Source organism: Microcaecilia unicolor, chromosome 1, assembly GCF_901765095.1.
Source record: "Microcaecilia unicolor chromosome 1, aMicUni1.1, whole genome shotgun sequence".
NCBI classification, from domain to species: Eukaryota; Metazoa; Chordata; class Amphibia; order Gymnophiona; family Siphonopidae; genus Microcaecilia; species Microcaecilia unicolor.
Window position 1 is genome coordinate 101,165,587 of NC_044031.1, and position 144,179 is coordinate 101,309,765.

The following is a 144,179-nucleotide window of genomic DNA, read 5'->3' on the forward strand; positions in this document are numbered from 1 at the left end:
ATATGTCTGAACAATTTCTGGGTTCTAATTTTCGTATATTTTCCGGATTTTTCTTTGGTGACCCCAAGGTACTGTAAGGACTTTTGGGGGGATTTTGACCAAGCATCTTGGTGATGGGGGCAACATACTTGCTAAGGCCATTTTTACTGCTGGGGTAGAATGGCCAATTTTTGCATTTTCCCTATTAATGGCCACACGCTAATTTTCCCATTAGCATGTGGCCATTAACACATTAGCCCCTACCATCCCCCTTTATGTGGGCAATAAGGGCTCATGCGCTAAGCACATGCTAATTGGTTAGCGCATGACAATGTAGCTGTGCTAACCGATTAGTGCAGAACATGCCCATTTTCCACCACCAGAACCGCCCCAGCGCCAAAAACTAAAGACTTTTTAGCACATGGTTAGCGCACTCACATGCAAAAATTACTGCGGGATGCCTGAGCATGCCCTGCAGTAAGGCATTTTTTGCTGTGGTAGGCACATATTAATTAAAGGACCCTTTAATGAATGCTAATTCCATTAGCATGCACTAAGCTCTAGTAAAGGGCCCCTTACACACTAACACAGTAAATGATGGCAGATATAGACCCACAAAGCCCATCCAATCTGCCCAATAATGTGGCCCAAACTGCACCCGATACTCTGTGCAGGCCCCAGTCACCCATGCTCAAATGCTAGAACATAAGAGTAAGCATACTGAGTCAGACCAATGGTCCATCTAGCCCAGTATCCTGTTTTCCAAGCAGTGGCCAAGCCAGGTCATTTTTTAACACCCCCCCCCCCCCCCCCCAAATCCAGTACTAGGCATACCGAGAATGCAAAACACTCAGGACCTATATATAGAGCAATTATACCATACCATAAGCAGTAATTTGTACGAGTCACACAAGGAAAAAGAAAGCATTTTAAACACTACAGTGAACACTAGAACATCAATTCACCTATTGTAAAACGAAAACAGATTAGAACAGATCGTCGATCCTGCACAGTCAATCCCAACCGAAAGCCATGTCTTTTTCACAAACACAGATACACCCTAATCCACTATAGACCCTTTTTTTTCACGAACAGGTCCCAAAAAAGTGCCCCAACTGACCAGATGACCACTGGAGGGAATCGGGGATGACCCCCCCCCCCCCCGACTCCCCCAGTGGTCACTAACCCCCTCCCACCAAAAAAAAACCACTTTACAAACTTTTTTTCCAGCCTCTATGCCAGCCTCAAATGCCGTACCTACCTCTATGACAGCAGAATGTGTTCTATCCTGTGACAGCCTTTCCTGGTTCTGATGTGGCTCTCGGGTGAGTGTGACACCTTTTCTGTTATGCACACTGCAGAGTCACATCAGCAATGCATTGTGGTGGGTGTAGGGTATTGGGCTCCGTGATTCCACTAGCTTGTGGCAAATGCTCACGATGTTGGTAGTTGGTAGGCTCTACGCCCATGGTGCTTTTTCCCCTGCTTATTGGGTCAGAGTGTGCTCTGTTTTGTTTCCGGTAGTCCATGAGGTAGTGGCCATTTTGTAAGCCAGTTTTAGATCCCTTTCACGTGTTAGCCACGTTACAGAACTTAGTTCTTCCCTTGAATGTGGCTGAAAGAGGGCATTGTACAGCATTCTGCCAGCTCTGACCTACTGCTAATCTCAGTACCAGGAAGACTCGTTGCCAGTGGGGCACAACCTCTGATCTGCAGTTAACTGTGAGTAAGCGTGCTTATTCCAATAAAGGACGTTTTCGGAGAGATTAGTCTTCAGGTGTCAACTGGTGTGCCAATGTTCTATAGCAGCAACAAGTCCTAGAGGCCTGCGTGTATGCAGGTCCCTGGAGCACTTTTAGTGGGTACCGCAGTGCACTTTAGCCAGGCGGACCCAGGCCCATCCCCCCCTACCTGTAACACTTGTACTGGTAAATGGGAGGCCTCCAAAACCCACTGTACCCACATGTAGGTGCCCCCTTCACCCCTAAGAGCTATGGTAGTGTTGTACATTTGTGGGTAGTGGGTTTTGGGGGAGGGGGGTTGGGTGGTAAGGGAGCTATGCATGTGGGAGCGTTGTCTGAAGTCCACCGCACTGACCTCTAGGGTGCCCAGTTGGTGTCCTGGCATGTCAGGGGGGCGAGTGTACTATGAATCGTGGCCCCTCCCACGACCAAATGGCTCGGATTAGGACGTTTTTGAGCTGGGTGTTTTTAGTTTCCATTATCGCTAAAAAAAACAAATGCACAGCTGAAAAACGTCCATTTTTTCAAAAATACGGTCTGTCCCGCCTCTTCACCTACCCGTTTTCGGACATAGACGCCCATGGAGATAGGCGTTTGTGTTCGATTATGCCCCTCCACGTCTCACACTCTATCACATTCACTCTCTGTGTCACACACTCACTCTCACACACTCTCGGTCTCACACACACTCTTGGTCTCACACACTCGGTCTCATACACTCTCGGTCTCACAGAGAGTCTGTGTATCGCACACATACTCTCTCACACTCGCTCTGCCTCACACACACTCTCATTCTAACACACACACTCTCTCACAGACACACTCGCACCCAGTCTCACACTCTCTCTGTCACACACACACTCGCACATTCACTCTCTCTCTCTCACGCAGTCACTCTCACACACACTCTCTCAAACATACACACTCCAAGGAAAACCTTGCTAGCGCCCGTTTCATTTGTGTCAGAAACGGGCCTTTTTTCCTAGTTATTTTATAATTGTCACAATATAGAATTTTCATGAATGCAGATGAGTGAATCTTAACTAGCAGTGGATGGCATAGAAATGACTTGGTCTGAGAGAAATTTGTCCTGGAATTTAGTTGTTTTGGTGACAGGGAAATTGTTTAAATGGGGTATTGTTTTTTTTTTAGAGGGGGGAAGAGGAAGTTATTCAAATTTTGTCTCCCTTTTTACTCTTTATAAGGAACTTCTCTTGAGAATGTAGAAAATAGGGACTGTAGCCACAATGCAATTCAGATTAAATGTGGCTTCATGCTCCTTCCTCAAGAGTTTATTCAATCACTTAACAAATGTCAAAACAAAGGCAAGAGCTGTACAATAAATCCTTCTGTTCTGCTTTATATATCAGAGAGTAAAAAAAGATATGAATTAAACTATGCCAAATAAGGCCATTTGATTACAGATTAAATGCACAAACCAAACCAATGCGAATTCCAGACTACTAGAACGTACAGTGAAGTGAATCACTATTTGCCTTCTATACTGCTGAACAAAAAGAAGAACAGCATCAAAATGAAATCCCAAATGGTCATAAGTCAAAAAACTTTATTCTGTGATTAAAGTTTCTGGACATATGAACATTTGGAATTTCAGCTTGGCGATGTTCTGCTTTTTGGTTTGTGATTTCTACGGAGCCAGCCTCTCCACTGTGTTTGTTTTCCATACTGATGAGAAATGTGGGAAAGAAGAACCCAAACTATAGCTACTTGATGATGCAAGGTTCCATATTAGGAGTCACTGCCCAGGAAAAGGATCTAGGTGTTATCGTTGATGATATGTGAAGCCCTCTGCTCAGTGTACAGCGGCATCTAAGAAAGCAAATAGAATGTTAGGAATTATTAGGAAAGGAATGGAAAACAAAAATGAGAATGTTATAATGCCTTTGTATCACTCCATGATGTGACTGCATATTGTGTGCAATTCTGGTCACAGTATCTCAAAAAAGATATAGCAGGATTAGAAAAGGTACAGAAAAGGGTGGCAAAATTGATAAAGGGGGTGGGACGACTTCCCTATGAGAAAAGGCTAAAGCAGGTAGGGCTCTTCAGCTTGGAAAAGAGACAACTAAGGGGAGATACGATAGAGGGCTATAAAATACTGAATGGAGAAGAACGGGTAGATGTAAATCGCTAGTTTACTTTTTCCAAAAATACAAGGAATAGGGGTCACATAATGAAACTACTAAGTAATAAATTTAAAACAAATCATAGAAAATATTTCTTCAGTCAATGTGTAATTAAAACTCTAGAATTCGTTGCCAGAGAATGTGGTAAACGCAGTTAGCTTAGCAGGGTTTAAAAAAGGTTTGACTACTTTCCTAAAAGAAAAGTCCATAAGCCAATATTAGGATGGACTTGGGAAAATCTACTGCTTATTTCTAGTAAAAACAGCATAGCATCTGTTTTACTGTCTTGGGATCTTACCAGGTACTTGTGACTTGGATTGGTCACTGTTAGAAACAGGATACTGGGCTTGATGGACCATGGTTGGACTTTGGAAGTTGAGGATGCTCCATCTGGAGATGAAATAATACACCGGGAGGGAAGTTCAGCTGAATCTCAACTTTTTTTTTTAGTTACATTTATACCCCGCGCTTTCCCACTTATGGCAGGCTCAATGGGGCTTACATATTATATACAGGTACTTATTTGTACCTGGGGCAATGGAGGGTTAAGTGACTTGCCCAGAGTCACAAGGAGCTGCCTGTGCCTGAAGTGGGAATCAAACTCAGTTCCCCAGGACCAGAGTCCACCACCCTAACCACTAGGCCACTCCTCTCAATTCTCCTGATGACGCCAGTAAAGGCGAAACACGATGGGTGTTGAGAATTGAAATGAGAATAGAAGATCGATCAACTATAGATGAAAAATTGTATTGAGTTGATGGCTTGATCATCGAGTTTTTAATATCACGTTTCTACACGCACTAAAGCTTCTGGCTATCGACTGGGTAACAGAGCAGCTGTAAAGAGTACCAGCCCGCAGCTAAGTACTCATTGACAAACCAATGGTTATTTTAACATCATGTTCAATATAGGAGGCAGGGAGGGCTGAAGTGCAGTGATGCCTGTGAAACATATTACCATTCCAGTCGACTAGCCAGAGTAATATGTTATTGACTGAGCACTTCCAACACTATTAAGCATAGGGTGTTTGCACTGTTGTTCACAGCATTGAAAAAAAATACAAAAAAAAGGGACGGGAATTGAAAGTTTAGAACGGTTTCTATGTAACATATATTAAATTTTAACTGCCAGACCCTCAACCATTCTTCTAAAGTTCGGAGATCCCTTCTCATCGTTCCTACTCCCTCAGGGTATCCAATCTATTGGCGATTTTCATGTCATCCGCAAAAAGGCACCAAACCAAATAAACCAACCAGGTCACTGAAATGCTTTTTATATGATAGAATTCCACTCTACTATATCATTAAGTCCCCATTCACTGGTGGCTTTAAGATGAAAAATCCAAAGCTGTTCACATTCTGCGAGTCTCTTCTCTCTGTTACACCCCAACGGATGATCCACAACTTGTTCAATGATACACCGCTGAATTTGATCAAAACTATGTTGATATTTCATAAAGTGCTGTACCATAGGGGCCGTTATGGTGCCAGTAGATAGTCGACTATGATGTTTTGATGGTTTTAGGGACTCATATGATTTATTTTAAGTTATTGTTACTACAACTTTCTGTCTTTTGCTTTTAATTCTTATTACAGTTTTTATAGTTTTTTATGTTTTGTTTTACAACACGTGTTCCCCAATGAGTAATTCAATAACTGACCGCTAGCCCTGGTAGCAGTTTAATTTAATATATGGAGGTGTGTATGTGGATGAATTTCCCACTGGGAATAGCCAAGGGATGATGTCATCTTAAGACGGGTAGTAAGCTCAACGAACCCTGGGCTCCAAGCACTGAAGAATTGATCCCTGGATTCTAAATCATTTGGAATCGAGAAAAGGAGAGGAACATTCCTTAATCTGATGCAGGGAGTCCCAGAAGGAAGGTCTCCTGGAGACTAGAAGAGACTTCTATTTCTGAATGTCTGCCTGTATAGGGTCAGCACTTAGGGTCAGAATGTCTAACTACTAGGCCAGAGTCTGGTAGTCAAGTGTCTTTCAGTACTGAAGATGAGAGATAAATGAGTCCCAGTTCGGATAGTAGTCTGTTTTGACCTGGAAGCTCGGGATATCAAAAGATATGGCTGGAAGAAGTAAGGAAGAGTGCCTATTCATAGGTTCCCCATGGGTTCAAGAAATCCTGAAAATAAGGTTTGAGATTAAAGAAGTCTGGAATGAGGAAATGCTGTCAGATGTCTTACAAGCTAAAGGAGATCATTTTTGGATGTGAGATGTGGGAAAAGAAGATTCTGGAGCGTCTCACAGGTCAAAGGAGCAAGTTCCTGATTGTGAGCCCTAGAATAAAGAAAATAAGCTCTGGCAGCTGAAAGAGGGAAGATTCTGGAGCAGTGGCTTAAAAGGAAGAGTTTCCAGACAAGGGAGATCGAAAGAGCATTTCTAAATTTCTAGCTAATAGTTAGAGTTACTAACGTGTCCTACCACTTTAGCATATGAGGTAATTCTATAACAGTGTGCCTATATTTAGGTACCTGTTCTATAAAGAAACATGGAGGAATATTTTTGATAAAACGTCAAAGTCTGATTTTGAATGTTTTGCTAGAAATATCTAAAATTGAGTGGTAAACATAGCCTTTGGAAACTGAAAAAATCTATCTTTTTGGTTCAAAAATCACCTTTTCCTAGACGTGTTGTGCTCAGTGTGTTTTTCTTTTGGGACCATTTTGCAAACTAAAACAGCCAAGAGAAAAACACCCCAAAACCAGTCACTAGGATGTCTGGGGGCCATCATTCTTAGTAGGCCGGCCACACAGACATCCAGCACAGCAGTGGGGCAGCTTAGAGGCATCGCAGTGGACTTCACATAAAAGGTCCCAGGTACACATTTCACCATAACCCCCTTATATTGTATCAGTACCTTAATGTTAATAGGACAATGCAGTCATTTATAGGGGACATTGTTTTGTGGCACCCTGACATATTTAAAGCCCACCTGTGGCTACGCCACTGTTTTTAAAATGTCCCTCCATGTCCATGGTAGGTGTCACTGATGGCAAATTATATTTTTACATGCCAGTGGTGGCTTGCACTAGAATTCTGTAACAGAATCTTGGCACCAATGTCTCATTATAGAATTGGCACTTAGCGTGTGCCACTGGGGAGCCAAAATTGGTATGCAACTTTATAGAATTACCCCCAAATATATATATATATATATATATATATATATATATATATTATTATTCTAATCATTTACATGCACAATCAGCATGTTACTGTAAGCACCTACTTCACAGAATTACCCAATTAGTAGTAATTAGGTTCCATTGCATAAAATGGGACCTGCAATAAATGACACACACACACATTAATGCAGTAGCGCACAATAGCAAGTAGCTGTAATTTTGACTGTTCACTCTTACTCTGAAGATAATAGATGATCTGATTTTTAAGTCCCCATTGAGGACTTTACATATTATATAAAGCCAAAATCTAGCCTGCCTCTGGCTCCTTTGGGTGAGCAAGGAGTAGCTGATGAAAGAGCGAGCTTCCATGCAAAAAGTCCATTGAATATAGGGTCTTGAAGCTGAGTGATTCCTTCCCCCCCCCCCCCACTCCACATGGGTGGAAGGTAAGGAAAATGTTTTCCCCGTCACCCCTTCTAAAGAAGGTACCAAAGAATCTCCATAACATCAATGGATGCAATAGAAAAACAACTGAATATTGCAAAAAGAATATTTATTACTTATTGCTTTGAAGAACATCTGTTCTGCTGAAATTACTTTAATTGATTTAAATAAATGTCCTTCTCTGCTTTAAATATGTCAGGGTGCCACAAAACAATGTCCCCTATAAATGACTGCATTGTCCTATTAACATTAAGGTACTGATGCATTACATTGCACTATGCTTTAGTGCAACAATGTACTCAAGATTTTTGTGTATTAATGTTACTTCCAATTCAGTTAAAAATTCAGCAGTGTGCTAAAGGGTAACATAGTGGATGTGCAAATTGCTAAATAGCAGATTGCTTCCAATGGAAAAAAACAAACAAGCTATAATTTAGCTCCTTTTTGTTACTCTTCACCTAGCTCTGAGGGAGCAGTTGTATAACTGGATGCCTCGAGATCAATGCACCAAAGTCAAATGCTGAGCACCAGTTCTACAACAGCATCTGTCTACCAAATCTGTTCTATTTATTACAATAGCTTGTAGTGCACATACTGTATGTGCATAAGGGTCAATTATCTCTACGCTTACGGGCATAGGGCACCCAGCAAAGGGAGACCGTTGATCAGACTGCATCAACTGGTGGTGGAGCACACATCCCAGAACAACTGTACTTACCTGATCCGAGGAGGCATCTATCACTGATCCTCACTTTATGACATAATCTTGGAAAATAGCAGTGCCTGACCACTAGTGGTACATCAGGATGATCCACTAGGGGTCAATCTGCCAAATTAGGAGTGGTGAAAATTGCTGGGGAATCTGGTCTTTCCTTTTTTTGGTCTTTCCTTTTTTTTATCTCTCCTTTCCAGTTAGTGTGGCCACTTTAGGAAGATTCCTTTTTTTTTTTTTTCATCTTTGCCTAATTTTAATTATGGTCACTGAAGCAGGGGCATAGCCAGACCTCAAGGTGGGAGGGGGCCAGATCCCAAGCTAGAGGGGCACATTTTGGTCACTGCCCTGCAGCCACCCCCTCCACTGCCTCACTGCTGCCCCTCCACCACCTACTGCTGCCGCTGTACATCTTGGCTGGTGGGAATCCCCAATCCCCGTCAGCTGAAGCACCACCGCTGCAAATACCTTGGCTGGCGGGGGTCCCAGCAGTGGTCTTTAGCACCGCCACATTGCCGGCCCTGCTCTCTCTTTCCCTCACGTCTGGCATGCTCCTTTTAGTGACGCTTTCAATTTCACTAAAAGGAGCATGCCCGACGTGAGGGGGAAGAGAGAGCAGGGCAGGCAGTGTGGTGGGGCCGCCGCAGACCAGCGCTAGATGAAGTCTTCAGTTGGTGGGGGTTGGGGACCCCCACCAGCCAACCAGGGGCCCAGAGCAAATTTGGGGGCCCAGTCCCCCATGACCCCACCTAACTACGCCACTGCATTGAAGTATTATAAATTCTGGATATTTTAATATGAGAAATATGAGATTGCCTTAATATTGATGTTTCTGATGTAAATTGATAAATGTTCTGATCTGCTTGAATGAAATAACTCATAACTGTGTTTTGATTTGAACTGTTTGATACCGACGCCTTGCAATTTGTATTTACACCTCATCTTGGAGTTCTAGGATGATAAGAAAAATAAGCACGTGTAATTGAAATAAATAAATAAATAGTCTTACTGAGTTCTGTTATAGATTTCAAGGTATTAACATGTCACGAGTGATTCAGCTATAGAATATACATTTTAAAATGGAGGTGGGTCAGAACTGGACTCAAAACACACCATTCATTTAAAGTGACAACAGTCTAAGTCAAAACTAGATTGGCATATCTGGTAAGCCAAACCCTAAACCTCAGACTGCTTGATTTTCAGATTTGGATTTAGATATCCAAATATCCAGAAGATGAGAAGAATGGGAAGCATTGTGTGGGATTTCATTAGAGAGTCACAGAACTTCTTGTTTGTGTAACTTCTACTGCACAAGAAAAGAATGGATAGAGACCTCAAATGCTTCAAATTTTGCCAGCCTGCAAAACAGTTTAAGTGTGTGGGTGGGACCAGTGTTTGTTCATCCACCATCTGCTGAAAATGTAGACTTGAGTTTCCAGAGATAGACTAGAAGCAGGAAAGGCCAGAAAGGTAGCCAAAACAGCTAAAGGCAGTAGGAAAGCAATCACAGAGATGACATGGATAAAAGGACGGATGTGTAGAAGAAAAAAAACAAAAGAGGTACAGAGTTGCCTGTCCTATTTAGATTGTGAGCTCTTTGAGCAGGGACTGTATTTTCATGTATGGTGTACAGCGCTGCGTATGCCTTGTAGCGCTATAGAAGTGTTAAGTAGTAGTAGTAGAGTGTAAAAATAAACATACATAGAGTTAGGTAAAGTGGGGGAAAGGAACACGAGGGAGACAGAAAGACAACTGAGGTAAAATATGAAGGAAGAAAAATAAAAGCCTGGGGAAAATGAAACTTCATCCAAGCAGTGCCATGAGGGAGGAAGGATAATAATGGAGATTTTCCCCTAGGCAGTTGCAAAGAAGGCATTGGGCAGTATAATTCTCTCACCCAATAAAGCTAGAAACCTAAAGGAACAAGAGGAACTTTTAAGCTCAAAAAGGACTAAGAAGACAGAGAAAATAGCAAGGCGAAGGGTTCGTTCTGAGCAAGTCTAAGATTAAGGTGGTAGCAGAATGTATACTAGGAAATTTTCAATATGGCTTAGAAATATAGAACCCTAAGTAGCTTTCTAGGTTTGTTTGTTTGATAGATGGTAAGATACATATGAATTAGATGTACAAAAGGAGTTTTCTCATTCTCTGTCTATGGGGAAAGTATTTAGTGTACAGTGTACACTGCTTCTATTATATTACTTTCTATTCAGCTCAGATGTATTTTGTCGTTAGTGCTTTGAAGAGCATATGAAAGGCAGGAAAGGCAAATAGCTTTCTATACAACATGAAATTAGAATAATATGTCTACGCAAGGCAGCCCAAGAAACGAATTGCATCACAGTTTATAATGATTATAAACTAACATCATGGCTTGTATTTCCAAAATAATTTCTACAGACTAAAGCTAAGAGACCAAAGTGACTATTTTATAGCAATACACACACTTATATAAACAACTAAAAATCTCTATCAATGCATTCTATTAACTCTTCTCATCTATAATGGAGTTACCTCCCTGTCACTTCCAGCTATAAATGTAAACCTTCCACATGGAAAGACAGTGAGAAGAAAACCTGGTATTAGTTTATGAAAAAAACTTTTTAAAAACATGTAGATATAAATGTTTCCATGTGTTAATGTGTATTTTCTAGTACTTAACTACGCTCTTTTGCTTACATCTGGGGCTAAATGGACTATAAACCTCAGACTGTATAGGGGTCTGACATAATAACATGCATTAACCAAACATTACCATTGGCTTTTAACGTAATATCACCTTTGTGCAGCATTTGACATTTTGAGTGGGGGGAGTGGGGGGAGTGGAGTGAGCTTCAGACCTGCAAGCAGAACTGGAGGGGTCACCAGTGGAAGCTATTGCCAAAGCAATAAGCTCCAGCAGCCACGAGAAAAAAAACTTTGTATTGCTACTCAGTGTTCAGCAGAGTCTTTTGTAAAATGCAGCCAAAATTGAGCACATCCTGACTTGGAAATTTAAAATTCCAATCTCAACATTGTACATAAAGAGGGGCATTTTTGAAAGGTCATCCAAGTCAGAATTTGGACGTCCTCGCAAAGTCGTCCAAAATCAGGTAGGTTTAATCGAAAAAAAGTATGGACGTCCTTAGACATTCCAAAATTGCAGTGCGAAACGACCAAATCAAGGATGTCCAAAGTGTGGTAAAAAAGGACGTATTTCTCGCAGTTCTCCAAGAAACACGTCCTTTTTTACTGTACTTTGCACTGTGAATGTAAATTTATATTTCCCATACCTGGATGTTCCACAACTACATTCACTGTACTTGCGGAACATCGAGAAATAAAAGGAGTATTCATATTTTTTTATTGTATATATGAAGAGGTTTGCACACTTGATAATGGTCCATATAAGGAAGGCTCCGCACGTATGAACACGTACTTATCCATATAAGGCCCCACACACGTGATGACGGTCCATGCACATCATGGATGTCCATGCGTGATGGTCATCCACGTGCGGACCCGTCCATATATGGGACAGTCGTCCAAATAAGGAACTCTGCATGTAAGGATGTCCATCACGCATGGGCATCCATATAAGGTGATACACGTTTTCCAACAGTTATTCACTGAGAAACATGTCTCTCAGATGCGAGCCAAACTTCAGCATCGCTGAGAGTCTGCTTGTGGTGCAGCTGTGCCTGAGGCACCGTCGCAGGCTATTTATGTACCACCACCATCTGTCCCCCAAGACTGTGTCTATTCGAGCATGGACACATATAAGAGAGAGGTTGGAAAGGTATCTGGTTTTTTTCACCCTCCCCCCCCCCCCCCCCCCACCGGTCCTGGGCTATCAGGTCCCCCTCTTGTTGCACCACATTTAAGAGCTCCCTCAGCAATGTAAGCACTAGCTGTAGTCTGCATTCAAGGGTAATCAGTGATTTGTGCACATGCACATTCATTAATAGAATCTATGTACTAGAAAGGAAAACTATTCCCACATCTTTACAATACTGCACACAAATGGTACTCTCTGTCTTCATGTCCACCTCAATGACATCACCTGTAACAATGTAATGTCCCCCCCCCCCAATCATCTACTTGACATCCCTCCCATGGGCTCACCTACATTCCTAGCATTCTCCCCTCCTTATCCCTCACCCCACCCTTATAAGCCTTCCACCCCCTCACATCTCTTATTCCCTATGTTCTACCCCATCTGACATCTCCCTCTCTCCCCCTTCTGCCCCAAGTCCTTATCCCCTCTGCCTTCCCCATCCATCTCCCCAGAGTCCATCTCCCCCACTCCCCCTCCAATCTTTCTCAAGTCCATCTCTCACATCCACCCTCTCCCAAGTCTGTTTCCCCTTCTCCCCATTTCCCCCACCACTCTCCCCCAAGTCCATCTTCACCCTCCCCATCTCCCCTTCTCCCCATTTGCCCTGTCTACCCTTTACCGAGTCCATTTCTCTCTATCCCCCTTCAGCCCCCTTTGCCCTTTCCCGAGTCTATTTCTTTCTCTCTCTCCTCCTCCCTATCGCTGCTCCATCCTCCCTTTCCATCTTCCACCCCATCTGCCCTCCCCCAAGTCCATCTCTCCCTCTCCCTCTTCTACCCCATCCTCCCTATCCATCTCTCCCTTTCTCACCCCCTCCCATGAATCTGACATCTCTCCCTCCCTCTCAAACATTACCCCATCCTCAAGTCTTTCATCTTCTCGCCCCTTCCCCATTCCCTCCCCATCTATCATTTCTCCCTCTCTCCCTTCTACCTGTCCCCCCAAGTCTGACATTTCTCCCTCCCTCCCTCCCTTCTTTCTAATTACCTAAGCCCAACATCTCTCACACTCTCTCCCCCTATTCTACTCCCCTCCAGCAGGCCAGCATCTCCCCTCTTTCTCCTTCAGTCCTCTTCCCTCGAATTTAGCTTTAATTTGTTTCAAAACGTATTCACAGGCACTGCCACCAACCTGACATCTTCTCTCTCTACTGCGCAGTTCACCCTGGCAGAAACAGGAAGTTAAGTCAGAGAGGTCGGGCCACCACAGTAGAGAAAGAATGTCAGGCCAGTGGCAGGGCAGTGCCTATGAATCGCTGCCGCTGCCCAGTGAGTTTTAAAAAAAGTTAAAGGTAGATTTGGTGGAAGAGGTTGAAGGTTGAGGGAAGGAGGAAGGAAAAGGGAAGATGCCAGCCCAGGGGAGGGCTGTGAATAGAAGGGAAGGGAAGGGAAAGTAGTAGTAGTAGTAGTAGTAGTAGTTGTACTAAGGGAAGGGAAGGAAAGATGCCTGAGAGGAGTGTGGCAGAGTACTTACTGGCTGGTGGCAAGATGCCTCTCCCTTGTAGTGCCGCTTGAGGCTGCCGCCCCAGTTGGCCTCATTATAGAGCCGCCCTTACGGATGGGCTTCGTCGCATATGCCATGCAGGAATTGTTAGCACAGTCTAGTAAAAGAGGCCCTCAGCCAAATATTGTGAAGCACCCTTAAACAAATCCTTGTAAATCAAACAAAGCACTATGAACTTCTACTAAGCCTTAACTGGGAGCCAGTCCAGCTCATTTTCGAAAAAGAAGGGCGCCCATCTTTCGTTAATCGAAAGCCGATTTTTTTACACCCTCGATGGCTTTCTATCACGGGGACGACCAAAGTTCACGGGGGCGTGTCGGCAGGGTATCGAAGGTGGGACTGGGGTGTAATTAGGAGATGGGCGTCCTCGGCCAATAATGGAAAAAAGAAGTGTGGCCCTGATGAGCACTTGGCCAACTCTACTTGATCCATTTTTTTTCATGACCAAGCCATGAAAAGATGCCCAAACTGAGCAGATGGCCACCGGAGGGAATCGGGGATGAACTCCCCTTACTCCCCCAGTGGTCACTAACCCCCTCCCACCATAAAAAACAGATTAAAAATACTTTTTTGCCAGCCTCTATGCCAGCCTCAAATGCCATACTCAGGTTCATCGCAGCAGTATACAGGTCCCTGGAGCAGTTGTAGTGGGTGCAGTGTACTTCAGGCAGGCGGACCTGGGGGGGGGGTTGGGGGGCTCAACACCCAAGGTAAGGGGGCTATGCACCTGGGAGCAATTTCTGAAGTCCACTGCAGTGCCCCCTAGGGTGCCCGGTTGGTGTCCTGGCATGTGAGAGGGACCAGTGCACTACAAATGCTGGCTCCTCCTATGACGAAATGGCTTGGATTTGGCCATTTTTGAGATGGCCGTCCTTAGTTTCCATTATCGGCGAAAACCAAGGTCGGCCATCTCTAAGGGCGGCCATCTCTAAGGTCGACCCAAATGTTGAGATTTGACCGTCCCCAACTGTATTATCGAAACAAAAGATGGACGCCCATCTTGTTTCGATAATACGGTCGTGGACACCCCTTTACGGGGCCATCCTTAGAGATGGGTGCCCTTAGAAATGGGCGCCCCCATTTGATTATGCCCCTCCACTTTACTTATGTAAAATGGACAACTTAGCACCTGTAACCAGTCTAACTAAAGTATTTTGAACCAGCACCAGCTGCTTAAGACTAGATTTGGGCACTCATGAATTTTAGGTAGGGTATATAAAATCAGAACCCTAGGGTGCTTTGCATTTAAAAAAAGATATAATTGTTGAGTCAAAACAATGTTTTAATGCTTCCTTACTAAGTTTCTCAATCTTTTAGTGCAAAGTACTCATGAGATTAGATAATGATTTTTTTTGCAACTATTAGTATTAGTCAACTGGCATTCTGTGCAAGATAATCATGTTGATCTTGAATCAGCACTGCACCGCCCCTCCCCATCTGTTTTTTTAATCATATTCTTCTTATCCTGTATCCATGACACTTAGGAGGGAAGTTATCAAGCTGTGTTAGGGCTTTAAGTTGCGTTATTTGCCCCTTAATGTGACTTAAAAGGCTCTAATGCAGCTTGACATATTTACAGCAGTGATATTTAAGTTGCCACAGGTTAAATAGTAATGAAATGCAAAACATGCAAATGCAAACCCACCAAACTTGGGGTTATTTTACAATGCCAGGAGCAGCAGGACTCAAAGCTGTGGCTTGTTACTCCAGATGAAGCTGAAAGGGGCCACAGTGTAGATTCCTCCCCTCCTGTGATCCAAGCCCCCAACACCCTGAGCACATTTGCCCATCGCCCAATCAAAGCTCCCACCCCACAATCTAGACATCCCCAGCACATCCCTCCACTCCCCAATCAAAGCCCCACCCATGAAGGATCCCCCTCTCCTTCATTTAGCAGGAGAGGGGGCCTGACTCCAGTAGAAGGGAGGGAGTGTGTAGAGAAAGGGAAGGGAGGGAGAAGATAAGAATTAGGGGTTCATAGAAGAACACAAACCTTTCATACTGCAGGATGGGAGGTGATTAAAAAAAAGGAGGATTATGAAAGGGGACACAGGGGATTGGAAAGGGAGAGAAAAATTAAAATAAAAAACTTTGGTTTGATAATCTTGATAACACAGACATTGTGAATAGATAAGATACTGTTACAGTTGGAACTTTTGTATGGGCATTCTGGGTGTTGTGTAATGTTTTACCAATAAAAATATAATGTGGAGGGACATTTTTGAAAGTCAGAATAGGGACATCCACATCAGAATGTCCCAAACAGACATCCATCTCACATGTATTTTTAAGCAGGAAATACGTTGACATTTCCTGTTTGAAAATAGGTGAAATGGACATAACTGTGAGCCCTCCAGGAACAGAAAATTACCTACTATACCTGAATGTATACCAATAGCCTTCAGGCTTGCAGGTGGCTTATACATTAAGATACAGTATTTTTCTGTTCCTTGAGGGCTCACAAAAACCTGGGTCCCTTGGTTTACAGTCCACTACATTAACCACTAGGCTGCCCCTCAGACTTGCTTCCTTCTTTATTAAGAATCCCCATAATACCTGAAGCTGTCATGGAACTTGGTGTCCCCTTTCAGTTTCACTTTCAGAGGAGAGGGAGGGGGACAGTAACCACTGGAGGATTAAGGAGGTGTCATGCCTTAATTCCTCCTGTGGACAGCTGCTTGATCAGAGCAACTTTGTGTGGAGTTTGTGGACATTCCTGAAACAGGTTTAAATAAGGACGGCCTTCTCTTTAGACGTCCTGTTTTAGGGCCCTCCCTAGTCCCACCCAAAATACGTCCACAACACATATAGCAATGTCAGACATCCAAATCCTGCCTTTGCAAAATTGGGATTTGCACATCTCAATCACATGGACGTCCATTTCAGCATCTTAAGATGGTCATCTGCTTTGAAAATAAGCACCGTGGAGGGGCATAATCGAACGGCGCTGGCCATCTAGATGGCCGGCCCCATAAAGCAGCGTCCCGACCGTATTATCAAAACAAGATAGCCAGCTATCTCTCGTTTCAATAATACAGACGGAGCCAGCCAAATCACAGTATTTGGGCCGGTGTCACAATTGTGACTATTTTCCATGTCTGTGCTCACTTTGCCCCCTGGTGGCCGGACCCGGTGGTTGCTATGGACTGTCTTGTTCCTGTTTCTCAAGCATGTTCCAGAAGTCATTCCAGTCTGGTCCGGATCTTCCAGCCTTCCAGACTTGCTTGGGATTTTTGGTACTATGCCTCACCCTTACTGGTGATCTCAGCTGTGAGATTGCCTTTATTAACCAGCTGGGAACTTTCTAGTTTACCTTTGCAACGCCAAAGGTCTCGAGGTTAGTTGGTGTGCTGTGTAGCCCGTCTGCCTTGCTTTGTTTCTTGCCTGTATGCCTTGCCTTGTTCTTGTTTAGTATGTATACAGTTAAGCTCTTAAGCACTACTGCTTTTATCCTTCTTTGTGGCTGCTTGTCAGCCTTCAGTCATTGCTCTTTGCTTGTCTGTGTATCCTTCTTTGTGGCTGCTTGTCAGCCTTCAGCCAGTGCTTTATTGTTTGTCTGTGTGGCCTAGCTTTGTATTTTACCTAGCCTGCCTTGTTTGTTCTTTTCCCCTCTGACCTTCAATCCCTGTTCAGTTAAGCTTGTTTCAGTATCCTATACCCTGTGTGAGAATCCTGAGTCCTGAATCCTGCTTTAGTCAAGCTTGTTTAGTACCCATTGTCCGATGTGAGAATCCTGTTGTTCCAGTCAGTCTGGTCCAGCATTTCTTGTCTACCAGCTCCGTCCTGTAAGTCTTGCAGGCCGCCCGCACCTAGAGGCTCAATCTCTGGGGAACGGTGGTCCTTGCAGGTGAAGTCCAGTTGCTCCAGTCCTGTTATTCAAGCCAAGTCTATTCCAGCATTTGGTTCCAGTCCAGTCCAGCCAAGTCAAGTCCGTTCCAGATTTCAGCTCCATCCTTGCTCGTTTGTCCAGTCCTGGTTGGGGGATTTTGTCTGCTGCTGCTGCTACTCGACAGTAGCCCAAGGGCTCACGTTGTTCCAGAGTCCAAGAGCCTGAGACTGTGACAGCCGGCGTTAGAGATGGCCGGCATTGGTTTCCGGCGATAATGGAAACTAATGCCGGTGATCTCAAACCCGGCCAAATACAAGGTATTTGGTTGTGGGAGGAGCCAGCATTTGTAGTGCACTGGTCCCCCTCACATGCCAGGACACCAACCAGGCACCCTAGGGGGTTTGGAGAGCTCCCATTTACCACCACAAGTGTCACAGGTAGGGGGGGATGGGACTGGGTCCACCTGCTTGAAGTGCACTGCACCCACAAAAAACTGCTCCAGGGAAATGCAGACTGCTGTCAGGGAGCTGGGTATGACATTTGAGGCTGGCATAGAGGCTAGCAAAAAAATGTTTTATATTTTTATTTTTTTTGGATGGAAGGGGGTTGGTGACCACTGGGGGAGTAAGGGGAGGTCATCTCCGATTCCCTCCGGTGGTCATCTGGTCAATTGGGGCACTTTTTTGAGGCTTGGTCCTAAAACTAAATGGACCAAGTGAAGCCGGCCAAATGCTCATCCGAGCCAGCCTTCTTTTTTCCATTATTGGCTGAAGCCGGCCATGTCTTAACCACGCCCTGTCCCACCTTCGCTACCCTGCCGACACGCCCCCTTGAACTTTGGCTGGCTCTGCGACAGAAAGCAGTTGGAGCCGGCCAAAATCGGCTTTCTATTATACCGATTTGGCCGGGTTTAGGAGATGGCCGGCCATCTCCCGATTTGTGTCAGAAGATGGTCGGCGATCTCCTTCGAAAATAAGCAGGATAGTCTTTTAAAACCTGAGTAGCATTTCCTGATCTTTTTCTCACCTAAAACTCTTGCAAATCTGGCATGCAACAATGTATGAAAAGGCAAGTAACGCCAGGTGTGTTTTTGAAAGCTGACTGAATTAAGAGTATGCTTTATTTCTTCTGGTCCAACGTATCCATTCCTGGTTTTTAACCATATTATATACATGGGCTTTTAGTTTTGATTTCTCTGGTTATACATCCATACATGCAATCAATAAAAGTTGTTATGGATCAGCCCTGTTTGCAAAACTGGAGTCAGCTACCAACTAGAGACATGCCTTTGAAAGAATACAGGATATGTCAACATCATATCCTATGGTAACAAAAGAGAGGGTCTGACAATGCTGATAGGAACTCTTGATGACATACACAAATATTTAAAAAGCGAATGCCTATGCAGTCCAAGTATGTAAAGCCACCTTACCGCATTGGTGGTTTGTCAGCCAACCACAGTGAAATCAGAAGTGGACACACACCATACCTTTGCAGCTTTTTATTGCTGATACAGACATGCCAAAACATAGCTTATGTCAGGTCTATTGAATAAATAACTCTTGTTTGTTTTGTCTTGCTTTGTGCTTTTCTTTTACTGTTGTAATAACATATCCTATGCCAGTTGCTATTGTTTTTAAAACGAAACAACAGGAAAATACCCCAGATTTAGGGTTTCTCGTCATTAATAGTATGCACTATCCTTTAATAGCACATTATTCTTCATTAGTGTGTGCTATTAAGAAATAGTGTTCATCATTGAAGAACAGTGCAGGGGTCCTGAAATCCAATCCTTGAGGCTCAAAACTCAGCCTGGTTTTCAGGATTTCCACAATGAATATGTATGAGCTCTATTGCAGGACCTACAGGATAAGGAACAGGTACTATGGGTCAACCTGGAAGGAGAAAATAGAAAATGTGTGGTGTGATATACTCACCAAAGATGTCAGCCTAACTGGTCTGTAGCTCCCAACGTCCTTCCTATTTCCACTTTTGTGGAAAGGGACAACAGCTGCCCTCCAGTTTTCCTGGACCACACCTGACACTAGAAAAGCATTGAAAAGGTCATTCAGTGGAACCACCATACTTCCCTAGGTTCCTTCAGTAACCTCAGATATATTCCATCTGGCCCCATTGCTTTGTCCACCTTTAGCTAGCTTTTCATGAACACAGTCCTCTGAAAATTGTTTAGGGTCTACTACACCTCCAGTGCTATTTGTGTTTGTCTTCTGTGGTCCTGCTTCTGGCCCTTCATCTGTGAACACTGAACAGAAATATTTTTAAGCAATTCTACCTAATCCTTATCAGGTTCTACATATTCCTCACATTACCACTTTTACACTTCTTCCTGTCACTAACATATCTAAACCATATCTTTCTCCCCACCCCCTTTTACTCTATTGGCTATTTTTATTTCCATTTGCATCTTTGCTTTCCTGATTACTTTATTAGCTTCTCTTAGCTTTTCCAGATATTTTGCCTGTCTTCCTCTTTCTGCGATCTCTTGTAGTTTATAAAGAATAACCTCTTTTTCCATACCTTTTCAGCTGCTACTTTTGAGAACAAAAAGAGCCGTCTTTTCCCCCTACTTTTATTTGATTTTCTAAAAAAAATTTAAAAAGTTTGTCACCTCTAAAATATCTCCTTTCAGTTTTGCCCACTTTTTCTCCCCAGATGTTCCCATCCAGGTATCAACTCCTTGAGGTATTCCCCCGTCTTGACAAATTAGGTTTTTTTGAAGCCTAGAAGCTTCATTTTTGAATGAACCCTCTCTACATGTCTTAATATTCAACCACACTATCAAATGATCAGAGGATGTCAGATGATCACCCACCATAACATCAGAAACATTCTCCCCATTCATAAGCACTAGGTCCAGTACGGCCACATCACACATGGGTTCCATTACCAACTGCTGGAACAGTTCTCCTTGCAAAGAATCCAAGATCTTCCTACTTCTAGTTGACTTCACAATAGGGATACCCCAATCAACATCTGACATATTAAAATCGCCTATTAGTAGTACTTCCTCTTTCATAGCTATATTTGGAATGTCTTCAATTAAATCTTTGTCTACTATTTCTGCCTGTGAAAGAGGCCTGTATACCACACCAGTGTAAATAGATGTTCCATTGCCTCTTTCTAGATTAACCCACAGTGCCTCTTCCTTATCCCAGAAATCCTCATTTCTGTCACCTTAATATGATTTTAACATACAGAACTACTCCTCCTCCCTTTCTTTCTACTCTGTCCTTCTTGAATAGGTTATAGCCTGGTATAACTATGTCCTAGTCATGGATCTCCTTCAATCACATCTCTGTGGTCATCACTAAATCCAAGTCAGGCTCTTCCATGACAGCCTCAAGATCCAAAACCTTATTTCCCATACTACTGGCATTAGCACACATGGCTTTCCAGATGTTGCATTTTTTTCCCATTTCTATACAGATATTCAATGTTTTACTTACCTAGGGATTGTTTTTCACCCATTCCCAATGATTCTAGTTTACCGCACCTTAACTGCAAAACCTAAGGTGCAGTAAAAGCAAAACCTGTGCAGTAAATGCAGGGAGTGTCCCCAGCATCTGTCCTGCATTTTTCACACAGGGTAGACCACACAGAGGCCTACATCAATGCTTCAATAGCACAGATGCCCCTACGTTGCCCCTGAAGTGTATGATGCAGGCCTCCATGCTAACCATAAACCATAACCATAGCCAACTCAAGCCCCCCCCCCACCACCACCCCATATGCACACACAATCCAAGTCCCCCATCCAATCCTGCCCTTAGTCAAGTCCCTCCTCCAGATCCCTCTGAGTCAAGGCCCCTTCCAAATCCCTTCCAGATTGAAGTATTCCCACTCCAAGACCCTCCCCAATGAGAACAACTCAACCCTCCCTCCAACCCCCCCATTCCCCTGGGACTTACCTAGGATACCACTGGTGCATCTGTGGACAATTATATCACCTGGTTGAATGGAAGACTTATGGGCTGAAGGAGCACAACTAGGAGCTTTCATGCCATCAAGGTACTAGCGTATTTTCACAGAGAGCATCCAGAAAAAAGCAGGCCCTAATGTCCCCCAAATAAAAACATTTATTTATAAAAAGATAAAGAAACATTCTCTTCCCCTAACCTTCTCTAGGTGCCTTAGAATTGTATTGCCACTCTAGCTGCTCCCACTGCTCTGCCACTCGTTTGCTACAGTGGACTGCAGTCATTGCCTTTGCCACTTTTGCTGCTGTCCTGCTGATACTGTTCAGCCACACTCTTGGTTGCACCTGAGTGTTTTCACCCCAGTGTTGGGCAAAGTATGTGACACCATAGACACTTGGTGGACATCAAATTTATTTATATAGATTACCTCATACTTTTTTCAGTAGTAGCTCAAGGTGAATTACATTCAGTTACACTAGGTATTTCCCTGTCCCTGGAGGGCTTTCAATTTAATTTTGTACCTGAAACAATGGAGGGTTAAGTGACTTACCCTAGATCACGAGGAGAAGCATTGGGATTTGAACTGGGCTTCTCTGATTGTCAGGCTAATGCTCTAATCACTAGGCTACTCCTCCACTCCACTCCAAACTTGATAGGCCATAGCTTAGAAAGTCAACTTTGTTGAAGAAGCCAAACCAATAATGGTACTCAGCAAAAACAAGACTGCAATTTCCTTATATATAAACCCAAGATGACTTTCTGTAAGCAGACAGGCTTCTGTGAACATGCCAACCACTACTTATTCTACTTAAGGACTGACCCCTTTACGTCGCGTTCACAACTCATGTTTTCATTCACACACAACATTGCACAAAACATATCATACAGGAAGTAACAACATGCCTAGATAAGATATGCACAAAGTACACACATTTTATTTATAGTATGCAATCAAGTCAATTGGGGAGGGGGGAACTAAGCTCAATTCTGTTGAACTTAACCTTGCTGTCACCACGCCACCAGCCTGGCAGCCATTTCTTTCCCATCTTTCAGTTACGAAGGATTTCTGCTTTAATAAGAATTTGTTTCAGGGGAGGGGATTATAAACCAATTTAGTTGTAAAATCATTTAAATGCAGAACTCTCCCATGTTTAATTAACTGTCATTCTACTTTAGCAATAAAAGAAATGGAGACATTCTCTGATAAGCTTGGATATTTTAGAAATATTTCCATGTTTAACCATGCCAGCACTAATGATCTGCGGCTAACAAAAACCTCCTGTCATAGAATGCTGCAAGGAGCCACCTGACCCCACAAATGATGATAACAGAAGAGCTACAGTAAACAGGCTTAGTGTTCGGTGGATGCAATTTGCAAAAGATACAATGTCTGGCAGTAAACAGTTCCACATTTCCCAGGGAAGTTTGCCTTGCAGATGATCGTAAACTCTTATCAAACTGCGCCCAGAACATTTTAAGAGCAGTTTATTTTGGCAGCCTACACAGTTCCTTGCGTACAATTAAATGATGGAGACCACTTGTGGCTTACATAGGCTTTGAGAAACACCATCTATGGAAGTTCCCTTTCATTTACTTTGCTTCTGGTGTATTGGACTTTTCTGTACATTTTTAATTCATCAGAATAGGATCGACAGTGATTACATACCTGATAAGTAGATATTTGGTCTACAGTTCTGTTGACATTTAAAGAATGATAATGGTGAATAATTTTTTTTAGATATAGCAGGCAATTCAATAGAGGGCATTAAAAGTTGGGTGCCCAAAATCTAGGCGCTAAGTATTCTATAACAGCAAATTTGTGCACCTACCCTCAGATTCTATATATGACAACTGAAGTTACGCATATAATTTGGCCATGCAACCAAATTGCGCGCACAACTTAATTGTTTAAAAAGCCAATCATCACTGATAATTGTCCACTAACATGAAATTAGTGGCACTAACTGGCACTAATTAGAATTAACACACGCAACTTTATAAGCATATTTTGTAAAGTAGTGCACGTAAATTCTAATGTGCAGATCTCAAAAGGGGGCATGGCCATGGGAGGGACATGGGCGGGTCATGGACATTCCTAAAACTTATGTGCACTGTTATAGAATATGCCCAATTTGCACCTAAGTTAGGCATGGGCATTTACACCAGGTTTTAGCTGGCATAAATGATCGTGCCAAAATTTGAGTCATGGGAAAAGATGCTACGCATATTCTATAAATCAGTGGTTCCCAAACCTGGTCCTGGAGGTACCCCAACCAATCAGGTTTTCAGGATATCCACAATGAATATTCATGAGAGAGATTTGCATGCACTGCCCCCATTGCAGGCAAATCTATCTCATGAATATTTATTGTGGATATTCTGAAAACCTGACTGGATGGGAGGCCTCCAGGATCAGGTTTGGGAACCACTGCTATAAACCATGCCTAACTTTAGGTAAGATTTATAGATAGCGCTAAACATTTTTTTTCCAGCGCTGACTTTTTTGGCACCATGTATAGAATCTGGTCCCTAATGCGTTATAGAATACTAATGTAAGTCAGCAATAAGGTGCCAAAATTTAGGGGCCACCACTTACATCAGCTCTCTGGCAGGTGCAATTGTGAGCACTTAAGCAGCATTTAAGCGCCTAAATTGTTGGATTATTTGTAGTAAATAATTAGCAGATTTTAGTACACACAGCTTCAGCTTTAGAAATGTTAATTTCTTTCTTCATCTCTCTCTCATTCACCCCTGAATAATTCACTGCTGAGTCACTTTAAAGTTGAAGTAACAAAACATCTGTTTACTCACAGTTTGTAGTTTGATTATAATCAGACAGGCTTATATTTACATATTACTATACATTTGTCTTATCAGCTCCTTCCATGTGCTTAGATGGTAATGGATGCTCACACCACCATAGATCCTCTCAGGTTAGGAGAGATCATGAGCTCCATGTGCTCCATGTGCTGCATCTGCTGCATCTAACCCCCACAGGAAGTTACATAGCTGTGTGACCTCTCTAAGTAATTCACATCAGAGGTCACAGAGTAATCACAGAGAAATAATAGGTGACAGGCAATGCATGTAAAATACAATTACATTCCAACAAACCCCTTCTCATGCATAACTGTCATGCAATTATTTATTCATACAAAGTCCAAGCTTTATACGCAGATTCACAAAATGTTCTCTGGGTAACGGTTTGGTCATGATCTCAGCTGTCATCTCACTGGTGTGACAATAGTGTAGACTGATGACCCCTTCTTTCGCCAACTCTCGCACGTTGTGGTATTTCGTTGCGATGTGCTTGGTGCGTGACTGAACCTTGTCATTCTGTGACAGTCGGATGCAGCTCTGATTATCTTCCATTATCTGGATTGGTCTCTTTTCAGCTATTCCGAAATCCAGCAAAAGTTTTTCAATCCACATCAGTTCTCTGCACGCTTCCGATACGGCCACATATTCAGCTTCTGTAGAAGACAAACTCACAATACTTTGTTTATGACTGGCCCATGAAATTTGTACATTTCCATACATAAACACATATCCACTTGTGGATTTATAATCAGAATGATCCCCTGCCCAATCTGAATCACAGTAACATATTAGTTTTGGATTACTATTGGCTGAAATCTTTAATTTACAATCAATGGTACCCTTTAAATACCTTACCATCCTTTTAACTGCAGTCCAATCTGATTTGGTAGGTGAGCTGACCCTTCTGCTCAAAATTCCTACTGCATTTGCTATATCAGCCCTGTATGTGGTAGCTAGATATAAAAGCTTACCTATGGCTGATCTATATTGGATGTTATCTGGTAAAGGTTCTCTTACTGTTTCATCCTTCAGAAAATCAGTGATCATGGGAGTGCTTACAACTTGGGCATCTTGCATACCTAAACTTTCAATAAGCTCATTTATTTTCTGCTTCTGGCTTAGAAGATAAGAACCATCATTTTGTTTCTCAATTTTTATACCAAGATAGTATGACACATTTCCAAGTTCTTTTATCTCAACATTGAGGTTTAAATATTTTACAATGTCCTTGTACTCTTGCTCACTTTTGCTTGCAATGAGCAGATCATCAACAAAAGCTAAAATGTATGCATATTGTCCATTTCTGCACCTAGTGTACAAGCATGTATCTGCTTCACCTTGCTTAAATCCTAAACTTGTCAATATTTCATGCAATTTGTCATTCCAACATTTTGCACTTTGCTTTAATCCATAAAGACCTTTGTTTAATTTACACACTAGCTGTCTTTGTTTTGTATTTATGAAACCTGTTGGCTGTTCCATGTACAAGTCTTCAGTTATATCTCCGTGAAGAAATGCTGTTTTCACATCAATGTGGTTGACTTGCATGCCTTTTGAGACTGCAATGCTCAGAAGTGTTCTGATTGTCGTGTGTTTCACTACAGGTGCAAACACTTCATCAAAATCTTCTCCATATTTTTGAAGATATCCCTTTGCGACTAATCTGGCTTTATACCTTTCCACTTTTCCTTGTGCATTCCTTTTTAACTTGAATACCCATTTGCATCCTATAGCTTTCTTGCCAGGAGGTAATTTTGTAAGAATCCAAGTATTATTTTTATCCAATGCATCAATTTCTTCTTGTGCAGCTTTACGCCATTCAGCAGCTTCTTCTGCTGACATTTTCTCAATCTCATCCCATGTTAAGGGCTCTTGAGCTTCTGCTGACTTTGTTAGGTAAGACAGTCTTGGGGGTGGAACACCTTTGTTTTCCCTGGATGAGCGTCTGACAACAGGTTGGTCTGACCTTTCCGCATCCTCTAAATCTGAGAGTCCTTCTCCAATTGATTCCCCTTCTCCAACTGTACTGTCTTCTTCAATGATCCTTTCTGTGTCTGCTTCCTCTGCCTGTTCCTCGTTAGATACAGGTGAGTTGCTTTCAGACATCTGCCTTGGTATGGCATTTATATACACTGGCATGTCTATTATGGTTCTAGTTTCATATTCTGGATGATAAGGCTCATCTGGGATAATCCAGCCTTTATCAACCCTTTTGTTTTCATCAAAATATGTAACATGTCTTATGCCAACAATGCCAGTTTTCAGATTCAAAATTCTATATCCTTTGTGTCCTGGAGCATAGCCAACTAAAATGCCCCTTTCTGTTGTGGAATCCAGCTTATGCCTTCTTTGCTTTGGTATATGAGCATATGCTGTACTTCCAAATGTTCTTATGTGTGACAGGTTTGGCTTCCTACCATGCCATGTCTCATGTGGTGTGCGCTCAGCGCCTTTAGTTGGCATTCTGTTTTGTAGGTACACTGCTGTGAGAATGGCTTCCCCCCATAGTCTTTTAGGGAGATTGCTATCTGACAGCATACATCTGGTCATTTCCACAAGTGACCTAAATTTTCTCTCTGCAACAGAATTTTGCTCTGGTGTATAAGCTACTGTTGTGATATGCTGAATGCCTTCTTGTTCTAGAAATGTGCGCATGCTTTGTGAAGTGAACTCACCACCATTGTCGGTCTGAAGAACCTTTGGTTTTCTTTCAAATTTATTGCTCACCATGGCTACGTATTTCTTCAGCATGTCTGTGACTTGACTTTTTTCTTTCAGCAAATAGGCCACACAATATCTAGAGAAATCATCCAAGAATATTAGCACAAATCTGTTATTTCCCAATGATGGGATATTAAACGGTCCACATAAGTCACTGTGTATTAAGTCCAGCACTTTATTACTCCTATTTCCTGTGTATGCAGGAAATGAGGGTCTCACACCTTTTTGAGTAACACAGTCTATGCATTTCTCCATTTTACCAGCATCTGCACTTATCTGAATGCCGGTGGCCAGTTGCTTACTGTAAAGATCCTGGATCACCTTAGAATCACGATGTCCCAGGCGGCGGTGCCAGATTTCCAGACTACATTTACCATCATTCTTCCTTACTTGCGCCATATGTGAGGCTTCACCTGAAATGCTCAGTTTATAAACATCATTATGCATAAAAGCTTCAGCATACACTTCATCATTTTTAGAGATTGTGCACTTACTGTTTTCAAAATGAATCGCAAATCCCTTCTTATCTAATGTAGATACACTAAGCATATTGCAAACTGCTTGGGGAATATACAAGACATCACTTACAGGAATTTCTTTAACTTCATTAGACACTTTGCATTTTAAGAATCCAATACCTTTTGCTTGGATCTTAGCAGTCCCTGCGTTTGCAGTTTTAAGAATACCTTCCTCTGGACACATTTCCTGAAAGAAATCCTTACAATTGGTTAAATGGCATGTGCTCCCTGAATCCAAAATCCAAGTACTTTCATTTGAATTATTATTTACCATAGTCAAAGATTTTTCTGCCATTAGAAAGCCCTTGTGTTTATCTTTGTCCTTCATACATTTCCTGGTTTGAAAATTCTTTAGTTCCATTGGCTTAGGTGAGCTAGAGGGAGTGTTTTGTGTTTCCTTACACCATTTAGATACATGTCCCTCCTTTCCACATGAGTAGCAAATCAGCTTGCCCTTGGGTGGAGTTTTCCCATAGCTCCGCCTTCCTCTGTTCTTTGCCAAGAAATTTGTTTCATTTCTCTCTGACTGACTTTGAGAACACATCTCCTCAGAATCATTTATTATGCATTCCTGCCTTAGTTTTGATGTTGCCTGTTCAAAAGATTGCCCTTCAATGGCCTCATTTACAGACCTAAAAACATCAAACTTCTTTGATAGTGAGGTAAAAAGAAATGCTCTTTTCAATGCATCACACATGGGAATTCCAGAAAGTTCTAGCTTTTGAAATGAAGACATAAGATACATAATGTGATCATTACATTTACTTTTATCCCTTAATTTGGTTTCATTCAACTCTGCCAACCAAATTGGTTGCTGCTTTGCATATGTAGTTGCATACATAGTTCTCAGTTTATATAAAATGTCCTTTGGTGTATCTTTTCCCTCCACTAATATGGCTTGTTTCTCTGAGAGAGCTTCCAAAAGCATGCACTTCACATAATAGTTTGCATTGTCCCATTCAGCCATATTTTCAGCTGTTCTGTCTTGGTCTAAGCATATATCTAATCTTTTTGCTCGAAGGAGACATATGAATCTTAGTTCCCACTGCTGATAATTAAACTCATTTAATTTAGGCACCTTGAGAGAATAGAAAAATGGTGAATTTCTTCCCTCAGCCATTTTCTTAGCCTTCTGTCTGCTGTGTGGGGGGAGAGAGAGACAGACTGAATCTTTCCTTTAAAACTTAAGAGAAAAATGTGGCCTTTTTTTTTTTTTTGCCTGGTAATATTTCTCTTCTTTTTCAATTCCTGGCCCTGGGCCCATAACCCTTTTGTTGGATTATTTGTAGTAAATAATTAGCAGATTTTAGTACACACAGCTTCAGCTTTAGAAATGTTAATTTCTTTCTTCATCTCTCTCTCATTCACCCCTGAATAATTCACTGCTGAGTCACTTTAAAGTTGAAGTAACAAAACATCTGTTTACTCACAGTTTGTAGTTTGATTATAATCAGACAGGCTTATATTTACATATTACTATACATTTGTCTTATCAGCTCCTTCCATGTGCTTAGATGGTAATGGATGCTCACACCACCATAGATCCTCTCAGGTTAGGAGAGATCATGAGCTCCATGTGCTCCATGTGCTGCATCTGCTGCATCTAACCCCCACAGGAAGTTACATAGCTGTGTGACCTCTCTAAGTAATTCACATCAGAGGTCACAGAGTAATCACAGAGAAATAATAGGTGACAGGCAATGCATGTAAAATACAATTACATTCCAACATAAATGACAGTATTCAATAAAGCGTGCGCTGAAATAAAATGCCAATGACCTGCCCATGCTCCTTCTATGTGAATGCCCCTTTTGCAGTTATGCACTAGAACATTTAGATGCCCAGTTATAGAATAATGCTAAGTGCATTTAGGTGCCTAACTGCCATTCCGCCCCCCCCCCCCCCCCATTTTGGCACTTAATTACTGTTAGCATCCATTTGAGCGCCAAAAAGTATGGAGAACACAGTATTGTCAAATACCTCTTTATGTCCCTTATTAGCACAATTGTATGCACTTTACTGAAGTCATTTCCCCCAAGATGGATGATTACTATACCTGGCTGTGTCTGCCTCTCAATCAACACTACAAATGTAGGGAATAACTGATGCCAGCACGTGCAAGTCCTTCCATGCCAATCTACTCTTACTCCTCTTGATGCCAAACCAAGGCGTGGTCCCTAAACTCTGCTACATGCTTAAGGATGGGCTGTTGTTTGCAATGACATGGAAAATGTCAACAACATAGCCTCCTCGTTAACAAATGAAAAGGAGCAGAAAAGGCATAACATTTGAGGGGAAGGCAGTTTGCCAGTAATAGTGCACACTCTACAAATAGTGCACACTATAAGGGGAAAGCAACATCAAACAAAACAAACATTCCCAGAAATGACACGAAATGAACATTCTCTGCCTACCCATCCCTAATATGTGCTATCCGTCCAGCTCACAGAAAGCACAAATGGCCTATGATCTATATACCCTTCACTTGTACTGCATCTGCCTATCTTATGAATAGTAGTCCATGAAAACCACCCATGGCCACCTTTGATGCTGCATCTATGCCAAAGGAATGCGTACTAAGATCCATCCCAGTAGCCCCAATGACCTTCCTTAAAACTGATGTAAGCTGAAACTTAGTCAAAAGGAACACATCCTGGTACATTAACACCATGTATATAAGCACATTGCTCACTGGGCATTTGACCAAAGGGGCTGCCTTCAGAATATGCATCATCGTTTTGCCCTCCTGGTTTGTATTAGATCTGTACATCCTCACCCAGAACTTATCATCTCTAATTTCCATGTTACCAGATAACAACCCCATGGATCTTAATACCCTCCCAGAGGCTGCTACCGACTCACTCACCCACAACATGCCAAAAAATGCCACTGAAAAGGCCAGTCAGAAAAGAGTAGTCTCATACTTTGTGCGACAAATCCCGCCAACCACATGTCACAACTGATCCAGTATATTGTGAGTAATTGAGCATCTACTGTTGCATCTAGGTCCCTCCCTTCACACCTACTTCTTAAATAATTACTTAGGCCCCGAGGGATACACAAAGGGGATCTGATGCCAATGAGCTACACAGATCCCCATTTGTGCATCACTCGCTGTTTGCAAATTCGAGCTGTCAAATGCATTTGACAGTTCTGATGAACCAGATCCCGAAATCCCGTGCCTCCCAACAGCTTCCTTGCCAGAACCACCACCCCCCCCCCCCAACTTGCCTCCTGGCCCTCACTAAATCATTCAAAAAATTTTCCCTGGTGGTCCAGTGAACCAGACCCCTTCCCTGCACTCCCAGCCAGGGGCGTAGCCACGGGTGGGCCTGGGCGATCTTGGGCCCACCCAATTTGGGCTCAGGCCCACCCAGCAACGGAGCACCCAATGGGCCTTCTTTCCCCTCCCTCCATCGGGCAGCGTGCACCAGCCTAACTGTACAACAAAGCTGCACGGCACTGGGTCCGTCAGCATGCTGCCGCTAGCTCCTACCTTGTCATCTTTCGGCAGAGGTGTTAGTTCTGCTGCTAAATCTGCAGCGGATCCACGCGGTGCCAGGGCTGTCTCTCTGTACGCTGCTGCGACTGCTTCCTCTACGCTAGCCCCGCCTATTCAGAAAGAGTATCAGAGGTGAGGCGGGGCTAGCGCAGAGGAAGCAGTCGCAGCAGCAGCAGTAGCATGCTGATGGACCCAGTGCCGTGCAGCTTTGTTGTACAGTTAGGCTGGGGCTGCCCGACGGAGGGAGGGGAAAGAAGGCCCATTGGGTGCCGGAAGGTGGTGCCGGAGAAACCTGCAGTGGTGGCTTGGGGGGGGGGTTCGGGGCAGTGGGTAGCCAGATAGCCAATTTTGGGGAGAGGGGGGGAGAGAGAAAATTTTGTGCCCACCCACTTTGTGCTCAGGCCCACCCAAAATTGGCTGTCTGGCTACGCCACTACTCACAGCTTTCCAAATCCTCCCGCACCCCTTGTATCTTAGGTGGCAGTAAGGAGGGGCATAATCGAACGGGGACGACCATCTCTAAGGGCATCCATCTCTAAGGACGTTCTGGCGAAGGGGTGGGAAAACCCGTATTATCGAAACAAGATGGACGTCCATCTTTCATTTTGATAATATGGTCGGGGACGCCCAAATCTCAACATTTAGGTCAACCTTAGAGATGGTCGACCTAAATGTTGAGATGGTCGACCTTAGAGATGGTCATCCCTGGTTTTCAGCCATAATGGAAACCGAGGACGCCCATCTCAAAAATGACCAAATCCAAGCCATTTGGTCGTAGGAGGAGCCAGCATTCGTAGTGCACTGGTCCTCCTCACATGCCAGGACACCAACCGGGCACCCTAGGGGGCATTGCAGTGAACTTCACAAATTGTTCCCAGGTGCATAGCTCCATTACCTTCGGTGCTGAGCCCCCAAGCCCCCCCTAAAACCCACTCCCCACAACTGTACACCACTACCATAGCCCTTAGGAATGTGGGTATAGTGGGTTTCGGGTGGATTTTGTAGGGCTCACATTTACCAGCACAAGTGTAACATGTGGGGGGGGATGGGCCTGGGTCCGCCTGCCTGAAGTGCACTACACCCACTAAAAACTGCTCCAAGGACTTGCATACTGCTGTCATGGAGCTGGGTATGACATTTGAGGCTGGCATAGAGGCTGGAAAAAAATGTTTTAACATTTTTTTTATTAGGGTGGGGGGGGGGGTGGTGACCACTGGGGGAGTAAGGGGAGGTCACCCCGATTCCCTCCGGTGGTCATCTGGTCAGTTCGGGCACCTTTTCGAGGCTTGGTCGTGAAAAAAAAGGGACCGAGTAAAGTCGATAAATGCTCGTGAGGGACGCCCTTCTTTTTTCCATCAGCCAAGGACGCCCATCTCTTAACCACGTCCCGTCCCGCCTTCGGTACACTGCCAATACACCCCCATGAACTTTGGTCGTACCCGTGACGGAAAGCAGTTGAGGATGCAAAAAATTGGCTTTCGATTATGCCGATTTGGGCGACCTCGGCAGAAGGATGCCCATCTCCCGATTTGTGTCGGAAGATGGGCATCCTTCTCTTTCGAAAATAAGCTAGAAGGGCTCCTCTGGGAAATGGCTGTGTGGCAAGTGTTTTACTTACTGTATGGCCATTTTCTTTCCCCACCCGGAATTTTTCTGGGCGGCAGTAAACGGGGGCCTCAGCAAGTAGCAAACCCACACGCAGACACCACTGCAGGGCCCCTTTTACTGCCACTTGGTAAAAGGGGCCCAATATTCTAAATAGCACAGAAAGCAATTTGGATGCCCCTTAAGATGTTCAACACCAAATTACTAGATACCAACATATATAGTGGTGCTGTAAACCACAGACTGGAACATTGTATCTATTCATTTATTTTAAAAACGTATAATCCACTTCAAACCTAAGCGACTTCCATAAAAACATATGAATATACATACTTATTCTTGATTTCTCCTTTCCATTTTCAGGGCACATACTGTAGAAGTCTGCCAAGCACTCGCCTTGTTCTCCAACTACTGAAGCTGTCTTCGAAGCCCCAATCCAGTCCATCCAAACCGATCCAGTCATGATCAGGGCACAGATCGTAGAAGTCTGTCCAGCACTAGCTTTGCTTCCCAATTACTGGAGTTGCCAGCTAATCACTGCTAAATTTGTTTGCTTTCATTCTTTCCATGCAGGATTCCTTTGTGTTTATCCCACACATTTTTGAAAACCACCATACTAGATGGAAGTCGGGAGTGGGGGGGGGGGGGGGAGGGAATACAGGTAGACTAGGAGGACATGTTTTGGATGCAAGTGGTTGGGAGGGATCCACTAGACAACCAGGGATTTATTTTGGGGGGTTAGAGACATGAAGGGCTTTTGAGTGTGAGTGTGTGTGTGTGTGTGTGTGTGTGTGTGTGTGTGTGTGTGTGTGTGTGTATGTGTGTCTCCCTTTTGGTGTGTGAGTCAATTCAAAAAGGTTTGCCTTTTTGCTGATGATACCAAGATCTGTAACAGAGTGGACACCGCGGAGGGAGTGGGAAACATGAAAATGGATCTGCAAAAGTTAGACTAATGGTCTAACATTTGACAAAATTTAATGCAAAAAAGTGCAAAGTGATGCATTTGGAGAGTAGAAACCCAAAGGGAGCTGTATGTCCTAAGAGGTGAGAAGCTGATATGCACAGACAGGGGGAGACAGACCTTGGGGTGATGGTGTCCGAGGATCTTAAAGTGAAAAAAACAGTGTGACAAAGTGGTGGCTGTAGCCAGAAGGATGCTAGGTTGCATCGAGAGAGGAGTAACCTGCAGAAGAAACGAGGTATTGATGCCCCTGTACAAGTCATTGGTGAGGCCCCACCTGGAGTACTGTGTTCAGTTTTGGAGGCTATATCTTGCTAAGGATATGAAAAGACTAGAAGTGGTCCAGAGGAAAGCAACAAAAATGATATGGGGTCTGCACCATAAGACATATGAGAAGAGATTGGAAGACCTGAATATGTATAGCCTAGAGGAAAGAAGGAACAAGGGAGATATGAAACAGAAGTTTAAATACTTCAAAGGTATTACTATAGAAACAAATCTCTTCCAGAGAAGGGGAAATGGTAAAACTGGAGGACATGAGCTGAGGTTTTGGGGTGGTAGACTTAGAAGTAATGTCAAGAAATTCTTTTTCATGGAGAGGGTGGTCAATGGAATGCCCTCCCAAGGGAGGTGGTAGTGACAAAAACAATGACAAAATTCAAAAACATGTGGAATGAACACAGAGGAACCCTATTTAGAAAATAGATGGTAGAAAACAAAAATAAATTAAAAAAAAAAAACCCTTAAATGGCTGCAGGGATGGATGTGTGTGTGTGAGTGACACTTGGACGACTACTCCGGCTGTGACGAACTAATGCCGGTGCCAAGCAGACTTTGTAGATCTGTGTCTGTATATGGCAATCCAGTTTAGGATAGGTGGAAAGAGCTTCAATGGTAACTTCAGTAGCTGGAACCGAGGACAGTGCTGGATAGACTTTTACGGTCTAGGTCCCGCAAATGACAAGATGGATTTGGATAGGGTAGAGTGAGCTTTTTTTTTTTTTTTTTAATAACCATTTAAATTTTTACAAGCGATAAAACAACTTGCTGGAAATACAGAGAAAATAATATGTAGGAATTATTTTAGTCAGGTAATTCTATTCTCTTCCTTAGACCACTAAATAGGGAGAGTGAAACATGATAAGGAGATCAATTAAACAGTAAAAAAAAACGTGGTATTAACCTGATTATCCCCAGATATTACTCGTCTAATTCATTATTCCACATTGATCATCTGGTTGGCTTCTTCAAGACCAATACGGTGTATAGTCAAATCATTTCATTGAAAAACATACTTATTGTCCAATATTAGTTAGAAATAATACATCTGATTACATTCTTTCTCTTTTAAAAACCAGAAGTTATTTAACAATACATATACTTAAGTCTCTGATTCAAATCCCACTGATTAAAGTAATCCCAGTTTTCACAGGCTTCACTCCTTTTAAAGTAATAATTTGAGGAAATATTTCTGAGGAAAACTTTAGGAGTCATACCCGGAACTCTGGGAAAAACAATAATCTCAATATTAATCATCTATAATAATATTCATTTTATTATTCAGAATTTCTGGTCTATTATCATAACCACTTCTTGCTGATGTAGAATCATTTGTTATATCAATTTTTTACTCTCAAAGGGTTCAGTTGAATTGACCATGTAACTCTCTAATAACATTATATCTGAAACAAAATTATTTACTGCCACCATTAGGTCCCGAAGCGCCTTCCAGATGGTATTCAATGTAACCTCCACGGGAGCCAAAAACTCCAAGTTGATTTCTCATAGGTGTTTAGCAGTGGTTCCGCAGATTCGGGTTCTGCTGTAAACGTCCTCCGTTTCAGCATATACCTCTAACTCACTCCTCCACTCCTTTGGACATGGTGGTTGAATAATTCGGGAGCGATGGAGTTGTTTTTTCCAGGTCCAAGAACGTCGATGCTCCTTCGCTGGCGCTAATCAAAGGACTCGCCAACCCTTTCATCTGTGGGCAGTTCGTCGTGCAGCGGTCCCGCACTTTGCTGCTCAGGGTACAAAATGCTGGCAGGAAGGGAAATGTTTGGAACAGAGACAGCTTCATATCACTGTGGTGGTGAGTGCTGTCCGCCTCCCCCCCCCCCCCCCCCCCCCCCGACAGCACACACTCAGTGCGGTAGTAATCTGCATGCTGTTTGCTTATTGCGTTGGGAAGCAAAAATTTTGTGTTAGGAAGCTATGGGCTACATGTCGGCACACTGCTCTAATGCAAGCTTACTGCATTGGACTCCAGGATTACAGTTATATGTAGCTGCCCTAGAGTTGGAGTTGTGTCTACTGGAATCTTGCAGTGCTGGCTCCTGACTGTGAGGTCTGTCATGCTTAATATTTGGGTTAATCTCTTTTGAATTTGTTTGCTGTTCCACCAAATATGCAATTACTGTTGGTAAAAATCTTCAGTTTTATTTTCAATGATTTGTTTGTGTAGAACAGATTCTTGCAGTGCTATTGTAACAGCTGTTTAAAGTGTGTCTTATTTCAGTGGTACAAGATGTCTACTGAATTTTAAAAATTTTCTTTTTCAAACAAATAGGTGTGTTTAATGAGAGGCATTTACAGAAAAATGTTCCCAAAACTCAAAGTAGAAAGAAATGGACTATTGACACATTTATTGCAGGGTTATGTTACATATTTTCTAGACTGTACTCAAGGACGAGAAAGGAGTAGAGGGTGAACAAAATGATGATCAGTTGTGGGGATGAGGTCTTCAAAACTTTATTAAAAGCACCACGGCTTATCGTCATTTTGTTCATCTTCTACTCCTTTCTCGTCTGTGGTCACATACGTAGAGGCTTTGCTCCTGCTGCTGTTTTTGCCCTTGCTAGAATGTACTTGACCATATCTTGTGTCTCTTGACTTCTTTTCACTGTCCCAGCAAGTAGAACTGCCCTGTTGTCTAGAAAGGTTTCCAACTGATTTGAGTAATAGAAGAAATATTTACTGGCTTTATTTAACCAGGGCTGGCCAATAGATGGACTCAGCATTTGCCTAGGCAGCAGAGTGTTTTCTTTTTTTTTTTTGGGGGGGGGGGGGGTTCTGGTGGTATTTCTCAGCCATACAGTACATGACCTTTCTCTTGCCTCTCCCTACTTCCTCCCATTCCCTACCTCCCACATTGGTTCTCCAGCTCAGAGAAGAGTGAGCACTGTCTGCATGGACCTATAGGCACAGGCGTGTGTGCTTAAATGCAGACTTTCTGTTGGAGGGAGGCATGACACAGCAGTACTGTGCTTGCAGGGCCTATGTAGTGCTCACTCCTTTTTAAGTTTGGGGCCTGTACTTACCACATCCTCCAGCAACAAGTTCCAGAGCTTAACTATGTATTGAGTGAAAAACTAACTTCCCGGAGTGGGGTGGAGAGAGACTGGAATGCCCTTGTTGCGTCACAATGTGGCTACACTACACATAAAATATCAAGCAAACACAATACAGTTTAAACAAATGTGCTACTGCAATCCTACACTATTGACACACAAGTGTCACCATTAAGTGGTCAAAAATGCCTGAATAAAAAGCTGAGTCGTAAGCAATTTCCTAAGCTACAAAGCATTAGAACAAAGCTGCAAATAACCACTTGTATTTTTACTGTCCTAACAGTAAAAACATTTTTGGTATCTTTAATATCACAAAACCTTTTATACAATAATATATTCAATATTGTTTAGCAGTCACATTCCCCAAACGAACAATGTAAGACATTGGAAAGATAGCAAAAATTCAGATTCCACTATTAATGTACAAGAAATATAAAGCAATCAGTGCAGACAAGAGTGTGAAAGTAGATCATTTTGTTAAAATATGGAGTTTATTGCATAGTTATATTATCAATTAAATTGAATGATGTAGCAGTCCTGTCTCTTATTTCTTTTTCTCTTCCTTATTCTTTCTCTTTTATCTCTCTCTGAACCATGTAACTATCATTTCTTATCAATGTAATATTGTTTATATTAATAATATTATGCAAAAGAAATATATATGTTTATCTAAAGTTAAAGTTAGTAAAAATTATTGAACTCAGGCGAGAATTGTTTATTTTTCAGTGCAGGAGCTGTGCCCATAGGCGGAGGGTAGGCATGCCTATGCTAATCAGGTAGCGCGGGCACATTACCACTCACTACCCGATTAGCATGGGAGAAGCATGGGAGCCCTTAATGCCTCCTAAATAGGTGGCGGTGAGGGCTCTCATGGTAATGGCCGCACGCTAATGGGGAAATTAGCACTTGGCTATTACAAAAAATATGGCAAGGCGGCCATTTTACCACCACGCTAAAAGTGGCCGTGGCGTGAAGAAAACCCATGCACTGACACCAGTTCTGGCTGCTTTTTAGCGTGTAGTGTGGCTTGATAAAAGGACCCCTTAGTGCCTTCTATTCAGGAGGTGTTATGTGCCTCCTCGATAGTCAGCACACAATAGATGCTAGCTGCTCTCCATGCTCATTTTCTGCCTATGCTCCGTCCAGTAATGTTGCTTAACTTGATCAACATGGTGCAAAAATGAATTAAAATTATTATCAGCATTTAAAAAGAATGTGCTGATAAAACTGAGTCTATTTCCTGCTGAACACAACTCCCCTGATGCAGCCTCAGCGAAGGGAGTTGCTCACTCACCAGACTCTTCCAGCTGCTGTAATTGCTAAAGACTCCTCCAGCACTTTACTGTCTGCATTATTAAGCTAAGTACTTTATTCTGTTTATAATTTTTTGATCTATGAGATACTCTGCATAATTCAGTGAGTCTATACTGAGTTTATATATAAGTGCTGTGTATTTTTCAAAGACCTTGCATTACTTATTATCTTTTTGGAGAGTTTTGATTAGAAATGGAATTTTTCTGACAGATGATGGTGATTTTTGCTATAGAGGCTGAGTACTTCTTTTTTGTATAGGTCACTGAGATCTTTTTTCCATTTTTTTTTTGTTACATTTGTACCCCGCGCTTTCCCACTCATGGCAGGCTCAATGCGGCTTACATGGGGCAATGCAGGGTTAAGTGACTTGACCAGAGTCACAAGGAGCTGCCTGTGCCTGAAGTGGGAATCGAACTCAGTTCCTCAGTTCACCAGGACCAAAGTCCACCACCCTAACCACTAGGCCACTCCTCCACACACTTATAGGAGGACTTCAGTGTATTCATGATTTACAGATTGGAGTTTTTTTTTTTTTGCATAATATTGATTTTTCCCTTCTGTATCCTATACAAATTTTTTTTGCTTTACCTAGCAACATATGCCATTAACACGCAACTCAGAAAAAAATCTAAAAGAAGCAGTTGCTGGGATTATTTTTAAAAAATCGTTTTGGAAGCCCAGATAAAACATATCCTACAATATTAAAAAAAGAAAATGGAAAAGAAAATCAAATGACTGCCAATGTGCTTTACTGTGAGGTGAAAGAGGCAGTGAAGGCCAAGAGGATATCTTTCAGAAAACGAAAAGCAGATCTAAATGAGGAATATAATGATGAGAATATATACTGAGTGAAATGAAGCTTGCCATTGAAAACCATTGCATTAAAAGCCTTAAGCCTTTTTGAAATTCATTCAAAACAAAATCTTTTGAGGGAGTCAGATGAACCACAAAATGACCAAGCAGTAAAAAAGAGTGCTCAGAGAGAATAACATAAGAGTAAAAACTCTAAGGGACCCTTTTACCAAGCTATTCTAAAAAGTGGCCGGCACTGCTGGCATTGCATGAGTTTTCCATGTACTGTGGCCACTTTTAGTATGGCTGTAAAATAGCTCCATCTCTGGCCGTCTTCAAATCTAGGCTAAAAGCCCACCTTTCTGATGCTGCTTTTCACTCCTAACCCTTACTCACTTCTTCAGTACCCTTATTTTATCATCCCCACCTTAATAAAGGGAATGGATCTTGATATACTATTTTTTCTGTGGTTTTTTGTAACTACATTCAAAGCGGGTTACATAGTATATACAGGTACTTATTCATACCTGGGGCAATGGAGGGTTAAGTGACTTGCCCAGAGTCACAAGGAGCTGCAGTGGGAATTGAACCCATTTCCCCAGGATCAGAGTCCACTGCACTAACCACTAGGCTACTCCTCCACTCCAATTCCCTTAGCTCTTATTTGTCCTGTTTGTCTGTCCTAATTAGATTGTAAGCTCTGTCAAGCAGGGACTGTCTCTTCATGTTCAAGTGTACAGTACTGCATACGTTTAGCAGTGCTATAGAAATGATAAGTAGTAGTAGTAGCTGCATCTCCGTATTTTTCTGTAATGAAAAATATGGAGCCCTTACCAACACCTATTTTGTTTGTGCTAAGAGCTCCCACTCTAACCCCCGTGGTAGTTGGGAAGCACATGGCAATATGCCAGTGTTACCTGATTAGCGCAGGGCACGCCTACTCTCCACCCATAGTCATGCTTCCCATGCTGACAAATAAAAATACTTTTCAGCACAGGATTACTACACACTGATTGGCACAGAAGTGGAGCCAGGTTGATCCAGGTTGACGGTGCGGGGGGAGCAAGAGCGGACTTCTGCCGGCGCACATTTTCAGTGCAACACGTAAAAAAAAAATAGGCGCCAGCAGAACTCCGTTTGGAGGAGCAGTCGCACCCCTGGCGCCCCACCTAACTACGCCACTGGATAGGCAAACTACTTAAGGACTTAGTGCATCTTGTGGCAGTGCTTTGTGCCACATGGTAGGCATGGGTTAGTGCCTACTGCATCTTAGTAAAAGGGCCCCTCAGTGAATTCTTAGAATTGTTGTTTGTGCAGACCTGCTTAAATGCATAAAGTTTTCTGGATAATGGCTGAAAATTGACAATATAATCAGAAGGATTTAACCCAGTAGGAGAGGCTCTTGTCCAGTGAAACCCCGTTGAGTTGGCCATCTGCCAATATTCAGTGGCACTTAAACAGGTAATACCGCTGAATATTGCCTCTTACCACTGTGGCACCATGTTGTTAGTGCAGGATAGAGCTTGAGCACAGCGAGCACCTAACTGGTTAGCAATGATATTCAGTCCACTAACCAGTTAAGTAAGCACATAGGGGGTCTTTTACAAAGCGTCGGTAGTTCCACCCTCAGTGTGTGCCATTTCCAGGGGAAAAGAAAATCCATGGAAATGGCTTGCACGGCAGGAACCCAGTGGTAATCGGGCATTAACGCACGCTGCCCAGCTACCACCTGGTTACCGCAGTGTCACAGTTGTGACCGTGCCCTTATGTTCAGACCTACTGTTTCTCTGTATCTAGCTCTGTGACCTCTCCAATCTGCTTCATTTCCTATTGTTGTTCTTCCTGTAAGCCAAGCCTCCCTTTGGTCTCCCTGCTTCTGCTTCATTTCCTGTTGTTGTTCTTCCTGTTAGCCAAGCCTCGCTTTGGTCTCCCTGCATCTGCTTCATTTCCTACTTGTGACATCAGCCTACTCCTTTATAAGGACCCAGGGAGATTTCCTATGTTGGCTTTGCAAGAGGTCTCTTAATCTTGTGTTAACTGTTTAGATAATTTCCCTGTTTGGCTTTGTTCCTGAGAATCTTGCTCCTGAAGGTCTGCTCTGTGTTTCTTTGAGTCTTGTGTTTCAATGCTTTGCTTTGTTTCTGTGTGTTTGCTTTTGTACCTTGATCCTGAAAGCCTGGCTCTAGAGCCACACCCTGCCCTTGGTGTCTGTATCTGTTTGACTATACCCTTGGCTCCTGCTTTTAGTCTAGCCCTGCTTTTGACTCTTGCTATAGATAAGCTCTGTTTTTAAGTCACTCTCTGTGTTTAACCAAGCTCTGTTCCTGTTTTCTATATTCCCTGTTCTGTTTCTTGTGTGTATGTGGTTCTTGTCTGTTTATTCTGAGAGTTTGTAGAAGCCAGCGTCAGCCCTGATTACTTCACTGCTATACAGCTGTGGCTGCCACTCAGTCTGCCTGGCCTTTCCCTTTCCAGCTGTGGGTGCTGGTAAGCACATTGCTTCTTTGTTTGTTTGTTTGTTTGTTTGTTTGTCTTCCCTTAGTCTGCTTAATCCTTTGCCTGCTATGTTTGCTTCCTGGCTCTTGAGCTCTGTTTCTGCCAAGTTCTGCTCAAGTTGTGTGTTTCAGCCAGGTTCTGCCCCTGCTCTGTGTTTGAGCTAGTTCTGTTCCTGTTCCCTGTCAAGCCAAGCCCCCTTCAGTATCCTGTTCCACTCAAGCCAAACCAAGTCTGTTCCAGAATCTTGTTCTAGTCAAGCCAAGCCCGTTCCAGAATCCTGTTCCAGCCAAGCCAAGTCCGTTACAGAATCCTGTTCCAGTCAGGCCTGTTTAAGAATCCTGAATCCTGTTCCAGTCAAGCCTGTTCGAGAATCCTGAATCCTGTTTGAGAATCCTGAATCCTGTTCGAGAATCCTGTCCCTGCCTTGTTTATTGTCTTGCTTCTGTTATTCTTGTTGCCTAGCTCCTACCCTGTCTTGTCTGTCTAGTTGTGCTTTGTCTTGTCTCTTTCAGTCTAGTTCTGTCCGGATCCAGTCATTGCTTTGTCCTTGTTTTGCCCTTTTCTGGACCCAGTTTTAATCTACTTCCATGTTTTGCCTTGTCTTGCATTTCTGGGTCCCAGTTCCAGTTTTAATACAGTTCCGAATCTTGCCTTGTCCTGTCTGGGTTCCAGTTCTGGTCCTTTGTCTTCTTTTCCTTGCCTTGTCTGGATCTGGTTCTTGTGTTGGCCATTGTTTTTGGTTACATCTGTCCTGCCTTGTTGAGTCTGTTAGTTTATCCTAGTCCAGTCTGTTCTGATTCCTGCCTGTGCCAGCCCAGGTGATTTCTCTGCCAATGCTCCGGCTTTGGTCCAAGGGCTCACCATTCCTGACAGTTGTGACATGCAGGAGCCCTTATCACCACCTCAATGGGTAGCAGTAAGGGCTCCCCGCCACATGCCCATATTTATCTGGGGGCTTTTTACGCGCTGCAGTAAAAAGGGCCCTGGCATTCGGGAAAATGGCCCCCACTGCTAGCACAGGGCCCTTTTTCCCGCAGCTTGGTAAAAGGACCCAATAAAGTTATGACAGCAAAAAGGCTGTCCTCACCTTATTCACCAAGGTAACTAGGCAGTAGTATCAATATTGGCCAGTGCCTGATTAACTTCTAGATGACCACACATACCTGAATATTCAATGCCAGAATCCCAATCAGCAGCTTATAAACCACTGACCACCATGAGCTGAATATTGGGCCCATAACTTTTAGCTCTGCCACTAGTATGCTCCTAGCCCATCCTAATTTTGAATGGATAAATTTTGGACAGGTATCAATATAAGAATGTAAGAATAGCCATATTGGGTCAGACCAATGGTCCCTCTAGCCCAGTGTCCTACTTCCAACAGAGTCCAAGTACCTGGCAAAAACTCAATTAGTAGCAACATTCCGTGCTGCTAATCATAGGTCAAGCAGTGGCTTCCCCGTGTCCATCTCAATAACAGACTATGGACATTTCCTCTAATATCTTTGCACTGAGAATGTTAGACACCTGGAATGCCCTCCATGGGAGGTGGTAGAGGAAAATGGTGATGGAATTCAAAAATGCATGGGACAAACACAAAGGAATCCTGTTTAGATGGATTGGATCCAAAGAAGCTTAGTGGAGATTAGGTAGGAAAGACGCAGTGCTGGGCAGACTTCTACGGTCTGTGCCCTAAAAATGGCAGGACATCAGACTCACAGAAACAGAAGCCTTCCCTTGCAGATCAGCAACGCGGCCGCGCCGGAGAAGAGGACTTCAGCTGGCGGGGGTTGGGACCCCCGCCAGCAAAGGTACCCGGCGGGGGAGGGTTAGCGGCGGGAGGAGGGTCAAAGGAGTTGGTGGCGGGGGGGCCAGGGCCAAACCTACAGGCAGGGGTGTGCTGGTAAATTGTTAACAGGGGGCTCTTTCTCGCCAGCAAAGTAAAAGAGAATTCAGGAGGGGCCCAAGCCCACATTTTGGGATTCATTTGTTAAAGTAGCCATGGAGAACCGGCTCCCAAAATTCTTAAAAACTTAACAAATGGCTCTCGAGAGCCTGTGAGAGCCTGCTCCAGCACACCACTGCCTACGGGGGCCCATGCCCCCGTGGCCCCACATAGCTAAGCCCCTGGTTTGGACGTGTGAAACTGACATTTGCTGGGCCATTTTGTACTGTGGCTGGGAAGAAAGGCTTTTTTTAATGGGGCAGTAAAAGGCCATGCACTAAAATTAAAAGTAGCATGCAGCTATTTACTACCTGAGCCCTTACCGCCACCCATTAATCTAGCGGTAAGGGCTCATGTGCTACACGCGCGTTAATCATGCAGCACGCACCAATGTGGACACACTGCCGATGCCCATCGGGAACGCCCCTGTGGTAGAAAATAGAAAAATATGTTCTACCGCTGGAAATAGCATGCACCAACTTCACAATTACCGCCAAGCACCTGCACTACCCCTGCGGTAGTATTTATTTGGCGCATTAGCCCTTCTGCTGCTTAGTAAAAAGGCCCCTCAGTGAATGCTAAGCTTTAGTAAAATGGCCTCTTAGTGCCTCAAAAAAATCTGATTTTTTTCCTCAGGTTTCTGTAGGTCTCTTGAAAGCTAATGGAGTAATTCATACTTTTATAATTGTCTTCACAGCATGTTTTGGCATACCACATAATTTAGTTCACAAACAATACAATATGAATATAATTATACTTTAGTGAGAAGTAGCTACGTGGTCTAGTAAGTACATTATGCAGAAAATGGCAGTTAATTTGGTTTTTGGCTCCCCTACTTTAAAATTAGATTACTATAAATGTACTTGATTACGTAGGCTACCAAATAACTATTTCAGTGCTTGTTCATAAAATACAATTTGAAATGCACATAGGATGCCTCAGTTCAGGTTTTTTTTTTTTGGCAAAAGGAAGTTATTATCCTTGATAAAAGCAGTTGTTGACATTAGATCGCAGACTCAAGGATCCAGACGGGAAATTTAATAGAAAGAAAACAAATGTAGAAGTTAAAAAGGAGGTTAACAGCATGGCAAAGCAAAGCCAGATGGAGCTGTAAATATCTGCCCCCGGGAAAAACTTGGCCTACTACCTAAGAGACTGTCTGTGCAGCGAGGTTCCTTATTATATTGGTCAGGGATGACAGGCAAACAAAAGAAGCACATGGTCTTTGGTAAGGGAAAAGTACGGTTAATTACATGTTTCATACTGACATACCATGTAACCCTGAGAGAAGGAAGGGCCTTTGAAAAGAAATATTTTGTAACCACTCAAGTGCTCCTGCATTTGGAAAGTTTTTTAAGTAGTCACTCCCTTCTTGTGCCTTAGGCCTCCGTTTATGAGTTGCTGAGAAATGTGGCATTAAGTAACAGCTTCATGGTGAGGTGGCAGCCTAGCAGGAGATATTTGAGGTCTGAAAAATTTTCTCATACTCTCAAAAAAATATAGATATTCTGAGGTATTTTCTCCTTTACACAAGTTCTGTCAGACATGTTTGAACAGGCCTTTTTTCAAGATGGGTTAGTTTAGCATTATTATATATTTTTCTTTTTACTAGTTACTTTTTTATGCTTTATTTGTGCCATTTTGTATCCACTTTGGGTGCAGTAAGCTGCATTGAGCCTGCCATGAGTGGGAAAGCGCGGGGTACAAATGTAACAAAAAAAAAAGGAGTGTCTAATTTTTAGGTGGCAAGAACTGGCATAAATGAACACATACGCACATACATGAGCAGTTTCTGGCTAAGTGGTATTCTTACATACGTACCTAGATATGATGGTGCATATTTTATGGATAGGCATTCCAACGTAATAAATTATAAACATTTTTTTAATCTACGCACAGTCTTATGCAATCTAGATAGGGATGGCGGGAAGGAAGAGATACTGGACTAGGAGGGAGAAAGGGAGAGAGGGGCATGTAGTGCATGGTGGAACCATGAGGAAGAGGCCAAGAGGGTGGGAGTTAGCAAGGAGATGAATGAGAACGGATGGAAAGAGAACTGGGGAAGTTGTAAAAGATGCTAGCCAAAGACTGAGTGGGGATAAGAGATAGGAAAAGATATTAGAGGGGATGACCAACAGGGAAACAGTTGGGGCTGGTGAGGCTAAAAGATAGAGGAAAGTAGATGAAAGCTGGGGATAGGGGCAAGTACAGTGGGTTGAAATAGGGTAATGGGGAGTGGATCAATAACGGAAGGGAATATGAGGCTGAGAAAGGAGTGAGACAAAGGAAATAGGATATCTAGGGAGAGAGTGAGAGTGGGGAACTGGGCTGGGAAGTGTGAGAGAAAGAAAATTGATAAATGAGTAAAATGTAAAAGGAGAGAGGTGAGAAGCAGAGTGAATTTTGAGTTATAGAGAGGCAGAAAAGAATGAAATTATGAAAAAACTAAGAAGAGAAGGTCAACATCAGAGACAAATGTAGGGGAGGAACGGATCAAGACAGGAGGAGAGCGGAGACATGGTAAATGGAGAGCAAAACCCGGAGAAAGGAAAGATAAACAAAGGAAAGCAGAAAAGAGACACTGGGACAAAAGCAAATGGAAAAATAAAACACCTAGACAGCAAAGGAAGACAACATATTTAATTTTGAATATATTAATTAGAATATGTCTGCTTTGGGACATGCACATCTCTGATGTCTTTATATTTTGTTCAGAAGAAGTGGAAAAAAAAACATTTCAGTTTCTATTTCTCCAGTGTTACTGTACAGGCAGAATCTGACTTCTTGAGGTTTACAGTTTATTTTTTTCATGTCACATCTCCATTACTAGCTTGTGATCTCTTGTTCTGTACACCATAACATAATATGTATTGTTAATGTTATTGAATATTATTACTGCTATAACTGTCTATTTCCTATGTGCAGCTTATGCTTGCTGTACACCAACGTGGTTGAATTTCTTCAAAAAGGCAGTAAATAAACCCTAATAAAAAAATTAATTTGATGGGGGTCTGTCTATGTTTTGCATGTACTAACAAGGTCCAGTGTTCTGCTGGAATGTAGTTTCTGTGTAGAGATCTGTAATAGTCCAGTTTGTTCTCATCTTTAAATTAATCCCCTTATTTTCTCACTCCTGTTTACTCTATCTTATCTATCAATATGTTCCATCTTTGCTTATATCCTAGGCTGTCTATGAAAATGTTTTACTATGTATTGTGTTGACATTGTAATGTAGCATACTATCACGCCTTACTTTGTATTATTGTTTGAACATTTTTACTGCTGTAATTGTCTATTGCTTATGTTTGACTTATTCTTGCTGTACACCGCCTTGAGTGAATTCCTTCAAAAAGGCGGTAAATAAATCCTAATAAATAAATGGTGTACTGGTGCTTTAAGATCCAATGCAATATTTGCAGTGTTACCTTTTCACGGATAAGGTTGTTGTTGTTTGAGTCCTGAGAGTTAGTGCTGTTATAGTATGGTAAGGCTCTGAGTGGCTTTTTGCACTGATTTGTGCACAGTGTTTGGCAGTGGAAGGGTGCATGTTGCTCTCGCTGAAGTGACATCCAAACTTTAATATAATTTTAGTTTGTCATAACATCAGACAGGGGTTTAAAACATTCTGAAAATGACCTTTTTCTCATTTTATTTATTTATGCTAATATATTTACAAAGATATAAAAGTAATCTTTGATGGAAATAACACCAAGATTTTAAGGAAACTTTATGAGGAGATAGTTACAAAAAAACACAAAGAAAAACTTGGTTAAGTAGTCCACAATTAGAGGGATCCATGATGAAATTCCAAAGGAAGTTGGACTAAAAGAAAATCATAAAAGGAAAACACAGGTGATCTTCCCTATTTTTGTATCATGGTCAGCTATACAACTGTATCTTCGCCCGTGCTACCTTGAGAATTCAAAAAAACTGCATAATTGGAGAGGTTCAAAAAACACATATTTCTTATCCTTAAAAAGAAGAATACATTTACAAGGAAAAAAACGTAGTTCAAAGCGAGCATTTAGTAATAGCACCTCGTGTCATTCCAATAAATTTCTTCCTCCTTTCCTGAGTCCACAAAGAGAATTTGTAAAGGCAAACTCTGCATTAAAGTCAGAATCAGTATCAGTCATGCACTGCTGTTTTCCAGTTCACTGACTCTACCATGAACGTATTGTAACATTATAAAACCTTGACCCCCACCCACTGGTGTTCTGTTTTTTCCAAAAGGTCTATCATGTAAAGAGAGACACGTGAGAATGGGAAAACACAGAAGCCCACAGAAAGAAAGGATATGCCAGCAATAGTTGTGGTAGCCAGTACTAGCAGCAGTGGTAAAGATGAGGATAGCAATTGGATTAGTAATAACAGTTAGGGATGGACATAGATTTCTTTATTTATTTGTGACATTTTGGAGGTAGTGCCTGCAAATTTATCGCATACATATTCATTGTGGATATCCTGAAAACCTGAGTGGCTCACTGTGTGTCCCAAGGATTGGAATAAGAACCATTGCTATAAAGGAATCTCAACATGTTTTCCTCGTGAAGACGGTGGACAGATGAAACACGCTTCCACCACTGGTGGGTAGGAGCAATAACTTTGCAAAAATTTCAGCTACTCTCTGACCTCTTCATCTCCTCCTCTTGAGACATGCAAACATTTTTGGTTTGGTTTTCATTTGTTTGGACATTTTCCCTGAGTTTCAGCTTGTTTTCTTTCCAGTTCATTTCAGACATTTGTTAAATAACATTTTTAATGCACTTAGGGTTTTTTTTACTAAAGCTTAGCTTGAGTTCTCTGCAGCAGGGCACATAGGAATAAAATGGGCCCTGCTGCAGATTACATGCGCTAAGTTTTAGTAAAAAAAAACCCTTATTAACTTAGAGGTTGAGCTCAAAGCGATGTAGCTGGCCAGAAACAGATCCTGGCTGGTTAAATCGCTTGTGCGTGGTATCTGCTGATCTTCAGTGGCACTTATCTGGTTAGTGCCACTGAATATCACAACAGACCACTAAACTAAGAGGGGTCAGAGTTGTCACTTATGCAGTTAAATGCCGATATTCAATATTTAACCACATAAGTAAAGCGTCCAAATTGGGCTGCATAAACGTCAGTTCTATCTTTATGCGTTGTCACTTAGAGGGTCTTTTACTAAAGATTAGCTTGAGTTACCAGCAGCAGGGCCCATTTTATTCCTTTGGGCCCTGCTGCAGATAACTCGAGCTAACCATGCAGTTAAGTGTCGCGTGGCAACCTGGAACTACTGCTGGCCCAACGCGAGTGCCAGCGATAGTTCCACCCCTAAAACACACTATTTCTGGCACTAGCAAAAATATTGAAAAAATATTTCTGCCGGGGTTACCGGCGGTAATCGGGCAGCATCACCTTGCTGCCTGGTTACCACCAAGTTAGCATGGGAGCCTTACTGCCACCTCAGTGGGTGGCGGTAAGTACTCTCCCTCCCCCCCCCCCCACCCAAAATGGCTGTGCGGCAAGTGCAAACTTACTGCATGGCCATTTCATTTTTGACTATTTTCAACCACTGTGGTAAAAGGGGCCCTGGCGCGTAGCAAACATGGCTGCCACATCTAGCACAGGGCCCCTTTTACCGCAGCTTAGCAAAAAGGCCCCTTAACCTCATAAGAGACAGCCGGCCTCATAAACCTAGATAGTCAATGCCGGTGTCTGGACATGGTCCAGCATTGAATATCTGGGAATAACGCCATCAGCAGCTAAAGGAAACCACTCAGTGCTGCTGACTCAACTTCTACCCCATAATGTGCATTAATTTGATTTCGAATAGGCTAAGGGGGTCTTTTACTAAGCAGCAGTAAGCCCAATGCGGGCTTACCTCTTGCTCAACTGGAAGTGATGATGGGCTACTGCAGCGGCCCGGCAGTAGTTCCCACCCCCTGCGCCGGTGTTTACCCACTGGTAATCAGTGTCGTGCAGTACCCGGTTACCGCTGGGTTAGCGCGGGAACCCTTATTGCCACCTCAATGGGTGTCGGTAAGGGCTACCAGCCGCATGGCCGTGCGGTAAGAGCTCTCTCCACATGGCCATGTGTGCTGGGTCTTTTTTTTTACCCACTGCGGTTAAGCGGGCCCTGATTTGGTAAAAGGACCCCTAAGTGCCACTGAAAATGACTGGTTAGCCCTGAACAGGCAAGTTAACCAGCCAGGTGCCTTTTCTGACTGGTTAAATCACTTTGAATATCAACCCACATATTTATACAATAAATGCTGTGTATTTATTGTATTACCTCTTTCTTAATTTCTTAGCAGTAGTTTTGTAGTTGTAGTTGATCCAAATAATGCTTGAATTTAAAACAAAGTCATTTATTAACAATCTGAGGGATGGAAAGTTCTGCTGGTTTTCAGTTGTGGTTAATTTTTCCCCCTTTTTTTCTTGTGGACAGAGGAAGATCTCTAGGATAGACAATTAGCTCATGGAAAATTGCACAAGATAGTGATAAGATAAGGCTGTAGTGCAGGATCCTGCAAATCTGTATTTTTCTTATTTTCCAATCAATAATGAAACATCAACAAAAAAAAAAAGGCATCCCTGCTTGCTCTGTATGGCTTTATCTGCTTTATCAGTTGAAAACACATATCCTTTCTAACAAAAGGCTTTAGTTCCATGCAGAACAGTAAGTTAACTCTTTAATACATAAAAATTATTTTAAATGCTTATGAAAAACCACTAAAAGGGTGCGGTCAAGTCACATGCTCTCTAAAGAGTGATAGCCATGGAGAGTATTTTAGTTTTTCAGGGCCTGATTCATAAGGCTTTTCTCTCATTCTGTGTGGGAAAAAAGTTTAGAGACCGAAATTCAAAGGGTTTTTGCCTGATTACCGATGGGTTATTGCCATGCAAGCCATTTCCAGGGGGTTTCTTTTTCCCACAGAAATGGTGCATAATTGGGGCGGGCCATGGCCGTGTTGGGCCGGCGGTAGTCCCGGAAGAGCAAGTGGTAAGCCCACGTTGGGTTTACCACCGCTCAGTAAAAGGGCCCCTTAATCAGTTAGCTCTGCTGAAAATGTCTTTATTAAATGCTAGGGGTAAAGCAGCAGAAATCATATCTACATTGAAGTCATGGATATTTCACCTGCTCCTCAGCAGGCTCACATGTTCACATGTAAAGTACACACCTACACGTATATTTTATAAACAACACATGGAAATCATGGCTCTGTCCCTGAATACATCTGCATGCAGGGCACATTAAAGTATGTGAATTCTAGGTACTAAGCATACTTTCATGCATGTCACCCCGAGGTAATTGTACAAACGTCTTTTTGCACACATAATAAGGCCTTTACGTGTAAAAAAAATTCTTCATAAAATTACCCCTTTAAGTAAGTCCACTAAATATGAGGTCCTGAACTTAAATGGATAAGATATCCATATGTTGGAAGAGGTATTTTATGAGTCTATTTAAATGAATAAATTTAACCCTCTGTCCTTATCTTTAAATAGCAGGGGAGACTTAGTTTTATTTATTTGTCCATAATTCCTATTTCTGAGCTTTCTACAAATGCTTTTCTTATTCTGAGTTACATACAATAAAAATTTCTGAGTTCATCCTTTTTTATTTTATTGTACTATTGCCCATCCTCTCTCACTACTACTAATTGCGATTTTTTTTTTCAAACTTTAACTGAGGCAGTGATTAAATTCCCTAATTTCTTTATTTTAGGGGATTTTAATATTCACGTTGATAATCCACTCCAGCCTAAATCTCTTCTATTATTAGTTCCTTATTAAAAGATTTGGGCTTTGTTCAATGGGTCACTTTCCCGACTCATTCAGCATGGCAACCTCTAGACCTTGGTCAAAGCAAAAGGGAAGTTGAATGCTTCCACAGCAGTCAAACGGACAAGCACAGGGTGGAAGAAAACAATTCCAAGAACTACCAGGAGTCCAATATCTTCAAGATTAAAAGGTTTATTCTCCAATAAAAATAGCATGAACAGTTTGGACCCAACACAGACTGTGTTTCAGTTGCCTGCCTTCTTCAGGGGTCATAGCTTTGTTGAAATGCAAAAGACAAAATAGAGAACAATCTTGGTTGAAATGCAAGAGATAATACAGAGAACAACTTCCGTTTTAAAAAGTCCCACATTCATGTAAATGCAGCAAGACCACATGTAAATTACAGTATTCTGTAAGTTATGTGCATAAGTGGGAGCCCCACTCATGCTCCACCCATGTCACACACTGTGACTTAGACCAGTTCCTTATATCTTGATTAACAGTACAAAGAATTTGCCTTTAGTTTAGCCACCCATTTATTTATCCCAACTGACTCTGTACCACCCATCTTGTCCCCATCTATATATCTGCACTCGGCCCCTTGGCTATATGGTAATCTCTATTGTAGAACAGCATTAATATCATAGCACTGTTATTTGAATGTTCTAATTGTGTTCTTATTAGATATTCCATCACTCTTATACTGACATCATATAATATCTCTGTTATTTGAATTTCAGTGCTGTTAAATGTGTATATTTGTGATCCTGTTTCATGGTAGCCCTATTATTAGGTTTCAATTTGCTGATTTCAAGTTTTCTTCTTTCATTGTATTTACATTTATACTTGTACTTATGCATAGTTTTGGGGAATGTTTGACAATTCAGAATTACTGGCATGAGATCTGGATTTAATTAGAAAATATACTGAAACAGGTGGCACCTAGATCTATGTATGTTGGATATGATTTAAAATTAGGATCACTCTTACTGGACTTGTATAATATGTAAAGCTTGTCTAATTGCAAAGAAACGTATGTTAGTAACTTGGAGCTGCCTACCATCACAACCAAAGCACATCTCTTTAAGTCTAGATAGCCAGACCTCGCGGCGGCAGGGGACCAGAGCCCAAGGTCGGGGGCACATTGAGCATGTTCAGTTTCATTAAAAGGAGTGTGCCGGACGTGAGAGGAAAAGTGAGCAGGGCAAGCAACACGGCAGCGCTGAGACCGGTGCTGGATGAAGACTTCAGCTGGCAGGTGTTGGGGACCCCCACCAGCAAAACCACGGGCCAAGAAATTTAGGGGGGCCCCAAGCCCCCGTGGCCCCACGTTGCTATGCCACTGGTCTAGAAGATGCAATAGATCATTCCGACAAACTGAAGAGCAATATATCACCACGAGTGGGTGGCAATCACACATGGTCTGCAACAAACTCAAATTTTGTCATGCAGTTGACAAACTTTTGTCATGAGGTTAACAAAATTGTAAACTGTACCTACTGTACAGTGCCTTGGGTGAATCTCGTCATAAAGGCTGTTAATGAATCTCAATAAATAAGTAAATGAATATATGCCCCCTTGCATACATACTATGCTATTTACGTGAACCCTTACAAAATAGCATTAAGGGCGTCGATGTTCAGCCACCAGCCTTATTGCTGGATATTCAATGCCGGACTCTGTCTGAGCTTCAGCATTGAATATCTGGTTTTGCAAAGCCAGCTAGCGCATAGCTGGTTAAGTCTGATATTCAGCATTTAGAGTTCCTTTTACTAAGGTGCGCTGAAAAATGGCCTGCGCTGTTGTAGGTGCATGTATTGGATGCGAGCAGGTCCATTTTTCAGTGTGTCTGCAAAAAAGGCCTTTGCCAAAAATGGACCTGTGGCAAAAGAAAAATTGGTGCACGTCCATTTTGGGCCTGAGACCTTACTGCCACCCATTGATTTAGCAGGAAGATCTCATGCGTTAACATGGCAGTAATCATCAGCGCGTGTACACTGCCAATTACCGCCCGGTTAGTGCCAAGTGGTAGAAAATAAAAAATATTTTCTGCCATGCATATCAGATGCATGTACAATTACCACCCGGGGCTCACAGTAGCTGGGCGGTAGGTCCAAATTAACACGCGTTGGATGTGGTTAGGCGCCTACGCGCCTTAGTGAAAGGGCCCCTTAACCAGCTATCAGTTATTGCATAAAGATAGGACTGACTCTGATGTGGTCTCATTTATGCAGTTAGCCTGGTCGAGCACTGACACTATTTTATTATATTTATCTTATTGTGCCTTGTTTTCTACATATTGTATTTTGAGCATTGATTTTATGTTATTTTTACATACATTTTAAGCAATAAATTTCAACTGCATTGTTCCTGAGCTTTGTCTAGCCTTCCTCCGTTCCCACTTTCTTGTGTATTATTGCTTGTCCCGTTGGACTTTTTTGTCAGTTACCTTATGGTTTCTGGTTAAGTAACCAGCCAAGTGCTGACTCCACCCCCACCCCTCCCCCCAGTCCCGGAGCACACGCATATTAGCTGGTTTGCAATTTGGCACTAACCGGTTATTTTCAGTGGCACTGACTGGTTAACCCTGAACAGGCGATTTTAACGGCCAGGAGCGGTTTCTGGCCAGTTAAATCACTTTGAATATCGACCCAAAATATTTTATCACTGATAAATGAACAGCTACCCACAAAAGTGTTAATATTCTTTAAATCTATACCTACTCCTACTACTACTACTTACCTGCAAGTGTTACTTAACTGTGGGCACTCTGTTATGAAACTGCCCCTCAGGGTTCTCTACTCTGAAATATGCAGCCTTTCAAAAGCAGAGGAGTACGAACCTCATTGTCTTATTTCTCTTCAGATGACATGAACCAGAGTATTGTAAGTGCAGAGCCTGAGATATAGGGTGAGACTGAGACTTGAATAGTGTGAGGGGTTAGCACCCTGCCGTCTGAGCTCGCTGGACGATTGTACCACACGCATGAAAAATAACAAACCGGAGGAGACTGCCACAGGAAAAATAATGTTCACCCATAAGAAATAAAACTTCTACAGGTCAAATAGCTTCTAATATTCATCCAAAAGAGAAGAGAATTTTGCAGGTTCACATCCTTCGTGATCAATGCAAGCAGTGGTCCCTGTGCACACTGTTTGGGTTTTCTAGCTCAGTTATGATACCACCATTATATACTACACCAGCGCAGGCCAGTTTTCAGCACACCTTAGTAAAAGGGCCCCAAAGATAGGAGTGACTTTGATGTGGTCCTATTATGCATTCAACCTGGCTGGTTAAATGCTGAATATCAGCACTTAACTGGCCAAGTGCTGACTCCACCCCAGGAATGCCCCCAAAATAGCCGGTTTTCAGTTTGGCACAAACCGGTTATTTTCAGTGGTACAAACCAGTTAAGTGTCGCTGAAAATTAGCAGTTAGCCCCAAACAGTTGATTTAAGTAGGCAGGAGCCATTTCTGGCTGGTTAAATTGCATTGAGGGGTCCTTTTACTAAGGTGCGCTGAAAAATGGGCTGCACTAGTGTAGGCACATGTTTCGGGCGCACACAGATCCATTTTTCAGCGCGCCTGCAAAAGAGACCTTTTTAAAATTTTTGCTGAAAATTGACATGCAGAAAAATACAAATTGGCGCACGTCCATTTTGGGTCTGAGATCTTACTGCCAGCCATTGACTTAGCAGTAAGGTCTCACGTGGTAACCATGTGGTAATCATCTACGTGTGTAGAATGACTATTGCCCGGTTTCCACTGCATGCAGGAAAATAAAATTTATTTTCCAGCACGTGTAGCAGATGCACGTAAAAAATGAAATTACTGCCCGGGCCTCGCCATAGCCGAGCAATAACTCCAAATTGACGCTCGTAGGACACGCCTACGCGGTTTAGTAAAAGGGCCCCTGAATATCAGCACAAGAGATTTTATCACTGAATAAATGAACAGCGACAGGAACAATGTCTCATATACCCCAGACAGGTATGAGTTAAACCATGCAACTTTCATCTCTATATCCTATGACTGAACTTGAGAGTTAATACACTTACTCTAAATGTGCTCTGGTTTTGTTTAGGCCGTTAAATAAATTACATGCATGCATATGCTAATATGATAATTCCAGACTCCTTTGACATCTTAATCATTTGAATTTGTATATTCTCTGTATTAAATCTTAAACTCAAGGAAATACTTTTGACATACCAGCAGCTGTAATATAAAATATCCAGTCTTTCTGGCACAGACATTGACTAATTAGAACAAGTTTTGTCTTTGATTTTTTTTTTTTTTTTTTTGCTATTTCATCCCCAAGTTCTGATTTTCATTTCCTCTAATAAAAAAAGGAATTGATTTTTTTTTTCCTTGACAGTAAGAAGAAACTACTTAAAAAAAAAAAAAACCTTTGTTTTCTGGAAAATATAATCTGTATTCAGTTTATTCTTAGTGTGCACAATGTTTGCCATACAATTTATCAGTTATGTTACATATAGCAAAATCTACAATGTTTGTTTTATTGTCATTCAAATGCGAACAAAACCACCTCATGGAAGGATTTATTTTACCCCAAATATCAGTGTAGTTGTTTTATGGCTCTGTTCTGCCTTCTATACTATTCTATTCAAGGTATTTATATCCCACTATCATCAATACTGAATCTAAGTGGGTAACATAAATTCAAAGACATACCATTATGAACAAGAAAATCATACTAAAATTAATCAAACACTTATTGAAAAGATAGGTCTTCAATCCTTTACAAAACTGCAGATAACCAAAAATCGCCCGAATTTGTACAGGTATAGAAATACACAATTTACTAGCTTGAAAAACAAAAGAACCATCATGAAATCTCTTATACTGGACGTTTTTAACAGATGGAAATCCCACCTGTAAAGTGGAATGAAAACGGGAATTCACTCTGAAAGCTGAAGCTATCAATTGTGGAAGAAGAGAGGAACAATTCCCCTGTAATATGTTAAATACAATACAAGTCATCTTTAAAAATATCAGTGCAGAAACTGGTAACCAACGTAAGTCTCTCAACAAAGGTGTCACATGATCATAACAGGAGCAGCCATAGATCATTTTGGCTGCAGTATTTTGTATTTTGCAACCTTTTAACTAATCTTGAACTTAGTCCTACATAGTTCAGTTCTGGAGGCCGTACCTTGCTATGGATGTAAAAAAAATGGAAGCAGTGCAAAGAAAAGCTAGTATGGGATTTGCGTTACAAGACGTTCGAGGAGAGACTTGCGGACCTGAACATGTATACCCTGGAGGAAAGGAGAAACAGGGGTGATATGATACAGACGTTCAAATATTTGAAAGGTATTAATCCGCAAACGAACCTTTTCCGGAGATACGAAGGCGGTAGAACGAGAGGACATGATATGAGACTGAGGGGGGCAGACTTAAGAAAAATGTCAGGAAGTATTTTTTCACAGAGAGGGTGGTGGATGCTTGGAATGCCCTCCCACGGGAGGTGGTGGAGAGGAAAACGGTAACGGAATTCAAACATGCGTGGGATAAACATAAAGGAATCCTGTTCAGAAGGAATGGATCCTCAGAAGCTTAGCCGAGATTGGGAGGCGGGGCTGGTGTTTGGGTGGTGGGGCTAGTTCTGGGCAAGACATCTACGGTCTGTGTCCTGAAAATGGGGCTAGTTCTGGGCAAGACTTCTACGGTCTGTGTCCTGAAAATGGCAGATACAAATCAAGGTAAGGTATACACAAGAAGTAGCACATATGAGTTTATCTTGTTGGGCAGACTAGATGGACCGTGCAGGTCTTTTTCTGCCGTCATCTACTATGTTACTATGTAGTAATAATAATAATAATATAAAGCACTGCAATAGTTCTACTGAGGTAACACAATAGCTTGAACCAACATGCAAAAATGTTTCATAAAAAAAGAGATCTTATTGCTCTCAAGTGTTGCGGTTTTAAAAATACCTTCTTACTCAAATAACTTATCTGTGGATTCATTGTCAATTGAGTATGCAAAATAATACCTAAAACCCTGGAGAATTTTTCAAACTGTAACTTGAAACAATAGTCACATTTCAAGGAACCAAAGTAGTATCATTGCAAGAATATAACTATTTGGTCTAGCTGATAGTCTTGTTCATATATGTGGTCCAAACTGCTTTACCAGTGGAAAATTATCCACCTTTTTTATGTGGGTAAAGTTGCACATGTAGTTTTACCCACTATCCCCTGGATTCTATATATCGCGCCAAAATTTCTGCTTGGAAATCAAAATGTATTCCATAACAATGCGCATAATTTAATCAGTTAACAAGCTAATCAGCGCTGATAATTGGATATTAATAAGCAATTAGTACTAATTGCTATTAATTAGAATTTACATGCACTATTGTCTAAGAGTATTCTGTAACATGGTGTACGTAAATTCTAAGTCATACAGTTGAAAAGGGGGTGTGGCCATGGGCGGGGCATAGGCATTTCTAAAATCTATGGGGCCCTTTTACAAAGGCACGCTGCAAAATGGCCTGCAGTAGTGTAGACGCGTGTTTTGGGTAAGCACAGAATCATTTTTCAGCACACCTGTAAAAAAATGCCTTTTTGAAATTTTTGCCGAAAATGGACGTGTGGCAAAATGAAAATTGCCATGTGTCCATTTTGGGTCTGAGACCTTACCACCAGCCATTAACCTAGCGGTAAGGTCTCACGTGGTAACTGGGAGGTAATGGTCTAAGCACATAAAGTGCCGATGACAGCCCAATTACCGCCTGCGCACCAGAAAGGGTGCGTAGCAGATGCTCATCAAAAATGAAATTACCACAAGGGCCATGTGGTAGCTGGGTGGTAATTCAAAATTGACGCATGTGAGGCGCATATGTGGCCTAGTAAAAGGGCCCCTATGTGTGTTGTTATAGAATACACCCGCTCTGCGCCTAATTTAGGCATCGAGATTTACACTAGGTTTTAGTTGGTGTAATTCACTGCGACTAAATTTACTCTCATGGACTGGCACGCGGCGTATTCTATATATTGCGCAGAAATTTAAGCCTATTCTATAAAATTTAGGCATACTTTAGAGAATACGCATAGGTGTATTTTTTTCCACATGGAATTTTTAAGGCACCATATATAGAACCTAGCCCTATAGGGGAAGCATTGCTGGGACCAGGGTTTTGAAATATTTACATACTTTTGAATTTTCAGCATATTAGTTAGAAAAAGTATCTGCACAAATTAGCAAGTGTAAGCATAATCTTGACAGTGAAAGCATATTCATGCTTTGATTTTGAAAATCCTGCAAAATATGAGGAGTGAAAAAGTATACATCTAAATTTCTCTAACATGAGCAGTTATATATAAAACTACCCTAACGGACAAGAAATGGCTGTTGTACAATAACTTGAGTATATGCCTACATAGAAGTATTTAATTATTGATTTGGATTTTACTCACACCTGTTTCAGTAGTAGCTCAAGGTGAGTTACACTGGGTATTTCCCTGTCCCTGGAAAGCTTACAATCTTAGGACCTGTTTTACAAAGCCACGCTACCAATTCTTGGTGCGGCAAATGAGAGGAAGCCAATTCAATTCCTATAGGCTTCCTCTCATTTGCTGCACGGGAATCACTAGCGTGGCTTTGTAAAACAGGCCCTAACTGGGGCAATACAGGGTTAAGCGACTTGCCCAAGATCAAAAGGAGCAGCAGTGGGATTTGAAGCGGCCACCTCAGGATGGTAAGACCTGTGCTGTATCCACTAGGCCACTCCTCCACTCTAGTGTGTGGATAGATATGAACACATGTACTTTTGCAGGGACTGTGCATAGGTATTGCTGAAGGGGTTAGTTTTGGTAGAGGGCCAAGGATTGCACATCCATTCTAAAACATACATCTACCATTGCACCTGCCTTGGAGCACATGTAACTTTGCGCAGGTACATTTGAGAGCTACTGTGGATTATTCTGGAAGTCTATTTTATAAAGGTACAACTACATATTACCTTTATAAAATAAGATTTTTATGGATTTTTACACAGGTGCCCTACTCCAAAGTTATCATTCTTTTGTGTCTATGGAAATGTATACTTACTATGTCTGTCCTTTAACCACAAAGGATCAAATCCATAGGAGATGTTTGGGGGAGGGGCCAATGCCCCCCCCCCCCCCAAACGCCCTGGAACCATATTCACCCACATAAACAAGAACATGGAAGAGGTGGGCAGCCAGCAGCCAAATTTCAGTGGGCCATCAGTAACCAGATGCTCTGGACTCACTGGTAAGAATAGCAGTATGGACCACTTGGATTTGGAGCGTGTGCAGTGCTGCTGGTAGTTCCCTCCTCCACTCACTGTTTCAAATCAGACGCATGCAAGTACAAGGAAATGGGGGCTGTGGGACTGGCACCATTGTGCATGCTCCATCCCCCCATGGCTCCTCACTACTAGCTACGGGGAAGGGAAAGCAGAGAGGGAAGATGAAAGGGCAACAAGAGGAGAAAGTGAGGACAGGAGAGACAAAAAGTGATGAGGAAGGTTAGGAAAAATATTAGAAAGAAGGAGGGGGACAGATATGACAATGGAGAACATGAGAAAAAAATGAAAGAAGGAAAAGTTGATGTCCCTTTATCTTATTCTCATCGATACTTCGATGGTTTCACAAAACTTGTACAATGTAACCTATAACCAAGTTGTAACAAATGTATTTCCATTATTCATATCTTATTGTAAGCCACACTGAGCCCGCAAAGAGGTGGGAAAATGTGGGATACAAATGCAATAAATAAATAAATAAATGAGGGTGAGTATGTGAGAAGGAAAAAGGAAAGTCAAAAGGAACTAAAGATGTACTGTATGGGAGAGATGAGAAGGAAGGAGAGATGGAATGGAAAGCAAAATGAGAAGAAGGGTGAAGGAGACGGGTAAAGAAAGCTGAAGGTGTGATGAGAAAGAAGAGAAGGCAGAAAAAGAGCAGCAGAGACAGGAGGGAGGAAAAGAGAGAAAGGTGGAAGGAAGATGGTGACAAGAAAAAAAAAGAGGAATGGATAAGAAAAAAGGTAAGGAGTATTTGCTAAGAACAGGCAAATAATAGTATTCTTTGTAGAACTCTCTTCTTCTCACAATCTACCTTTACTCTCCTGCCTTTACTTTGAAATCTTCTTTTGTTGATTATCCCTTTCATTTATCATTCCCAAGGAAAAATCCACAGATTCCAAGTTTGCTTTTCTATTCACAGGTTTGACTCTAATCTCGCCTTCATTATTGATTACACTTTTTCTAGGTCATTTATTTTAAATTGTGATTTGGTCAAAGGTGCTAGATAAACACAACAAAATATACAGTAATACTTTAGATATAACATACCATATGGATTTTTAAAACACCGCACAGTTTATGGTAGAAAGGATTTTCTTTTTACATTTTATCTATGATTTTACTGTTTTATTTGCAAAAGTTATCTTCAAATGTACACGCCTAGGCATGATGAAACTTTTTCAAATGTTATGTATATTGTGCCTGTTGGAAAGCAGAGTGGGAAGCAGATGGGAGTGCCAGTTTTTCACTGTTCTGTGCTCTTCTGAACTTCCTGTCAAGTCTGTTCCCATCCCTCGTTCTGCCTACTAAGGTTACTGGGAAGGGAAATGGCAACTTTTTCTCAGAGGGTCATTGTTTACTCTGATTCTATGAACTGAAAAGAATATTCAAATACTCAACATTAACATACTAAACCATAATCATTGTTCTCGAATGCTAGAAGATAGTGTCCTGAGATGATGTGAAATTTCATCCTTTTGGTGTATGACTAAGTTATGAGCCACATAAACTTTCTAAATCAGGATATTTTTCAGACGTTCGCTTTTCCTAATTTGCAGTCAGGCATGATGCACACTCTCAGGCACTGAACTTAGCTTTTCTAAGTAAAGGTTCTGGGAAACTTACAATATTATAAAAGTGTGAATACTAAAGGACAGTGCTTCTGACTGCTTTTGACTCCTAACCACTACTCACTTGCCCTGTCCTTTATCCTCACCTATTTATTCCCTTACCCTTAATCGTTTTGTCTGTTTACCTATCTAGATTGTAAGCTCTTTGAGCAGGGACTGTCTTTTTGTGTATGGTGTACAGCGCTGCGTATGCCTTGTAGCGCTATAGAAATGATAAATAGTAGTAGTTGTAGTTCTGAGCTCTCTCCTGGAGACACACCTAGCCAGTTCTGCTTTCAGGATTACCACGAGAAGTAAACATGAGATACAAAAATCATTCTAAGCAAATCTACCTCATGTATATTCATTGTGATGATCATGAAACCCCAGCTGACTGGTTATGCATAGAGGAGAGGTTTGAGAAGCACTGCTGTAGGATATAGGCAATAGATTACACTGGGAAATAAGAAAAATCAATTAAATAGTGAAAGACAATGTTAAATGATGACTCGGGACATTTAAAATTAAATAAAATCTTATACTTTATTCATGGGTGTAGTTTGGAGGATAAAAGGGGCAATTGCTCCCCAATCACTGCAGGTCATAAACATCCTGCAGTGATTGGGGCAGTATTTTGCCTCTCTATTTTCTTTCTTCCCCAAGCTACCCCATGTTACAACATCTGCTCTTAATGCTCCGTCTCTGTAGTGGCTCCTTTATCTAGCTGGGCCAAGGCAGCAAGAATGACAGCAGTAAGAAAAATACTAAGCCACCCCATGGAGGCTTCTAGCCCCTGTGCTCAGCAGAGCTGTGCCGGCATCCCACCCCCATGGCAACAGAATATGTGCATCAGATGAGGTAGAATGCCAGTGGAACCCTGCTAAGTGTGGGAGCTAGAAGAGTCCATGGGGTGCTATAGCATTTCTCTTAATGCTGTCGTTCTTGCTGCCACAGCCTGGCTAGATGAAGGTGCACCACAAGGAGAGAACTCTGAAGGGAGAGAGGTAAAGATGCTGATCAGCAAGGTCATAAGGTGGAGATGCTGGACTGAAAGGACAGGAGGAGAGAGAGGTGGAGATGCTGGACTTATTAGGGTGGGCCGAGACAATTACTGGGTAGACAGAGAATGTAACACCGAGGCCCTGAAGCAGCCGTGCAAAACGCTGGCCATCGTCGGCTCAGCACATTAATATTAGAAAGAGGAACACAGCACGTTATGCTGTCCAGGAAGCACACACTATAAAGATAAGTGCGGTGTTTATCAATGTAAAATAAATGTAGTTAATTGCCTATGAAGTTGCAGATATTATTTTTCACCAGCAGGTTGATACAACAGTAGGATGTTTTGGCCAATGATGAAAGCAGGGTCTATAGACCCGTTATAGCTTCAACAGATCGATTCAGGACCTGGAAGCTCTTTGAGACCAATTTTTCCTGCTGGGTATAATACAGTTTTTACTGTAGGTAGTTTCAAGTCATTTGCTGACAGCAGATCCTTTTTTTGTGCATTTGCATTTGTATGTATGCGCATGTATTTGTGTCTTTGTGTATCTTTGTGTCATTGAATGTGTTTCAATGTGCCTGTTTGTGTGTGTATGCTTGTGTCTGTGTATCTGTTTGGTGTGAGTGTGTTTGTATGTATATGTGTCTGTTTGTGTGCCTATGCAGACAGATGGACAGACAGATATACGGATAAAGCCTTCACGATAGGTGCTAGTGCTTGAGCAAAATGTGTAGGAGTGGCCTAGTGGTTAGAGCACTGGTCTTGCAATTCAGAGGTGGTCAGTTCAAATCCCACTACTGCTCCTTGTGATCTTGGGCAAGTCATTTAACCCTCCATTACCTCAGGTACAAACTTAGATTGTGAGCCCTCCTGGGACAGAGAAATATCCAGAGTACCTGAATGTAACTCACCTTGAGTTACTACTGAAAAAGATGTGAGCAAAATCTAAATAAATAACAACATGTCTTAATGACTGACTTTTTCCATAAACAAGAACTTCTGTGACCACTACTTCTTGACACAAAAGTCTTCTTTCACTAAAAACTACAGGAAGCTTTCTCCCACTACCACCCTGCTAATGCTAACTAGCTTCTGCCTGCCATCCATGGCTGGCATAAAACTCTTGTCATGCAATCATTGACCCTAAGCCCCACACCCTTCCCGTGCCAGTCACCACATGCTTTTCCCTCAGTGAAAACACGATATTATTGGCCCTGGAGTACCCAATAGGAAAACAACAGTGCTGGCAGAGATGGAGGAGAAAGGGTGGAGCTGTAAGAGGTGTTGTGATGAGAAAAGACAGTGGAAGGATGAAAGGGTGAGAAGGAAGCAAGGAGTGAAAGTGCTGAAAAAGAAAAAAAGAGGAGAGTGGAGGAGAGATGATGGCTGCTTTTGGTTTTAGTCACCCCCGTAGGCACTGTTGGTGCCACTGCTTGCCAACCTCACTCCCTTCCGTGCCCCCTCCTCCATCCACAAGCAGATTTGACACCACCAATGAAATCATCAAAGATCAACTCAAAATAGAAATAAATCACTATATAAACGCTAATAAAATATATAGTTTTCTTTCCACAAGATACTTTTGGTAATGTTCATTTCTCTATGTCTTGTGAAGTTTTTTTGTCTTCCTTTAGTTCTTAATCTCTTAATTTCATCTTTTTCTTTGTTGATCTTTCCTCCATTTCTGCATCTTTTCTTGTGGCCAGACATTCCACCTTTTCCCCTTACCCTTGCCACAGTAAGTAACTCTTCTTTTCCTTTGCTCTCACAATCCTTTACTCAGTTCAGGGCCCCTATGAGTCACTTCCCTGTCTTAGGTCTCTTTACTTTAGATTACACCTTCTTTATGTCCTACCCCCTTTCTCCATTGCTTCTTCATAACCTTTCTCACCCATTAGGTTCTTCCCCACTCCCTTCCATTATGCCTCGTGCAATAACTATAACTCCTACATAGTTATTGCTGCTACTTTTCACTTCCTCACTTTGTCAGTGGAGACCTCATCTTCCTATGGACCCCTTTTGAATTCCTCTAGTCCTCTGGGCGTCACCAAAAGTAGGTTACCACTGTTGTTTACTCTTCTTCTTTGGGCATCCATGGCCTGCAGGTTTCAGGATCATTTAGACATGAAACCCTGGAGGCAACGGAGTGGATAGAGGCACTCCATAGCACCAGCTCCTGTTTCTGGGTGGAGTAAAGATACAACATAGTAACATAGTAGATGACGGCAGATAAAGACCTACGATCCATCCAGTCTGCCCAACAAGATAAACTCATATGTTCTACTTTATATGTATACCTGACCTTGATTTATCCTTGCCATTTTCAGGGCATAGACCGTAGAAGTCTTCCCAGTACTTGCCCCGCCTCCCAACCACCGGTGCTGCCACACAATCTCCACTAAGCTTCTGAGGCGCCATTCCTTCTGAAAGGATTCCTTTATGTTTATCCCACGCATTTTTGAATTCCGTTACCGTGTTTATCCCACGCATTTTTGAATTACAAAGCGCCTGACTCTCTCTCTCTCTCTCTCTCTCTCTCTCTCTTTCAGGCCTGGGAGCACAACAGATGACCTGGCCCTCTCTCTGGGTAAGATGGGAGCACAACAGGACACTTGGCCCTCTGAGTGGGATGGGACACCAGATCCTTTCTCTGGCTAGGGCAGGTGCAGTCATCAGGATTCTGGACCATCTGTATCACAGTTATGCAAATGATATCCAGCTGAGTTTACTCAAGGGGGAGAGTTGGGAAGAGACACCACTTGTCTTGAATCCTTAGCAGCTGTCAATGCTTGGATGCAGATGAATAGACAAATATTTAACCAAATAAGACTGCATTTCTTTGGTTGGGAAGGTCTGCTTTACATTCTTTCAATATATTTTTTAGAGTGAGCGATGTAAGTTTGGCCCCGGCAAACAGATTTGTAGCCTTAGGGCTATAACAAATTCTATACTGAATATGGATGATCAGGCTTCCATGATTATCACAAGAGCTTTTACAAGTCATTTATTCAGAAACTACTAGCCTTTCCTCCATAGTCAGAATTTTAGAAGTTTATGCAGGTGATGGTCCTGTTCCATTTAGATTATTGCAACTTGGTGCATTTGTGACTAACCAAGAAACAAATTGCATGATCCAACTACTGCAAAACACCACTGCAAAAATGATCACTAGTTACAAACAATAGAAAGAAGCCACACCATAACATAACCTAACAATGGTATTTGTATACTCCTATAACCACAAAGTTGTAAGCAGTTCACCATATCCGCTAAAAAAAACCAGAACAGTCTCCCAGAAATTACACTCAAACCATTAAAAAAACCCCTCTAATTATTAGACAAACAAGCTTCTTGAAAAGATATGTTTTAAGATTAAGTTTTAAGGTACAACAGTAGTACAATGTACTATTTAGACTGTGAGCCCACTAGGGATAGAACCAGTACCTGTAAAATGAAATTATAAACTGCTTAGTTCTAAGCAATATATAAATACTTAAAAATGAATGAATGAATGAATGAATGAATGAATGAAATGAAGATTCTTCCTAAATAAAACATAGGAGTCAGATTGAGTAAAACATGGTGAGAATTCTTGCCAAAATTTAGAGGCTTCATAAGCCAACAATAGTTCATGAATTTTCAATCTCTTACTACCTTTGGCTGAAGGACAGCTAAAAGGAGAATTGTTTATGGTTCCTCAGGATGTATGTGAAGATGTGAACTGAAAGTTATCCAACATATAAACTGGAATAGCTCCATCTAAAATCTTAGATAAAAAACAAGCAAACTTGAACAAAACCCTGGCCTCTATCGGCAACTAGTGTAATTTTACAAAATACCCAGAGATCGTGTCTCGTTTTTTTTTTAAGAAAAAATTAAACATCGCTGTGTTCTGTATTGTCTGAAGCTTGCTTCATTTATATTTTGTTCTCCCCAGCAAAATCAAATTACTATAATCTGTCTTCGACAATATCAGCGATTGGACTAGAAGTCTGAATTTGTCAATTTCAAAAATGGATCTGACTCATCTCAGTTTTCTTAATAAGAAAAACAAGCCTTCAACTATAGCATTGATATGAGAATCAAGAGAGAGAGAGAGTACTATCCACATAGACCCCTAAAATTTTGATTACTGAGGATAAAGTGTATTTAGTTTGCTTTACCTGAATATGGTCTAATAAAGATCAGGGTTACTGGATAATAGCAAGAATTTAGTCTTCTCTGGATTTAACATAAATTTGTAATTGAACAACCAAGATGAGATAAGATCTAAACAATTCTCAAATAACAGAGTAGCCTGACTTATGATCTGATAAACAGAGATCATGACAGTAATGTCATCAGCATAGATATAACACAGGAATCCCTGAGATTCAGATGTTACATACCTTCTTTTTTTCTTGCATTCCCCCTCATTATTTTATTTACCACCTTTTTTTAAGGAATTCACTCAAGGCGGTGTACAGTAAGAATAAATCATACATGAGCAATAAACAATTACAGCAGTAACTTTGCCTTTCTCTTCCAGCCCACAAAGATTTTAAACTTTCCCCTACATTCAAAACATAGATCTCTTTCATACTGGGCTCCATTGCTCTGAATTCTTTGCCATTCTTGAATATAACTACTTTGGATTTTGAAAAAATGTAAAGCCCTGACTGCATGAGTAAACTTTACAAGATATAAGGCTGTTGTTTGTATATTCTTTCTTGCACTAAATACAGTGCAATCCACTTAAGTGCAAGGGTCTGGGACCAAAGAAATACATGCAGTTAACCAGAGCGTGCACTTAACCGTTGTGACCCAAAGAAGCTTGACATCTGATAAACATATGTACAGTACTGTTTATTGTACGTACAGTATACAGTCTCCGTTAACTTACTTGAAGTAATCAATCATAGTCCTCTGTACACTCTTGTGTCTGTGAGTTCCACAGACTACGTCTGCCAGACGGTAAAAACTGTCATAGCACTGACATCCAGTGGCCTTCAGATAGGCCCGCACGGTGTTGAGACTCTCCAGCGCTCTTGCAAAAGTGACAGGAGGTTGTTGAATTTCGTCAGCATGTGCCTCGCTGCTCATTTCATCATCTGTTTCATCATCAACCGTTGCCTGCGTGTAGATGCATATCTGGACATCAGTGCTGTCGTCAGCTGTTTGTAGATCGTAATCAACAGCTACATAGTGATGAAGCTCCTCTTCAGTAACACAGGCTATGATGTCAATAGCCTGTTCATCTGACGCGTTTCCAACAGCTGTATCTGTTTCGTCCCTCTCCACATCCCTAACAAAGCTTGCCCACTTGTAGCAGTTCACAATGTTTGCCTGTGTAACATGATTCCATGCTTCTTTCTGCATATGTAGGGAATCCAACAGTGATAGATTACGAGCCAGTTCAACAGTACATTTATCCTTGCCAGTCATCCATAATGCTCATCAGACGACGTAGCACAAGAGCCCAATAATGTTTTTTGAAATTGGCTATTATGCCCTGATCCATAGGTTGGATCAGAGAGGTAGTGTTTGGTGGCAGGAAGACCACCTTAACATTAGACAGCCTGACATCATCACTGTGTGCAGCACAATTATCACAAAGCAACAAAATCTGACGCTTTTGTGACCGCATTATAGTGTCTAACTTCTTGAGCCACTGCTTCCAAATTTCCCAATGAATTTGCATTAGCCTTGTATGACACAGGAAGTCGCTTAACATTCTTGAACCAACAGGGCTGTTTGCTCTTTCCAATGACGAGTGGTTCCAACTTCTCACTCCCATCCATATTGCAGCAAAGGAGGATCGTCAGTTGGTCCTTCGACATTTTACTTCCTGTAGTTTTAGCTTGTTTGAATGCAAGTGTTCCGTCAGGAATCGCTCGCCAGTAGAGACCGTTTTCATCAGCATTGAAAATGTCACGAGGTGCAAACTCATTCAAGATGGTAGGAAGAACTTAAACAACCAAATTTTTAGCACCAAAGTCATCAGCGTCTTGTTTTTCACCATGCTGTTTCTTGAATTTTATGTTGTTCCTCTCCTTCCATCTTTCCAACCATCCAACAGTGGCTTTGAATTCAGTTAGTCCAAGACTTTCAGCTAGCTGATTAGCTTTCTCCATAAGTAATGGATCACTGATAGGAAACTGGCTGCTCCTGACTTGAGAAAACCACCAAAGAAGAACATCTTCTACCTCCTCAGCTTTTCCTGCACGTTCTCGTTTCCGGTGTGGATTTGTATTGTTTTGCCAGTCTTTCAGAAACTGGTCTTTCTGCTTCAAGATACGTTTGACACCATATTCTTTAGCAATAGATGCTTGACTTTAATTTCTAATTTTTTAAGAACTTCTATTCATTCAGCCAGTGTTAAAGTCTTACAGTTGCGCAACGATGACGACAACGACCCCAGTGTACACTCTAACAACATTCTTTCGCTTATTCTGCCTGTGGCACTTAAAGGAGTGGTAAATTTGAAATCTCGTTGGTTGTCACGCTCCAATCGGCTTCCATATTCCATGCGCACGCTTATGTGGAGTCTTTCCTGCAGAGGAGCAGTCTTAAACCATGCATATAAGCGAATCTTGCACTTATCAGTGGTGCGCTAAACCGAAGTTTGTCCCCATAGAAATTGATGGTGCCAAAAACAGGACCGAAGTACGGCATGCAGTTAAACAGAGCATGCGCTTATCCGACGTGCACTTAAATGGAGTGCACTGTATAATTCCCAGGATGCGTGAGCTCAGTTCTTGTGGACAATGTATTGGTGGTTAAACACCTAGATCATCCTTTTCGCAACTTGAATTGCATTTGCTTTGTTGTAGATTTTTAAAAACTCATATTTATTTATTTATAATGATCCCAAGCAGGTCAGGATTTCAATGATGATAAAGATTGCATTTCGTTTTATGACGATTTAATCTGAATATGAACCTTTATCACCACTGAAGTCATGACCTGCTTGGGATCTTTATGGCTTTGTGCCTTGCAACTTTGTAGGACAATATTGTTTTGCTTTCAGTTGAACCAGAATGTGAAGAAGGATTGTAACTGTGATTTAAATATTGATCATTGTTTGATTGCTCCTATGTTGATTCATCTATAGTGAAATCAAAACTTTGTGAGGGATCTAAGATACTGATTTGACACCTTCATGAAGAACATTTATAAGTACATAAGTAATGCCACACTGGGAAAAGACCAAGGGTCCATTGAGCCCAGCTTCCTGTCCACAACAGCAGCCAATCCAGGCCAAGGGCACCTGGCGAGTTTCCCAAACGTACAAACATTCTATACATGTTATTCCTGGAATTGTGGATTTTTCCCAAGTCCATTTAGTAGTGATTTATGGACTTGTCCTTTAGGAAACCGTCTAACCCCTTTTTAAACTCTGCTAAGCTAACTGCCTTCACCATGTTCTCCGGCAACAAATTCCAGAGTTTAATTATGCGTTGGGTGAAGAAACATTTTCTCCGATTTGTTTTAAATTTACTACTCTGTAGTTTCATCGCATGCCCCCTAGTCCTAGTATTTTTGGAAAGCGTGAACAGATGTTTCACATCCACCTGTTCCACTCCACTCATTATTTTTATATACCTCTATCATGTCTCCCGTCAGACATCTCTTCTCCAAGCTGAAAAGCCCTAGCCTCCTTAGTCTTTCTTCATAGGGAAGTCGTCCCATCCTCGCTATCATTTTAGTCGCCCTTCGCTGCACTTTTTCCAATCCTACTATATCTTTCTTGAGATGTGGCGACCAGAATTTAACACAATACTCAAGGTGTGGTCGCACCATGGAGCGATACAACGGCATTATAACATCCTCACACCTGTTTTCCATACCTTTCCTAATAATATCCAACATTCTATTCGCTTTCCTAGCCTCAGCCAATTTAGACCAAATCTGAGGGAGGTGGCCACAGGCCAGTGCAAGTATCCTTGCTACCTCGTGTCCTGAAGGAACCTTCCTATATACAGCCAGACCTTCAACCCTCAGCTTGCTATGGCCTACAGGAACATGGCAAGTCAAGGCCCCATTATCAAACTAAAAATACACAAAAAGAAACAACCTTCACAGATTCTTTAGGAAAAAAAAAACCAAAGTAGTGAAAGAGAAACAAAATGGATGACGAAGTAAAGAAGTTTATATTAAAAATAATCTTAAATATTTCCAACAAGAGATTACACACAATAAAATAACTCAGCCACAAATGATGGTCTTTAAGATTCTCCACATGACGTTTGTTTGTTCCTGATAGCATGAAACTCTTCTCCAGGGGTTTTGTGTTAGCCCTGATTTAGCTTATGTGTAGATAACAATTGTAAAATCCAGCTGTTTTGACCTCTATGTTGTGTGTTTTATAATAATTTTTGTAATAAAATTTTTGTCTTCATTTTGATAATTAATGGTAGTCTTTATTTGTGTATAGTATTTATGCAATTGGTTTGAAGGCTGGTAAACTTTATCTGATACCCTCTTTTTTGATAGTATCATGCATATATTTTAGGTATAACCACTAGACACCAGTTATAGAGCATAACTTATGTGTGTAACTGCCCCACCTAATCTCCACCCATGTGGATGCCCACCTTCAACTAGACACCATTTTATAGAAGAGCACATAGTTTGAATATTGCATTTACTTGCTTGTGTGTAAACGTATGTATCGATTTGCAGGTCTTCTGGTTGTTTACATGTTTTCTTAGCAACTCAGTTTTGACAACCTGCTAATAGAAATACCATCTTTGGAGGTAATTCTATAACTCTGTGTCTATAGATAGGTGCCCAGAAGGCACCTGGTAGAAGATTTTTCTATAAAAGAACATATTACTTTCCTACTTTCCTTTAATAATACTAGCATAACAGCAAAAATATGTGCCTATAATTTAGGCATGAATACTTACACCAGCCATGGGCCAGCAAAAGTATTCATGCATAAATTTCAGAGATATGTGTATAACTTACAGTATTCTATATGTTTTCTCTGTAGATGTGAGTCCTGCTCTTGCTCTGCCCAGATCGATAAATATGCATACTGCTATGTGAAATAGGCAGATACTTACAAAATAATACTGGGCAGATCTTTGACATTTACGTCCTTGACATAAATGCACAGGTGGTGGCTCTATCAATTGAAAGAAAGCTCAGGAATGAGGGGACATAGAATGAAGGTGAAAGGGGACAGACTCAGGAGTAACCTCAGGAAGTACTTCTTCATGGAAAGGGTGGTGAAATTGAGGAATGGCCTCCCATTGGATATGATGGAGATGAAGACTATGAATTCAAGAAAGCTTAGGACAAGTACATAGGATCTCTAAAGGAGAGAATGGGATAGTAGATGGCATGGATGAGCATACTGGATAGGCCATTTGGGAGCAGATATTCAGCTGGCTGGCTGCTGGAGCTTTTGCAGGCCCAGCCAGTGTTCAGCTGGGGCCCGCATAAGACAGTTCTGCAGGCCCTGGCTGAATATCAACCAGGACCTACATAACTGAGTTTTCAATTCCAAAACCTCCTGATCCCCCTCCTGCCCCTTCCAATTAGCCCCCTCCATCTTACTTCCTCCCCATCCCACAAGAATCAACAGCTTCCTCTCCCCCCTGAATGCCCCCCCCCCTGAAATCTAAGGTAGGCCCCCTACCTAAGTGGGTTCAGTGGATGTGCTAAGGGCAGGATTGAAACCCCCTTGCTCCTGCCCCTTGTGGCTGCTGGTGGAAAATGGTTGCCATGACCTCTTGTGGGAAATTGCAGTACTTGTGTAGTACCACGAGGCTGCCATGAGAGATCTTATCTGCCATATTCCACTGACAGCTACAAGGGGGCTTTGCTCCTCCCCCAATGCCCTCACTAGAACTAACAGGGAGTAAAGGTAAGCCTGGGGGCCTACCTTAGACCACAGGGGATAGGAGGTTGAGGGCATTCGGGGGGTGAAGAAGCTGTTGATTCTCACTGGCTGGGGGGAAGGGGAGGAAGGAGGGGAGCTACTTGGGGGGCTAGGAGGGGGATCAGGGGTACTTGGAACTGAAAACCCAGATATGCAGGTCCCAGCCGATATTCAGTGCCAGGGCCCACATAGCTAAGCTTTTGAGCTGTTCTAAATTCACCCACTTAGTCACATGGGTTCCGAAACTGAATATTGTTTGCACCCACATAACTGCTTCTGGCACCCCACCCCACCCCCGGTACTGCCCCTGACCTTCTCACTTTTTTGTTGGGGATATTCATTGGCAGTGTCCAATAAAGGGCCACCGAATATCACCACTTAGGCGGTGATAAGTGATTTAAGCGGTCAGGAGAGGCTCCTGCCCACCTAAATAGCTTTGAATATCGGGGGCAGTGGCATAGCTAGGTGGGGCGCCAGAGGAGTGGCCGCTCCCCCAAACGGAGTTCTGCCAGCACCGGCGGAAGTCAGCTCTCACCCCCCCCCCCTGTGCCGTCAACCTGGTTCAACCTTGCTCCGCTTCTGATCGGGAGGGGGGGGGGGGGAATGATCTTTATCTGCCTTTATTTTCCTATGTTTCTATGTATCCACATATATACATACATACATACCATCATTCTGTACATTTATGCATAAATGTTAGTGCTTACTTTATAGACTTCCCCCTCTAGTACTTACTTTTTTGTGAGCTAAAATTCTTGCTGCATTGAAAGTTGTATTAGGACACAAAATACCTGATCAAACCCCAAAATAAACCACAGTGCAAAGGGTAGCATAGTTTATTACATGGTCCCCCTAGACTGTTGTCTCCTGGTTAATGATGAATAGGAGTTCAGCAAATGTCCCTGTGCTTTTAATCCAGGCAGTACGTTTGACAGTTGTGCATATAAAACGGACCCATTTAGGATGATCAGAGGAAACAGGCTGACAGTGAACTTATTAGAAAGATCTTAGTAACCCTTCTGACAAATGGGGAAGGAGTATAACAGGAGCCTGGGGTGTTTTCTCTTGGACTGCAAATCCTTAGTGAGTCGGGGCGAAAGGGATCTTTAAAAAAAAAAAAAAATTACTAAGTAAAACGAACTGCTGCCAGACTCTTGCCAGTCTTCCTGTTCCTGTCAGCTTCTGGCTTTGAGGTAATGTTTTGAAGATAACAAGGAAGGAACTAATGAAATGATGTGGTAAAAGTGTTGCTGGAATAGAAGTGGGGGGAGCACTGCAAGCTGCTTCCTGCTCTAAGCCTTATCTAAAATTCCCCTCCACTTCCCCACTCCCAACAAAAAACACAACTTTTTATCAGTGTATCTATAAATAGGCTGCTGCTTTGATCAACATAAAATAAACCTCACATGGATAAGCCAGGCTTTCAAAAGAACTACAAGCCAACCAAATAAAAAAAAATAAGAAAGGACGACTGGGGGAAGGGGGGAGCAGGGAGTTCTTATTTGATGCAATATGGAGAGTGGATTTGCTTTTCATCTTTATAAACAAGTACACATGACGGGCTGAAAATGGTCATTTGAATGTGACAGTAAATAGAGGTTGTATGCACAGAGCTGCTTTTCTTTTTCAAGGATATCCTGCCTTGCCTTTGCTTTGATTTAGATTTTGATCAGATAATATGTGTTATCTCATACATGCTGTACTCCTCTCCTCTGTACATGCGCAGTTCCCTATTCGCACTGTATAAAGGCAGACAGCCAAAAAGTATAAAGGTGACCTTCCGAGAGCTTGGGAAGACAGAGGGAGGAAAGTAGTAAGCAGAACTCAACTCCCCCCTCCCCCCCCCCCCAAAAAAAAAGAAACCTTCCCTTTATGCCCCCTAAAAAAAATAACATTAAGTACAGAAAATAGAGCTTTATCGAAAGAGTATGAAGTACAGAAAATTGAGCCAAGTAGAACACAGTAATGACATTTGTTCCTACAGAGGTTGATATGCAAAATGATGTATGTGAATAACTTTGGAGTTAATCACATGAATTGTTTCTGTTCAAACTCCCAAGTAAAACTGATATCCAGCCAAAATTTGTGCAGATTGAAGAGAGGGGGAATTGCCTTTATAGAATCTGTGCTCAGCTGGACTGGCCACTGTTAGAAGCAGGATACTGGGCTCCATGAAGCCTTAGTCTGAGCCTGTACAGCAGCTCTTATGTTTCTTGGTGACACATTATCACATGTGCTCCATTAACTTTCACATTTGCACATTACAAGCACACTCACCTCTTTATTCCCTTACCCTTAATTGTTCGGTCTGTCTGCCTGTCTTATCTAGATTGTAAGCTCTTTGAGCAGGGACTGTCTTTTTGTGTATGGTGTACAGCTCTGCGTATGCCTTGTAGCGCTATAGAAATGATAAGTAGTAGTAGTAGTAGCACACATCATTTCATTAGGCACCATTTACAGAATATAGCTCTTAATGTATTGTATACCACCCATCTACCATTCTGGGTGGTTTACAGTTAGCATAAGAAATAATAGGAAAAAAAAAACAATCAATGCAGTTACAATATATTGCAACCAGACCCTAAAAACATCTTAAATTCCTTGTGCAGACAGTATGACCATTTCTACTAGACTGATAAAACCACTTGTTTAAATAATAGCATTTTTACTGTCTTTCTATATTTTATTAAATCGGGAGGCAATATTCAGCATTTTTGTAAGCTGACCAGCCAGGTTGAATTAGGGCCAGCGATTTAGGTTAGTACCTATCTGGTTACCGGAACTGAGTATCTGGGTGTTTGGCGACATCCGGAAGTTATATGGGTACGGTTGATATGCAGTAGCATACCCAGATAGCTAACTCGGCACATTATCCTAGGGATTCTATATAGCGCAACTTACATTGTGAATGCAAATCCGGTTATATTCTGGATTTGTATGCACAACTTAGTTAACAAGCTGATCAGCGCCAATGATTTCCACTTAAACAATTATTGACACTAATTGGAATTAATTAGAATTTATGCGCAGAACTGTTTAAGCGTATTCTATAAGTGATGTGCATAAATTCTAAGTCACATACTTGAAAAGGGGCATGGCCATGGGTGTTGAATGGGCGAGTCATGGGCATTTCTAAAATCTATGCGCGTGGTTAGAGAATACACCTGGTCCACGCCTAATTTAGTCATCAGCATTTACACCATGTTTTACGTGGTGTAACTGTCTGTGACTAAATTTAGTCATATAGACATGCGCTTGGCATATTCTATAAATCGCATGGAAATTTATGGTTAGTCTATAAAGTACGCCTAGTCTATAGGCGTACTTTATAGAATATGCCTAGGCATATTTTGCTTTGGCACCAATTTTTAAGGCATCATATATAGAATCTAGTCCTACATGTGGTTCAACATGCCTAGTTGGTTATCTGGGCACCAGCATTGAATACCTGTGGTGCCCAGATAATTTCCAACTCCATCCTTGGACCATTCCAACACTAGTGCCAATTAAGTGCTGCAGAATATTAATGGTTGGAATAGCCACTCTGATTTAGCAGGGCAGGATCCTGTCCTGGCCAGTTAAATCATTTTGAATATCGACCCTTCAATTTGTACTTGAAGCTCCAATGATAGCATGTTCCATTGTATCAAAACTGCAATGGAAAACAACTGTGATTCTCTTTAATTGACCTACACTATTTTCTCATGATCTCAGTGCTTTGCCAGAACAGCAATATTATAGTATAGTATAGTTGTGTTTACAAAGTTTCCAAGGGATGAGATGTGCCACCTTATTGTGCCTTTCTCCCAGCAGTTTCCCTCTACAGTGGTTTCACTCTTACTTAACTGACCATTCTTATGTTGTCCACCATTCTAACTCCACCTCATTTGCTCGTCCTTTACTTTCTGGTGTTCCTCAGGGTTCAATCCTGGGGCCTACCCTATTCATTATTTTCCTGGCTCTGTTAACTTCTCTGCTCCAGTCCTTGGGGTTCACTTTCTTCATATACGCCAATGATATACAGGTTCTTTTCCCTTTTCACTGGTTCTACTTCTGATTATACCTTAATTTCTGGTAAATTAGACTCTGCCGCTGACTGGCTAAGCACAAACTGTCTGAAACGTAACCAAAACAGTGGCTATGATCTTTTTCTTTCATTCTCCTGTTACTGGTCTTCCCTGTTTCACTGTTCAAGGCATTCCTTTCACTTATGTATCATCTACTAGGATCTTGGGAGTTGCATTGGACAACACCCTCTCTTTTCACTCTCATATCCTGAGACAGATTTCTTCCTCTTTCTTCTCACTCAGGCGTCTCCGTTCGATTCACCCCCTCCTGGATCCTAGATCTCTCCATATCGTCCTTCATTTGCTTATATTGTCCATTGTAATTCTATTGTCCATTGTAATTTGCTTACATTGACTATTGTAATTCTATCCTCATATCAGATGAACTGTCTGCAGCTGGTACAAAATATCGCAGTGAAACTTCTTTATAATTGAAAGAAATATGATTATGTTACTCCACTTCTTATCATTGAACACATGCTTCCTCCTGTGTACAGGATTCCTTTCAAGCTAAATACCTTAGCTCATTCCAGTCTGCCTTTCTTTTTACCCAGTCTTCTGATTCCCTATGCCCCTGCAAGATCTCTTCAGTCGGCTAATCAGGATCTACTAGTAGTCCCCTAGTTTCCTTAGGATTTGTTCCCTGCAACCCGCATATACTCTATTGCAGTAATCGACATATGTTAATACCATTTTGTTTGAATTATGTTGCGAAAAGTTTCCCTCAGGAAGAATTGTTTTACCCGTTTGAGTTTCCACATTGTGTGGAACATTTTCTTTGTAATGGCGGTGGCTTGGTTCTTTAGCGTTAGGTTGCTGTCAATAATAATGCCAAGGATTTTCAGGTTATCTGAGATTGGAAGAGTGTGTTCCGGGGTAGGTATGTATGGCTGTGGGGTAGTTTGTAAAATGTTGAGATGAAAGAATAAGGCAGTGTGTTTTTTCTTTATTGAGTTCTAGTTTGAATGTCATAGCCCAGGTATCCATTAGGCTTAGGCTGTTTTTTATTATATTGGTGATTTCTGAAAGGTTCGATTTGAAAGGTATGTATATTGTGACATCAACCACATACAGAAAAGGGTTAAGGCCCGGATTGAAAAGGGGGTCATCATTAGGTTGAAAAGGATGGGTGAGAGAGGTGATCCCTGAGGTACTCTGCAGTCGGTTTCCCAGTGTGGAGAGATGTTGGAGTTTTTTTTTGTTTGTTTTATTTATCATTTTACTTAATTACATTCACATTTATCACATAAATGTAAGGAAAAACAGAAATGTTGGAGTTTGACTTTACTTGATATGATCTTGTGGCAAGGAACCCCTTGATCCATTTGAGTATATTCCCTCCGATTCCTATCCTGTTGAGTATATGTGGATATTGTGGTGTACCATATTGAATGCGCTAGACATGTCGAATTGAAGTAGGAGAATGTTTTTACCTAGTGCAATTTCTTGCTTGAATTTGGCAAGAAGAAATACCAGTACAGTTTCTGTACTATGGAGGGGTCTGAAACCGGATTGTGATTCATGAAGTACTGAGAATTTGTCGATATACTCTGTGAGTTGTTTGACTATGATACTTTCCATCAATTTGGTTGTCAATGGGATGGATGCCAAAGGACGATAGTTGGTGATATCATTTGATTTCTTCTTGGTGTCTTGTGGTAATGGTGTAAGTAAAATGTTGCTTTTGTCCTTGGGGAATAAGCTTTGTTGGAACACGTACTTTAGATGGGATGTAAGATCTGCAATGAATCAGTCAGGTGGTGATTTCATTAAATAGTTGGGACATGCGTCGAGTTGACAATGAGCAGATGAGAGTTTTCTGGTTACCTGTGCAACTATTTCGTCTGTAGTCTGGGTGAAATTTGACCAAGACTGATCTGCTGGATATTCTCCAGAGTGTAGGTCTAGTTCATCACAGAAGGTATCAAGGTTAATGTTTTCATGAGACATGGTTTTGCGTATGTTGGAAATTTTTTCTTTAAAGTATTTGGTAAGTTCTTCTGCTGGTGGAATGTCGGTATTTGATATGATAACTGGTTTGGTGTCTAGCAGTTTGTCCAGTAGTTTGTATAATTTCTTCATGTCCTTGAAATCAGTTCCAACTTGTGCTTTATAGTAATTCTGTTTGGATTTTTTAATCTCATTTTTGTATTTTCTTTGTGATTCTTTCCATGTGTTTAGTGTTTGAGCGTTTCTATTTTTTCTCCACACTCTTTCAAGTCATCTAGATATTGTTTTTAGTATTTTCAAATCGTCATTGAACCAAGGTGTTTTATTGGGTTTGAATGAGGTTTTTGTTCGTGTGGGTGCTATTTCATTTAAAATGGAAATGCATCTCTTTTCCCATTCCGTGAGGAAGTATTCAGAATCAGCTAAAACTGACCAATTGTTGTCATCTATCGATTGCCAAAATGTTTTTGCATCTACGTGACCTCTTGTATTGTAAGTTGTTTTTTCTTCTACTTGGTGATGTCCCTTCTTCAGTCAATGTAAGGATAAATTTAGTTTGAAGTGATCGGACCATGGAATGTCCGACCATTTATGTTCTGTTATTATGAAGTTTCGGTCTGTTGTAAATTTATGTACAAGTAAGTCAAGTGTGTGACCTTTTATGTGGGTAGCGTTCAAGTGTGGCCATTTGAAGTCCCACAACTGAAGAATTCCATGCATTCTTGTACACCGTTTGCGTTTGGGTCTTCTAGGTGGAAGTTAATATCTCCTAAGACTAGTACACTTGAATTAGATGTACAAGTAGTTGATATGAAGTCCATGAAGTTTGTCTGGGCATCGTTCCATTTACCTGCTGGTCTGTAAAATATGACACAATTCAGATGGTCAGATAAGGTTTTATGTTGAATCCTGATTGAGGCAATTTCAAATTGAGATGTAATTGACTTTGCAGTGGTCTCAGTGATGAAATGAGATCTGTAAATTAAGGTGATACCTCCTCCTCTTTTTCCCTCTCTGGTCCAATGTAGGATTTTGTATCCTGGCGGGCATAGGTCCAGGATTATGGGATCATTTTGGTCATGAATCCATGTTTCACTGATGAACAGTAAATCAATGTTGGTGAAGCTTGGGCTGTGTGAGAAAGTGATTTTAAAAGCAGTGTCAAAATAATAGTGTCTATAATAATTGCTGTTCTGACTGTAATAATTTTAATAATTCTGCACCATAACTGGCAACTCTGCCAAAGTGACTGAAGAAGTATATAAAAGAGATAATATTTAACCATCTCTCTGACCTCATGTTCAAGTGAGCTGTAGAGTAAATTTCTTTCAGAGGTATCATTAATTTTATCAGCATCAAAGTAACTTGTTTGCTAAATGAATGAAAAGCTACATGTCTTGTGTGAGAAGAAAGAAAGATTTTTTTCTGATTGACAAAGAGTTCACTAGTTAGGGAAACAGAATTATCCTTTTATTTGGTGGGTATCTAGTTTCACAAAACTACATGGTATACAGAGATTAAGCATACTAATTAGATAGATAGATAGATAGATAGATAGATAGATAGATAGATAGATAGATAGATAGATAGATAGATAGATAGATAGATAGATAGATAGATAGATAGATAGATAGATAGATAGTGAAGCATGGAGGTAGGTTTTTCCTCTTATTTCATTGAGTTAGTCTAGTAGGTAGAGTCCCTGGAGCAGAAAGCTGATCCTGAAGAAGACATCAGAAGAAATCAATGATGGATCTAGCATGATGCCCAATACAAGAGAGCACTGAGCCAGCAAAGTGCTAAGTGAAAGCATCATATACAATTCATTTACTGCACACATTTATATAGAATGGCATTCTAGAAAGACTGTTCAGTTGGGAAATCAGATGTCCAAGTCAGAAGATCTGAAGTTCCCCTATTATGTTAGAACTGGATCTGATGACATAGAACCTGTTCTATAATACATGATGAAATGAATGTCTATGTGCTGCTACATGCAGCAGGAACATCCATTTTAGAAACAAATACATCCAAAATAAGGGTGTGGAAACAGCAGACACAGAGACATCCATTTCACAGCACTTGAACGTCTATGTTGTGTGATAGCAATATAGAAGTTCATATTGCTGTTGCCTGACTCCTCCATTATATCCGATCCTCTACCCAACACATCCAATGTTTTCCAGTCCCTTTCCTGACCCCCCTCCCTAACCCCCATGTTCCTGTCTTCCACTCACAAACCCCACCATGGACAAAAGAATTGTGTTCTCCCTGAGCCCTATCCTCTCCCACATCTGACTCTTCCTCCCAAACCACTGGGACCTACCCATGCTATAGGTGTCCTGAGTAAGTGTTCCTGAGTGGCAGTAGTCCTCCTCTGCTACTGCCCAGGATGGCACTTCTGCCAATAACCAAGATATCATGCTAGAACTGTTAGGGAGGCTTGAGAGGGTGATCAAACCTCTTCAGGGGTAGAAGGGGCACTGGACCTGCAAGAGGGGTCAGGAGAAGGGGACATGAGTTGGGAGCACACCACCAAAGAATATGGGGTTATGGGGACACTGGATAGAGTGGGTGTGGTACATGCAGGGCAGATGCCATGCACACTCCATGCATACACCACATAGGCTTTGCACTTACCTTGTGTTATGATTTTCAGTTAGCACAGGGTAAGTGCGGACAGTTACTGACCCTTCCAAAAGAGGCTCCCTAGACATTCCAGATAGCAGGTCTAACTCCAACATCAACTTTTATGGACATGGATGTTCCTTCTCCTTCTGCAATAAGGAATGAACATACATATTTTTAGCCTACTCAAGTCCTGCCCAGACCATGCCCCATTGATAGATGCACTTTTTGCAGTTTTAAAAGTTTATATCATGGCTTTGTAAAATTGGGTTTGGACGATCCAAGATGGCGGCGTGAGCAGAAGCACCCGCGGGAGCTCCTGAACCCTGCTCGAAATTTGCGCAACTGAGTCTCCTCAAACCCGAAATGGGTAAGAGGAAAGGGAAGTCTAGCCTGCCTGTCTCCACGGGCAAGGTCGATCCCCTTCCGCTGTGTCAGACGACGTTACAGGAATCAGGCCTTCGAGTGCTTGGAACCGGAGGTAACACTTTGGGAGGTCCAGGAGATCTTGGAGACTGGAGCGCAGAGGGAATTTCGCTGAGCCCTCCCCAGATAACAGTCCCCCCAAGACTGGGGATTGAGGCGAAGACAACGAGGGAACGCTTAGCAAAATCCGGAAGTCAGTCCCCTGCAGGCGCGGCTGGAGACCCCGTTGCTTCTTCGACGCCGGTGAGAACAACAGCTCAGACAGGTTTGCTGTCTGAAGGGAAGCCTGGTGAATCTCAGAGGGTTGATTAAACCACCGACTGTTACACTTGATTTACTATGGGAAGCAATTCAAGGCTTGAATACCAACTTGCAGCAAATTTCAGGTATTTTTTTGTTTGTTACATTTGTACCCCACGCTTTCCCACTCATGGCAGGCTATGCAGCAGGCAATGGAGGGTTAAGTGACTTGCCCAGAGTTCACAAGGAGCTGCCTGTGCCGGGAATCGAACTCAGTTCCTCAGTTCCCCAGGACCAAAGTCCACCACCCTAACCACTAGGCCACTCCTCCTACCTTGAGGGGAGAGGTGACTGAACTAAAGCAAGCTCAAATTGTAGTAAAATCTGAAATTGTAGAACAGAAGACCAAAATGGAGACTTTTGATAAAGATTTAGTAGCAGTGAATTCTTCAACTTTAATGTTGATAAAAAATAGTAACTTCCAGCAGTGAAAAATAGAATATCTAGAAAATCAGATTAGAGGGAATAATCTACGATTTCTTAATTTTCCTAAAGCTCCCCTCATTCCGGCCCTAGATATGCTTAAAAAATATTTTTCAGAGGTATTAGGTATCCCCCTTGAGGGATTCCCGCCTATTACCAGGACACAATATATTTCAGGAGCCGGTTTGAGTAAATTGCCTATTAAGCCCCAGTCTGATGTAAATTTGACAGAATTTTTAGAGCAGTCTCTGGAGGTAGTGACTGAAAGAACTACACTGCTGGTTACATTTGCCTTACAACTGGATCGGGACAATATATTTAAACTTTATTTCAGACTCATGAACTCTCCTTTTCTTGGATCAAAAATACAGATATTTCCGGATTTTTGTAGAGAGACTCAAAGAAGAAGAAAGCAGGTTTTGGTGTTAAAAGAGAGGGTTCTCCGAATTGGAGGATCCTTTATGTTAAAGTTTCCATGCAAGTGTTATGTTTCTTTGAATGCTGTTAATTACATTTTTTTTGACCCAGGAAAGTTAATAGAGTTTATTTCAACTAAAGAATAATTGCTGTGAACTCCTTGATTGCTAGCGCTTATCCTGGCTGTGATATTGAAGGTTCTATCTGCTCTTTTTTTGTTTTTCTTTTACCTTTTCTTTAATTTCCTAGATCTTGGGTCAATATTTGTGGACTAAATAAGAGGATGTTTTTGCCTTTTTGAGATATTAAGTCAATACTTTAATGTGTGAAGTGTGCATCTATGTATTATTGCATAAATGTAAATTTAATAATTCATAAATAAAAAATAAATAAATAAATAAATAAAAAATTGAGTTTGGACATCCATGCAATTTGGAAGTTCTGGTTTATGAACATCTAAAACACGAATAGTGCTTTTAAAATAAGCAATTCCATGATATTCATCATTCAACAGTGCAATTTTAGATTTGACATCCAAGACCTCAGATCTACAATCTTTACTTATTAATTTTATCAAAAAAATAAGAAATTGGATATTGTGCTGTCAGATATATACAATCATCTAAGTAAATAATATGTGAAGTAAATGATAAATTTGAAACAAAGCTAAATAATCACTTCTGATCTATAACATTCCTGCCTACCAAGCCTGAGTAATATGCTTTAAAATATTTGGAAGAAGAATGCTTTATTAAAATTTCCTGGCTTTATTGTGATACCTAGGGATAAGGTGTGGTGACGAACTAGGAGGATATTAGATGGAAATTCGGGCACTCTTAGAAGTTGTGGTTGGCTCACCTACCTCATGTTTATTTGTTCTTTTTTCTTCTATTTTTATTGTAACTTTTCCCCTGATACTTAATGTGCTATCTTGTACAGAGCTGGATTAAGGTATAGGCAAACTAGGTATAGGCTAAGTGTGTGGATATTTGTCAGAGTTTGGCCCAGTACAGCTCTCCATGTTCCCCTCTTCCAGTGCAGACGTTGTGGTAGGATCCAACCAATGGGAAGGCTTCTAGTCACAGGAAGGAGGGGCTGAGCTGCAGGAACTTTGGGGGAAGCTGAGCACCGCACTGGAGAGAATCAGTGGAATTAGCAATGGAACTAGTGAGTGTTCTGGGCATGAGGAGGAGATTTCTGGAAAGCAGTAGAACTAAAGAATGGGGGAATGTAGGAAAGGTCTGCTGTCAGCTCAGGAAAAGAACTGGCAGCAAATGCCAGAATTTTACATAACGATGAGCACATGAACAGCAGGACAGCACTAGAAAAGAGCTAGAGTGCGCATGCAATTGAGTATGTTCCTGTGTCTCTGTTGAGGACAGTCTCATACTAATAAAGCTTCCTTTTGAAATATAGGCTGGAATGGAGACGTTTACCGGTACAAATGTACCTGTGCACGTACTAAGTGAAGAGGAGCTTTCACCCGGTTTACTATTAATTATTTGGGCAAATTTCTTTCAACGCTGTCCTAATACTGCCTCCAGTAGCTAAAAAAAAAGCTGAACATTTTATTTTGCTTTTTCCATTTGTGAACTTTTTTCATATATAAAACATTGTAACTTTATATCTTGGACACATGGTCCTTAAATCTCACTCTTTCAGACAGTTCATCCTTGGAATCCCTGATTTGTACCAGAGGCAATGGAGAGTGAAATGACTTGCCCAGGTTCCCTGGTTCTCAGCCCACTGCTGCACAGCTGCCAAGTTACCCAGCTCCAGGAGGGAGACTTTTTGACCAGTCCAGTTTTTGAACTTATATCCCAATTCAAGGCCCGATGCACTAAAGTCTCCGGAAAGAACTGTTTGCTATTTCCACCACGGTAAAAATTACCATAGTGGAAATAGCAAGCAATTCTCAAAACAAATCGCATGGAAATGGGCTGCATGTACTTTTACCATGCAGCTTGGTAGGGAAAACACCAGGACATGCACAGAACATCCACCTGCTAAGCGTGTACAAGCTGCATGTATGAAAGCCATGTGTAGAGAGAAGAGCAGTGCAAGAATTTCTGGAGGAAAAAAAAGTTTTGTTTGCAATAAAGGGAAGGTTTCAGCTCTCCCAGCTTTGTGGCTTGCAAGGAAGAGTTCTTGTGCTGCCGCTGTCCTGCCCCGGGTCAGATTCTCATTGCTGGCAAGGAAGTGGGAGCAGCAGAGGAGAGGGAGGTAGAAGAGAGTCCCAAAGCACTTCAAAGGACTTTTCATTACCATGCAATCTTCTTGCCACAATCTGGGCTCCCAAGTCCTCTTCTAACTAGAGTTTTACCACCACCACCACCCCCACGGCTTTTTTGTCCCTTGACATTTTGGATTGCTTGAGCTGTTCTCTCCTCTCTAGTCCCTGCTGCCACTCGCCTTGTCCACCTCAGCAAAATGCTGTGCAGCAGATTGCTCCACACTGTCAATGCTACCGGCTGCTTCAGACCGCCTGATAAATTTCTATCGCTAAAGGGAGGCGGTCCTTTCTGTGCATCCCTCGGAATGCACATTTGAATACTGAATAGCTCATTAAATACAATAGCTTACGATTCCTGGTGTCTGCAGCCGTGAACGGTAGAAAAAACGCATTGCGCCTTTGTGCATTCATCGCTGGATTCCCCCCTCACCCCCCCCCCCCAAACTATGCCCATGTTTGGCAGTTAACATGCTGCACTTATCACAAGCTAACTAACTAATAGAGAGTTAATGCAGGACCACTTACTGCTTCCTAAATAGGAGCAGGTACCACATGTTAATGAGAATGTTAATACATGACCTGCAGTGGAACACACTGCGCATGCATCCCAATAGTTGCCACTTTAAATTTGCAGCTACTGTGGGGTTAAAGTACCACATTAAGCCATTGGAAATGTTACTGTGGTTTAGTAAAAGAGCCCTCAAATGCATTTATAAAAGATCCAATGTGTTTGTTGATCCTTATTTCTATGTCTTAAGTGGATTAATATGGCAACCACGGTATTTTGGAGGTTATTTCTCTAAATGAAAAAATGATTTCAGAAAGCTGCTGTTTACATAGCAAGATCCCTGGGACAATGAGATTTCAAGGGGGTGCAGTTTGAGCATAATGGGTTAGATTCTATATATGGCGCCTGCAAAATCCATGTGGAATAAATTTCCGCCTAAGCATGTTCTATAAATGATATATACTGCGCCTAGATTTAGGTATGGTATATAGAATATGCTTAGTTGGTATCCCAGAACTTAGAACTACATGCATCCATTTACACCAAGGGAAACATGGCGTAAATACCGGCATGTAGATTTAGGCGCAGAGGGGCATATTCTATAATGGTGCCCGTAAATTTTTGAATGCCCATGAAACGCCAATTTCCCCATCTATAACCAAGCCCCTTTTTGGCTCAGTGCATTAGAATTTAGATGCTGTGCATTACAGAATACGCTTAGTGAGTTATACAAGTAAATTCTAATTATTGCCAATTAGTGCTCATTATTGCTTGTTAAGTGCTGTTAAAAATGCTTATTAGTTTGTTAAGCCAATTAAGTTATGCGGGTTGTTATAGAATATGCTTGGATTTTCACGTGGAACACTAGGCGTGCTATATAGAATCCAGCAAAGTTTGTACACATTTTTATCTTCAGGCCTTTGACTTTGGAACCAATTAGCTTTAAGGTTGAGAAATATTCAGGACATGAAAGAATTAAACAGAATTCAAAACTCTCTTTTATGCAGGCATATGAGAGGGTAGATGATTGAATGAAGAAGGTGGAAGTGTATTTTTCTTTAATTTGTTTGCTGTTTTTGATATTGTTTTGACTTTGTCTGCAGTATCATGTGATCAATATTTTATGAATGTATAATTTGTGACCCGCCAAGAACTTTTGGATTGTGCAAAATAGAAGTTTTTAAATAAATAATTCAGACATATATAGACACATTCCCCATTTTACAGTGGGAGTATGACTATATTCAAACAAATTTCACTGTCAAGTTTAGCACCTGCTTGGAGGCATGCACAGATTTTTAGAAAGCGTTCATAATGGTCACAATGGTTTAGGAAAGTAATTCTCCTTAATCCTTTATTTATTTCTGCCTCAAAATTGTAAGAAAAAAAAGTTTCAAATTGCATCCTCACTAGTTAATTGGTTGCACTTATACATAATGAGTTATAAAGTGGACCCGGGGGAGGGCCCATTTTATAACTCATTATGTATAAGTCTTTGTATCCCTGCTAGATGATCTTCACAGAAAGCGAGACAGGGGATTTGCCTCGGTGTTAGTACTGCTAGATTTCTCAGCTTTTGACACTGTAGTTCACGATATTATGCTAGCACGACTGGCAAAAACAGGTATCAGTGGAACAGTACTTGCCTGGTTCAGATCCTATCTATCTGACAGGCAACAGTCCACAGTGTTCGGCAGCACCTCATCACCACTAAGTGCACTGACCTGTGGGGTACCACAAGGATCGATACTGTCACTTATTCTATTCAATATCTACCTCAAGCCACTACCCAATCTGATTCGGTCAATAGACACTCAGTTCTACATCTATGCGGATGACGTGCAGCTACTCATAACCATTGATCCTGACTTACCCACAACCCTGAATAAACTGACTACCTGTCTAACATTAATTCAAGAATGGGCAAAAACAATAAACTTTGCCTGAATCCAAGTAAAACTGAGCTTCTATGGGTCCCTAATACAAGTGGGGACATACCTCACATAAAAATCTCTTTGGGGAGATATGAATTCCCCCTCAAATCACAAATCAGGAACCTTGGAAAACAGATTCAACACTTGCTCTGATCCCCCAAATCCATGCAGCCTTCAAGAGCAGCTTCTGTCACTTGTGACAACTATGCTGCCTGTCTCCTTACATTGAGAAGGCAAGCCTTGTCTCAGTTATGCATGCAAGACTGGATTATTGTAATGCACTCTACACTGGTCTGACTACAAAGGGTCTGCACCAGCTCCAATTCATTCAGAATGCTGCAGCAAGACTAATAGAAGGTTGTAAGTGACGACCACTTCACACCATTTTTGCATAAACTTCACTGGATACCAGTACAATGCAGAGCCAAATTTAAAACTCTGTTTGACCTTCAAGGCCCTTAAAGGAAATGGCCCAGAGTAATTAAAGAACAGGATCTCCCTCAACACGCCTTCAAGGTCACTAAGGTCCTCCCAAGGAGTTTTCCTAACCACACCCTCTCCAAAGGACATCACACGATGTGATACCCGCAGGTGAGCCTTCTCCAGAGTAGCCCCCACACTCTGGAATGCACTGCCTAAAAGGCTTTGCTTAGCACAAGCCTATTTCTACTTCAGGAAGCAGGTGAAAGCTTGGCCCTTCAATCAAGTCTTTAACGGTAGAAGTAAATGACACGGGCTGCACATATTAAAGCAGGACATGTTTATCCACTCCTACCCTAGCCAAGTTCAAGACCTTTCTGACCTCATTTGCAACTCTCTTTAACTGGTCCCTTATTTTCTTTCTCCTGTTACTCTGTTTTATCTATCTATATGTTCCATCTTTGCTTACACCCTATGGTGTCTACTAAAATGTTTTATTATGTATTGTGTTGGCACTGTAATGTAGCATACCATACTTTGTATTGTTGTTTGAATATTTTTACTGCTGTAATTGTCTATTGCTTATGTTTGACTTATTCTTGTTGTACATCGCCTTGAGTGAATTCCTTCAAAAAGGCGGTAAATCAATCCTAATAGATCAATAAATCTATAAAGAGGTGCCTATTATTAGAAACTATTCTATAAAGAAAAGTAGGTGCCTACTTTTCTTTATATAATACTAGTGTACCAAGTCAAAAACTAGCATCCCATCTCTTAATCATTGGCTGCCTGTGCCCAGTTGTATTTCATTCAAAAGTGTTGACTTTCATACACCAGGCTATTAATGAGACAGCTCCCTGGCATTTTTCACAGATTTTGAAGGTATATCAACCAGTGCTTACTTTGCATTCAGTGGACGCAAAGTATTTGGAAATTGTAAATGTGGGGGAAATGCATTATTATTTATTTATTTATTTGTTTGTTTGTTTGTGACATTTATATCCCACATTATCCCAAACAAGCTTGAGTTCAATGTGGCTTACAATAAACAGTGTAGGATACACAATGAAGAATAATGCATAAGAAAGTAATTTGTTGTAAGAATCCAATTTTACAATACAGTATCATAAACATACTGGTATGGATGTTTAACATTTAGAAAATCTATTATGAATGAGAAACTATATGTAGTTATTTGTAGTTTCTTTAAATAAGCCTAGGAATTTCTCTACATTTGAGTATAAAGAATGATTTGAGCTAATTCATTCAATATTTGTACTGTACAAATAAAAAATTGCAAGCTGTAATTTTGGATGCTAGTGGAAGACACCCATATATGTCCCAACAGACATATATGGTTTGCTGCATATTGAGCAAGTCTACTTGGTTTGATAAACAGACTCTCAGCCAGCTGAGGTTTCAGGATACCCACAATAAAATATGGATAACAGCTTTGCACAAAACTGAGGTAGCACGCTCAAGATTTGTCTGATCCACAATGAATATGCAGATCTTGAAAACCCAGACAGATTTAAGAACCACTGCACTAGACCAAAATTCACTAAAATCATGTCCTGTAATCTTTCTGCTAATATGTATAAAATTATACATTGAAATAAAACCTTTCAGCTTCCATTTTAGAAGTTTCTCTGACACGAAAAACCACAACCATAAAGTGCCCACCCGAGAAGCTGGTATCTAAATGGCTACTCAGTTTTCATTTCTATCCTAGAATATTTTTTATCAGCATTCATTTTATGTACTACATCTTTCTTTTCTGCCTGTGGTATTTGAAAAATTCACCTGCCTACTCACCTGGGAAATGGAATTTTAGGGTGAGTAAAGCAGTAGAGTTTCGACCATTAATGTGGTTATGGAGGAGTAGGCAGAGTCTTTGGCCCTGACCTATGACCCAAGGAAGAAGCTGTCTCTTTAGTACGGGAAGATCAATAGCTGCTGGAGAAAAAAAAAATATGTAAGGGGCGAGGTCCTCAAACTTGGTCCTCGAGGGCTTCAATCCTTTCAGATTTTCAGAATTTCCACAATGAATATTCATGAGCTCTATTTGCATACCTCAGAGGTAATGAAGTCAAATATATCTCATGCATACAGGTAGATGACAACTGAGTGGTGATGTTTTATATAAAGAAAAAGCAAGAACAATTATGCAGAGACGAGGGCAGCTGCATTTTCTATTGTGGGACCACATTTGTGGAACAGCTTCCCAAAGGACTTATGTCTGGCCACAAATGTGACCCAGTTTAAGAGGCTTTTGAAGACCTATTGTTTCTGTTAGCATATCCTCCAGTGTGATGGGAGTAAAGGTACAGTGGTGGAAATAAGTATTTGATCCCTTGCTGATTTTGTAAGTTTGCCCACTGACAAAGACATGAGCAGCCCATAATTGAAGGGTAGGTTATTGGTAACAGTGAGAGATAGCACATCACAAATTAAATCCGGAAAATCACATTGTGGAAAGTATATGAATTTATTTGCATTCTGCAGAGGGAAATAAGTATTTGATCCCCCACCAACCAGTAAGAGATCTGGCCCCTACAGACCAGGTAGATGCTCCAAATCAACTCGTTACCTGCATGACAGACAGCTGTCGGCAATGGTCACCTGTATGAAAGACACCTGTCCACAGACTCAGTGAATCAGTCAGACTCTAACCTCTACAAAATGGCCAAGAGCAAGGAGCTGTCTAAGGATGTCAGGGACAAGATCATACACCTGCACAAGGCTGGAATGGGCTACAAAACCATCAGTAAGACGCTGGGCGAGAAGGAGACAACTGTTGGTGCCATAGTAAGAAAATGGAAGAAGTACAAAATGACTGTCAATCGACAAAGATCTGGGGCTCCACGCAAAATCTCACCTCGTGGGGTATCCTTGATCATGAGGAAGGTTAGAAATCAGCCTACAACTACAAGGGGGGAACTTGTCAATGATCTCAAGGCAGCTGGGACCACTGTCACCACGAAAACCATTGGTAACACATTACGACATAACGGATTGCAATCCTGCAGTGCCCGCAAGGTCCCCCTGCTCCGGAAGGCACATGTGACGGCCCGTCTGAAGTTTGCCAGTGAACACCTGGATGATGCCGAGAGTGATTGGGAGAAGGTGCTGTGGTCAGATGAGACAAAAATTGAGCTCTTTGGCATGAACTCAACTCGCCGTGTTTGGAGGAAGAGAAATGCTGCCTATGACCCAAAGAACACCGTCCCCACTGTCAAGCATGGAGGTGGAAATGTTATGTTTTGGGGGTGTTTCTCTGCTAAGGGCACAGGACTACTTCACCGCATCAATGGGAGAATGGATGGGGCCATGTACCGTACAATTCTGAGTGACAACCTCCTTCCCTCCGCCAGGGCCTTAAAAATGGGTCGTGGCTGGGTCTTCCAGCACGACAATGACCCAAAACATACAGCCAAGGCAACAAAGGAGTGGCTCAGGAAGAAGCACATTAGGGTCATGGAGTGGCCTAGCCAGTCACCAGACCTTAATCCCATTGAAAACTTATGGAGGGAGCTGAAGCTGCGAGTTGCCAAGCGACAGCCCAGAACTCTTAATGATTTAGAGATGATCTGCAAAGAGGAGTGGACCAAAATTCCTCCTGACATGTGTGCAAACCTCATCATCAACTACAGAAGACGTCTGACCGCTGTGCTTGCCAACAAGGGTTTTGCCACCAAGTATTAGGTCTTGTTTGCCAGAGGGATTAAATACTTATTTCCCTCTGCAGAATGCAAATAAATTCATATACTTTCCACAATGTGATTTTCCGGATTTAATTTGTGATGTGCTATCTCTCACTGTTACCAATAACCTACCCTTCAATTATGGGCTGCTCATGTCTTTGTCAGTGGGCAAACTTACAAAATCAGCAAGGGATCAAATACTTATTTCCACCACTGTATAATGTGGGACAGATTTTCAGGTTACTTTTTGTTTTATGTCGAATTTTACTGTTGTGTGTGTGTACAGTTTTCATGGATGTTTTATTGTGGTCCACTTAGTATTTAGGCAGAATATAAATAAATAGAGCTGGTGTAAATACATGTGCCTAGACTGTTAAAGAATGCGCATAGATTATAGTATTTTATAATCCACTTGCATAAATGTGTACCCTGCTCATACTCAACCCAAACTCCACCCTTGTAAATGCCAACCTGCAAAGTATACACCACTGAATATTGGTGCATACTTACAGAATACCATGTAGCTGGAAAATGGTGTCCATCTGTGCATATAACGCCATACAACTCCAGACTCCGTTCCTTTTATCTTGCTGCACCATATGCCTGGAATAGACTCACTGAGCCAATACATCAGGCTCCATCTCTGGCCATCTTCAAATCTAGGCTAAAAGCCCACCTTTTTGATGCTGCTTTTAACTCCTAACCCTTACTCACTTGTTCAGTACCCGTATTTTATCATTCCCACCTTAGTAATTCCCTTATCTCTTGTTTGTCCTGTTTGTCTGTCCTAATTAGATTGTAAGCTGTGTCGAGCAGGGACTGTCTCTTCATGTTCAGGTGTACAGCGCTGCGTACATCTTGTAGCACTATAAAAATGATAAGTAGTAGTAGTAGAATATTGGCATTTACTCATGCTCTTGCCACCTAAATCTAAGCAGCTCCTTACAGAACTGCCCTCTATCCCCCAAATTCTATAAATATCGCTTTAACTTATGCATGCAGATTTGGTCATCCACCCAATTTGCTGAAATCACTGCTAAAATGCAGCTGCATATACTTACACTAGCTTGGGAACTGGTTTAAGTTCACATAACAAAATTATGTGCATAGATGTAGACTTGGTGGTTCCACCCATGCTCCATCCAAACTACTCCCCTGAACACGCCTACATTCAGTTTATGCAAAGATACACATCTTTTTATCATTGCATAACCCATGAGATAGTTTTATGAGCAAGATCTTTTGTAAAATATTACCCTAAGATGGCAATGATACAAAAAAAGCTATTGCTATCAAATAACAATTAATATCTTCATGATCAAGAGCATAGAGAAAAAAAATTTACAATATATTTATCCTTACTTCTTGCATCAGAAATTTTTTTGAACATTTTTTTAATGATAGTTTAAATTGTCTGCTGCTAAGAAGAACTAATATTGTTCAACAGATTTTCAAGGAAAATAAAACTAGTTCAATATTTATTCGTAGTATACACTGTGTATATGTATATAACTGCCTGTAAACTTCCACAGCCGGACACAGAGGACCCGAGGGACACGAAGCTGGAGGAATTTCAACAGTGGCACTAAATAACTTATGAAAATGGTTAGTTATGTTTTAGCTGGAATTAAAATTTAATCTAGAGGTGAAAAGACATTCAACAAATCCACAATGTTGAGACTATGTAAATATAAAACATCTGTCACCGGAAGAAGCTTTGGCTGACCTTACCATAGGGTAGCTGGCAGTCTTTCCAAGTCCTGTTTTGTCTCTGAATAGGAGATTAGAGCTAATGAGATGAGGGGGGGGGGGGCTTCCCATATAAAACACATGCACACGAGAGGAAAAGAAAACAAAAATGTTTAATCTGCAGCATAGGTGCTCGGGTGATATGAAATGCAAATGCATAGGGAGAATTTTCAAAGGGGTTTAGCCAAATAGATTGCCCTGGTTGAAAACGGCCCATATCACAGCAGCTAAAATTACCTGGGTACTGTAAATGAACGATGTTCTAGGGTAGGTGTCTTAAAGTTTGGCCCTCTAGGGTTGTGAACCGGTCTGTTTATTAGGATATCCATATAATAGAGGCAGAGAGCACATAAATCTGTCTCATACATATTCATTATGATTTCTTTCTTAAGTAACTACTCCACAAGGTTTTTTTTCTAGGTATCAAAATACTTTTATTTTACTCCACTTTATTATTATTTTATTTTGCAAATTTAAAACACTACATAATACCTCAACAATCGCTCACTCTACCATTCATACTCAAACAATCAAATGGTCTGATCTCCCCAATCTACTCTTTTGTTTTATGCATCATCATCACAGAATTTGAACTTTTTCGTAGGAGGAGCTCTCATACATAAAGCAGTTGAATGCAGCATGAAATGTTCAGATGAATAAGACACTGTAAAATAAGCTGTGATGTTGGGAAAATAATAGAAGAAATGGTATTGGTAATTATATGATGATGATGCATAAAACAAAAGAGTAGATCTGGGAGATCAGACCATTTGATTGTTTGAGTATGAATGGTGGAGTGAGCGATTGTTGAGGTATTATGTAGTGTTTTAAATTTGCCCAAAGAAAAAAGCAACACTGGGCCTTCAGAACTAGGACAACAGGAGTACTTTATTGATCAAAGACCCGACACGGGCCGTGTTTCGGCGCTGACAGATGCGCCTGCTTCAGGGGTCTAAATAAACATATAAATACATATATAAAAATGAAAATAAATACATATATAAACATTAATAATCAATATGATAAAACATAATGGACGCATTGCATTTAAATTCAAAAACAAACAATATGTCACAAATAAATGTATCAAGGAAATTGTTATACAAAACATAAAGCAACCAAAGGAAATGAGTAATCATGAGATGAATATCATATATATAAAAATGTTCTAATGTATGTATAACTTAACCTAACTTATTGTAATTGTTATCAATTTATTACCAACATCTACAATATATATTTTTTAAGAATCTTGAATTTGCCTGTTGTCTTAATGTATTTTAACGTAATGGTTGCCTTTTTATTATATCATTGTTCAATTTCATGTATTTGTTTTTTATTTGTAATTCAACACTTGTATTTAGAAATACACAATGTCCATATTATTCTATATTAATTATGACATATTTTCTGAATAATGTCTATACATCATACATCCATTTACATCATTTATACCGATACTCAGTATATCTATCTGTTCCCCTTTAAATCTCTCGATTAACAAAACATGACGTCATCACGCAAACGCTTCGCTCTAACCATCATTCACACTTGCGTGACTACATCATCACGTCTTTTAGATCTTGGCGCGCTTTTTTTCAAATATATAGGACTGGATAAGCGAGTGTCCCTTTTTGGTTTTTTAAACCCTTGTTTTCGAGAGGACTCATTTTCAATCGGGTGTAGCGCTTTTTAGCGCTTTCCGGATGAGAACACAGGAGACACTGCAAGCGCTATCTGCGTTCTTTTTATCATAAACGACCATCTCCCGGTGGTTTAAGGTAGGAGTTTTCCTCACTGACCCTTTATGCCCTTTCTTTACGCATTATGTATATCTAACATGGCTCCGAATACCTCTCAGTGATACTGCCTTATTTATATATAATTCTTTGTAATGCTAATTCAGCCTTTTATACATATTTTTCGTCTCAATTAATACAACCCCTCAGGTGAGCCAATACTAACATATTTGTGTTTTTTATCCACACACTTGATTATTTCTTACCCTCATCATTATACTTTTTGTTATATAGGCAAACGCGCCTTGTCATCCGCACACTATTGCGGCAACATATCGGTAAGATTGCTTATTTCTCCCTATAACCATATACATGGTCTTTTACCTAAAGATATAGATAATGCACTCGATACAGTGAATATATTCACACTAAAAGCTTTAGGTTATATCTTTGGACACATACATTTCTAATAATGATCGGAGAGATTCATAAATTCACACTTTTTTTATATATATTTATTTATTTATCTATATATGTGGATGTATATGTATACACATGTTAGGATCTTTTACTGCTTCACATTGCTCTACAGGTTCTATATATGGATGTATATACATGTAAAGATCCTTTATTGTTTTATTAGCATTCTTTTATTTTACACATACAAACAGCCTTTAGGGCTATTTACATCAAACATTAAAACCAAATGTACTTTTCGAATTATAAAATGAAATTCATTTTTATATATATGATATTCATCTCATGATTACTCATTTCCTTTGGTTGCTTTATGTTTTGTATAACAATTTCCTTGATACATTTATTTGTGACATATTGTTTGTTTTTGAATTTAAATGCAATGCGTCCATTATGTTTTATCATATTGATTATTAATGTTTATATATGTATTTATTTTCATTTTTATATATGTATTTATATGTTTATTTAGACCCCTGAAGCAGGCGCATCTGTCAGCGCCGAAACACGGCCCGTGTCGGGTCTTTGATCAATAAAGTACTCCTGTTGTCCTAGTTCTGAAGGCCCAGTGTTGCTTTTTTCTTTGGTCCTGTTTGCTTGTATACTGTAGTGCCCTCTTTGTCTGTATTGTACTTACTAGTGAGGGATGGCCTTCAAGAACTGGGACAACGTGTTGAGTTACTCGGAAGAACGGCTACATAACTTTCTGCAAGAACCTGCAGTTTTTGAAGATGAGGATGAGGAATCCATACAAGACTGTTGGAATCAACTTATAGATCTTAAACAAAACAATGTAAGATGTGAATTGCATTATGCAACATTAATACAATACTGTAGAGTTCAACGTATTCCAAGAGGTCTGAGAATCAATAAGGAACCTCAACTATTTAGAGACAATAAAACCTTTATCAACAAATGGTGCTCTATTTTAAACAAGTGTTCTCTTGACTTAATGATACTCCTTATTGAAACATCAAAAGAGAAATTAGATATTAACAAAAATGAAACAAAAGAAAAAATGGATATTTTAAAACGAGAAGACCCCAGTTTTGATAGTAACATGTCAGCACTTGATGCAAAATTAGATAGTTACAAGAGGGATATTAAAAAAACTAAATATGACAAATACAAACGAGACGAAGAAGACTACAAACGTGGTCATGTTTACCCATGGGTGAACAACATCAAACCACCATCTTCCAAATCAGTGAACAGATATCAGAGGAAACTCTTCACTAACCAACATATGACTGAGGTTCATGTCAGAGATAGAGATCCAGAGGAAGGCACCAGTCACAACAAAGAAAGAGCTCGCAAAAGGATACGGAGTGACTCGGATGAACTCTTTACCTCACCTTGTTCCACTCCTATCAACAACTCCACATTAATACCAGGTAAGGATAATATCCCTACTTTTTTAGACACACTTTGGGACGCCAAATTCAGAAAGAAAACAGAAAGGGGACACTATCCCCATTATCCACAACCTCAACAATACAGAACAAAGAACAGATATCAGGAACACGAATACCAATTGACATCCAGGATGGAATTTCGAGGAAGAGGGAGAGGACGTGGCAGAGGGAGAGGCAGGACACAATATCCACGTCATCAATCATACAAGAACTAGATGTTCCGATCATCAACCTTTCATCTATAACTCTTACAGATGCAGAGATTTCGGTTTTAAGGAAAGGCCTCAAATTCGTTCCCTCTCGTAACTATGATCCACTACAAACAAGAATTGATTTGAACAAATTCGAAAGGAAACTTAAAATTCAGCATTTCTTTGGGGATAATTCTATTAACCCGGACCCCTCGGTTGTTAAACCTCCATCCAAATGGCAGCCCCCAGGACCCACTGACCCATTCATATCAACGTTCAATCAATGTGTGCTTCGAGATATTGAGGCATTAGAAAAGAAGAATAAAAGACAATTCTATAACCTATCTACGGTAGAGAATAAGGCACTACATGACTTAAAAACCAATGAAAACATCACTATAAAACCGGCAGACAAAGGGGGTGCAATTGTCATCCTTAACACAAGTGACTATATCAGAGAGATTCACCACCAATTGTCCAACACCCAATATTATCAAAAATTAGAAATTGACCCAACAGAAGAACTCAAGACAGAAATTGACTTCTGGGTCAACTTTGGCTTCGAATCAGGTTTTCTAACCAGCAAAGAAAAAGACTTTCTTATCACCAAATACCCCATAACACCAATTATATATACCTTACCTAAGATTCACAAATCATTGATAGATCCACCAGGAAGACCTATTGTATCAGGTATAGGCTCTGTCCTCGAACCTCTCTCCATCTTTGTGGACACTTTTCTTAGACCTTTCATTCCACTTGTCAAATCCTACATTAGGGACTCCGCACATGTCATCAATCTGCTGGAAGAATATGATGGTGACCTTTCTGAAATTACTTTGGTCACCTTAGACCTGGAGTCGCTCTACACCAACATCCCTCACCAACCTGTCTTGGACATCATCACGGATGTCTTAAATGATAGAGATAACAACCCTAGAGTACCTACTGCCTTCATTATCCAATTGGCGTCTATAGCATTACAAGAGAATTTCTTCAACTTTCAAAACTCCTTTTACAAACAAATCAAAGGCACAGCGATGGGAGCAAGCATGGCACCTGACCTAGCTATTCTTTATGTAGCCTCTTTTGAGCACCTATTTTTAGAAGATCATCCTTTTAAAGAGGAGCTAAAATTTTGGAAACGCTATATTGACGATATACTGATTTTGTGGGAAGGGAACGTCACCAGACTTGAGGAATTCCATGAATGGCTGAACAACCTCAATCCACATCTGAAATTTTCGATGAAATACAACAAAGAGGAAATACCATTCCTGGACATCCTGATCAAAAAGGAAACACATCACTTCACAACAACGATATATAGAAAACCCACTGACAAAAATCAATTCTTACATTTCCAGAGTTTCCACAACAGAAGTTTAAAACAGAACTTACCATATTCACAATTTCTCCGCTTAAGAAAACTATGTAGTAATCATAATGACTTTGAGAACCAGGCCAAATCTATGGCAACAAGATTTTTTTCTAGAGGCTACTCCAAGGAAAGTGTGAACAAAGGACTGACCAAGGCAAGAATAATAAACAGGGAGACACTCTTACAAAAGCAAGCACAAAAAAAGATCCCTGACATAGTATGTAGCCTCAGATTCTCAAATATGTCATCTGATATACAAAGAATAATGAAGAAACATTGGCATATTCTGGAGAACTTGGATTGTTTTAAGAACAAACATCTCACTGTAGCACATACACGAAACAGAAACATCAAGGAAATAGTTGCCCCCTCTGCCCTCCCCAATACAAGACCAACATCACAACTCTCAACTGGACATAAACCCTGTGGTGCATGCTCGGTATGTGCATCTTCAATGAGCACCAATACCTTTATACACCCAATCACAATGAAACACTATCCACTTAATCATTCCTCAGATTGCAACACAGAGGGTGTTGTATACCTAATTATGTGTCCTTGTCATCTAATATATATAGGAAAAACAATTCGCAAAGTCAAAACCAGAATGATAGAACATAGAAGTAGTATTAGGCGCAAGGATCTTTCTGCACCATTGGTAAATCATTGTATAGAACACTCTCACGAATTTGGTGAACTTCTTTTCTGTGTCCTCAAGGTAGTCTCAAAACCATGGAGAGGTGGAAACCTGGACTCTACTTTGCTTAAACAAGAACAAAGAGCCATTTTTGAGCTGAACACACTTTATCCAGCAGGATTAAATGCTGAATTGGATTTAGCTGTCTTCTCTTGACTATATATTTTATCCTCCTCTTTTTTTCCCGTTTGCATTGTCATCCCCTCATAAGGAGTTTCAATTTTTAGACATAAGTACATCTTATTACATATCCTTATATGTTAAAACTATCTATACACAATTCATTTGTTACGGAGCATCAAATTGGATATATTAATGGAAATAAAAGGAAAAAAATACACAATAAATTGTCATATCTTCATAACCAATTTTACTAGATTTTAAAACAACACCTAATAAATATCAAACTAAGCTTAACTTTAGAAGCTTAAATTTCTAATTGTTTTTATTTTATTTTTTAACAATTATTTTATTACATTTAAATTAGATTTATTCACATCTACAAGCAAAAATCTTTCCTGGCTGTTCTAATGTATGTATAACTTAACCTAACTTATTGTAATTGTTATCAATTTATTACCAACATCTACAATATATATTTTTTAAGAATCTTGAATTTGCCTGTTGTCTTAATGTATTTTAACGTAATGGTTGCCTTTTTATTATATCATTGTTCAATTTCATGTATTTGTTTTTTATTTGTAATTCAACACTTGTATTTAGAAATACACAATGTCCATATTATTCTATATTAATTATGACATATTTTCTGAATAATGTCTATACATCATACATCCATTTACATCATTTATACCGATACTCAGTATATCTATCTGTTCCCCTTTAAATCTCTCGATTAACAAAACATGATGTCATCACGCAAACGCTTCGCTCTAACCATCATTCACACTTGCGTGACTACATCATCACGTCTTTTAGATCTTGGCGCGCTTTTTTTCAAATATATAGGACTGGATAAGCGAGTGTCCCTTTTTGGTTTTTTAAACCCTTGTTTTCGAGAGGACTCATTTTCAATCGGGTGTAGCGCTTTTTAGCGCTTTCCGGATCAGAACACAGGAGACACTGCAAGCGCTATCTGCGTTCTTTTTATCATAAACGACCATCTCCCGGTGGTTTAAGGTAGGAGTTTTCCTCACTGACCCTTTATGCCCTTTCTTTACGCATTATGTATATCTAACATGGCTCCGAATACCTCTCAGTGATACTGCCTTATTTATATATAATTCTTTGTAATGCTAATTCAGCCTTTTATACATATTTTTCGTCTCAATTAATACAACCCCTCAGGTGAGCCAATACTAACATATTTGTGTTTTTTATCCACACACTTGATTATTTCTTACCCTCATCATTATACTTTTTGTTATATAGGCAAACGCGCCTTGTCATCCGCACACTATTGCGGCAACATATCGGTAAGATTGCTTATTTCTCCCTATAACCATATACATGGTCTTTTACCTAAAGATATAGATAATGCACTCGATACAGTGAATATATTCACACTAAAAGCTTTAGGTTATATCTTTGGACACATACATTTCTAATAATGATCGGAGAGATTCATAAATTCACACTTTTTTTATATATATTTATTTATTTATCTATATATGTGGATGTATATGTATACACATGTTAGGATCTTTTACTGCTTCACATTGCTCTACAGGTTCTATATGGATGTATATACATGTAAAGATCCTTTATTGTTTTATTAGCATTCTTTTATTTTACACATACAAACAGCCTTTAGGGCTATTTACATCAAACATTAAAACCAAATGTACTTTTCGAATTATAAAATGAAATTCATTTTTATATATATGATATTCATCTCATGATTACTCATTTCCTTTGGTTGCTTTATGTTTTGTATAACAATTTCCTTGATACATTTATTTGTGACATATTGTTTGTTTTTGAATTTAAATGCAATGCGTCCATTATGTTTTATCATATTGATTATTAATGTTTATATATGTATTTATTTTCATTTTTATATATGTATTTATATGTTTATTTAGACCCCTGAAGCAGGCGCATCTGTCAGCGCCGAAACACGGCCCGTGTCGGGTCTTTGATCAATAAAGTACTCCTGTTGTCCTAGTTCTGAAGGCCCAGTGTTGCTTTTTTCTTTGGTCCTGTTTGCTTGTATACTGTAGTGCCCTCTTTGTCTGTATTGTGTTTTAAATTTGCAAAATAAAATAATAATAAAGTGGAGTAAAATAAAAGTGTTTTGATACCTAGAAAAAAAACCTTGTGGAATAGTTACTTAAGATAGAAATCATAATAGTGTAACTAGTTGAAAAGCTGGATACTCATTTAAAAATAGATACATATTCATTAGGGATATGCTGAAACCCAGAGTGATCTGCAGGCCTTGAAGACTGTAGTTTGGGATCCCCTGAATAACAGGAAAGAGTATAGGGGTAGGGGTATATGACCATCCATCTCATCTGTTCAGGATCGTAAAACAGACTGTGAAATGCTACCATAACTGGCTACTATTTGGGAGATTTCAATTATTCTACTATCAAGGGCTATCAATAGAAATCAAGCAAAAGAAAATAAGATGATACCTTTTTTATTGGACATAACTTAATACATTTCTTGATTAGCTTTCGAAGGTTGCCCTTCTTCGTCAGATCGGAAATAAGCAAATGTGCTAGCTGACAGTGTATATAAGTGAAAACATTCAAGCATTACTATGACAGTCTGACAGGGTGGGAGGGTGGGGGTGGGTCGGAGGTGTGCATGGGGACATCAAAGCATATCATTGATATTCTAACAGGATGGGTGTGGATAGGTGAGGGGAGGGGTGATCAACAGAGAATTACAGCTTTATGGTTTATAATGGGCTAGGAAACCCAGATCCTTGTTAAGTCCTTTCTGTTGGGTGTTAAAATATTCAATCATTCTGACTTCAAAGGTCTTACGTTCTTGTATGGTTTTAAAGTTGCTATCAAGGGCTGAGTGTCTCATCAGGACTCTCTTAGGAGGTTGTGTTTCTTGGTACCATAAATGACTGCTTTATGTATCAGCTGGGCTTTGAACCAACTGGAAAAGAAGTTACTTTACATCTAGTTCTTAGGTGTATACAAGACTTTGTTTAAAGGGTAACAGTGGTTGGTTCTCTTGGAAATAGACATCATAATTCAGTCAAACCTGAGTAATCATTGAAGGGGAAAAATAAATAGAAGCACTGCAACAGCATTTATCTTTAACAAGGGAGACTATGATAAATGAAAGAAATTAATTAGAAAGATCATAAGAGCAGTGGGAAGGGATAAAAGCCTGCAGAATACCAATAGGTATGGTATTTAAAAATACCATACCCATTTGAAATGTATTCCACAAGTTAATAAAAAGGTTGAAAGAAGACAAAATACCAGCTTGGTAACAATGGTGCTGTGAAAGCGGCTAGTGGGTGAATTTGGAATTTAGTAAACCCAAAACAGCATTCTTCAGAAAATGGAAAGCAACACCAAGATGTCCTTTCACTAAGGTGCGCTAAAAAATGGGCTGCGGTAGTGTAGGTGCTTGTTGTGGACGTGCGCATATCCATTTTTCAGCACACCTATAAAAAAGGCCTTGTTTTTAATTTTGCTGAAAATGGGCTTGCAGCAAAATAAAAATTGGTGCGTGTCCATTTTGGGTCTGAGATCTTACCGCCAGCCATTGACTTAGCGGTAAGGTCTCTCGCGTTTACCGTGCGGTAATCACCTACGTGCATCAAGTCAGAGTTACCGCCTAATGTTCGCCGCATGCCAGAAAATAAAATATATTTTCTGGCGTGCTTAGCGGACGCACGTGAAAAATGAAATTACCGCATGGGCCACGTGGTAGCCGGGCGGTAACTCCAAATTGACACACCTTGGGTGTGCATAGGTGCCTCACGTGGCTTAGTAAAAGGGCCCCCAAATGAGGAGAACAAGAAATAGCTTAAACGATGGCAAATCAGATTAAAATGTTAACAAGACAGGCCATAAGAGAATGTGAAGAGAAACTTGATAGATAAAATTTAATTCTATTTTTCTTTCCTTTTTCTTTCTTTTTTTTTTTTTTTTTACTTTTTTTTTCCTGATGTTTAATGTATTGCTGTGTTGGTTGGGTTGTACATTATTATTTGTAACTGCCTTGGCAAAGTTGAAGGTCAACACAAAAGTGAAAGACCTGCAATGCGACGGATCAATACAATAACAGCAACTATTGAATGCTCCTCTATCAAAATTAGCCACCGGATTGAAGACTAAACACAGCTCAGAACAACTATTCATAGGGTTGTCATAAGTTGACATCAACTCAATGGCATGTAGCAAAAACATGTTATTTGTAGTTATGTCTAATCCATGTCTTTTGACTGTAGTTATTTGTAATTTTCAAGTTGCAATTATTTGTGTGAAGGCAATTTTATACCTGGGCAAATCTTGGGGACCATGGGTCAATTTTAGCAGACAATAGAAAAGCTACTGGTACTCAGTACCTCCTCAAAAAAAGCCCTGACTGTTAGTAAACGACTCTCTAGTTTGCATTGGTCTTCACTGCAGATGATTTAAGAAAGAGCAATTCTTTAAAAGACACCCAAATGTAGGCATCAACTGCACAGACTAATTTATAGAATAGGTGCACTTATGCACATGAATAATGTCACAAATTGGTATTTATATATGTATGTGCTAGCCATTATTATATAAAATTGGCATACTAGTTTCATGGCACATAGCCAATGGGCTGTACCAGTGGGCAGGGTATGGGTGTTCCACCTAGTAATGTGCACACCTTATAGAATAGTTTCAGATGCATGCATTGCAAGGCGCACTTAGGCATGACAGCTTATGCCTGCTATTGACCGAGCAAAGCTGTCGCACCTAAGTTTCAGTGCATCAAAGCAGCTTTGCACTACTATTCTATAACAGGTTAGGAACACCTTAACTCTGTTACAGAATTGGTGCTAAGTGCGCCTCTTAGTCATGCTTTTAGAATTGCCCCCGATGTTACTAAGGAACAATTCATACAAACTAGAACAAGTCATTGACAAAGAAGGAAAACTAATGTTGTGAGCAGCCCTGGGACCAGGGTTGACCTGGCAGGAGTCTTCCTCAGGCAGGCTCCATCAGTCCCTTGTATGCTTGGCACCTGGTACCTCCACCTTAGGAAGAAAGGTGTTAGTGGGTGGAATTTCCCTCCCTTCCCCCAAGAAAAATTAAAAAAGATCACTGTGAGCAAGACTGGCTGAACTGTTAAACAGTTTATTTAACTAATTATGACATACTTAAATTAGAACAGTATAGCATTAACCTTATGAAATGTATTTCTTAAGCTTCCTTCAAAGAGTATAATCTTCATCCCTAGAAGTAATTGACACTCAGTCAATTTATGACAATCAGTCACATTAACAGCAGCATAATCGAAAGAGAAGGACACCCATCTTCCGGCACAAATCGAGAGATGGGCATCCTTCTCTCAGGGTCGCCCAAATCGGCATAATGGAAAGTCAATTTTGGGCATCCTCAACTGCTTTCCGTCACGGGGATGACCAAAGTTCACGGGGGCATGTTGGCAGTGTACCGAAGGAGGGATGCGGGCATGGTTAAGAGATGGGCGTCCTTGGCCAATAATGGAAAAAAGAAGGGTGTCCCTGTTGAGCATTTAGCTGACTTTACTTGGTCCAATTTTTTTCACGACCAAGCATCAAAAAGGTGCCTGAACTGACCAGATGACCATGGAGTGAATCGGGGATGACCTCCCCTTACTCCCCCAGTGTTCACCAACCCCCTCCCACCCTTAAAAAAAAATTTTTAAACATTTTTTTCCAGCCTCTATGCCAGCCTCAAATGTCATACCCAGCTCCATCACAGCAGTATGCAGGTCCCTGGAGCAGTTTTTAGTGGGTACTGCAGTGCACTTCAGGCAGGCAGACCCAGGCCCAACCCCCCCTACCTGTTACACTTGTGCTGGTAAATGGGAGCCCTTCAAAACCCACTGTACCCACATCTAGGTGCCTCCCTTCACCCCTTAGGGCTATGGTAGTGGTGTATAGTTGTGGGGAGTGGGTTTTTGGGGGGGTTGGGGGGCTCAGCACACAAGGTAAGGGAGCTATGCACCTGGGACCTTTTTCTGAAGTCCACTGCAGTGCCCCCCCCCCCAGGGTGTCCGGTTGGTGTCCTGGCATGTGAGGGGGACCAGTGCACTAGGAATGCTGGCTCCTCCCATGACCAAATGGTTGGATTTGGTCGTTTTTGAGATGGGCATCCTTGGTTTCCATTATCGCCGAAAACCGGGGACGACCATCACAAAAACGACCTAAGGATGACCATCTCTAAGGTCGACCTAAATTTCATGATTTGGGCATCCCCGACCGTATTATTGAAACGAAAGATGGACGCCCATCTTGTTTCGATAATACAGGATGCCCCGCCCCTTCGCACGGACATCCTTAGAGATGGGCGTCCTTAGAGATGGGCGTCCCCGTTCGAAAATGCCCCTGCTCGTCTCCTTACCAATGTAGGTAGTGCTAATTAAGACTTTTCCCCCGTTCAACCCCACGTTGTCACCAAATCTCACCCTCCTACTCACATATATTGAACCAGTATCTGCTGGGCATCCAGTGAATGTCTGGTACTGTCTGGCCTGTCCAGTCTGCTACTTCGCCAGGCCCTAAGTGCTGGTTCTGTTCCCAGGAGCCTTTGCTGTCATCATGCCCCAAGCACCAATTACATTCCCAGGGGCCTTCCACCTCCTCTGGGCTCTGAGCACTAACCATGCTTCTAGGGGTTGTCCTGCCACAGGGTCCCAAGCATGTTTCTAGGGGCCTCCCACCTCTGCCAGATACTGAGTACCAACCATGCTCCCGGGGGCCTTCTGATCTTCTCAGCTCCACTGTCACCGAGCACTAGCTGTGCTCCCAGAGGCCTTCCACCTTGTCCTGAGCGAGGACTGCACTTCTAGGGGCCTCTCATCTGTTAGAATTTCTTTTAAGTTAGCATGCTTGATTTATAAAGTATTTGATGGCTGTTGTCCAGAATATTTAGTGAGACTGTTTGTTTTTCCTTTGTCCACTTTTCCTCTAGATCAGGAATGACCCAACTTCTCATTTTCCATCATTAGTCGCTGTCAAATATTAGAAGTCATTTTAAAACTATCTTTTCCCTATCAGGCAGTTAAGTTTTGGTGTTCTTTGTTTCTCTTAGAACAGCACCAACCTATTTGTTTAAAAAAAACATCTTTATTTGTTTCAAAAAAACTTGTTAATTTTTTTTTGTATTCTCTGTGTATTATTTTTGTAATCCGCTTTGAACCAATTGTTTGGGAGTTGGCGGGCTATAAGAATCAGGTCATATCATATCATATCGTATTATACCAGGCCCCAAACACTGACCATGGGAATTATAGTATTTTGGCTATGCAAGAATTATATTGCATTGTTAAATCATGTGTGCCCTTTTGGTTTGCTGCTCATAGATTAGCAAAAATGGATGGAAGAGTTTTATTGGTACTGTACTAAATGTTTATGTTTATTATTTATAACCTGCCTTTGTCCAAGGTGGAGAACAACAACATAACTAATTAAAACACTCACAACAATACTGTTAACACAATAGCATCGGTACAGGCGATATACACGTCAAGACAGGTCATAGGCTTGAACAAGTAGGTAGTGCTTCAGCATCAGTTTAAAAGAAGACACAGTCTTTTGCAGTCTCAATCCCAAAGGCAGTTTGTTTCATTCACAGGGGCCAGTAACTGAGAAAGTGCCAGTCCTAGTTTGCTTAAGTCGTAAATGTCGATAATTGGGCACTTTAAGCAAACAAGCATGCATAGAATGCAGGGATCTTGATGGCACATGCAGCTGCAGCTTATTTTTATTTATTTATTTATTTATTGCATTTGTATCCCACATTTTCCCACCTATTTGCAGGCTCAATGTGGCTTACGTGGTAACCGTGATGGCAATCGCCAGTTCCGGTATAGCAGATACAGAGTGACAATGTAGAAGGTTCGTGTAGGATAAACACATCAGGGAATAAGGAGGAAGGGTTGAGTTGTGATCAATTCAAGTCTTATCATGCAAATAGAAGGACAAGTCCTGATATAGTCCCAAATGCACAAACAAAAGCAAATTTAATTTAATTCGTTGTGCCACAGGCAACCAACACAATTTCTTCAAAAAAGGAGTCACATGTTCAAAAGTAGATAATCCATACAACAGCCACACAGCTGAGTTCTACACTAACTGCAGTGCTTGTAAGCAGGCGTTGGGCAAACCTAAACAACGTAACAATAGTCCAAACTACCCAATATCAAAGCTTGCAAGACTTTCTGAAAATCAAACCTAGACCGTAAAGAATGCAGTTTGCTTAATAAGCGCAATTTAAAATATGAGCTCTTAATCACTTGATGAACCTGGGGCCTGAAAGACAAAGAAGAGTCTAAAAGGAGCTCCAGATTACAAACCTGATGCGAGACACCTAGAAGTAAAATATCAGAGAAACTTAAGCTTTGAACGGGATTATTCTGTGACTAATTATAGGGATTAAAGAGGGAACGATAAAGTCAAGGCAGACACACCTCATTAATGATCTAGGAGCATAAGCATCTACGCACGCTCAACGCACGCCAATTTGGAGTTACTTCCTGGCTACCGTGTGGCTTTTATGGTAATTTCATTTTTGGCACGCATCCGAAAAATAATTTGTATTTTCTGTCCGCTACTTGTGCCAAGTGGCATTTCATGCGTGTAGGTCATTACTGCCCAGTTAACACACGAGACCTTACCGCTAGGTCAATGGCTGGTGGTAAGGTCTCAGACCCAAATTGGGTGCGTGCCAATTTTTATTTTGCCTCACGTCCATTTTCAGCAAAAATTTTAAAAAGGCTTTTTTGTTTTTGCAGGCTCTCTGAAAAATGGATCTGCGCACACCCAAAACACGCAGACCATTTTTCAGCACACCTTAGTAAAAGGACTGCTACTGTTTTACAGGGTATCTGTTACATTGAAGGATAATGTGGAATAATTGAAATAATTGCAAAGGTATCTGTAGAAGGATCTAGGTTTATTTATTTTATTTTATTTATTTATATATTGGACTTTATTAACCAACTTTATGAAGAGATTCACCCAAGGTTAACAGTGATGGGTGATTTTAACATTTGAATGGATGAAGAGTTTTAATATACATTTTATAGAAAGTATATGTTCCAATACTTTTTGTTAGATAACAATCAGTGGATAAGAGTGATTGAAAATCTGAAAGTGGAATGTGTTCCGTTGATAGACCAGGGAATAGTAGCCTTTCCAAATTCCAGCTGTGGGCAATGAGCCTAAATCAATAAGGAATATTAAAGATTTGGACCAAAATAGAATTTTGATGATTGTGAAATTAGAGTATGTGAATGATATAATAAAAATATCAGGAAATTATGGTGATTATTTGAGAAGCACTAGTTGGGTGTTAAGTGCATATACCAGCATTTATATTGCATAAATGTCTAAAACCTGATTTAACAAATTTAAGATATACAAGCCTAATGTGCATATGGCAAGGGGGTGTGGTCTGTTCATATTTTTAAGCAGGTCTGGGGGGGGGGGACTTACATGGGCCTACAAAGTAAATTTGTATTCCACATTTCAAAAGAGGAATGACTGTGTCTGTCCAAAAAGGTCAACATCAGGATTTATATCTGCTACATGGCATGCATAGTTTCAGATAGAGCTCTTATTGAGCAGAGCTCCTTGGAAGAATTAGGGGAGGTCATCACCTTAATCTTCCACTGATTGATGTTCCCCTGCCCTGATAGTGAAACTGGCAAGGAATACCAGGATCTATGACAGCATCAGGAAAAATCAATGTTTATGTTTCTAAAATGGGTAACATAAATGTTTATGTGTCTGTTTTGACACATTTCCATTTCCATATTTATATACTGCTTAGACCTAAGTGGCTTACAGTTTTCATTTTACAAGTACTGGGTCTGTCCCTAGTGGACTCACAGTCTAAGTAGTGCATTGTACTACTGTTTTACCTGGGGCAACAGAGTGTCACACAGAGCTGCAGAGGGAATTGAACCTGGTTTCCCAGGATCTCAACCCACTTCTGACCATCAGGCAGTAGTGGGAATCGAACCCAGCTCCCCAACCTGCTACACTAACCATTAGGCCACTCCCATTGTTGCTTGAGACATTTATTTTTCAAAACTGGATGTCCGGCTGCACATAACAGGTACAAAAGTGTCCGTTTCTCCATGTGTTTAAGAACAGGCTCTACATTGGCAGGTCTTGTTCTAAAACACTAACAGAACTTGAGACATCCTGACATGGATGTCTCAATTCCGATTTTTATGTCATTTCTAAAATTTGGTAAAACATGAATTGCTAGGAAGACCTTAAGAGAAGTAGAGTAGGTTAGTGTGATAAATTGCAATACTTTTGCAAGGTTCTTTAGAAACAGGAGATGGAAGATGGAACAAGATATTGGGAATAGCTAGGATTTGGATTTAGGACAGCAGGAGATGGGTGGGTTAAGGTGGAAGGTTTCAAGCTAGATAGAGTAAGGATGGGGCTCAGGAAAGGTTTCAGGGGAAGGTAAAGACAGACTTTTCATCCTTTTCAGAAGGATGAACTGGTGAAGTTAATAGTACAGAGAAGAATAACCTATTCTACATTAGGTCCTTGTTCTGCAGTACTGGTGAAAGTGAGCAGGGAAGGATTAGCAAAGTAATTGGGAAAAACTATTCTTTAAATAAGGGTGAATTAACTAGCAAGTTATAAGAGTCCTTTATTAAATCAATTTTGAAAGACATAGGAGTTGGATGGCTCAATTGTCACTGTTGGAAACAAGATGCTGGGCTTGATGGATCTTCGGTCTGTCCCAGTATAGCAATACTTATGTTCTTATGCAGTTATGTAACAAGGTAATCAGTGTTGATAACAGCACTTAACAAGCAATAATATGCACTGATTGGCAATAATTAGAATTTATGCACACAACTCGCTAAGCGTATTCTGTAATGAACTGCACCTAAATTCTAATGCACATAGTTCAAAAGGGGCATGGGCACTTTGTGATCATTCCAAAATGTACATGCACAGTTATAGAATATGGCCCAGTGAGATTTAGGCCATGTTTTCGTTGGCCTAAATGGAGGCGCTAGGATTTCCACCTAATCGTATTCTATATACCATTCATAAATGTATGCACTATTTATAGAATATGCTTAGGTGCCAATCTACACCGCGCAGATTTTTTAGACGCCATATATAGAATTTGGCCCTTTATGTTTTAATCACTTTGACCCAATTGTTGCTCATGGAACAGCACATCCTGCAGGAGGAGCTATTGTTTAAAGCCAGTCAGTCCTTCCCAGACCTCTACAGAACCAGGCAGAACAAGATGTGCCGCTTATTGATGACACCGGGTCACAGGAAGTGTACAAAGGGAGGGGTAATGTAGGAAGATTATACGTTGTAAGAGAAGACTGAAACATAATAAAGAAGAACATTAAAGCAAAACTGAATAAAGCTCTAGAATTTCTAAATTACTCTTGGCCCAAATGTTTGGCTTACCACTGAAACAGCATAATTATAAAGCTGGCATAAAAGAGGCCAAGGATCGAGTTACTAATTTCTTACTAGCTATAGCGGCAAAACAGTTTCTGCCAGTAGCAAGTCTCTTGACAAAAACCTTGTGTATTATCCATGATGTGAGCCATAGGGGAAACTGGTTTTAATCAGGAAATCTATAATGGTATGCATTTGTGGTCTCCTCTCAGATGTCAAACAGAACAGAGAAGAAAGCATATGTGCGTGTGTGTTTAAAGAGGAGGAAACAAAACTTTAATGTAACATCCTCGGGAAAAGACATTTGTTTTCAATATCTCCTGTGATGTAGATAGATTTAATGGTGCAAGATGCACAGTTCATATACACGACACTAGTGACAGTCTTTACACACACACACCCACGCGCACACACGCACACACACACAAATATTCTTAGTACTGACCCAGGCTTGTACTGTATGAACTTGGAAGACCGTCTTACCTTTCTTAAGATTATGCAAACATATCCACTTTCACTTCACTAGAAGTTTCAGATCCAGGGCATAGATTCACAAATTTGTTTGACAGTGTTCTTCAGGTTCTAACCTGTAAGAACACTTGCCAGGTTCAGTTAAATTTTGGCATTGTTGATGCAAAGATTGGCAACTTTTTACTTGGGAGTCATTCACTTATTTACAGTGATGTAAATTTGTCCTCACTAGTAATCTTTGAATGCTGGTGAAACAAAAGGGTTGATTCATCCAGAAGACACATGGCACCGAATGGAAGGTTTTCCCAAATATCTACTATCATAAAAGAAGGTATTTGACAGCTAATTGGTATGTTTTCAAACTCTCAAAAATATATTCACAAAGCTTTGGAATAAAGAGGTTCAGAGTATGCAAGAGCTAGAGCTGGCCTTTCTGCATCATTATGGGATTTGGCTCCACCTCAATACCTCAATAACTAGACCCGATATTTAGCCTGTGACGGTAGCCGCTCACAGGCTGAACTGACCACAGATATTCTAGCAGGGCTTGTGCAGCTCCCACCATTGAATATGCAGGTCTCAGTGGCCACCCGAAATTAACTAGGTTTGTGCAGCGCTGCATATGCTTTGTAGCGCTATAAAAATGCTAAATAGTAGTAGTAGTAGTAGGCACAGGCTGATATTCAGACCAGTGCCTGGTTAACTTTAACACACAGAGGTTCCAATGCTCAAAACTCTGGCGCTATACAAAACAGTGCCAGAAAGGAACTCCCCAAAGCTCAACGCTAATGGCATGCAAATTGTATGTTCGCTGTTAGCGTTGAGTATTGGGAAGCAAGGGGGGGGGGACATGCCCAGCACATGCACACAAGAACTGTATAGTAAGCACAGCTCTTGTGCACATGCTTAGTTGAATAGGGTCCCAGGTCCGGATAGTGGCATAGGGAAAGGGGTTCAGCTATGGCTGGAGAATGCTATGCCAGTCCAGAAGTAATTGAAAAGGCAGTATTCAAGAGAACTGAAAACTTCCTAACATCTCAAATAAAGAATTACTACAAGTTATGTGAACCAGTTATTAGAACCCAAATCAGCCAAAGCTGTTCCATTAGGTTCCTGTTTCCTTGGAGGATCTGTCGGCCCAGCCGCATCAACTCGCTTACAGCAGGGCGACCCCACCACCCTGCAGGGCAGTAAGAAGACAGGAGGAGGGGAAGGAGAGTGGCACCACTGCCGTTTTCCAGAGCAGACAGTGCCTGGCCTCCCCCCCCCCCCCCCCCCCAGCTGAAGCCTCAGTCTTTGGCCGCGAGTGGCCACCACAGTGCTTTTCAAAATTTAAGGCTCCATGCTACACCTGATAGAGGAAGAAACCTGCAAAACTTTCCTGAGGGTAAAGCAACTGCATATTAAAGCTAGAAACTTTTATAACTTGCTAGCTTAACAACTGCTCAACATCACTACTGAAATCTTAATGTCAGCTCCAAGTTGGCATAGGGTTTAAAGTGGTAGGGGTGCCCCTGATATAAAATACTTGATCATTGTCTCTCTTTGGGCATTTCTGGGACATAGACCATAGAAGTCCACCTGGCCCTGTCCTTAGGTTCCAACTACTGAAGCTGTTGTCGAAGCCCACTCCAGCCTATCCAAATCTATCTTCTCACTTGCGGGACACAGACCATAAAATTCTGCCCACATTCCAAATGACTGGAGTTTCCATCGAAACCCTCTCCAGCCCGTCCTAAACTGGATTGCTTGCCCAGACCATACCAGCTTGCCCAGCACCGGCCTTAGTTCTTCACAGTCGGAGTTGCCATCTAAGCACCTCTCGACATGCAAACACACGCAACCATTTAAGTTTTGCTTTTTATACCATTCATTATCTAATTAGAGATCATCTGTGTTCATCCCACGCCTTTTTGAATTCCATCACTATTTTCTTTCTCCACCATCTCCCTCAGGAGAGCATTCCAGGCATCAACCAATCAACCACCCTCTCTGAGAAAAAGAATTTCCTGACATTACTCCTAAGTCTACCCACTGCAACCTCAATTCATATACTCTAGTTTTATCATTTTTTCCTTTTCTATCTCCCCTGTCCCTCCTCACCTCTATAGTATACATATTCAGGTCTTCCAGGCTCTTCTCATACCTCTTTTGGTGCAAGCCCCATACCCTTTTTGTTGCTTTCCTCTGGACCACTTCAAATCTTTTTACATCCTTAGCGAGAAACGGCCTTCCGAAATCAAGCACAGTACTCCAAGTTGAGCCTGATCAATGACTTATACAGGGGCATCAATATCTCCTTTCTTATAGTGGTTACTCCTCTCTCTATACAGCCTAGCATCCTTTTGACTATGACCAACGCCTTACCAGACTGTTTTGTCACCTTCAGATCCTCAGATACTATCACCCCAAGGTCCCTCTCCCTGTCTGTGCATATCAGCCTCTCACTTCCTAGCTCATACGGCTCCCTTGGATTTCTACTGCCTAAGTGCATCACTCTTCACTTCTATGCATTACACAAAAAAGTGAGATGATGAATTGAGGTTCTGTTGGTTACTATAGGGTCCTTTTTCAAAGATGCGCTAGCGTTTTTAGCATGCACTAAACATTAGAGATGCCCATATATTTCTATGAGTGTCCCTAGCGTTTAGCACGTGCTAATCATTAGCACACTAAAAACGCTAGTACACCTTTGTTAAAGGACCCTTATATTTGGTAGAAGAAAGTTTCAGTACCACAGATGTACAGAGCAGAAGCGGAGCCAGGATGAGGCAGGTTGACGGTGCGGGGGGGAGCGAGAGCGGACTTCCGCCGGCGCACATTTTCAGTGCAACAGGATGAAAAAAATAGGTGCCGGCAGAACCAGGGCCGTGCCTAGGGTCTCTGGCGCCCCCCTGCAGACTATCAGTTGGCGCCCCCCCCCCCCCGGTGAAAATGATCGCTCACCACTTGCTACACTGACAGGAATTGTCAGCAATATTCTTAGAAACAAATTGCTATACATTGCAAAATAAGATAGCAGATGTAAATTCTCAAAGTAGACATATTCCAAACGCTAAAATGAAAATAAAATGATTTTTTTCTACCTTTGTTGTCTGGTGACTTTCTTTTTCCGATCATGCTGGCCCAGTATCTGAGTCTGCTGCTATCTGTCCTCTTAACTCCATTTCCAGGGCTTCCTTTCCATTTATTTCTTTACTTTCCTCCTTTCTTCTTCATTTCTTGCTCTAGATCCATTTCCAGCAATTTCTTCTCTCTCCCTGGGTCCTGTCCTCCCATCCATGTCCATCCTTGTCCCTCTCTGCCCTTCCCTCCTCCATCCATAGCCAGCAATCCTCCTCTCTCCCCTCCCCTCCATTTCCAGCAAATTGTCCTCTCCGTGGGCCCCCATGTCCATCCTTGTCCCTCTCTGCCCTTCCCTCCTCCATCCATAGCCAGCAATCCTCCTCTCTCCTCTCCCCTCCATTTCCAGCAAATTGTCCTCTCCCTGGGCCCCCATGTCCATCCTTGTCCCCCTCTGCCCTTCCCTCCTCCATCCATAGCCAGCAATCCTCCTCTCTCCCCTCCCCTCCATTTCCAGCAAATTGTCCTCTCCGTGGGCCCCCATGTCCATCCTTGTCCCTCTCTGCCCTTCCCTCCTCCATCCATAGCCAGCAATCCTCCTCTCTCCCCTCCCCTCCATTTCCAGCAAATTGTCCTCTCCGTGGGCCCCCATGTCCATCCTTGTCCCTCTCTGCCCTTCCCTCCTCCATCCATAGCCAGCAATCCTCCTCTCTCCTCTCCCCTCCATTTCCAGCAAATTGTCCTCTCCCTGGGCCCCCATGTCCATCCTTGTCCCCCTCTGCCCTTCCCTCCTCCATCCATAGCCAGCAATCCTCCTCTCTCCCCTCCCCTCCATTTCCAGCAAATTGTCCTCTCCGTGGGCCCCCATGTCCATCCTTGTCCCTCTCTGCCCTTCCCTCCTCCATCCATAGCCAGCAATCCTCCTCTCTCCCCTCCCCTCCATTTCCAGCAAATTGTCCTCTCCAGTGGGCCCCCATGTCCATCCTTGTCCCTCTCTGCCCTTCCCTCCTCCATCCATAACCAGCAATCCTCCTCTCTCTCCCTTCCCCTCCATTTCCAGCAAATTGTCCTCTCCCTTCACGCGATTCGCGAACCGCTTAGCACTGCTTAAAAAAAAAATTACACATCAGCAGGAACAGGCTGCTTCAGCCAATCCCAGGGGCCTTCCTTCAGCGTGTTCCGCCCAAGGGCTGAAGGAAGGCTCCTGGGATTGGCTGAAGCAGCCTGTTCCTGCTGACGTGTAAATTTTTTTTTTAAGCAGTGCTAAGCGGCAGCGCGGTTCGCAAATCGCGTGAAGGGGGGGGTGGGACGACGCGACGGCAACGAAGAGGAGAAACAAGAGAAGTGCTACGTGTGCCGGTAAGCTGCTCAAAGGCACAGGGGACGCCGTCAACACTGCCAGGTGGGGACCGGAGCCGGTTTTAAAGGTCATGGTTGGGCTGGGGAGGCTTAGCCTCCCCAAGCCTCTTATACGGGGCGCCTATGCCTCTGCTCTTTCCTCCGCACCCTGGGGCCTTTAAATCTTTTACTTCCGGTCGCAGCAGCGTCAGTGAAAGCGGAGCGCTGCCGACATCTCCCTTCGCGCTCTTGGTTCCCTCAGTGTCCGCCTTCTTCTAGAAGGCGGGACACTGAGGGAACCAATGAGTGCAAGGGAAGGGAGACGTCGGCAGCGCTTTCACTGACGCTGCTGCGACCAGGTAAAAGATTTAAAGGCCTCGGCGGCGCGGGGCGAGAGTAAGCACCGCGGCGGCGCCCTCCAGAGGTGGGCGCCCCCCTGCGGCGCTTACCCCGCTTACCGCATCGGCACGGCCCTGGGCAGAACTCCATTTGGGGGAGCAGCCACTCCCCTGGCACCCCACCTAGCTACGCCACTGGTACAGAGTCCTTTTTCCTCCATTTTTTTTCTTTTTCTTTTGTTCACAAGTTTGGATGATTGTAGCACAGGGTATCTAGACTATAATATATATTTTTTGAAAAGATTTTTCGTCAAGTAATTTGTGCAGTATTCTTTGGTATGGAAATGTCCATAATATGTCAACATTAGGATTTAGAGCTGCTCCTTTCACACATACAAGTTTATAAAAGTGCTCAATTCAGTCAGCTATTTACAAGAGGAAGGTATCTTCTTAATCCTCCATTGTGTATTTCCCCCTCCACATTATAAACAACTACCAATTGTGGCCTCTGTATTTAGTTTACAGCATTCAAATGTGTAGGTTTTCAAAAATGGCTGACAAACACATGTAAGTGCTAATACAAGTGTAAATTCTGACATGTTCTACATGTAAATTGTTGCCTTTCCTCTGTTTTTCCACATTTATTATTGAATTATGGATTCTCCTGCTGCGCATGCTGCCATATATGTGCACTCCTGCATGTATTTTAGAAAAGGTTTTGTGTCCAGCAAATCCTTTTCGAAAATATTACCAGATTGGTCACTTCAAAACCTGGATATTCTACAATATTAGCAGATTGTTCACTTCCAAACCGATTTCTATCTCTATCTAAAATGGAGCTTCACATTTAGGAGCCTTATCTTGTCTGCTGAGACCCCAAACCCACCCCAAACCCACTACCCCCACTACCATAGCCCTTATGTGTAAAGGGGGCACCTATATGTGGGTACAGTGGGTTTCTGGTGAGTTTTGCAGTGCACTGCACCCACCACTACACTACTCAAGGGACCTGCATGCTGTTCTAATGGACCTGAGTATAACATCTGAGGCTGGAAAGTAATGTTTTTAATCATATTTTTTGGGGTGGGAGTGGGTTAGTGACCACTGGGGGAGTAAGGGGAGGTCACCCCTGATTCCCACCAATGGTTATCTGGTCATTTAGGGCATCTTTTTGTGCCTTATTTGTTATAAAAACAGATCTAGCTCAAAACGTCTTAGTTTTAGTCCTGGACGGTTTTGTTTTCTTCCATTATGGCTCAAAAACGTCCAGATCATGCCCTTAACATGCCCCTGACATGCTCTCTTGTGATTTGAATGCACTTCTGATGGACTTCATAGAAAAAGTCTAAAAATTGGTTTGACAATACCAATTTGAACGTTTTTGTAAGAAAAACATCAAAATGCAGATTTATGCCACTTTTTGGACGTTTTTCTCTTTTGAAAATGAGCTCCACAGTAACATATTAGATGACGGCAGAAAAAGACCTGTTTGGTCCATCCAGGCTGCCCAATAAGATAAACTCATTACATATGGTATGAAGTGATGCATCATATGTATACCTAATCTTGATTTATCCTTGCCATTTTTAGTGCATAGACCATAGAAATCTGCCCAGCACTGGCTTTGTTTTAAAATTTCTGAAGTTGTTGTCAAAGCCCCTGAATAGCTCCACTCCAATCCTTCCAAATCTATTTAGCCTTGATCAGGGCACAGACTGTAGAAGTCTGCCTAGCACCAGCTTTCCTACCTAATCTTCACTAAGCTTCTTTAGATCTGATCCTTCTAAACAGGATTCTTTTGTGTTTGTTCCACGCATTTTTGAATTCCATTACTGTTTTCATCTCTACCACCTCGTGCAGGAGGGCATTCCAGGAATCTACCACCCTCTCAGTGAAAAAATACTTCCTGACATTATTCCTGAGTCATCCTCCTTCAACCTCAATGCATGCCCTCTGGTTCTACCACCTTTCCGTCTCTGGAAAAGGTTTGTTTCTGGATTAATACCTTTCAAATATTTGAACATCTGTATCATATCGCCCCTGTTTCTTCTTTCCTCCAGGGTATACACGTTTAGGTCAGTAAGACTATCCATGTATGTTTTGCTACGTAAACTCCCTACCATTTTAGTCACTTTTCTCTGAACTGCTTCAAGTCTTTTTACATCCTTAGCGAGGTAAAGCCTCCAAAACTGAACATAATACTCCAAGTAGGGCCTCACAAACAACTTGTAGAGGGGCATCAACACCTCCTTTCTTCTGCTGGTTAAACCTCTCTCTATGCAACTTAGCATCCTTCTGGCCATGGCCACCGCTTTGTCACACTGTTTTGTCACCTTGAGATCTTCATACACCATCACCCCCAAGTGCATCACTCTGCACCTTTTGGCATTAAATTCCAACTGCCAGACCCTCGACCATTCTAACTTTTGGAGATTCCTTCTCATGGTTTCTACTCTCTCCAGGATGTCCACTCTATTGGCTATTTTCGTGTCATCTGCAAAAAGGCAAACTTTTCCTTTTAATTCTTCAGCACCAACCCCTGAGGCAGTCCACCACTCACTTTCCTTTCCTCTGAGCTGATTCTGTTTACCACCACCCTCTGCTGCCTGTCAGTCAACCAGTTTCCAATCCAGTTCACCACTTTGGGTTCTAAGTTCAACCCTCTCAGCTTATTCATGAGTTTTCTGTGAGAGATTGTATCAAAGGCTTTGCTGAAATCCAAGTAGATCACATCTATCATACATCCTTCATCCGGTTCTTTGGTCACCCAGTCAAAGAAGTCAATCAGATTCATTTGGCAGGATTTCCCTTTGGTAAAGCCTTGTTGCCTCAGAGTCTGTAACCAGTTGGCTTCTAGAAAGTCAACTATCCTTTCCTCCAGCAGCAATTCCATTATTTTTCCTACCACCAACATGAAGCATACTGGCCTGTAGTTTCCCACTTCTTCCCTGTCTCTGCTTTTGTGGAAAGGGACCACATCAGCTCATCTCCAATCCCGTGGAACCTCTCCCATCTCTACATATCTATTAAATAAATCCTTAAGAGGTCCTGCCAGGGCTTCTCTGAGCCCCCTCAGTATCCTGGGATATATCCCATCCAGCCCCATAGCTTTATCCACTTTCAGATTGTCAAGCCGTTTATAAATGCTTTCTCCCGTGAACGGCACTATATCCACTCCATGCACACATATATCCTTGGCAGCCAACCAGGGTCTTTCTCCAGTATTTTGTTCCATGAACACCAGTGAAGTATTTGTTTAGCACGTTCACTTTATTCTTATCGCTCTCCACATTGCTATTCTCAGTATCTTTCAGTCTTGCAATTCCATTTCACTGGTCTTAAAAACCTCCAATTGTGAATTATTTGTATTTTATTTTTTTGTACGATATATTGTCCTGTAAACAATTTTGTTACTATATGTCTTCTTCTATTGTAAATGATATACTAGAAATTACTTTTTTTGCATAAAGTTTTCAACTGAAAGGACATTTAATATTATGCAGGAGAAGGTATCCAGGCATTTATCTTAACTCAGAAAGATTTCTCAGTGGTTATCCAAACAGAGTGCCTCCATTTCATTTTAAGCTACTTTGGGAGACAACCAGCTATGTATGTGCAGTTTTAGTGCATTTTCTCCAATCCACATGTCCTAGATTTAGACTCACTGATGATTTCTGCTGTCACCTCTCTTTACATCTTTTGCCATTTTTTCTTGTGCCTGTGTTCTCACTAGCTGTATTTCCCTCTTTGCTTCTTTAATCCGGTAATCTTTTCCATGATCCTCTCGTATTCTTCTGTATTTTTTGAACAAAGCCTCTTCTACCCTTATTTTTTCAGCCACTTGTTTGGAGAACCATATAGGTTTCCTGTTTTTCTTGTTTTTGTTTACTTTCCTTGCATAAAGATCAGTTGCTATATTTATAGTAGTTTTTAGCTTGGACCACCGCACTTCCTACCCCTGGCGTCAGCTCCTTCTTCAAGTATTTCCCCATTTTACCAAAATCAGTAGATTGGAAATCCAGTACTTTGAGTTTTGTGTATCTGCACTCCGCTTTTGCTCTTACATCAAACCATATTCTGTGATGATCATTATTACCCAGGTGGGCACCCACACGGACATTGGAAACACTTCCTCCATTTGTGAGCACTAGATCCAACATTGATCCTTCCCTCTGTCACCAATTGTCTGAGCAAGGCACTTTGACAGGAATCCGTGATCTCTCTAATTCTTTTCCAATTCTGCTAACAGGACGTTCCAATCCACATCAGGCAAGTTGAAATCTGCCAACAATAGTACCTCCCCTTTCATGTGCTGGAGGTCTGTAGATAACACCCGTTCCATCCTCTCTTTCCAGGATAATCCATATAGCTTCTTCCTTTCCCCAGGTACCCCACATTTCAGCAGCTCTGATATTGTTTTTCACATACTGTACAATGCCACCCTCTATCTTTTCGGCCCTCCCTATCCTTTCCAAAATGATTATAGCATGGTATGGTCGCATCCCTTTCATAGGAATCATTGAACCACATCTCTGTAATATCAACAGTATCCACGTTTTCCTCAAACATCAGGGCTTGAAGATCTTGAAGCTTTCTACTTAGACTATGAGCATTTGTGCTCATTGCTTTCCATGTGCAAATTGAGTTAGGATGGTTTTCGCTAATTACATGACCTTTCCTTCTGCCATCATGTTTTTCTGGGGGTGACTCTCTGAATTCCCTTGTTTCCTTTTGTTACTCTCACCCTCTAGTTTAAATGTCTAAAAACATACTGTCTGAATTTCTCCCCAAGAATTCTTTTTCCCGTTACTGAAAGATGTAGCCCATCATTACAGTACAGAAGTGGCGTACCAAAAGCAGGGCGGTGGGGGCGATCTGTTCCAGGTGCACGCTGCAAGGGGGTGCAGGGACCAATCACACAGCTGTCAGCTCCACTAGTTCCCTGCTCCCTCTGATGTTACTGCCTGTTACAGGGCAGGGAAGAGGAGGAGCCAATAGCTGCATGATTGTTCCCTGTACCCTCAGGAGGTAAGAGCGATGCGCTTAGGGCATGGAGGTGATGCGCCATAGAGTATCGTGATTCACAGAGAGGGTGATGCGCCGAGGGGGTAGGGCGCAGCGATGATCCGCCCCAGGTGACAGCCAGCCTAGGAACACCACTGCAGTACAGCCTATGATTTTGCCATATACTGCCCCATCCTCCTATGTATCTGAAACCTTCTTCTTTACACCAAACTTTTGAGCCACTTATTGAATTCCTCTGTTTTACATAGTCTCTCTTCCCCTTTCCTACATGTAGGAATAACTTCAGAAAATGCTGCAGTCCAAAACAATGACTTCAGTCCTCAAGCTTCTGGAATGCTCTCTGTGCTCTAAAGTTGTTATTGTCGGCCAGGTCATTTTTCCCCAGGTGGATTATAACATCTGTATTAGAATCCTTACTCTCCTCTTTGGTCTGTACTTCTGGTAGCTGAGGATCCTGGAAGGCACTTCACTAGGTTGGGTCATTTGAACTGTGTTCCTAAGTTAATGTCTCTGATAATGGAGTCTCCTACCAGTAAGAATTTTCTGCTTTGCACAGATCTGTCATTGTTTTGGGGATGTCTCTAGGATTGTGTTATATTCCTTGCCTCTGATTTCACATCAGTACCCTTTTCTGAGTATCATAATGCTCCAGGGCAACAAAGAATTATATAAGGGCAATGGTTGGAAAGGTGAATGCCTCTGTGTCACAGGTCATAATGTACCAGAGCCTACTGTGATTCCTCTGTTGCTTTAATCTCTGTGGCAGTGCTGGTGGTAAATTAGCTGGGAATTGAGTAATCTTGGATGCTTTCTTAATTGTAGCCAATTCATTCCTGAGGTTGTTGATTTCATCTTTCGTAACAGATATTTGGAGGCAGATGGGGCAAGCTCTAAGGTTCCAGATTGTTTGCCCTAGGACTAAAACCCAACATGAATTGCATTGAATGAAGGTCATGTTGATGTGATTCACAGGTGTGAAAAGGTAAATTGTATTAAGGGATATGAGTAAGGAGGATTGACCAATATAGGGTTTATTGAAGATATTTGTCTCTGGATGTTCCTATATAGGTAGAGTTAACCTAGAGGTGGATAGGGTGGGACTATAAAGTCAGGATGAAGTCAGATATAGTAACTAAAAGGCCAGAATCCCTGCAAGTGAAAAGAAAGGGTTGTTGGGGTTTTTTTCTTCATTTTTTTGTCTTTTTCAGATAGAGATAAATTCAGCAGATAGGAGATACTAAGAGAAGGAAACGCAGGTAAAAGCAGATTAGAATTTGAATCAAATTTTGAATTTGAATTTGAGTTAAATAAGGTATAAGGAACTGGTTTAAGTTACTGTGTGTAGGAAGCTAGTCAAGGTGTGAAGTGAGTGGATACTCACTCACCGTATGTATTAAAGGCTTGGGAGAACATAAAAGCTTTAACCTGCTTCCTGAAGTAGAGGTAGTCTGAGTTAGATGAAGCCCCTCTGGGAGTAAGTACCTGAGAAGGCTCATTAGCAGGTATCACATCATACAATTTCTTTTGATGATGAGGGTACAGATAGTGATGCTCCTTGAGAGGACCTTAGATGACTCAAAGGTGTGTAAAGGCTAACATTTTTTTTAAGTTCTCTGTCCCATTTGGCCCTTGAAAATCAAACATAGAATTTTAAATATAGCTCTGTAAGATTTTGGTATAGTTTTTGCAGAAAGGGTGTGATGTGGTCATGCTGCTTGTAGCCTTCTATCAGTTGTGAAACACCATTCTGAATTACTTGGAGCTGATGCAAACTCTTTTTGGTTTGATCAGTGTACAGGGCATTACAATAGTCGTCATGACTCTTCCTCTCTACGATTCCCAAATGTGTCTGTAACACATGAACCTTATTCTACCACAACATCACTTGTATTTGTTCTTTACCAGACTTGACGAATGCCTTACAGTACTATGTAAGCCACATTGAGCCTGCAAATAGGTGGGAAAATGTGGGATACAAATGTAACAAATAAATAAATAAATCATAGCATGGACCGCTGTGCTCAGACTTGTCCTTTCAATATCTGGAGAGAGATTCTGTAGCTGCGGTGGGTGAATAGAGACAATTTTTAAAGGTTATTTGAATTTGCAAGATCAGGGTGAGTGATGAGTCTAGCTGTAACCGAAGATTCTTGTCTTGTGATTTAGATGCTTGCACACTTCTCCTTTAAAATCCATCTGAGCTGAGCTCCCTCTTTGCCAGTTGTGCTTCCTTCTATGGGCCATAGATGCTGTAGGAGATAGCAAGATGTGGGAGCAAAGGAGCATGGAAAAATGTCAGGCTTGACTTGGGTTGGGTAGAGGCAGGCTTAAGGGGAGGGTTGATAAGGGAGAAAGTAGGTACCTGGGTTGGGTGGGGTTTGGAGTACAAAGTAAAATACTGCCTGGGTTAGGTTAAAGAGGGAGAAGAGGTGACAAATGATGGGGGTCACTGCAAATATTGCAAGTGTTTGCTAGGTAGAATACATTTCAATGCTACACACACACACATATCACCACCACTACTTAAGAACATAAGAATAGTCGTACTGGATCAGACTAATGGTCTGATCCAGTATCCTGCTTCCAACAGTGGCCTATCCAGGTCACAACTACCTGACAGAAACCCAAATAGTAGCAGCATTCCATGCTACCAATCCCAGGGCAAGTGGCTTCCCTGTGTCTGATTCAGTAGCAGACTATGGACGTTTTCTCCAGGAACTTGTCCAAACCTTTTTTAAACCCAGATACACAAACCATAACACTACCCTGGTACCTCCATCTTCTTTGCAAGGCTCAAGAAGGTAGTGCAGATTTCCAAAAGAAATCCAGAGTATTAACCTAGTTACTCTTTACTGCTTTTATTCAGTCCGCCGCAATGTTTGCTTTCTTTGGCTGCAAACCTCATAAAACTCCCATGCTCAATAATCCTACCCCATTAAGTATGCACATAGGTTACATGTGAGGCTGAAATATTTTGCTTTTACTTGAAGGCCTAGAATAATCCAAGAAGTATAAATTATACCAATTATGGCTGATTTTGTTGTTTTGACTTTTTGACTTTGTTCTCCATTTACTGATAGTATCAATTATCAACAGGCCATACAATGTTCAATTGTACATCTTAACAAGGATAGTTTTCCTTTCCCTGGATTTCTTCCTTTCGACTTCCTAATGGTTTGCATACATATTTCTTTTGAAAAGCAACATAGTATGCCCTGTGTCTAAAGAAAATGTTTTAACACATCTCAGCTGTAAATCTTATCGACCTATTACTTAACCTATGTAAGCAGGTTAAAATAATTTTGTGGTGCTTAAGAAAACATAAATCTTGACTTCAAAAAAAATACCAAGGTTGGAGTTATTTTTGTACTTAAATAATCACATTTTCCCCTTAAAGTGCATGTTTAATGAGCTACTGCATTAAGAAAAATATTCACAGTGCAGTACTAATATGTCCTGGTTATGGTGTCATGTCTCTTTGCTTCCTTAGAAAAATGCATGTGATTTGGAGCCCTGGCACTGACTACCATATAGAGGGGCATTTTCGATATGATGTCTAAATCTGATTTTGGCCTTTGTGAATCGGAATAGGAAAGAAGGTCATTTTCGAAAAAGAAAAACGTCTTATCTTTCTTTTTTCAAACATACTGTTTCGAACAAAGTTTTGCGCTTTGGACATTTTGTTTTTTGGTCAATTTTCCAAAACAAAAAAAAAAAACAAATAAGTGCAAAACGTAGAGATTCATGCCATTGGGATTTAAGAGGAGCCAACATTGTTAGTAGACTGGTCCCCCAGACAATTGTTATTTATTCATGTATAACTTGATGTTGAAGCATAAAGCACTTATATTATGCTTCAACATCAAGTTATACATGAATAAATAACAATTGTATAACATAACGAATAAATTTAAATTGCATACACCAAAGGAGACTTTTTAGCCAATGAATTCACCCCATGAGTCAGATCACAATAAATTTTGACTGGGGCTACAGAGGCTTTTTCCTCCATTATATATAAACAATACTACATGAATCACAATCAGGATTTCGCCCCCTCCATAGTACCGAAACTGTGCTAGTCACTCTCCTGGCCAAATTCAAACAGGAAATAGCTACAGATAAAAGCATACTTCTCCTCCAATTCGACGTCGAGCGCATTTGACATGGTAAACCACAATATACTACTAAGACTCCTAGACTACATCGGGATTGGTGGAAATATACTCAGCTGGATCAAGGGTTTTCTAACCACCAGAACATACCAAGTGAAATCAAATTCAAACATATCACCACCATGGAAAGCAGACTGCAGAGTACCTCAAGGATCACCACTATCACCAATACTTTTCAACATAATGATGATCCCGCTGGCTAAGTCCTTATCCAATCAAGGTTTCAACCCATTCATCTACGCAGACGACGTCACAATATACATTTCCTTCAGACATGATCTGACAGAAATCACCAATGAAATCAAGCTCGGTCTGAACACTATGGACTCATGGGCAAACTCAATCCAACTGAAACTGAACACTGACAAAACACACTGCCTCATCCTCTCATCTCAACACAATACGTACAAACCCACAACCATAAACACCCCAGACCACACCCTCCCTCTCTCAGATAGCCTGAAAATACTCGGTGTTACAATTGACCGCAACCTTACACTTGAGAGCCAAGTGAACTCCACAACAAAGAAAATGTTCCACTCAATGTGGAAACTTAAACGCGTAAAACCTTTCTTCCCGAAAGAAATATTCCAACCTAATACAATGAATGGTACTAAGCAATGCAGACTATTGCAACGGAATTGTTATAGAATACGCCAAGTGCTGCTCTGTGCGACTAAATTTAGTTGCGGTCAATTACGCCAACTGAAACCTGGTGTACATTCCAACGCCTAAATTAGGCATGGAGCGGATGTATTCTATAATAACATGCATTGATTTTAGAAATGCCCATGACCTGCCCATTCCACACCCGTAACCATGCCCACTTTTCAACTATGCGACTTAGAATTTACGAGCAACATGTTATAGAATACACTTAGCAAGTAGTGTGCATAAATTCTAATTAATGCAAATTAGTGCTGATAATTGCTTAACATCCAATTTCAGTGCTGATTAGCTTGTTAACTAATTAAGCTATACGCATTGTTATGGAATACGCTTCGATTTCCACACGAAAATCAAGGCACGATATATACAATCCCAGGGTAAGTGGCTAGCCCAGTGACCAGCTATGTCATGTGACAAAGCCAGTAAATGCCAATATTCATTGGCTGACCAGCTAAGTTTAACGTCCAGATAGACCCACATAAATAGCAGGTCTATCTTTGGCAGCTACAACTTAGCCGATCAGCTGATGAATATTGGCTTAACCAGCTATGTTCAGACTGCCCCCCAAAAAACAGAAATTCAGTGCTGGTTGCCAGATAGGACCTGGCATTGAATTTCTGGGTTTGCAGCGTACCGCAGGAGGCAGCCCGGCTAACTCCCGTGGTCTGAATATCGGCCCCTTACTCCCTAATTCTATACAAATCACCATAAATTACATGAGCATATTTGGGTGAGCACCCAATTTGTGTGCATAATTAGTATTATGCCAGCTAGACTACTGCAATGCCATCTATGCTGGGTGCAGAGAACAAATCATCAAAAAACTCCAAACTGCATAAAACACGGCAGCCAGACTCATATTTGACAAAATGAAATATGAAAACGCCAGTCCCCTATGAGAAAAACTACACTGGCTTCCATTAAGAGAGTGCATTGCTTTCCAGGTTTGCACCAGGGGCGTATCTGAAAGTCGGCGGTAGCGGGGGCTGAAGCCAGAGTGAGGGGGCACATTATAGCCCCATCCCAGCTGCCGCCGCCACCATTTCCGACCCCCCCCCCCCCCCCCGCCGCCGTGGGTATCTTTGCTGGTGGGGGACCCCAACCCCCACAGCCGAGGTCCGCTTCCTCCTGCCGCTGCGAGGTTTTTTAAGTTCTTAATCGGGATTCGTCCTCTGTCACTCTGTGCTGCTGTTCAAAGAAGCTGCTAGCTGAATGCAGTTTCGGACTGAGTCTGACGTCGCTGCTGCACGTTGTACGTGCAGGACGTCAGACTCATGTACAACGTGCAGCAGCGACGTCAGACTCAGTCCAAAACTGCATTCAGCTAGCAGCTTCTTTGAACAGCAGCACAGAGTGACGGAGGACGAATCCCAATGAACTTAAAAAACCTCGCAGCGGCAGGAGGAAGCGGACCTCGGCTGGTGGGGGTTGGGGTCCCCCGCCAGCAAAGGTACCCACGGCGGCAGTAGGGGGGTCCAGGGCGAAATCTGCGGGGGCCCAGGCCCCTGTGGCCCCACGCAGATACGCCCCTGGTTTGCACCATGGTTCACAAGATCATACACGGTGAAGCTCCGGGGTATATGTCAGACCTTATTGACCTACCAACCAGGAACTCTAACAGCTCATCTCGTACGTTCCTGAATCTCCATTATCCCAACTGTAAGGGATTGAAATATAAATTAACATACGCATCTAGCTTCTCCTACATATGCACGCAAATTTGGAATGAATTACCAAAATCCATAAAAATAACCCACAACTTAGTGAATTTCCGTAAATTATTGAAAACCTATTTATTTAAGAAAGCATACAATAATAATTCATCCTAAATGCCAATTAACAATTGTACCTATGCAAATGTATTCATTAAGCCTTAATTGCTTTTTGCTAAAGTATCTTGATTTGTAGTTTTAATATTCCTAATTGTTCAAGTTAATCTTTCACGAACAAAGTTAACCTAATACCTTTCAATTCTTATTATAAGACAAACTTTCCTTCCTGTAACCAAATTCACTTTCCTGCTTATAATCGAACGAGAAAAACGCCCAAGTTCCGACCTAAATCGGGAGATGGACGTTTATCTCACAAAACCGAATAATGCGGTATAATCGAAAGCCGAACTTGGACGTTTTCAACTGCACTCCATCGCGGAAGCGTACAAAGTTGACGGGGGCGTGTCGGAGGCGTGGTGAAGGCGGGACTGGGGCATGGTTATCACCCGAACACAGATGGGCGCCTTTCGCCGATAATGGAAAAAAAGTATGCGTTTGTAGCTAGAATTTAGGGCACTTTTCCTGGACCCTGTTTTTTCACGAATAAGGCCCCAAAAAGTGCCCTAAATGACCAGATTACCCCCAGAGGGAATCGGGGATGACCTCCCCTGACTCCCCCAGTGGTCACTAACCCCTTCCCACCACAAAAAATGATGTTTCACAACTTTTTATTTTCACCCTCAAATGTCATACCCACCTCCCTGGCAGCAGTATGCAGGTCCCTGGAGCAGTTGTTAGGGGGTGCAGTGGACTTCAGGCAGGTGGACCCAGGCCCATCCCCCCCTACCTGTTACAATTGTGCTGCTTAATGCTTAGTCGTCCAACCCCCCCCCCCCCCAAACCCACTGTACCCACATATAGGTGCCCCCCTTCACCCCTTAGGGCTATAGTAATGGTGTACACTTGTGGGCAGTGGGTTTTGAGGGGGATTTGGGGGGCTCAACACACAAGGGAAGGGTACTATGCACCTGGGAGCTCTTTTACCTTTTTTTTGTTTTTGTAAAAGTGCCCCCTAGGGTGCCCGGTTGGTGTCCTGGCATGTGAGGGGGACCAGTGCACTACGACTCCTGGCCCCTCCCACGAACAAATGCCTTGGATTTATTCGTTTTTGAGCTGGGCGCTTTCATTTTCCATTATCGCTGAAAAACAAAAACGCCCAGCTCACAAATTGTCGAATAAAACATGGACGTCTATTTTTTTCGAAAATATGGTTCGGTCCACCCCTTCACGGACCCGTTCTCGTAGATAAACGCCCATGGAGATAGACGTTTTCGTTCGATTATGCCCCTCTTTGTATCCTCTACCTTAACTATGTATTTCTCTGCTCCAGAACTGGTATTCACCATTTACGGATCTATGTAAGCCAAATTGAGCCTGCAAATAGGTGGGAAAATGTGGGATACACATGTCAAAAATAAATAAATAAATTGAATAATAAGCCAATTAGTGACAATAGTTGGCTTTTTAACAATTAATTATTGGCACAAGGTAGATTAAATTGGAACTTACATGCATAAATTTAGGCGCAGGATCTACAATTCTATAAATGGTGACCAAATTTGGGTGCTGATAAAATTTAGCACTAAGCACTCTTCTATAAAAGGCACTCAGGGTCAGACACTGTTTATTGAATAGCGTTTGGCACCGGGTTCTGGGCCCAATTTTGGACATCAGGATTTACACCAAGTTAAACCTGATGTAAATTCTTGTGCCTAAATTAAGCACAGATTTCCCTTATTCTATAAAACTGTGTGTAAATTCCAGGAGTGCCCATGATCCATCCATGCCCCTCCCACAGTCTCGCCTCCCTTCCAGCGCCTAAAGATGTGCACACAAACTTCAATTGATGCCAATTAATGCTCATATTTGATTATTAGTGCCCAGTTATCTGTGCTAATTGGCTCCTTAATCAATTATATAAATACATAAGTACACAAGTGTTGCCATACTGGGACAGACTGAAGGTCCATCAAGCCCAGTATCTTGTTTCTAACAGTGACCAATCCAGGCTACAAGTACCTGGCAAGATTCCAAAACAGTACAATACATTTTATGCTACTTATCCTAGAACTAAGCAGTGGATTTTCCCCATCTTAATAATGGCCTATGGACACTGAGCAGAGGGTTTCAAAGTATCATCAACAATGATTCCTAGATCCTTTTTCTGATCGGTGACTCCTAACACAGAACCTTTCATTATGTAGCTATAGTTCGGGTTCCTCTTTCCCAAATGCTTCACTTTGCACTTGCTCACATTAAACGTCATCTACCATTTGGATGCCCAGTCTCCCAGTCTCGTAAGGTCGTCTTGCAATTTTTCACAATCCTCTTGCGATTTAATAACTTTGAATAACTTTGTGTCATTGGCAAATTTTATTACCTCACTAGTTATTCCCATATCTAGATCATTTATAAATATGTTAAAAAGCAGCGGTTCCAACACAGACCCCTGCGGAACTCCACTATCTACCCTTCTCCATTGAGAATACTGACCATTTAACATTCTCTGTTTTCTATCCTTTAACTAGTTTTTAATCCACAATAGAACACTACCTCCTATCCCATGACTCAATTTCCTCTGGAGTCTTTCATGAGATACTTTGTCAAATGCCTTTTGAAAATCCAGATACATGCGCAAATAGGGTACACTCATATATTGAATTAGGGTTTAATTTTATATAGGTCATATAAAGTTTGATGATGTGATGCTGCGTGCTAAGTGCAAATTTTACATTACTACTACTACTAATCATTTCTATAGCACTACTAGGTGTATGCAGTGCTGTACACATTTTATACATGTACTTTTTCTGTCCGTAGAGGGCTCACAATCTATGTTTTTGTACTTGGGGCAATGGAGGGTTAAGTGACTTGCCCAAGGTCACAAGGAGTTGTGGTGGGAATTGAATCTAGGTTGCTAGGATGAAAGTCCACTGCACTAACCATTAGGCACATTTTCTAACAGATTATAATGATAGTACAAAGTGTTATCTGTCCCCATTTTGATTACTGTAACAGTTTGTTAGTAGCTAAGGAGGGGCATAATCGAATGGGGGCCGGCCATTTACATGGCCGGGCCCGTAAAGCAGCATACCTGACCGCATTATCGAAACAAGATGGCCGGCCATCTTTCATTTCGATAATACGGTCAGGGTCGGCCAAATCTCAACATTTGGGCTGGCGTTAGAGATGGCCGCTATCGGTTTCCGGCGATAATGGAAACTAATGGCGGCCATCTCAAACCCAGCCAAATCCAATGCATTTGGTCATGGGAGGAGCCAGCATTTGTAGTGCACTGGTCCCCCTCACATACCAGGACACCAACCGGGCACCTTAGGGGGCACTGCAGTGGACTTCAGAAAAAGCTCCCAGGTACATAGCTCCCTTACCTTGTGTGCTGAGCCCCCCAAAACCCACTACCCACAACTGTGCACCGCTGCCATAGCCCTTACGGGTGAAGGGGGGCAACTAGATGTGAGTACAGTGGGTTTGTGGTGGGTTTTGTAGGGTTCCCACTTACCACCACAAGTGTAACAGGTAGGGGGGGATGGGCCTGGGTCCGCCTGCCTGAAGTGCACTGCACCCACTAAAAACTGCTCCAGGAAGCTGGGTATGACATTTGAGGCTGGTACAAAAATGTTTAAAAAAATTTTGGGGGGTGGATGGGGGTTGGTGACCACTGGGGGAGTAAGGGGAGGTCATCCCCGATTCCCTCCGGTGGTCATCTGGTCAATTGGGGCACTTTTCTGAGGCTTTGTCCTAAAAATAAATGGACCAAGTGAAGCCAGCCAAGTGCTCGTCAGAGCTGGCCTTCTTTTTTCCATTATCGGCCGAAGCCGGTCATCTCGTAACCATGCCCCTGTCCCACCTTCTGTACCCTGCCGACATGCCCCCTTTAACTTTGGCTGGCTCTGCGACGGAAAGCAGTTGAAGCCAGCCAAAATCGGCTTTCGATTATACCGATTTGGCTGGGTTTAGGAGATGGCCAGCCATCGCCCGATTTGTGTCAGAAGAATGCCAGTCATCTCCTTCGAAAATAAGCAGGATAGTAACATAGTAAATGACAGCAGATAAAGACCTGTATGGTCCATCCAGTCTGCCCAACAAGATAAACTCATTTTACATGGTATGTGATACTTTATATGTATACCCGAGTTTGATTTGCCCTTGCCTTTCTCAGGGCACAGATCATAGAAGTCTGCCCAGTACTGTACTGTTCTTGTACTAAGTTCTGAAGCTAACGTTGAAGCCCCTTAAAATTTACACTCCAGCCCATCCCTATCTATTCAGTCATGATCAGGGCGTAGACTGTAGAAGTCTGCCCAACTCCCGTTTTGTTTCCCAATTACCAGCGTCGCCACCCAATCTCCGCTAAGATTCCATGGAACCATTCCTTCTAAACAGGATTCCTTTGTGTTTATCCCACGCATGTTTGAATTCCATTACCGTTTTCATCTCTACCACGTCCACCACCTCCATCGCCTCCCGCTGTTCCAAAACAAATTTTGAAGTCATTGCTGATTGTGCAAAATGCCACTGCACAACTGATTACTGGTCATTCTCAGCGAGCGCGTAGCACTCTTGTTCTGATGGCATTACACTAGTTACCAACCAAATTTTGTATTCTCTAAGTTGGTGTTTAAGGTACTGATTAACAAGATATCTTCGGATTTATCATCTACTTTGCATTTGCATCAACCTGCATGGTCTCTGAGCTCAGCAATTACCTACATAAATACGTAAGTATTACCATACTGGGAAAGACCAAAGGTCCATCGAGCCCAGCATCCTGTTTCCAAAAGTGGCCAATCCAGGTCACAGATACACGGCAAGATCCCAAAAATGTACAAAACATTTTATACTGCTTATCCCAGAAATAGTGGATTTTCCCCAAGTCCATTTAATAACGGTCTATGGACTTTTCCTTTAGGAAGCCATCCAAACCTTTTTTTAACTCTACTAAGCTAACCGCCTTTACCACATTCTCTGGCAACGAATTCCAGAGTTTAATTACACGTTGAGTGAAGAAAAATTTTCTCCGATTCATTTTAAATTTACTACATTGTAGCTTCATCGCATGCCCCCTAGTCCTAGTATTTTTGGAAAGCGTGAACAGACGCTTCACATCTACCCGTTCAACTCCACTCATTATTTTATAGACCTCTATCATATCTCCCCTCAGCCGCCTTTCTCCAAGCTGAAGAGCCCTAGCCGCTTTAGCCTTTCCTCATAGGGAAGTCGTCCCATCCCCTTTATCATTTTTGTCACCCTTCTCTGCACCTTTTCTAATTCCACTATATCTTTTTTTGAGATGCGGCGACCAGAATTGAACACAATGTTCGAGGTGCTTTATTTGGAACAATATCGCACATCTATATTTTAAGTAGCAGCTCCTAAGATGTGGAATGATTTACCGCTAAGTATCTGCTCATTGAAAGACATGAAAGATTTTAAAGTTGCTCTTAAGACATTCTTGTTTGGTCAGGCATTCAGTTTGTAACTACAAGAATACTGCAGAGTCCCTTAACACAGTTCTGTGCTAAAGGTTACCACATGGTAAATCATGCTTTAAGGGGCCCTTTTACAGAGTGACAGTAAGCCCAGCCGAATGCGGGCACCAATGATAGTTCCAGCCCCAGTGCGTGCCATTTGCTGAGCTACAGAAAATAGCTAGATATTTTCCAGTGTGGCACTAACCTGACAGTAATCGAGCAGTGCCTTATCATACCTGGTAACCACCAGGTTAGCGCGGGAGCCCTTAATGCCATCTCAATGGGTGGTGTTAAGAGCTCTCTCCCGCATGGGCATGCAGTAAGTGAAATCTTACTGCACGGCCATGCCATTTTGGGGCCTTTTTACCCAAAAGGGCTGCAGCACACAGTAAATAGGGCCCCCACTGCTAGCGCAGGGCCCTTTTTACCATAGCTTGATAAAAGGATCCCTAAGTGCTAACATGGTTTAGTAAAGGACTTCTTAAAATATAAGTCCTCTGGGACAGGGAAATACCTAGTGTACTTGAATGCAACTCACCTTGAGCAAATAAACAAATAAGTTATCAAATTTAGGCTGCCAACTGGCTCCAGATTTTCAGAACACGGTGATCCAGTCATTTTTCAAAATGGAGGTGGTGAGACAGAGAACAAGCTTCCTCTTCCGTGTTACTGAGAATTATAATGCATTTCTTGGCAACACAGCATCTAGAAATACATCATAAATCTTTATTGTATGCTTGTTAAAATAAAGAAATTTACCACATGCTTGTTCAGATCATGTACAGTTTGTGGTAGAAATATTATTCCTGCTACATTCTAAGCTCTATTTATTAAGGACCTTTGCCCTAGACTCAAAATAAGAGAAAGCTTTCTGTAAACAGAAGGTCTTTTGTGAATGTGGTGGGGGGGATCAGGATGTGATATTTCTGAAATAGAATTTGCCATAGTAAAACACAGTTCTGTACAATTACTTGTAACATAACCTGAAATCAAAGGATTTGTACCCCCTCAATGCCAATTAAAATCAAAGAAACATGCCTACAATAGCCGTACATGTTCAACAATCTACATAGCTCAAGTTTTTGTTTTATTTCTGCAGGTATCATACCATCAGATTTCTTTTTCAAAGCTAATATAAAGCAGATCTACAGTACTTTAACAGTAAAAATGACTCCGTCATTTTAAAGATCCTTTTGGAGGCTAGGAAGAGACACAGAGATGAAAAGTCTAAGGATGACTAGGATCAAGGAGATCTAGGAGAGTGATGGAGCACCAGTGGGAGACAACTGTGAGTGAAGTAAAGGAAGGGGATTGATTCAAATGTGTGGCCATGACAGGTAATTTTATAATGTGCTAACATTTACATGCCAGTTATATGTGTAAATGTTTAGACTACTACAACATCCCCTTAATTGTTTATAAGCTGCCAAAAATTAGTGTGTGTACTTTAATTGAATGACAAGTTAATTAGTGCCAATAATTGGGTTTTTAACAAGAAATTATTGGCACTAATTAAATTGAACTTTATGTGTATAAATTTAGAAATGGGACCTGCACCTAATTTTTTTTGTTACATTTGTACCCCATGCTTTCCCACTCATGGCAGGCTCAATGTGGCTTACATGGGGCAAGGAGGGTTAAGTTACTTACCCAGAGTCACAAGGAGCTGCCTGTGCCTGAAGTGGGAATTGAGCTCAGTTCCTCAGTTCACCAGGACCAAAGTCCACCACCCTAACCACTAGGCCACTCCTCCACTCCATATTTAATATTTAATGCACAATCTGAAAAAAGGGTGCAGAAATGGGAGGTTAATGAGCGGAAAGGGGCATTCCTAGCATTTATGTGCATTGTTATAGAATAATGAGGATATGCACGTAAATTAGGCATGTACATTTGCTCCACTTTTCACCTAAAGTTAGGGCAATCCCTAGGTGCAAATGCTATGCTATAAACTGTGCCTAACTTTAAGCTTGGCTTATAGAATAGCATATTTTTGTGCTGATTTTTTACGCACCATATATAGACTCTAGCCCTATATGATTATACAGTGGGGGAAATAAGTATTTGATCCCTTGCTGATTTTGTAAGTGTGCCCACTGACAAAGACATGAGCAGCCCATAATTGAAGGGTAGGTTATTGGTAACAGTGAGAGATAGCACATCACAAATTAAATCCGGAAAATCACATTGTGGAAAGTATATGAATTTATTTGCATTCTGCAGAGGGAAATAAGTATTTAATCCCTCTGGCAAACAAGACCTAATACTTGGTGGCAAAACCCTTGTTGGCAAGCACAGCGGTCAGACGTCTTCTGTAGTTGATGATGAGGTTTGCACACATGTCAGGAGGAATTTTGGTCCACTCGTCTTTGCAGATCATCTCTAAATCATTAAGAGTTCTGGGCTGTCGCTTGGCAACTCGCAGCTTCAGCTCCCTCCATAAGTTTTCAATGGGATTAAGGTCTGGTGACTGGCTAGGCCACTCCATGACCCTAATGTGCTTCTTCCTGAGCCACTCCTTTGTTGCCTTGGCTGTATGTTTTGGGTCATTGTCGTGCTGGAAGACCCAGCCACGACCCATTTTTAAGGCCCTGGCGGAGGGAAGGAGGTTGTCACTCAGAATTGTACGGTACATGGCCCCATCCATTCTCCCATTGATGCGGTGAAGTAGTCCTGTGCCCTTAGCAGAGAAACACCCCCAAAACATAACATTTCCACCTCCATGCTTGACAGTGGGGACGGTGTTCTTTGGGTCATAGGCAGCATTTCTCTTCCTCCAAACACGGCGAGTTGAGTTCATGCCAAAGAGCTCAATTTTTGTCTCATCTGACCACAGCACCTTCTCCCAATCACTCTCGGCATCATCCAGGTGTTCACTGGCAAACTTCAGACGGGCCGTCACATGTGCCTTCCGGAGCAGGGGGACCTTGCGGGCACTGCAGGATTGCAATCCGTTATGTCGTAATGTGTTACCAATGGTTTTCGTGGTGACAGTGGTCCCAGCTGCCTTGAGATCATTGACAAGTTCCCCCCTTGTAGTTGTAGGCTGATTTCTAACCTTCCTCATGATCAAGGATACCCCACGAGGTGAGATTTTGCGTGGAGCCCCAGATCTTTGTCGATTGACAGTCATTTTGTACTTCTTCCATTTTCTTACTATGGCACCAACAGTTGTCTCCTTCTCGCCCAGCGTCTTACTGATGGTTTTGTAGCCCATTCCAGCCTTGTGCAGGTGTATGATCTTGTCCCTGACATCCTTAGACAGCTCCTTGCTCTTGGCCATTTTGTAGAGGTTAGAGTCTGACTGATTCACTGAGTCTGTGGACAGGTGTCTTTCATACAGGTGACCATTGCCGACAGCTGTCTGTCATGCAGGTAACGAGTTGATTTGGAGCATCTACCTGGTCTGTAGGGGCCAGATCTCTTACTGGTTGGTGGGGGATCAAATACTTATTTCTCTCTGCAGAATGCAAATAAATTCATATACTTTCCACAATGTGATTTTCCGGATTTAATTTGTGATGTGCTATCTCTCACTGTTACCAATAACCTACCCTTCAATTATGGGCTGCTCATGTCTTTGTCAGTGGGCACACTTACAAAATCAGCAAGGGATCAAATACTTATTTCCCCCACTGTATCTGCTCAAATACACATATTTATTTTTTTAGATTTTGCTCACACCTTTTCAGTAGTAGCTCAAGGTGAGTTGTATTCAGGTACTCTGGATATTTCTCTGTCCCAGGAGGGCTCACAATCTACGTTTGTACCTGAGGCAATGGAGGGTTAAGCGACTTGCCCAAGATCACAAGGAGCAGCAGTGGGATTTAAACCAGCCACCTCTTGATTGCAAGACTTTTGCTCTAACCGCTAGGCCACTCCTCCACTCCATTTATATGGAATACATCGCCTATGCATGATTCTGTGATAGCATGTAGTTTGCAAGTGCACGTACACATCGGAGGCATCTGGACAGAGCGTGGGCAGGGTGCAGAATACTGCAAGTTACACACGTATCACTAGAACTTAGGCAAAAGCATTTACAAGCCCCTCTGAAAAAAATTATTTTTGAAAATAATTAACATACGCTTATCACGTGCAAACATGCAAAATACCGCAAAACACAACACATTTTGTGGTAGCCTGTTTTTTTATGCACAAGAACATATTAGGGCTTATAAAAGGGCCCCTAATTTTCAATTGACCCACCTCTAACTAGTACAATGCAGTTTTGTTCCCCTTAGGTTAACTCTACGTTTTATTTTTGTCTTCCGGACAGAATGCAAGACCTTATTTATTATGAATATTAACTTTGATGACTATTTATTCATATGCCAAAGAGGGTGTAAGTACTAAGAAATCAATGGTACAAACTGAACCATTCAGTTCTGACCTAATATTGATTGTAGGCCTGTCCTAGGTGTCCATATTTCTACAACACCTCAATTCATAGTTCATGTACAGTACATCTACATTTAAGAGACCTACAAATGACCCTGACACACATTTCATATGCACTTCAAACACCTTTGAATAAATTCATTCAGTACACCAATGGAATGCATTTCAAACATATTCAAAGAAAAGTTAAATAAAAAGTTGTACAGCGAATAGAGATTTTATTGGATAAAACGTTAACACATTCAGCTTTTAGAGACTGTTTTTGGACTTTCAGAACAAATCTGATTTGAAGACCTCTCAGAAATGTGGTTTGAAAACAAAAAGCTAATAGAATCCTTATCTCCTAATACTCTGGTACACTGTATTTTATACCTGCAATGTGAAGTAATATTAACGTTGTAAATTCTAAATTGAGATAAGGAAGAAAAGTGAGAGAAAAAAAAACAGTGATGAAAGAAAGAAGCATAAAAAAATTGAGGAGAAAAGGGTCAAGAGATAGCATAAGTGAATAGCAGGATACCCAAGTCTCTAACGTTTAGCGCACCCACAATTTTAGCGTGCACTAAAAAACATGAGCGCGCCTTAGTAAAAGATGCCCAGAGTTTGCCGTCATATGAAAAATTGTTAGAACAACGCAATGATTCCAAGTTTGTGAAAGCTTTCTCTGTAACTGGACAGTAAGATGATGATTACGAAGATAAAAAATGAAGATGAAAGTGATGAACTAGACAGCACCACTTCTAATGCTGGTCATAATGACAATAATGGTGATAAAATACTCTTTGTTATATAGAAGTCAAGTATTTCAGAGATTCCCTTGATCATAACCTGCAGATCCAGTCAGAAGACATCAGTAATATTGTAACCTGACCTGATTTGAAGGAATTTTGTATCAGACTGAACAATCCACTCAGTGGCGTACCAAGGGGGGGGGGTGGGGGCGGTCCGCCCCGGGTGCACGCCGCTGGGGGGTGCCGTGGCGCATGCCTGCTCCGAGTTCGCTAAACTTCTTTGCTCGTTTGCTGCAGCTCCCTCTGCCCCGGAACAGGTTACTTCCTCTTCGGGGTAGAGGGAGTTGCAGTGAACGAGCAAAGAAGTTTAGCGAACTCGGAGCAGGCGCGCGCCGCGGCACCCCCCCCCCCCAGCGGCGTGCATCCGGGGGGGTCATTTCGCCGGAGGGGGGGCAGGTGTAATTTAGTGGGGGGGGCGCGCTGCACCCAGGGGGGGGCGCATCGGCACTCCGCCCCGGGTGACATCCAAGCAAGGAACGCCACTGAATCCACTTTCTGCTAGTGCATTTGTTGAACGTTTTTTAGCTGTGCTGGATTAATGGTGCACACTCATATGAGTGACAGTCATTTTCAAAAATATAATTTTACTAAAAGCAAAGAGGATTGAATTGTAGAGCAATAAAGTTATTGGGATAAAAACATTAATAATAGCTACATTCATTGTAGTTGCAGTCCTTTTACATTTTACTCAAAAAGTATTATATTAGGCAAATACTTTTTTACTTTTACTTAAGTAAGGGCTATGTTTACTAAGGCGCATTAGTGTTTTTAACACGCTTTTAAAGTTAAGGTACGTTAAATAATAATACACCAATACGTTCCTATGGGCACATTAGCGTTTAATGCGTGTCAACCATCAACGTTTTAAAAATGCTAACATGCCTGGAGACCCTTTTTAGGGAGCAGCGTGAAGCTTAGCGTGGGCTTACCGCTCACTCTTCTGGGACTGAGCACACGCCATTTCCGAGGGAAAAAGAAAACCCCTGGAAATGACTTACGTGGCAATAACCTGGCTGTAATCGGGCATCGCTGCGTGTTGCCCGGTTACCACCAGGTTTGCATGGGAACCCTTATCGCCACCTCAATGGGTGGTGGTAAGGGCTCCCCACCGCATGGCCACATGGTAAGATTTTACCGACTGTGGAAATAACGGCCCTGGCACATGGGAAAAATGGCCCCCACCACTAACGCAGTGCCCTTTTCCCCACAGCTTGATAAAAGGACCCCTATAACGTGTGTTAGTATTTTTCAATGTGTTCTTCACTGTACTTTTACTTTAGAATTAAAATATACATTTATTTTTACTTTTACTTAAGAACTTTGACCTAGTACTTTGAGCAACACTGCCAAAACCCCCAAACCTCTTGTATTTCCATACCCCTTCTACCCTGTCTTACATTGTAGTTCTACCCACTATCCTCACCAACTCTTGTCTTGTCCTCTGGCACTAATTATATCCCTTTTAGACTGTAAGCTGCCCAGATGGCCTGTCTATTGGGTGGGATTTTACATTTTAATAAACTTGAAACTTGAAAGTGAGCCTGAGATGTATTTGTAGTTAAATGTATAAATACTCTCTGTGAAACATGAAATCTGCTTGAAACAATTTGCAATTAGTACAAAAATATCAACACCTTTGTTTTACATATAAAACATCATCATTATATATAATATTCATATGTAAACTTTCTGCACACTAACCATAATACATTAATTGCAAATATTAACATTTCATCAGTATAACTTTCAAGTATCATTACCCTTATTCTACATAAATTAATTTTAACATAACATTAACATATTTTACCAAATTTTGGTTACTTATAAGAGCAGTCCCTCCTTCTAACACAATATAGTATGACTCTGATAGTAACATAGTAACATAGTAGATGACGGCAGAAAAAGACCTGCACGGCCCATCCAGTCTGCCCAACAAGACAACTCCAGACTATCCTCTGTAGGGGGATGGTCCAGATAACCATAAATATGGATGATTGGACACACCTACTTTTTAAAACAACACACAATCAGAGTATCATATGTTGAACATTAGTTTTATTGTCAACAATAAGTGTGAAAAAAATTACAAACTTATAGTACTACCTACAATACTGTAATTCTATTTAAAAAGTCCAATTGCAAAACACAAAAAATCTAGCCATTAGGATGTAGGAGGAGCCAGCATTTTTAGTAGACTGGTCCCCCAGACATCGCAAGAAAGCAATAGGGCACCCTAGGGGGCACTATAGTGGACTTCATAAAATGTTCCAAGGTACACATCTCACCATTGCTCCCTTACCTTGTCTGCTGAGCCACCCAAAACCCACTACTCCCAACTGTACACCATTACCATAGCCCATACGGGTGAAGGGAGCACCTATATGTGGATACAGTGGGTTTCTGGTGAGTTTTGAAGGGCGCACAGCTTCCTCTACAAGTGTAACAGGTAAGGGGAGGTAGGAGCCTGGGTTCACCTGTCTGCAGTGCACTGCACCTACCACTAGACTACTCCAGAGACCTGCATGCTGTTCTAATAGACCTGAGTATAACATCTGAGGCTGGTATAGAAGCTGGCAAGTAATGCTTTTAATCACATTTTTTTTGGGGGGGGGGGGGGGGGTTGTGACCACTGAGGGAGTAAGGGGAGGTCATTTAGGGCACCTTTTTGTGCCTTATTCTTTATAAAAACAGGTCTAGCTCAAAACATCTTAGTTTTAGTCCAGGACGGTTTTGTTTAGTTCCATTACGGCTGGAAAACGTCCAAGTGTTACGAACTCCCCGACACACCCCCTTGTGATTTGAACACACTTCTGACAGACTTCATAGAAAAAACATCTAAAAATTGGTTTTGAAAATACTAATTTGGACGTTTTTGTGAGAAAAGCGTCCAAATACAGATTTATGCCACTTTTTGGATGTTTTTCTCTTTTGAAAATGAGCTCAACAGTGAACTTAAGAAGTGGGAGCAACATCAGCAAAGACCTTAATTTGCAGAAACAACTTCTCGCTCTGGTTCTCAAAATACATATATGTTCACCTTGAAATTTAATCACACATTTATAAGGAAACCTGAGAGGAAAAAACTGCACCTATAGAACGTGCCAAGGTGCCAAGGGCAGCATAGCAAGAAAACTTTGCCATTTAACTTGAATGGACTTGGAAACATCCGGAAAAATAAAAGGTTTCATTCCACAAAAATCCTTTCTTCTATAATAGATAAAATGCTTTTAACAAAAGATCTTTATCGCGTTTCTAAAGCAGAGGTCACCAACAGTGCAGAAGAACCATATTCAGTAGACAGCGTTTGAAGTAATTGGGAGACATCCAGATTCTCTATTGTTAACTGAGCAGTTGGTTGCACCTTACTTTTCTCTTCAGCAATTTTTCTCTATTGCAAATAACAAACTTGAACAACTAGAGGTGAGATCACATTTCAGAGGTATACCCCAAAGTTTCCAACAAATCTGTAATGGAAATAAGATCATGGTTAAGAAAGTTTATAGCTCTCAAATTAAATCTTCTGTAACTATTGCTTGGTTTTCCATTTTAGCTTACAGGAAAGTGTTATTTTTTTGGAATAATAAAGTATTATCAAAAATCAAATATTTAGACTGTGTCTATCTAAAGAAAGCAGAAATTATAGCAAAATGAACGGAAACATATTTCTCTAATGCCTTATGTGCTAACCTCGTGACCATGTGGGCAGTAATTCAAGGCATCTGTTTATACGTGCTCCATTTCTAGTCATTCTTGGTGGTGTAGTATGAGTGGAGCAGGGCGAAGTTGTGATGTACATTGATATTTCATAATATTTGCAAGTATATGCGTAAAGGGCTAGATTCTTATACGGCACCTGAAAATTCTGTGCAGAATAAATTTCCACTCAAGTATTTTCTATAAGCGGCGCCTAGATTTAGGCATAGTATATTGAATACACTTAGTTGATATCCCAGCGCCTAGAACTACGCACATCCATTTACATCAGTGAAAACGTGGCGTAAATACCATCACATAGTTTAGACGCAGAGGGGTATATTCTATAACGGTGCGCATAAATTTTGGAATGCCCATAAAACACCCATTTCCCTGCCCATAGCCACACCCCTTTTTGACTGCGCGCATTAGAATTTAGGTGCTCTGCACTATAGAATATGCTTAGGGGTCCTTTTACTAAGCCACGTAAGCATCTATGCGTGCTCAACGTATGCCAAAATGGAGATACTGCCTGACTATCACATGGCTCTTGTGGTAATTTCATTTTTGGCGCACATCTGATACGCACATCTGAAAAATATTTTTTATTTTCAGACGGGCGCCAAGTGGCATTTGGCGCACAAATGTCATTACCACCCGATTACAGCGTGAGTCTTTACCGCTAGGTCAATGGCTGGTGGTAAGGTCTCAGACCCAAAATGGACACACAGCAATTTTCATTTTGCCACACGTCCATTTTCGGCAAAAATTTTTAAAAAGGCCTTTTTTACAGGCGTGCTAAAAAATGGATCATTGTGCATCCAAAACCCGCGTCTATACTACCGCAAGCCATTTTTCAGTGCATACATTTGCACCATGTTTCATTTGGTCCAAATGGCCATGCCTAAACTTAGGTGCAATTCCTGGGTGTAAGCGCTGTTCTATAAACTGTGCCTATTTTTAAGTGTGGCTTATAGAATAGCACTTTTTTAGCACCATACAGTGGGGGAAATAAGTATTTGATCCCTTGCTGATTTTGTAAGTTTGCCCACTGACAAAGACATGAGCAGCCCATAATTGAAGGGTAGGTTATTGGTAACAGTGAGAGATAGCACATCACAAATTAAATCCGGAAAATCACATTGTGGAAAGTATATGAATTTATTTGCATTCTGCAGAGGGAAATAAGTATTTGATCCCCCACCAACCAGTAAGAGATCTGGCCCCTACAGACCAGGTAGATGCTCCAAATCAACTCGTTACCTGCATGACAGACAGCTGTCGGCAATGGTCACCTGTATGAAAGACACCTGTCCACAGACTCAGTGAATCAGTCAGACTCTAACCTCTACAAAATGGCCAAGAGCAAGGAGCTGTCTAAGGATGTCAGGGACAAGATCATACACCTGCACAAGGCTGGAATGGGCTACAAAACCATCAGTAAGACGCTGGGCGAGAAGGAGACAACTGTTGCTGCCATAGTAAGAAAATGGAAGAAGTACAAAATGACTGTCAATCGACAAAGATCTGGGGCTCCACGCAAAATCTCACCTCGTGGGGTATCCTTGATCATGAGGAAGGTTAGAAATCAGCCTACAACTACAAGGGGGGAACTTGTCAATGATCTCAAGGCAGCTGGGACCACTGTCACCACGAAAACCATTGGTAACACATTACGACATAACGGATTGCAATCCTGCAGTGCCCGCAAGGTCCCCCTGCTCCGGAAGGCACATGTGACGGCCCGTCTGAAGTTTGCCAGTGAACACCTGGATGATGCCGAGAGTGATTGGGAGAAGGTGCTGTGGTCAGATGAGACAAAAATTGAGCTCTTTGGCATGAACTCAACTCGCCGTGTTTGGAGGAAGAGAAATGCTGCCTATGACCCAAAGAACACCGTCCCCACTGTCAAGCATGGAGGCGGAAATGTTATGTTTTGGGGGTGTTTCTCTGCTAAGGGCACAGGACTACTTCACCGCATCAATGGGAGAATGGATGGGGCCATGTACCGTACAATTCTGAGTGACAACCTCCTTCCCTCCGCCAGGGCCTTAAAAATGGGTCGTGGCTGGGTCTTCCAGCACGACAATGACCCAAAACATACAGCCAAGGCAACAAAGGAGTGGCTCAGGAAGAAGCACATTAGGGTCATGGAGTGGCCTAGCCAGTCACCAGACCTTAATCCCATTGAAAACTTATGGAGGGAGCTGAAGCTGCGAGTTGCCAAGCGACAGCCCAGAACTCTTAATGATTTAGAGATGATCTGCAAAGAGGAGTGGACCAAAATTCCTCCTGACATGTGTGCAAACCTCATCATCAACTACAGAAGACGTCTGACCGCTGTGCTTGCCAACAAGGGTTTTGCCACCAAGTATTAGGTCTTGTTTGCCAGAGGGATCAAATACTTATTTCCCTCTGCAGAATGCAAATAAATTCATATACTTTCCACAATGTGATTTTCCGGATTTAATTTGTGATGTGCTATCTCTCACTGTTACCAATAACCTACCCTTCAATTATGGGCTGCTCATGTCTTTGTCAGTGGGCAAACTTACAAAATCAGCAAGGGATCAAATACTTATTTCCCCCACTGTATATAAATCTAGCCCTAAGCACAAATTCTACATTGGTGTAAGCGCTTATGCTAGACAGGGCCATGCCTAGGGTCTCTGGTGCCCCCCTACAGACTATCAGTTGGCGCCCCCCCCCCCCCCCCATCTAGCATAAAATACCATAAATACCAAAATACCATACTGTGCAAAATATAAAGACAGCAGATGTAAATTTGAAAAAACTAACAAGTACCAATCACCACTTTACAAATTAACAAATAGAAATAAAACAAATATAGAAAATAAAATAATACCATTTTATTGGACTAATACATTTAGCTTT